The 122,747-nt window shown below is 45.2% G+C and overlaps 17 protein-coding genes and 1 long non-coding RNA gene across 32 annotated transcripts in view; 10 read left to right on the top strand and 8 right to left on the bottom strand.

Moving 5' to 3' along the window:
* The first annotated feature begins 1,898 nt into the window (after positions 1 to 1,898).
* On the top strand, positions 1,899 to 6,570 carry LOC4325097 (uncharacterized). The gene is made up of 13 exons (NM_001404912.1): positions 1,899 to 2,072; positions 2,167 to 2,985; positions 3,080 to 3,180; positions 3,260 to 3,374; positions 3,706 to 3,783; positions 4,084 to 4,176; positions 4,266 to 4,349; positions 4,433 to 4,528; positions 4,719 to 4,781; positions 4,994 to 5,024; positions 5,701 to 5,747; positions 5,920 to 5,978; positions 6,143 to 6,570. Exons 1-13 carry the CDS (start codon positions 1,980 to 1,982, stop codon positions 6,333 to 6,335), a joined length of 1,872 nt encoding a protein of 623 aa, NP_001391841.1. The 5' UTR covers positions 1,899 to 1,979; the 3' UTR covers positions 6,336 to 6,570.
* A 1,223-nt stretch (positions 6,571 to 7,793) lies between these two features.
* Positions 7,794 to 8,601, top strand: LOC4325096 (uncharacterized). Its single transcript, XM_015766126.3, has one exon. The coding sequence runs from the start codon at positions 7,905 to 7,907 to the stop codon at positions 8,403 to 8,405; it is 501 nt and encodes a 166-aa protein (XP_015621612.1). The 5' UTR covers positions 7,794 to 7,904; the 3' UTR covers positions 8,406 to 8,601.
* Positions 8,602 to 8,615: 14 nt separating this feature from the next.
* Positions 8,616 to 15,202, bottom strand: LOC4324973 (chromatin assembly factor 1 subunit FSM-like). 6 transcript variants are annotated; one of them, XM_026022398.2, is made up of 14 exons: positions 14,996 to 15,202; positions 14,393 to 14,498; positions 13,746 to 14,287; positions 13,549 to 13,648; positions 13,099 to 13,243; positions 12,297 to 12,420; positions 11,328 to 11,845; positions 10,830 to 11,177; positions 10,650 to 10,731; positions 10,448 to 10,579; positions 9,581 to 9,979; positions 9,361 to 9,498; positions 9,180 to 9,225; positions 8,616 to 9,088 (listed from the first exon to the last, which is right to left on the bottom strand). In XM_026022398.2, the coding sequence occupies exons 3-14, from the start codon at positions 14,274 to 14,276 to the stop codon at positions 8,919 to 8,921; spliced, it is 2,733 nt and encodes a 910-aa protein (XP_025878183.1). In that variant the 5' UTR covers positions 14,277 to 14,287; positions 14,393 to 14,498; positions 14,996 to 15,202; the 3' UTR covers positions 8,616 to 8,918. The 6 variants fall into 6 exon arrangements, with proteins under 6 accessions (XP_025878183.1, XP_025878182.1, XP_015621610.1 ...); XM_026022397.2 differs by having other exon boundaries at positions 13,746 to 14,282; XM_015766124.3 differs by having other exon boundaries at positions 14,903 to 15,083.
* Positions 15,203 to 17,200: 1,998 nt separating this feature from the next.
* Positions 17,201 to 23,359, bottom strand: LOC4324972 (protein IQ-DOMAIN 13). 5 transcript variants are annotated; one of them, XM_026022399.2, is made up of 8 exons: positions 23,030 to 23,359; positions 22,842 to 22,957; positions 21,826 to 22,189; positions 21,161 to 21,556; positions 20,424 to 20,581; positions 19,231 to 20,043; positions 19,020 to 19,139; positions 17,201 to 18,405 (listed from the first exon to the last, which is right to left on the bottom strand). In XM_026022399.2, exons 5-8 carry the CDS (start codon positions 20,496 to 20,498, stop codon positions 17,722 to 17,724), a joined length of 1,692 nt encoding a protein of 563 aa, XP_025878184.1. In that variant the 5' UTR covers positions 20,499 to 20,581; positions 21,161 to 21,556; positions 21,826 to 22,189; positions 22,842 to 22,957; positions 23,030 to 23,359; the 3' UTR covers positions 17,201 to 17,721. The 5 variants fall into 5 exon arrangements, with proteins under 5 accessions (XP_025878184.1, XP_015646793.1, XP_015647008.1 ...); XM_015791307.3 differs by having other exon boundaries at positions 22,057 to 22,189; XM_015791522.3 differs by having other exon boundaries at positions 20,424 to 20,596; positions 21,161 to 22,189.
* Positions 23,360 to 33,180: 9,821 nt separating this feature from the next.
* Positions 33,181 to 37,567, top strand: LOC9267167 (calreticulin-3). The gene is made up of 14 exons (XM_015765355.3): positions 33,181 to 33,439; positions 34,190 to 34,297; positions 34,430 to 34,622; positions 34,830 to 35,088; positions 35,172 to 35,228; positions 35,306 to 35,353; positions 35,630 to 35,716; positions 35,802 to 35,859; positions 35,984 to 36,051; positions 36,145 to 36,240; positions 36,323 to 36,379; positions 36,459 to 36,551; positions 37,073 to 37,105; positions 37,187 to 37,567. The coding sequence occupies exons 1-14, from the start codon at positions 33,271 to 33,273 to the stop codon at positions 37,196 to 37,198; spliced, it is 1,338 nt and encodes a 445-aa protein (XP_015620841.1). The 5' UTR covers positions 33,181 to 33,270; the 3' UTR covers positions 37,199 to 37,567.
* A 426-nt stretch (positions 37,568 to 37,993) lies between these two features.
* Positions 37,994 to 39,362, bottom strand: LOC4324970 (RHOMBOID-like protein 13). The gene is made up of 2 exons (XM_015765367.3): positions 39,267 to 39,362; positions 37,994 to 39,173 (listed from the first exon to the last, which is right to left on the bottom strand). The coding sequence occupies exon 2, from the start codon at positions 39,021 to 39,023 to the stop codon at positions 38,202 to 38,204; it is 822 nt and encodes a 273-aa protein (XP_015620853.1). The 5' UTR covers positions 39,024 to 39,173; positions 39,267 to 39,362; the 3' UTR covers positions 37,994 to 38,201.
* A 2,227-nt stretch (positions 39,363 to 41,589) lies between these two features.
* LOC9269196 (cytochrome b561 and DOMON domain-containing protein At3g07570) lies at positions 41,590 to 43,256 on the bottom strand. Its single transcript, XM_015778745.3, has 2 exons — positions 42,911 to 43,256; positions 41,590 to 42,786 (listed from the first exon to the last, which is right to left on the bottom strand). Exons 1-2 carry the CDS (start codon positions 43,238 to 43,240, stop codon positions 41,860 to 41,862), a joined length of 1,257 nt encoding a protein of 418 aa, XP_015634231.2. The 5' UTR covers positions 43,241 to 43,256; the 3' UTR covers positions 41,590 to 41,859.
* Positions 43,257 to 50,098: 6,842 nt separating this feature from the next.
* On the bottom strand, positions 50,099 to 52,027 carry LOC4324968 (cytochrome b561 and DOMON domain-containing protein At3g07570). Its single transcript, XM_015780544.3, has 3 exons — positions 51,663 to 52,027; positions 51,107 to 51,575; positions 50,099 to 51,023 (listed from the first exon to the last, which is right to left on the bottom strand). The coding sequence occupies exons 1-3, from the start codon at positions 51,870 to 51,872 to the stop codon at positions 50,389 to 50,391; spliced, it is 1,314 nt and encodes a 437-aa protein (XP_015636030.2). The 5' UTR covers positions 51,873 to 52,027; the 3' UTR covers positions 50,099 to 50,388.
* Positions 52,028 to 52,530: 503 nt separating this feature from the next.
* VIPP1 (probable membrane-associated 30 kDa protein, chloroplastic) lies at positions 52,531 to 57,031 on the top strand. The gene is made up of 11 exons (NM_001396871.1): positions 52,531 to 52,768; positions 53,788 to 53,888; positions 53,970 to 54,080; positions 54,349 to 54,413; positions 54,499 to 54,580; positions 54,823 to 54,897; positions 55,077 to 55,147; positions 55,245 to 55,327; positions 56,118 to 56,182; positions 56,268 to 56,342; positions 56,620 to 57,031. The coding sequence occupies exons 1-11, from the start codon at positions 52,663 to 52,665 to the stop codon at positions 56,737 to 56,739; spliced, it is 954 nt and encodes a 317-aa protein (NP_001383800.1). The 5' UTR covers positions 52,531 to 52,662; the 3' UTR covers positions 56,740 to 57,031.
* Positions 57,032 to 65,249: 8,218 nt separating this feature from the next.
* On the top strand, positions 65,250 to 67,412 carry LOC4324965 (uncharacterized). Of its 4 annotated transcripts, none has more exons than XM_015776565.3 (8): positions 65,250 to 65,415; positions 65,538 to 65,605; positions 65,690 to 65,748; positions 65,918 to 66,015; positions 66,282 to 66,390; positions 66,554 to 66,567; positions 66,914 to 67,015; positions 67,099 to 67,412. In XM_015776565.3, exons 1-8 carry the CDS (start codon positions 65,353 to 65,355, stop codon positions 67,273 to 67,275), a joined length of 690 nt encoding a protein of 229 aa, XP_015632051.1. In that variant the 5' UTR covers positions 65,250 to 65,352; the 3' UTR covers positions 67,276 to 67,412. The 4 variants fall into 4 exon arrangements, with proteins under 4 accessions (XP_015632051.1, XP_015632042.1, XP_066162874.1 ...); XM_015776556.3 differs by having other exon boundaries at positions 65,909 to 66,015; XM_066306777.1 differs by having other exon boundaries at positions 65,263 to 65,415; positions 65,690 to 65,804.
* A 3,068-nt stretch (positions 67,413 to 70,480) lies between these two features.
* Positions 70,481 to 74,501, top strand: LOC4324964 (uncharacterized). Of its 2 annotated transcripts, none has more exons than XM_066310265.1 (7): positions 70,481 to 70,803; positions 71,648 to 71,719; positions 71,983 to 72,050; positions 72,202 to 72,349; positions 72,455 to 72,538; positions 72,966 to 73,112; positions 74,011 to 74,501. In XM_066310265.1, the coding sequence occupies exons 1-6, from the start codon at positions 70,609 to 70,611 to the stop codon at positions 73,104 to 73,106; spliced, it is 708 nt and encodes a 235-aa protein (XP_066166362.1). In that variant the 5' UTR covers positions 70,481 to 70,608; the 3' UTR covers positions 73,107 to 73,112; positions 74,011 to 74,501. The 2 variants fall into 2 exon arrangements, with proteins under 2 accessions (XP_066166362.1, XP_015621691.1); XM_015766205.3 differs by having other exon boundaries at positions 72,966 to 73,052; positions 74,011 to 74,322.
* Positions 74,371 to 76,819, bottom strand: LOC4324963 (uncharacterized). The gene is made up of 4 exons (XM_015766206.3): positions 76,505 to 76,819; positions 75,715 to 75,773; positions 75,168 to 75,349; positions 74,371 to 74,723 (listed from the first exon to the last, which is right to left on the bottom strand). The coding sequence occupies exons 1-4, from the start codon at positions 76,674 to 76,676 to the stop codon at positions 74,648 to 74,650; spliced, it is 489 nt and encodes a 162-aa protein (XP_015621692.1). The 5' UTR covers positions 76,677 to 76,819; the 3' UTR covers positions 74,371 to 74,647.
* A 3,483-nt stretch (positions 76,820 to 80,302) lies between these two features.
* LOC4324962 (fructokinase-1-like) lies at positions 80,303 to 83,203 on the top strand. Its single transcript, NM_001396870.1, has 4 exons — positions 80,303 to 80,916; positions 81,832 to 82,164; positions 82,348 to 82,464; positions 82,557 to 83,203. Exons 1-4 carry the CDS (start codon positions 80,524 to 80,526, stop codon positions 82,683 to 82,685), a joined length of 972 nt encoding a protein of 323 aa, NP_001383799.1. The 5' UTR covers positions 80,303 to 80,523; the 3' UTR covers positions 82,686 to 83,203.
* A 10,116-nt stretch (positions 83,204 to 93,319) lies between these two features.
* Positions 93,320 to 96,643, top strand: LOC4324961 (uncharacterized). Its single transcript, XM_066306701.1, has 4 exons — positions 93,320 to 93,874; positions 94,699 to 94,758; positions 95,256 to 95,766; positions 95,862 to 96,643. The coding sequence occupies exons 3-4, from the start codon at positions 95,275 to 95,277 to the stop codon at positions 96,123 to 96,125; spliced, it is 756 nt and encodes a 251-aa protein (XP_066162798.1). The 5' UTR covers positions 93,320 to 93,874; positions 94,699 to 94,758; positions 95,256 to 95,274; the 3' UTR covers positions 96,126 to 96,643.
* A 3,556-nt stretch (positions 96,644 to 100,199) lies between these two features.
* Positions 100,200 to 104,018, bottom strand: LOC4324960 (putative metallophosphoesterase At3g03305). The gene is made up of 4 exons (XM_015778539.3): positions 103,701 to 104,018; positions 102,464 to 102,705; positions 100,695 to 102,281; positions 100,200 to 100,609 (listed from the first exon to the last, which is right to left on the bottom strand). Exons 1-4 carry the CDS (start codon positions 103,954 to 103,956, stop codon positions 100,493 to 100,495), a joined length of 2,202 nt encoding a protein of 733 aa, XP_015634025.1. The 5' UTR covers positions 103,957 to 104,018; the 3' UTR covers positions 100,200 to 100,492.
* A 9,605-nt stretch (positions 104,019 to 113,623) lies between these two features.
* On the top strand, positions 113,624 to 115,234 carry LOC4324959 (cytochrome b561 and DOMON domain-containing protein At3g07570). Its single transcript, XM_015787099.3, has 3 exons — positions 113,624 to 113,931; positions 114,017 to 114,482; positions 114,777 to 115,234. Exons 1-3 carry the CDS (start codon positions 113,728 to 113,730, stop codon positions 115,025 to 115,027), a joined length of 921 nt encoding a protein of 306 aa, XP_015642585.1. The 5' UTR covers positions 113,624 to 113,727; the 3' UTR covers positions 115,028 to 115,234.
* A 4,648-nt stretch (positions 115,235 to 119,882) lies between these two features.
* On the top strand, positions 119,883 to 121,702 carry LOC136354869 (uncharacterized). Its single transcript, XR_010738740.1, has 2 exons — positions 119,883 to 120,258; positions 121,249 to 121,702. It is a non-coding gene; the product is annotated as an uncharacterized lncRNA (long non-coding RNA).
* LOC4324958 (BTB/POZ and TAZ domain-containing protein 3) overlaps positions 121,486 to 122,747 on the bottom strand; it is a 2,809-nt gene continuing 1,547 nt past the window's right edge. For both annotated transcript variants that reach the window (XM_066306696.1, XM_015784644.3), the window contains exons 4-6: positions 122,422 to 122,728; positions 121,933 to 122,246; positions 121,486 to 121,775 (exon numbers count right to left, since the gene is read on the bottom strand). In XM_066306696.1, coding sequence (XP_066162793.1) covers positions 121,637 to 121,775; positions 121,933 to 122,246; positions 122,422 to 122,728 — 760 coding nt within the window. In that variant the 3' untranslated portion in view covers positions 121,486 to 121,636. The remainder of the gene's footprint in view (positions 121,776 to 121,932; positions 122,247 to 122,421; positions 122,729 to 122,747) is intronic.

Here is a 122,747-nt window from a genome sequence, read left to right as displayed (position 1 = left end):
GGCGTAGAGAAGAACGAAATTCATTTTATAGAAGGAATAAGTTCACTTTACATCTCTCGTATCTTCGACGCCGAGTTTTAATTATGTTTTTTTACCATAATACCAAATATAACGCTCATCTTTTAACTTATAAAACTGGTGTGAGGTCCAAGATAGTACCCAGTTTTAGCTGATGCAACGAGTGAGCCACATTTGTCATCGGCCAACTCTTGTTCTTCCCCCCCCCCACTCACTCTCTTCCCTCTCTTCCACATCTCTCATACTCTCACCTAGCCTCGAGCGACGGCGAGAAGGGTGGATACCGACTTGGAGAGGGCCAACCAACAAGGTGGACTAACGGGTGAGCAACGAGTAGCAAGGAGAGGGACGACCGCCGACTTAGAGTGGGGCAGTGGGTGCGGCAAACTAGAAGGACAATGGTCTTCAAACTAGAAGGGCAGGGAGCAGCATTCTTCTTCCTCTCTTCCCTATCTTCCCCATCTATCACCAGGCCTCCGAGCGGCGGGGATAAGGGCAATCGCTGACAAGCCACTTGTTTTGTATGGCGCGGCAAAAGGCACCACTAATGGATAGCGTCGCATAGGGGGGGGGGTTGGGGACAACCCCGCGCCGGGGCAGCTTCAGGTTGGTCATCGGCGGCTATCGTGCTCGCAATGCAGCCCACCCTGATCGCCTCCACCTCGTGACCATGGCCTCCTGAGTCCCGAGGACACGCTCGTCATCGTCTAGCACACTGCATACCTCCACTAGTAGTCAACGTGCTCCTGCCAGCTCATCCTCCTCGACATCATAGAATTTCAGCCCCCCGAGGTGGGCCGCCTCCTTGGAAACCTTCCACGGTCAAGCTCCTGCGCTCATGTTGACCACCAGTGTCTCCCTGTCGCTCGCCGCCCCCCCTCCTGGCTTGAAGAGGATTGGGGAAGAGAGGGGAGAGGAGGGAGAGAGAAGAAACAAGAGTGGGTTGTTGACATGTGAGACCCACTCGCCACGTGAGTTAAGATTGGGCACTATATTACCCTAGGACCTCAGGTACACCTATTTTGCAAGTTTAGAGACACGCTATATGTATCTAGTATCACGGTGTAGTGATGTAATTCAAACTTGACGTATGGAGATCTAAACTGAACTTATTCCCTCGTAGAATGTAGAATTGGATGGGCTAATGACTTTGGCAGTCAAAAACTCGTTGAATTGATCACCTACCGTGCATTTGCATTTGGTTTAAGGGATGGGATGGTTGGCTTGGATCGAGTATATTTCTTAGCGTGTCTGGTTTAAATTGTTAAATACACAGTTTTGCCATAAATAAATTGCTAAATATATTATAGAGAGTTTGATCCTGGCTCAAGATAAACGCTGGCGGCATGCTTAACACATACAGGTCGAACGGGAAGTGGTGTTTTTAGTTGCGGACGTGTGAGTAAACTTCCTTGGGAGAGGAACAACAACTCAAAATGGTTGCTAGTTTCGCTAAGGGAAAATTTTCATCAATAGTCTGATAACAAATTTAGCGACGTATCTATAGTTTCGCAACAGTTTGGTTTAAAACAAAATCTACTTAAAAAAAACTCAAATAGCAAAATGTTTGCCCCCCTAGGATTCAGAAACCAGCACTCGTAGCCCAGTGGATGGATGATGGACTGTGAGCAGCAGCAGCAACAACGACCAAGGAGCTAGCAAAGCAAACAGCGGTGAAAACGACCGGGGGCAACGAGGCGTCGAACATGTGGCGCGGCCGCGCGGGGCAAGCGACGCGCCGGGGTCCCACGCGCGCGGGGAAGAAACCGAAGAATCCACGAGCACCAATCCGCGCAATCCCCGCCTCCGCGATCACCAAATCCGCCGTCGCACCGTCTCCACTCGTCCCGGATCAACAAACCGCCTCTTCCACACAACACGCCACGCCACGCCTCGCCGCGCCGCGCCGCGACGACACGCGCCAACCAAACGGGTGGCAGGCAGGCAGCAGCGAGCTGCTGATGCCGCTGCCGCTGCCGCTGACACCCCGCCCGCCCGCCGCCATGCTGCTCCCCGTCTGCTCCGCCGCGCCCACCTGCTCCCCGCTCTGCCCGGTACGGAACAAACCACCACCGCGCGCCGCCTCCGCCGCCGCCGCCGTTGTCGTTCTGGTAGTCGCTAATGCTTCTGTTTGGTTGGCTTTGGCAGGTGACGTCGTCGGTGGCCCATGTCGTCGGCGCGCCGGCGCTACGAGGGAGGGTGGTGGAGGTGAGCGCGCTCAGGTCCTACGCCGATCCGCTCGTGGCGCGGCCGGTGCCCGACCGCCCGCTGCTCGCGGACTCATCCATCCTCTCCCCCTACTCCGCGTCACCCGACGACATCGTGCGGGGCCTCGCCGCCGCGGAGGTGCCCAGCGCCGACGCCACCGCAGCAGGTGACGCGCTCTGCTGCGGCGGGGTCGAGCCGGCGACGCTGACGGCCGTCTCCGACCTCGCCGCCACCACGGCCGACGCGGCCGTCACCGACGCCGCGGAGCGCGCCCTGCTTGACGCGCCGGTGCCCACCACGTTCCCGGCCGACGCGTCCGACGCCGAGGCCGCCTTCGCGAGGCTCATCGACTCCCTCGGGAAGAAGATCTTCCAGGCGGAGGACGCGCTCACCGAGGGGTACGACAAGCTGCGGCTGTCGGCGTACCAGTCGCTCAGCGCCTGGAGGAAGTCCGTCGACGGCGCGGTTGGTGGCCTCACGGCGTCGGTGGACGCCACCAAGAAGCAGGCCGCCGGTGGGGTGACGGACGCCTCCGGCGCGTTGCAGGACAAGGTGGCCGGAGCTGGCACCGTCGCCGTCGATGTCCTTAGGAAGGCTATTGTTGCTGCCGAGGATTCACTGGGCAGCGCAGCAACATCCATTGGATATTACTATGGATCAACCAAGTCGTCGTTGCCACCGAATGTGAAAGATTTGCTGAACTCCTCCGAGGAGAAAGCTAGTCTAGTTCTGAAACCGATTGGAGGTGCCCTTCAACAGGTAAATCAGTGGCAAGAATTCAGCTCTTGTTCTTGGTATGCCAGTTAGCATTTTACTGAAATTGCTCAATCTGTTGTTGCCTGCTATGATTCAGGTATATGTAGTCGTCGAAGGTATTGAAAAGAATGTTGGTTTGGACCCAAGTGATCCTATTGTTCAATTGGCAGTTCTGCTTGGAGGTTCAACCACAATCGGGTAAATGAGATTTTCTCTTTGCCATTTATAGCTGACATGTTCATACCAAATCTTCTTCTTAATCCCTGCTATGTTGCAGGTTAACTTACTGGCTCTTCGCATACGGTGGCTATTCCGGAGACTTGTCACCCGAATCCACACTAGAGCTGTTGAGAAATGATGACAAAGCCGTACTTATTGATGTTCGGTCTGAGGCAAGAGATTGTAAATCTCACTGGCCTATTCTTTCTTTGATGTCCGTTTTCATCTTTTATATCCGGTCCATGATATATTCTGCAAACCGTAGAAAAGATAATATTGTTTGTTAGCCACCTACATGCCTTTGCCAATGTAGAACAGTTTGTTCCTGCCAAGCCATTCAGTACAAACATTTTTAGTACTGTAGCACTACAACTCTTTGATGCGTTTCCTCTAGAGCATGAGAATATAAGCTTACATGCAGATGTACCTGAACTTCAAGTGTTTGATTCATCATTAGTATTTCAAAAGCAACTGTAACAGCTTATCATGGAATCCTTTTTGTAGGACTTGAGAGTGAAAGATGGAATTCCGGATCTACGCCGTGCAGCTAGATCTAAATATGCAACTGCTGCTTCACCTGAGGTGTGTCTTTGTTTGAACTTGGAGATCTGAAGTGCTACCAGCCATTGATTGCTGGACAGTTTATATGTCTACTTAACCTGAACTCAGTTCCAATTTTTTATGTATATCCGTGAGGATTGAAGTGTATGCAATGAGTTCTTTTTGTTGGAATAATGTTAGGAGTTGTTTTCATTCTAGAAAAAGAAAACTGAGAAGTAAACTTATGCAACTCTAGCAGCAGTCAGCCATTTCAATTTCAAACGGGTGAGAGTACAAAACTGATTTTGCTTACTGATATTAAGTTCACATATTTTTCTTTAGATTAAAGGTTCAGTAAAGAGGCTACTTAAAAGTGGAAGAGATGTTGATGATGCGTTGCTCGCAGTTATCATCCGCAACTTGAAGTTGGTCAAAGTATGATGTTTGCCTGAACTTGGATTTGATATCTTCAGTCTAAGATTTCTTCAAAATAAGTGAAGTATGTTTTCAATCTTCTTTTATAGGGTGATTCAAAGGTTATAATTATGGATGCTAATGGGAGCCGATCAAAGGCCATTGCTAGGTTACTGAAGAAGCTTGGTGTGCAGGTAAGTTCCAATGCAGTTTCTCCCAAAAATATTTCATTTTCACTGATCCGAGTCCTGCCTAAATTTGACTGTTTTGATGGCAGCGACCTTACCTTGTTAAAGGTGGTTTCCAATCTTGGGCAAAGAACCTTCGAGTGAAAGAATTGAAACCTGAGACCGCATTAACAGTAATAAATGAGGTAAAAATTCAGACAAAAACCTCATGTTTGAATGAAAAGAAGCGTATAAGGTTTTGGTCACAATTTTTCTTTGTTCCTTTCCAAAAATTTGTATGTATCAGCGTTGAATACTACGTAGAGGTAGCACTTTTTGTTATCACTATGTACTATTAACGTCGAAAACTCACAATATTGTTTTGAATGTATGCAGGACGCAGAGGAAATCCTTGAAGACATAAAGCCCACTCCAACACTTGTCCTTGGATCTCTCCTGGTACATAAACATCAATTGGTCTCCTTTTACTTTCTTTTGCCTCTGTTGGCAGTCGGCACACTGTCCTGTTTCTCTTTGATTATTGGTTCCATTATATTTTTTTAAGAATGGTTCTTTTAAAAGTTGTACTGAATCACGACATTTCTCCCTTTGTGCATTTGAAGCCTTACGTGCAATATTTCTTCCTTTCTAAATTTGGTTCTTTTGTGCAGGGCCTCTCAGCAGCAGCGTACGCTTTGCTAGGTAAGAGGGGTAGGAAAGCATTAAGTGTGGTTATTGCATTGCTTTGCTATACATTAAATATATTGCAAGTCATATGATTTTCAGAACAGTATGTTCTCTTGTCAGAGATAAGGGCTCTTTCATATTCTCTCTCTTTTTTATTTTGTCCTGCTCTTTGGAGCTCCTAATGGTCTATAGGATTCACAGTTATGCAAAAAGAGGACAGGTTTTTAATCTCTCTCTTTTTTTTGGGCGGGCTGGCCGAAGGAGGCCGAGTAATTTCATTAAGATTTGGAAGAGTACAAGTTACAGAAAAACAGCAACAGAACGCTGTTGAAAATAGTAAATTTTTAATCTCAGTGTCAGTTTATCAACAGAAAGCGATGCTGCATTCACAAGTATGATATTTTAGGGAATTTGAGAAGGCATTTCTTAGTGGAGTGTTTGCAGGTCGCTTTAAACACCATTTTGAATAATTCATACCCTGGGAAGCTTACTGGATTACTAGGAGTCATGATTGTTTTTATTTGTCATTTTACCTAAATGTGCATAATTGATCTTTTTGACTGGATGCCCATCATGGGTATGTGCTATTGAACTTTTATAACCTAGTTAGGAAAAGCAGCTATAATTCAACCGTTTCAAACTTGTATTCATTTTGAATATGCGATTAATTGATATTGATAAACAACTGCAGAATGGGAAACGACTCTGCAATACATAGGTGTTCTAAGCCTTGGTCTGGTAAGTATTTTCCATTTTCAAACTGTCGGTACATATCATATATTCTTCTGTTCAATTGCCTGGAAAGTAAAGCAATACAGCTTTGTGCCTTTTATATTACTACTCACTCCGATCCAAATATCATGGCAAGCGGAAACAACACAGTTTACATGACATTCTTCTACTCTTGTAGACTATCTATCTGCGATTCTCTACGTACGAGGGTTCAGAGGATCTGGAGCAAGATCTAAAGTAAGTCATCCTAGTATCATCCGTTCTCGTGGTGTGCTTCTTTTCTGTAGTACAAATTTACAGCTCAGGTGCTCGAAACCTGCCATTTTTCCAACACATGACAAAAAAAAAAAACCATTGCAAATTTACAAGTTCCCCTTACTCCTCTCCTTGTGATTGCCTAGACTGCTGCTTTCCCCGTTAAGAGTAGGCGCGGAGGCGTTCTCGTGGGCGGCCAAGAAGCTGGAGCCAAGCAAGATTGGCTTGGCGACTTCCCCCTCCACGACGGCGGTCCAAGACCGGGTTCTCCAGGCCGCCGCGAAGCACGAGTCGCAGCCGTCTGACGCCGAGGCAGACAGTTTGGTCTCTGAAGCGTGAGAGTTTCAGGTTTCAGTGGCCAATGTGATCCCAATCTGTGCAGCTGAGTGAAAGTCGTTAGCCAGTAGCTACACGCCCAGTAAATTCTGTGGAAAAATTTGATGTTTTCTCATGTAGTTGATTGATCTGAGCTACTGTGAGCAGCCGTGGTGATGAACCGGCACTGTAAATTTTTATAAGCAGCGTTCAACAATAATGAACACATGTTAGCACAAGATGATGTTAATGTTGTTTCACTTCTATGTGGAGTTGATCCGTGGGGCCCATGGTCCAGACAGTACTGTACTGTAGTCTGTAGATTGATCCATAGCGTTGTTCTGACAAGCTCCACATCAGAAGCATTTTTTACCATCGTAGATTAAATTTTACAAATCTATAGATATTTGAACAACCTTTTTCTATGGATATCTTTCGATTTCTGGTCTGCCAGAGATAAAAAACACAGAAAACTGCAAGAACGGGGATTCGATCCTAGGACCAACTGGTCGCACGCATCACGACTCAACCAAGTGAGCAGTTATCCAAACTTGAATTAAAACAAAAATTACACATTACTTAAACTGTAATTACATAGAAATTACGCTGTAATTACATATAACTTACACTGTAATTACATTTGAAAGTTTTTTTCTAAAAAATCTGTCGCCAGAATTTTAGATAGTCCCTTTGAACAATCTATCACAATTTACAGAATTAAGAAACTACAGATTTAAGAAAGTGTATATAAGAAAATTTATCACAAAACTATATATTTAAGGAATCATAATAGAAACATATAGATTTAACATTGGTTTTATCACAAAACTATAACTTTGATAATCTCAATAGTGCTATGGATATAGACTCTAAAATCTGCAGTTGTTTGACAACTTTATTATTAAATATGTAGTTGTGATATGATGTTTTAAATTTATAGCTTTGTGATAAATTTCACGCTAAATTTGTTGATTTATGATACCCATTTTTAATTATATAGTTTTGTAAAATTTACTTGAAATTTATTAATCAATGAACTAAATTACTCCCTCGAGTGAAAAATTTTTGGCGCTGGGATAGCTAAAACATCAACATCAAATGAACTGTGATGACAAATACTTGACGTTGGGAGAATTGAGGCCGGAGAGTATGCCTAATACATTTGCATCAGGAATTCAGGACACATACAGAAATACAGTGCTGCAAAAAAAAAAAAGAATGAAAGAAAGAAAGAGAAAGAAAAGCATACACCAACGGCTGGCTCTATACTCTGCCACTCATTGGATTCCCCCACTTTTGCAAACGTTTTCAAGCAACGGCTCTCCCTCTCTGCCATCCCGGTCCCACCTGCCAGTGACCGCCGTGTGGCCCACCCGCTCACCGAGACTAGCCGTTGCCTCGCGGCCATCGCCTTTCTTCCCCCAACGGCCAAATCCCCCGCGCCACGCAGCATAAGTAGCAGCCCCCTCCTCCTCCCTCTCCACCTCCACCCACGATCTCCTCTCGCTCTCGCCATCTCGCCGCCGGCCTCCTCCACCACCACCGACGACTCCGACTCCGACTCCGGCTCGATCTCTCGCGGCGGCGGCGGCGATGGCGGCGGGGAAGGGGAGCCACACGCACAGGGCGTTCCTGCTCTGCAACTACGCGCTCCTGGGGGCGGCGTCCAGCTGCATCTTCCTCACGCTCTCCCTCCGCCTCCTCCCGTCCCCGTGCGGCCTCCTCCTCCTCTTCCTCCACGCCCTCACCGCCGTCTTCTCCGCCGCGGGCTGCTCGGGCTCCTTCACCGCGCCCGCCACCCCCGCGCAGTGGCACAACGCCCACACCGCGGGCGCCGCCCTCACCGCCATCTTCCAGGGCGCCGTCGCGCTGCTCGCCTTCACCCGCACCTCCGACTTCCTCGCCGAGCTCCAGTCCTACGTCCGCGACGACGACGCCGCCGTCATCCTCAAGATGGTCGGCGGCCTCGGCACCGCCATCTTCGTCCTCGAGTGGGCCGCGCTCGCCCTCGCCTTCTCCCTCCGCCTCGACGACGACGACGGCGCCGGCGACTACGACAACAAGAACTGGGCCGCCGCCTCCTACCATGTCTGAAACTCTGAAGCCCTCATCACCTCCTCCACTCCACTCCGCCATTGGTGCGACCGAAGAGTCCATTCTTCGTGTGTTGTTTAGATTATTAGTAGAATTACTCTCATGATTCTTTTGTACTAGTGATATTTTCATGTGTACTCGAATTCTTTTGTACTAAGATGCAAAGCAAATATATATTGCTTTAAAGCGTTTGCTATGATGCTATGCTGCTGCTCCTCAACCATTCACATTCTTGCTTGGAATCCATTTGTAAGTTGTAGTAACAAAAAAAACCCAGATGATTCAGTAGTTTGACAGACATTTAATCACCATCACTGCCAGATAAATACATGTCAAACGGCAGAGGGCGAACGCAACAAAAAGAGCATCCATCACAAGTTATAGAACACATTTCTAGCTCTTTCGTCAGGGAAATGTTGCAAAATGGAGTTGCAATGCAGTAACCTTGCTGCTGCAGACCATTGTTGCTCAGGTATCTGCTAATCTGGGTGTACTGAAGATGCTTCCAGGATCCTACTGGGACGAGGGGAGCAGATTGATTCGAGGAATATCAGTGTCACCATTGACGTTTTGAGTGGTTTTCGACTTCAGGCGCAGCTCAGGTGAAGCCAGGATGGCCTCCTCCGGAGGTAGACACCGCTTGGAGAAGTATGTCGCTATGCTCTTGGGCTTTTTGGAACTCGCTGAAAAAAACAAGACTTATTGTTAGAAGGGTTTCAGAAGATGACAATGGGGGCAAGATTCCTACTGACAAATGAATATGAGGTACAGTACCAGGAGATGAACTTAAGCCTAGCTTGCTAAGAACCTCTTTCTTGACCTGCAGAGATAAGAAAAAATAACTTAATAGAGCATTCCAAGTATATTTCATCTCTCATAATGCGCTGCTGTAAATAACACTAGCACAAAAGCAAACATTGTTGGTATGGCGTTCTTGAATGTGAAAGTATCTTACCTGCCAACGATTATCAACAAATTCAGAAATCTCCCTCACTTTATTTTTCAGTTGTGACTTTGACACATTCGGGAATTTCTGATGCAGTGACTCAACCAGCTTATTGATACCATCACGGCATGATCCTATCACCTTAACCTGCATTGGAATTGAACAATATGTATAAGAAAATGGCATATCCAATCAACACATTACCATTGAATACTAAGTGATTACTTACAATTTCTGCCAGGTCTGTATCTGGTATAGCTGAAGCAGCAGCAGGACTACTCTTCACATTCAACTGATTGGTCTCCTCAGCATTTGCAGATGAACTATCAATAACCGGTAAATCAATAGTAGCACCTCCAGGACAGATGCGCATTGAAAGAACTTGTAGGCAGAGCTGCTCAATCTTAGAAGTTCCCTTGAGGTCTCCGGCAGTCAATAATTCAGCTTTTTCATGAGTTAAGTTTGATATCACTAGAGGTTGGCTCTTGCGGAGAGCCTGCTCAGTCAAAGTGTTTAGTACTTTTTGCTGGCGTAGTAGAGCCCTAAATTCCTCTACTTCTGCACACTGGTCTGGTGGTGAGCTACTGGCTTCATCCTTGTCGTCCAAGAGGCTTTCAATCTGAATCCCCTGCAATAAAGGAACTCCAAATGTTGAATTGATTTGAACCTAGTCCTTAGGATTTTATCCCATCCTTTCCAAATAGGGCCTTAGTCAATGAAACAACTATTGATCTCGCATGTATGTAGAACAGAACTGAAAGTGTATCACAACCTAGAACTCATACATATTCATATACGGAAAAAGTAGAAGACGTAGCTCATATCAGCATACATATTCATACAAGGATTTGTCTTGTTCCACAATTTTATTTTCTTATAAATTCAACGAAGATTTAAGTATGCACAAGTATCATTTCTATCATCCTTTCAGCAGGTACAGAGAAACAAATAGCACACCACTCTCACAACAGAACGGATTGTTAGTTACAGTAACTAAATGGAAGCATCTTAGAGATGTACATTTACACAAAAAGACAAACTTAAAAGTTCTATTTATATCGTAAACTGGTAAAGAATTCACTTATTAATGACTTGCCTCATTATCCGAGAGGTAACCATCGGGGACAAAAAAGCTATCTTCGCTCTCTTCATCTGTGATCTTGGAATCCTCCTCCATAACTTCATCATTGTCCTTCTCGCAGTCGGAAAGGCTCTCACCAGGATCCTCCTGTGCGCCAAACAACATGAGTACCTCTTGCCAGAAAGAAAGAGAATAAAGGAGCAAAATCACCAATTACCTCTTCCCATTCATCATCACTATCAACCTCATAGTCAAGATCAGGATCCATCTTAAGTGGACATCTTGGGCCAACAACAGCACTGGAAAGGATTACAGAATGGAAAGCATTAAGAAACATGGCATTCAAAACAGGAGGTTGGAAAGTATTAAGAACATGGTATTCAAATTAAATACTAACCTTTTCTTCCTCCAAGTCCCATAATATGCAGGTCTGTTGCTTTTGTCAAATTGCAAAAGCTTCCGCTTTATTGATCTAGTTGGCAGAGGATTAGCATGATTGGTGCCATGAAACTGTAGCTCAACCGCTGGTAGCATATCAACATCATTTGCTGACTTATCTGGTTCATTTTCCTGACTTAAATTGTGGCAGGTATCTTCATTAGGAGAAAGAATTTCCTCAAGCATGTTATCAGAGGTTTTTTGAAGTTTGAGCTCCTTAAAAGCTTCTTTCTTGGGTTTGTTTCTGATCCCCCACCTGGAGGACCTGTTATAGCTAGATAACTTCTGCCAACCACTGATCTGCAACCTGTTACATATTTCTATTAAATGTGATGCATTGGCATATCTTAAAACAATATATGAATGTAAATGATTTTTTTTTCTGGTAAAGCCTCAAGTATGAGGTAACAATTAGGCGCATATATATGAAACATATTGACATCAGAAGGAAATTAACCTGCGAAGATCCTCCAAAGCCCAGTTTTCTTTTTGAGAGAATGAAGAATCAATTATGGATGTAACCAATGGTACCACCTCTTTGTTGGTGGTGCATGGATCAGTAGTTTGAACGCCTGAGTCCTTTCCTCCAGGTTTCTCAAGCTTTTCACTGTCTTTCTTATTTTTGAAAAACCGTTCCATCATAGAAGCTTGCTTCTGAATGGCCAGTTGCTTCTTGAGTTGGACAGCTTCCTTCTCACGGCGCTTCTGTTCTTTCTCAGCTTCCTCTTGCTGCTTCTTTTGTTGCTTCCTCGTTTCAGCTTCTTCCTTTTCACGGCGCTTCTGTTCTTTCTGTGCTTCCTCTTCCTGCTTCCTTTGCTGTTTCTTCATTTCAGCTTCTTCCTTTTCACGTCGTTTCTGTTCTCTCAGCGCCTCTTCTTGCTGTTTCTTTTGTTGTTTTCTCATTCGAGCTTCTTCTTTCTCCTTCTGTTTTAGCTCCTTTTCAACTTGTTTCTGTGCTTTCTGAGTATCTTTTTCCTAAAATTCAGCAGTATAGCATTAGTGGATAAACATATGTAATTTCCTTGCGAAACTACTGTTGCATCACATTGCACTGTGCCCCAAAACAAATTAATAAACCATGCTAGTGAACAGTATATCCTTGGAATAATTACATGTAGCTCAAATAGCAAGACTTCAAGACCACAACACCAAGCTCAACATGCCTATTGTAAAAGGGAGTACTTATTTCAAGTGGCTTTGCTTAAGAATAAACTGTAGTATAATGTAAGTTCAGCTGTGTGCTTTTTGTTACAGTCAGCCGTTGATAGTTCAAAGAAGTGAAGTCATGTCCAGAACTTTAGCTCTAATATGCAACAGAACATATACCAAATTATTGTTGGTCAAATACATGTGATCCTCTAATAAATTTGACATTAACAGATTTGCATGTGACCATTTCAAGAACAAAACAGGAAGAAATACTGACATTAGTTGAGGTGTTTTTTTGCAGCTGAGAGTCATCCACATTCTCAATAATCCCAGTATCGTTATTGCTTTTCACCATCTCTTGCATTGGCTCTTTAGCTGTTGATCCAGTATTTTTGGCACCCCTGTTTTGTCAAGAAAATATAATATATAAATCAGAGTGCTAAAAGATTCAAGATTAAAATCATGTGTGCACCTGTCTCATAAAAAATGTGCAAGAAAATCCTTGGACAGAAAGTAATAACGAGAAGAGTAAAGTGTATTAGCGGTCCTTAATCTTGTAGGGTTGTGTCATATAGGTCCCTAAACTCTCAAAATGCATATCCAGGTCCCAGAACTTGTCAAAGTGTATCATCTAGGTCCCAAATCAACACATCCCCTCTAGGATCCTACGTGGCGCTGATATGGCATGCCACATGGACATGACGTGTCCTTTTCTTTTTTTTCTTCTTTCTTTTTCTTTTTCTTTTCCGTTTTCTTCTTATTCTTCTTTTTTTCCTTTCTTCTGCTCAGGTCACAAAGAAAGGAGAATAAAGGGGAAAAAGAGAAGAAAAAAGAAAAAGGAAAAAATTTAAATGGGTCCTATTTGTCAGTCAAAATAATGCCACGTCATGTCCGTGTGGCATGCCACATCAACGCCATGTATGATCCTGAAGTGGTTGTGGCGATTTGAGACCTAGATGACACACTATGACAAGTTCTGAGACTTGGATATACATTTTGAGAGTTTAGGGACCTAGATGACACACCCCTACAAGTTTAAGGACCGCCCGTACACTTTACTCTAACAAGAAGGTACAAACCGTTCAATGTTGCTCTTTTGTGTCGCTCTTTCCACCAATGATTTAATACCTTCCAGGTTCAGTGCTTTGCTTAACTTCAGTGATGCTTTCCTCATATCATTTACTTGAGCTTCAGCTCCCGGAGCTTCTAGAACTGATAACGTTGCTGCAATCGGTGCAGTTATTTAGTGAGCAGAAAAGGAAAGATATGGAGTACTGGATAAGTAGATTTTCATGGTAAAGCCGATATGGAAATTAGATCAAAATAAAATAAACTGGAGCACTCCTACAACTATATAAGAAATGTGGTTGCCTTTCCAGAAATAAACACAATACTAATTATTTAGTAAATGCAGTTCTAACTTGGAACAATAATTGCCCCCACGCAATTACGCTAGAACGTGCTAGTTTCTTATAAAACTACCACCACGTATTGAGAAATGGAAGTGGACTTAAGAAGGTCTGGCTTACAATAAATAGCAGTAATCCTCTCGTGGATTTTCTTTCTAGCAGTTCTACGCGTACTCAGAGGTCCACGCATTCTCAGAGGAATCACCTTCAAATCTCTCACCTGTCAATGGACAAAAACCAACTAAGCCACCACAACACATATAAACACATAATTGCGTGCATCAAGCCATCAACTGATCAAGCAACACAAAATTTACCTCCCAGCACCAAAGAGCCGTCTCTGATTCATCTTCCAACACATCAGCATCCGGACTAGATTGCCCATACATCATCCTCTGCCCAATGAGCAGCACAGAACTCCGGACCGAAGTCGCCGACACGCCTTCCATTCCCTTCAGCTTTTCATATATCTCATCCACCAACTTGGACAATCCAAGACTGCTCTCCTCTAGCAAGCATCCGATAGCAGCATTCGTCGACAGGTTCCCAACTTCGAATTGCATCCTGTGACCCGAAACCTCCCTGTAATACTCCAATAAGCCCTCGAGCTCCTGGCAACATCCAGCAACTAGAGCATCCTTGTCTGCTGCAGCAAGCGCCGGGCCACTGGAAGCCCTCTTCCTCTTCAGCTGCTTCTGCACTTCCACGATGGTATCCATCAGCGCAGGAGACTGCTTCGCCGGCGCAGGTTGGCTTGATGCCTCAACTGGGACATCATCAATGGCCATCGAATCGCTGGGCTCGAGCTCGGCAGATCGGTTGAGAACAACAGGTCCATCTACTTGCATTCGCGACTGTCCTAAATCATAGCGCAGGTCAGCATCGATATTATTAGCAGGTTCAGGGTGAGCAACGCCAAGAAGCTTGCCGCCTTCCATTGCTGCTGGGAAATGGCGATGTTCACCTAAAGGCACGAACTTGAGAGTTCAGTTCTTGCGATGGCTGGCTTAGGAACAGCGAATTCCTCTACCTAACCACCTGAACGAAGAATCTCCCCCACCCTTCTCAACCTGGATCAAGATAAATTAAACATGGAGAAAAAAGATAAATCAGTCTCCTTGGACATGGACAGACACGATATTAATGAACAAAATCAAATCTCTCTTTGGTGTTAGCCCTCAGATCCCAAGTTCCCCACCCAAAAAAACAAGTTTAGGAATTCAACAGTACAGGACCAGATCTAAACGTGAGTGCACCATCTGAGCCCCCAAAACTACTTCGAAAAAAAATTCTAATTACCACTTAAAATGGACAGAGTGGAGAGAAAAAAACAACCTAGGGTTCGATTGCCCACGGCAAACAAGACCGTAACGAAACCCTGGCTCGAAAGAACAGCCTAGAGTTCGATTGCCCACGGCAAATACAAGACCATAACGAAACCCTGGCTCGAAACAATCCAACGAAAGAAACCAACCCAAAAGCCCGGAGGATCTCCACTCTACCGCCGGTCCAGTCGCGGCCGACGAAGAGGATGAGGAGGAGGAGCGCGAGGAGATCGATCGATCACCTGCTTCGACCGGAGGCGGTGGAGTGAAGCGGAGGAGGGATCTGGGGGAAAAAACGAATCGCCGCCACGCGAGGGGGGTGATGGAAATGGGGATTAGGGTGGGGAGGGAGGCTATATTTTTCAAGCGGCGCGATTCATTCCCTCCCTCGCCGCCGCCGCCGTTTTCCCGCCCGATGCGGGATCCGAAAATGAGCCGCTTCGCGCCGCGCGTGAGGTTTGGGACTTTGGGGATGAGAAGAGGATGGGAAGAGGAGGAGATGGCGCGCGCGTGTGGTTTCCCGCGGAGTTTTTGAGAAATTTTTTTGGGGGTTTGGCTTCCCGCGGAAGCGCGCCGGCTGCTAGCAGCCTAGCACGAAGGGAAATGCTATTGGGTCGCTGCAGCAATGTGGGTTGTGGCTATACCAGCCCATCACTGTCCCTTACAACTAAAAGCCCATCACAGCCGAACTTAGGTTTCTCAATAAGTTTGTTTTTTTTTATCCAATTGCAATACGAAGTCCTTTCAAAAATGAATTCGTTTTTATGGAAAAAAGAAGTTTTCATGGGAGACTTGTATTCACGCACCATCATGGACACTCCACTCTTTATGACCTTCTAAAATACCTACCTAGTGACGGAATCAGCGACCTTTAAAAAATAGTGTTGGAGGGGACCAACATTGTTTTCCCCATTTTCGAGCTCCAGTGTTGTAAAGAAACGAAGCAACGACACCCTTAGTTCCTTGCCCCCACCAGTCACGGGAACAACAAATGAAGGGGGAGACGTCGATGAGAGGAATGGAGAAGAAAAGGTGAGACAATGATATGTGATTTGCCGGTAAGCCAGACGATGACAATGCGCTCTCCTTCCCCACGTCTTGACTCGGTACCTGATACCATAGATGACATACCCGATACCATATACCACCTATGGGTACCGACTAGTACTTGAGATACAAGACATGATGCTTGAGGTACCAGACCCTGGTACCTGGTACCGTGCATGATACCCGAGGTATCAAACGGTCAGACCCTGGTATTGACCCCCTGATACCTAAGTATCAACTATGACGTACTTGTACACAATACCAGCGAGTAGAAGTGATGGGCTGCCAAGGAGCATGAAGAAACCCGACGACCTCTCATGCACTTCATCAACTTCGACGTCACCATATACGTCGAGATCAGCTGCCTCTACCCTACTGTCGATGCCCAGGACCTCATCCCCCTCAGCCTCGCCGCTTCCCTTTCCTTCCGCTCACACATGACATCCCCCAACCTCACAGCCGTAGTTGGCTCCCTCCTTGGCTATAACCCCCATGCCCTCGCCAACCTCCACTCACTCACATGCTCCGAATCCGCCGTAGGAAGGGAGAGAAGAGGATAAGGAATGTTGGCGTTGAAAACAATGGTCAATGAGTTGAGGAGAGGGAGGATGAGGATGGCCACTGTAGAGGAATGGATGGAGGGAGCAGGAAGACGAAGCGTTGTTGCTCGGTGGGGAAGAAAATCAAGTCGGTGGGGGAAACAAATCTGGAAGATATGTAAAGTTCATCCTATTTTTATCCTGTGCCCTCGTGTCCCTGACGGGATTCGCTATACTGGTTTTTCTGAAAATTTGCTAAAGCTACGGTAACTTTAGTGCAAAGAAAAAAGAAGAACAAGTAAAACATGTGGTAGGCCAAAGCCACTACTCGCCTCTACCTATCTCCGCCCCTAACAAGTAAAACCTCACATGTCATGATAAACTGTATCAAATAGCATCAACGTTACATGCTATAGGTTTTTAGTGATTATTAAGATTTTAAATCGAGTGAACTCGTGCATCGTAATTATAGCCATGCCATCACGCATGTTTGATATATATGTTTTATGCATTTCCTTCCGCGTTTTGGGTTATTTAAAACCAATGGAGTGCATTCAGTAGCAAAATTAAATTTATTTCCGTTCTTCAGCAATATATCCATAATTATGCATATGACTATACGATCCAAATGGTACAAAATTAATATTGTCGCATGTGCAAGTGTGTTTACGAAGCAATAGAGATTTAGTTACCAAATTGATAAAATTTTAGAGAATGGCTACCCATGTGGCTAACCGTTCTAACCGTAGGCAACGAGTCTACGCCACTCGGGTCAATTATGGCTTATTTTCCTTTTCGCATTTATTCGAGCATGGAAAAAAAGGAAAAAAATTGATGTAAGAGTGAAATAACACGACACTGTGAAAATAAAAGAGCAGTAGTATTCATAACCAACGTTTTCACGATACAACCAGCGTTTTTAGGGTTCTAGTAGTAGTGGCTCTAGAAGGCGATTGGCAATCTCTGCCAACCAGAAACGAGCAAAAAGATAAAAATTTTTTCCCAAAACACTGGAACGGCACACGAACAAATCACAAATGACAAAATAACGCCACACGCGCACGAACGCACGGAGCATATCCTGTTCCATGAACTCGCCGAGCTTTTACACCACAGCAAACCAACCCCTCAAAAAAAAACGAAATCGTCACGACACGAGACAAAATCGTAAAAAAAGGAGGCAGCAACCACACGTGTAAAAACCGCGACGAATCACGCACATCAAGCTCGCACATACGCACCATGCAATGCAACGACAACGACGACGAGAAACCCACACCATTTTACACTTAAACACCAAACCAACCAAAGCACGAACGACGAGGAGTCGACGACGACGACACGACGAATTCAAACACACGACGCAAGCGATTTTGATCGTACTACTTGAACGTCCTCCGGCCGATCCCGGCCGGCATGGACACGGCGGAGTCGACGCTGAGCTCGCTCACCGACGACCGCGTCGGCCGGTGCCTGCCGGCGACGGACGCAGCCGGCGTGGCAACCCGCGACGAGATCGACGGCGGAGCGGCGGCGGCGCCGCCCTTCCAGAAGGGGCTCTTGGCCCAGCTGCCGATGCTCTGGCCGAGGCCGAACGAGAACCTCGGCTTCTCCTGCGCCGCCTGCGCCTGCTTCTCCTGCTGCTGCCGCAGCATCTGCGCGCGCGCCCTCGCCTTGGCCGACGCCGACATCGTCGGCGTCATGTAGTTGGGCAGTGCGCCGCCGAACGCCGGGCAGCTCGTCAGGCTCTCGTCGTCCCGGATGCTCCCGCCGCCGCCGTAGCTCGACGCCACCTTCGCCGGCCGCGTCGCCCTCGGCCTCGCCGCCGTCGTCGCCGTCGCCGTCGAGTAGGACGACACCACCGACCGCGCCGGCGTCGCCGTCACAGCCACATGCCTGCCGCCGCCGCCGCCGTTCCCGACGTGCTCCACGCGTTGCCGGGATAGCAGCGCCGCCGCCGCCTCCGCCTCGTGCCGGCGTTCGATCGGCGTCCACCACCATGGATTCCGGCCCGACTGCAGGTCCGCCAGGATCGCGTGCGCCGCCATCGGCGTCGCCTTCAGCAGCTGCCACACGAAAAATAAGCCAAATTGTATATTTGCAAACGAAAAATAATATGTGAATAAAACTTTTATATAATATTCTTAGCGATCAAAAATAAAGATTGAAAAATAAGCTTGGATGAAGGAATCCTAAAATTAATTAAAAAAAGCAAATATTAGGGAAATACCTAATATCAAATAATTAGAAGGGGTGAGGTTTCGAACCCAGGTCGTCTAACCCACCTTATGGAGCTAGCCGGAAGAGCCGTGGGTGTTTCCCAAATCAATTCTAAATTTAAGGTTGAAAATTTAAATTTTGACTGATAAATATAACCATGAGCCATGAGCGAAAAGATGAGACCGACACAGCACACAGTCACTCGGATGTGTTGAGGTCGTAAGGAAAGTTAGCCGATTTCGGCTTGGCACCAACTAACAACGACGGTACACCGTATGATCAATCGCCCTGCTTTTAGCTGGCCGGTCACACGATATATTTTTCGTACCAAATCGTCCTTTTCGCCGCGTTCGTGGCACGTCTAATCCAACCACTACGTAGTACTACTACTACGTCGGTCCATCCGACACCGCCGCCGCCGCGTCGCCGTCGCGACGCACGGCACGGCACGGCATCGTACCTGGTGGGAGTAGGCGTAGGCGAGCGCGCGCTCCCGCTTGATCACCGCCTCCACCTTCCGCTTCGTCCGCGCGTCCATCTCGTCCCGGCTCAGCAAGCTGTCCTCCCAGATGCCGCCGTCCTGCACACGCGACGTCGACGACGATGTCACCGGAGGCGGCGGTGTTTGGTTGGTGTCGCTGGTGTGACGGTGTTTGTTCTTGTTCACGTACCTGTGAGGCGGCGCGCCAGCGGGCGGCGTCGCGGAGCATGGCGGCGTGGTGGTGGCGGTTGCGGCGCTCCATGGCCTCGACGCGGCTGGCGCGGACCTGGGACTGGACGCGGACGAGCATCTGCATGCACCGCATGGCGTGCGCCGTCTGGCGACGGACGCTGGGCCCGCGGACCACGCCCTGCAGCCGGATCAGGCCGCGCAGGGAGCGGTAGTTCCGCCGCGCCATGTAGCCGCGGAACGCGGACTGGATCGCCACGGCGGCAGCGCGGGCGCGGTCCGGCGGGGCGGGGCCCCTCGGCCTCGCCGCGCGACGCCGCTGCGCCTGCGGCCGCCGCCACTCGGTCTCGGCGCGGGTCTGCTGCTGCATCTGTTGCAGCTTCTGCTGCTGCTCCCTGTCATGGTCGAACCTCCTGATGAGCGGGGGCGGCGACGGCGGAGGCAGCGGGAGCACGATGGCGGGCTTGTCGTCGTCGACGTCACGCCGGCGCTGGCGCTCGCGTGCCGACACAGGTGGCGGCGGCGCTGGCAGCGACGCGGCGGCGGCGGGCGCGGTGACCGTGGCTGGCTTGGCCGGCGTGATCTGGTAATGCGCCCTGTACTGCCGGTGCTGCTGCTCCATCTCGGCGTCGACGAGGATCTTCTCGATGCTGCTCGGCTCGCGGTACAGCGGGATGTTGATCAGCGCGCCCGCCGGCGACGGCTCGGCGTGCTGCCGCGACCGCCCGAATCCCCATCGCTTCTTGTCCCTCGCGGCGGCGGCGCCGCCGCCGCCGCTCCTGTGCTGGTGAGAGTACTGCGCTACCAGCTGCCCCTGCCATTGCCATCACACCTGTCAGTCACCACTTGGCATCTACTACAAAATCTTGTGATAAAATCATAAAATGTGATTGCTTTGAGTAATTCACCACTTGGCATCATAAAATGTTCTGTACTGCTGGGTCCAGTACAGAACAGTGTATTCGTCGCTACGGCACCACTGTATTCATCTACAATTCTACATGTGCATACAGCTTGCAAGAGTTGCTTCCAGGCAAAGACCAGATTTTGGCAATCATCCTTTTTTGCTTTTCTTTTTTGAAAAACTTTGTTCAGTACTTTGTCAGTTGCAAGTGGGAGAAGCATAATGAGGAATTTACTGTTGAGAAGAGGTAGATCAAGGGATGTAATTAGTTGTTTTCCTGTACCACTTACATTTGTAGGCTTGTCCTTAGGGCCAGAGGTGAAAGCCTTCTTGAGTGCAGTGATCCAGCCTCCCTTCTTGCCCATCTCCTTAACATATCTCCTTGCCACACTCCTCTATAATTGATGTTTTCTGCTCAAAACTCAACAAGACCATTTCCTCCCTGTGCCTGCATATGCAAAAACTGAAGTGCTGTATGACTGAAGCCTGAATGGAGTTGTTTTAAAAAAAAAACTGAATGGCTGAAACTGCTTATGCTTGAAAACCGGTTTGGCGTCTATATGTAACAGATTACAAGTCAAACTGTACGAAGTACTGTATTGTTTTTGTCTGACTTTCGAATAGCTGTAGCTGAATATATTTCATTGCTGTCCTACTTCCTAAGAACCAAATTTGCTGTGACCAGCTTCAGCCTTGTTGGAACTTCAAAACAACACACTTAACTCCATAAGGACACAGATGTTTAAGATCTGAATGGCATTAATGTGCCGTTTGAAATCTCTACTACAGCTTCTACTGCATGCGAACAGGTATAAAACAACATCATGTATCCAGCCAGAAAGTTTAGCATAAGATCATTTCTATATACGAGTGTAGTGTCAATGCCTACTTCTACATGATTAATATCATGTCAGGCTATGGAAACTTTTACTAGTAGACATGAATTCTACATCAACAATGCACCACAACATGGGAAAAAACTTCTGTGTAAATATTACCAAGAACAAGAACATGTTGATGTTCATACCTTTTCTATACTTCCCAGTCCTCCCCAGAAATCTTGCTTATACTTCGATAGGCTCTTCTTGTCACCTTGTTCTACTAGCCTCACAAGCTCACGACAAATCTTTGTTCATTCTTGTTCAAGCCGCATGCATCAAGTTCTTGCAAGCAATGGAACCACATTGGTCCATCTCCTTTTCCTTCGAAAGCCCTTCATCTGAAATAGGCTGTTATATAGATTTCTTTCTGGATTGGTGTTGATGAAGGGGAGTGCCCACTTTCCCACTCGATGACATCCAACCAACCTTGCTTGATTGATAAGCCTCAAAAGCTAGGCAGGAATTTTTGCAGCAGGGAGAACTGGAGGTGCAATGTTTTGGCTTGCCTTGCCTTTGTACTTCAAACATGTCTCTTTAGACCTCTGCCATGTGTGATGTACAAGAACCAACATGGCTTGTTCAGTTGTACAAAAAAAACATAAAGGCTGCAATTTATTTGTATGAGGAGCCAATAAAAATTTATGCATGAAAGGGTTTTTATCCACATGTATGCTTCACTGTTACTGCTCTACCCTGAAATACGAGTAAAATACACTTCTTTTTTGTGTTTTCTTGAATGCCCATGTGTTTTGAACAGGACCAGATATGAGAGGGGAGTGTCCAGATTATCAGTCAAAACAGATGTGCTTACCTTCATCTAATAGTCCCTGTTCATCTGTTAGTATGTGAATCAGTCACCGCATCACTCTCAATTATATCTGAAATCAATGCCTTCTGCAGGGTAATAAGTACATTGATGATTCTACTTTGGCACTAGCATACGTGGGTTCTGAAGTGGGAAATGATGCTGTCATGCTCATGCTGGTTGTTGGTTAATAGGAAGTTTGAGTTGTAACTGATCTATGTTATTAGACTAGCATACCTGAGCTAGCTGTCACACAGTAGGTAACTTCGTCTGTATGTCATTGTTTAAACTTGCTTAAGAATGAATCCTCTGGACCAGTATGATGATTCCCCTCTAACTGTTCCTCATTTGCACTTTGTCAATCAAGTTACTATCAAAAATTAAAAAAACTAGCATAAGCTGATGCACCTCCTGAAAACCGAAAAAAGAAGTAACTGCTGAGACCAAAACTCACAGTGAAAAAGATGTACTATCTTAGTCCATCTGCATCTGCGCTGTTTTATGCGTGCGGAACATGTTGTAAAAAAGGGGGAAGAAATGAATCGGATTGAGTGGCTTAAGTAAGTAGAAGATGGGGTCTTGCTTGCAAGGTACTCCATGGACAAAATGAAACTTAAACATCTCCTAGAAAAGAAGAGGTCTAGCTAGCTAGTTGGTTCCCTCATCAAAATCAGAGGAGGGCGTCTTAGTGCTTGGGTTGGGTGTTGCTCCTAACAACAACTCATGTAGGCCACATCCCATGGCCTTCTTTGACAATTCTGTCTTCATCTTGAGACTATTTGGCTCAGGTTTATTTATTTATAACTTAGTTGGATCTATCACCTCAATGTTGCTTGTGTACTGCCTCAGTTTGGAATAAACTAGTCACCTTTCTGCTTGCTTCTGAATTTTAATCATCAGAAAGAGCAACCAATTCTCATAATCTAATATCCCAAGTGCTTTACTCTCTTAGGTGTCAAGCGTACTAACAAGCAACTAACATAACCAACATGGAACGCGTAAATATATGCATTCTTTTTTACCTGATCAGAAGCACTTTTTGGATGAGCCTTTTGGGTAGAGTTAGTGAGTCCGTGCGATTCAGTTAACTCAGTCGGCAGGTTTTCGCACTGAACTTGATTGAAGAACTGAACTGAACCTGTTAGGTTGAAACATATAGTTTAAGAACTGTCGGTGAATTGGAATCAAATATCAATTGCAGGGTGCAAACCTTTTCTTTTTGGTGGTGTGGCTGAATTGAATAATATGGCTGCAAATCTTGCAGATGCCGGAGTGCTCGACAGGCTGGGGCAACTGGGAGGTGAAACTTGACAGGCTTCGCAGGCATGCAAGTTCAGGTTTCCCCATGTGGACGCACGCCGCGCGTCTACGTGATGGCAAGAGCATCGCGCTGAGATGAGCCTGGGCATGGGAGCGGAGGGATCGGATGAGTCTTGCGGCGGCGGCGGGGGCGGGGGCGGCGCGGCGGCCGCCGGAGACGGAAGGGACGGGGAGGGGAGGCGGCGCTGGTGGGTGCGCTTCTTCTCTAGTTGGGCCTGTTGGGCCCAATCAGTACAAATTTTGCTGGAAAAAGTAGACCGAAGGTCCCTCAACTTGTCATCGAATTACAAAATTGTCCTTAAACCATAAAACTGGATACAACGCGTCCCCTAAGTTACAAACCAGTGTAAACTAGGTCCCTCGACGGTTTTGACTCCGGTTTTATCTGATGTGGCAGCTGACTCAGCGTGGGACCCACGTGGGACCCACATGTCAGCCATGTCGACGTTTGATGTCGCGATTCCGGTATTTGCATAGTATGGGGATCGTTGGTACTAGGATATGCGCGAGATGAGGTAAAAGAGATGGAGACGAGGATTTTTATACAGGTTCGGGCCCCTGAATTGTCAGGTAATAACCCTACATCCTTTTAGCCGAAGCCGGTATTGCTCTTATTCATCTGGATCACACAAGTACAATATTTGGGGTAGCCTATCTAACTGTTGTCGACATGGCGGTCTGAAGATCTGACTCGTAGTCGGCAACAGGGTAGTCTTCCTCCTCGAGTTCGTGCCCGGCGAGATCAGAGACAGCGCAATGTCTCTCCTATCAGTATCCGGAGATACCGTATAGGACTAGCCGTGCCTATCTCTGAAGTCGACATCCGACGTCTTGTCTTGGCGTATGTTGGCTTGTATGTTCATCCTGTGTCTTGATCTATTGTTCCGTAGATTATGGTGGGTGTGTCTATGTTCTCCCCCCTCTCCTCCTAGGGGATCTTGTATTTATACCTATAGGTGTCCCCTTGTACAAGTAGAACTAGGGAAACCAATATGGATACAATCCGAGTAGTCCTTGTCGTTTCCATGTAGAACTCTGGTTGTCTTTCCTTATCCGGAACTCCTCCTATATCCGCAGGTTGTTTCCATATAGGACATGGTATGTGGTGTGTCCTGCCGAGATTTAGTTGACTACTATTAGGTGTGTGGTATCCATAACCCTGACAAGCCCTTCTCCTCCTCCCCTCTCTTCCACTATCCTCTTCTTTTCTTTGTCTCCCTTTCTCCTCAGTTCAGCACTTCGTCAGGCAGGGCAACTGGCCGGTGGGGGAGGCGGATATCCGGCGGCCGACGACGGGGCGGTGGCGGCGGCGATGGGCGACGAGGCGGCGGCGGACCTCAACGCGACATCGAGTAGTGGGAGGCGGGAGTCCGGCGGCCGGCAACGAGGTGGCGGCGGACCTCAACACGACGTCGAGCAGCGGGAGGCGGGAGGCGGCCGCGGCCGACGACGACCTCGCCGCGGTGCGCGACCTGTGCGCCGACGCCGAGCAGCCGTCGCTCCCGGACCCCTCCTCCCTCGAGCGGAGGCCCCGACCCCATCTTCCCCGACCGCCACCGGAGCAGCTCAAACTTCCCTGCCGACGCAAGCGCCACGGCGAGCACGTTGTACTGCCGGGTGGTCCGCCGTGCGCGCTGCGACAGGAGGAGGCAGTCCACGTCGACCGCGAGGTGCTCGATGACGACGGTCTAAGTGCGGGCATTCGGGAGCGCGCCTTCGCGGACCATCGCGAGGAAGGCCTCCACGGCGGGGCGATGCGGCTTGGCTGGAACGGAAGCGAAGGCGTCGAGGGCGGAGGCGTGGTCACCCGAGGCGGCAAGGAGGCGGAGGCGCGCGAGAGGCGGCGGGGGTAAGGGGAATGAGGCGAGGTGGGAACGGAGGTCGGGGCCGTGACCTCGCCGGCGCGGAGGACCTGTTCACCCGCGCCATCGACGAGGACCATGGCGAGGGTTCATGGTGGCGGGATCTGGCGCCTGCGCCATCGGCGGCGCCGGTGGCGGCGGCATGGGGGAGGCCCTCTTGCTCCCGCTTCGTCGCCGCGGCAGCCTCGTCGCCCGTCGCCGCCGCCGCCGCCTCGTCGCCGGCCGCTGGACTCCCGTCTCCCCCACCTGCCGCCGGCTGCCCTGCCTGTCGAAGTGGTGAACTGAGGAGCAAAGGAGAGAGAAAAGAAGAGGATGGAGGAAGAGAGGGGAGCGGGGAGAAGGGGCTGACATGTGGGACCCACGTGGGTCCCACGCTGAGTCAGCTGCCACATCGGACAAAACCGGAGTCAAAACCGCCGAGGGACCTAGTTTGCACGGTTTTGTAAGTTAGGGGACACGTTGTATCCGGTTTTGCAGTTTAAGGACGATTTTGTAATTCAATGGCAAGTTGAGGGATCTTCGGTGTACTTTTTCCAATTTTGCTCAAATTAGATGGGTTAACCTTAATGACTTCATGGGCTTCATGTCTGCTTGGGAATTATGGCCCAAATCGAAAAGGTTCGGCCGTTTTGGATTGGGAAAGACCGTGCAATTAGAACGGGCTTCCATGTGAGCCCTCCCCGATTTGGGTCGGGTCCTTGGGTAATGATCCAATTTGGGGCCCCCGTATGTGTAGCGTCTGTTCCGTCGTGGCGCCTAGCAGGAAAATTAAATTCTAAAAACGCTAATTGCGAAATCTGTTTCTTTTTATGTTGTCAGTCTCCGTGCCAATCCCTGATCTCGAATTTCCGATCCGTCGTCGAATTCAAATCCCGAATCGAAATCTCTCCAAATTCAAATCCCTCTGTAAAAGTCTAGTTTGCCTCCCTCAGGTTCGGTGGGCCGATTTATCTCTCGGCCCATCTCTCTCTCTCTCTCTCTCTCTCTCAGCTTTCCCCTCGCTCTGCCCATGCGCTGCACGCGCGTGCGCGTGAGCCGACGCCAAGCCAAGCCGAGCGCCTTCTCCTCTCTCTCGTTCTCTCGCTCTCCCTCTCCCCATCTCTCTCTCCCCGGCGAGCCCCCACCCGCGAATTTTGCATCCCCGCACACCGTGCCTCGCGCGCGCGCCCGCGCGGTCGCCGCCCGTGCTGCGCCTGCGCCCCGCTGCCTTGCCGCGCCCGTGGTCGCGCTGCCGCTCGGCCCCGCAAGCCAGCGCGCGTGCCCGAGCTGCGCCGCCCGCGTCCGTCCAAAATCGGGAGGCAGCGCCTCTCGCTCCCATCCCTCTCCCTCCCCAAATCGGCATGGCTCAACCTCTCTTTCTCCCCCTCCGTTTCCCGCTTTCCTCTCTCGGACCGACGCCTCGCCCTCCTGCTGCGCCACCGCTCTGTTCCCGCGCCATGGACGCAGAGGAGCAGCCGCGCCAGCCATCGCCCATGCCGTTTGACCCCGCGCCCGTGAGCCTATCCCTTCTCCTTGAAGCTCCCTCGCCCCAGCACTGCTCCGAGGTCGGTTTCCGAACCGACATTGCCACCCCTTAAAAGCCGCCCCTCCCCCTCTCGCTCGATCCCCCTGTTTCGCTCCGAGCCGCCGCGCCATTGCAACCCTGCCTGTTCACCGTCGCCGTTTGTCGTTGCGCGTGTCGGAGGAGCCGGCACGAGCGAGGACGCGTGACGTGGACTCCGGGCGCACCCTCTCCTTCCTCTTCCTCGGCCCGAGGCCGGAGCGATCACGCCTCGCGCTGTCGGCCATCGTCACTGCGCCCGCCTGCACGGTAGTGCTTTCCTCCGTTCTCCCTCCTCGCTCTATCTCTTCCCCTTAGCTTTGAGTAGCAGCTCGAGTAGACCCCAGTAGCTAGCTGGCGCCGCCCTAAGCCTTGCCGTCGCTCGCTGTGTGCTCGCCGCCGTCACCGCCCGAGCTCGGTAGCAGCCGCTCGTCGCCGGCCTCCCTCGGTGCGTTTCCTCCTAATTCGGCGCAAGGAATGGATTCCCGGAGTCGCGTAGATGCTCTAACTCCCTTGAATCGAACCCTAGTCGCGTCGTCGCCGTTTCCCTCTCTTCTCGCCGTTGGTCGCCGCCGTCAAACTCCCTCCGGCGAATCCAAGCCATTGGCTCGTCTCCCCTCAACCCGTGCTACCTCCCGGTGTGCTCGCTTTTGCCTGTATCGCCGTGGTTCGCCCTGCTGTTCGCAGCCGCCGTCCGCCGTCCGTTCCGGCCGGCGCCTTCTTCAACCTCCCGCCAGCCCCCGTGGCAGCCACGTCGGCGCCACCTCGGCCGCGACCGGGTCAAGCTGACCCCGGTCCGCCGCTCCCTCTGCCCCGCTCGCGCGCGCGGTCCACCGCGAGCCGTGAGGCTGCGCATGGGCCCGCCGCATCCGCGTCCTCCGTGAGCCGCGCGCGTGCACTGCGCCCCTCTCCGAACCCTAGCGCCGCGCTGCCTGCTCCCCGCTCACGGTGAGCCGAGCCGCCGACAAGCGGGTCCCACTCGGGACCACGCAAGGTGGACCCGCCCCACCGGTTCCCCCTCCCTCTCCCCCGCGCGTGCCTTTGGGCCGCCTTCTCAGGCCGGCCGAGCCCCTTCTCTCGGGCCGCGCCCTAACCGCCCGAGGAAAGTCTAATATCCCTCCCTCCCTCTTTTCTTTTCCAAAAAGGGTTTAAATAAATCCTTTTTCCTTTAGCCAAAAATCCAATAATCTTAGAAATCCAATAACTTCTCAACCATACATCCGTTTGACTCCGTTCAACTTCCAAAAATTCTCAAATCTCGAGATCTATCTAATGGCACGCTTAGAGGTCAATAATAGGGCTTTATTTTCGCCGTTTGTTGAGTTGTCCTATTTCGCGTGTAGTTTCGGAGCCCGAAGACCCGCCGTGCGAGGATTTCGAGGATCAAGCTTAAGATCTCGAGCAAGGCAAGTCACCTTTGATCATCTTGCACCTATAATTTAAATATAGGTATTTCTTTTCCGCAAATATTGCATGGATATGTTTAACACAAGTAATTCGGCCGCGGCTTGCGAGATAGCCTGTCGGCCCCAATCCTAAATTGCTGCAATCACCCTCCGTGAATTATTGAATACTTAAACCTCCTTTGTCAACTGTTGTGCTTCGATGCACGGGCCTTCGGGCACGCGCATCGGAACACCTCCCCTCAAATTTAAAATATCCAACGATGGGTAAAATTTGGGGTTTTACAAAAGACTTGGAAAACCCGACACCTGGGTCGGTGCTTGCGAACTAAATGAATTTCCAAAACCGCAGACCGGGGGACGTACCGGGAGTACGGTTTCCCGCTCTTGCACTTAAGGACTGTTTCCCTTGGAATTTCATCCGAACATAAGACAGTGCGACCACATGGGTGAAATGGGACACCCCTGGCTGAGTAATTAGCTAATCGGGGAAACCATGATGCCAAGAGACATGTGGATTCAACATGTGGATTCCTGGGACTGGTATCGATTAACAGGTTAATTTGGAGCGTCACCGGCTTGTTCCGCTCGGGGCTAGTTCGGGGCGTGACAGTATGACGTTGGATCAGCGGGATTCAGCGGCCCAGATCGCGTAAATCACCCGGCTGCGGAGCCTCGCCGCGAGCCGCCTGCCGGCGCCACGCACCAGGCACCACCGTGTTCTTCCTAGGGGTGAAAACGGTACGGAAATTTCCGAGAATTCCGGCTTCCGTTTCCGGTTTGCACCGACCGTTTCAGTCGGTATCGGTAATTGTCGGTATCGGAAATGGAAACGGTAATCTCTTTCGGAAATGGTAGTGGAAATGATATGGGGTTTTTTCCGACCGTTTGGTCGGTAACCGTTTTTTATCGGTAATTTTCGACAAAATTCTGAAGAAGGAAGCCGGCTGGGCCTGGCTAGCAGGAGCAGGAGCAGCCCATTAGGCATTAAGAGACTAAAGCAGTCGATGTCGCCGACGTCGGCCACAGCCTCCTTCGCCCCGACAGCCTCCATCGCAGCCAGCCCCTTTCCCTCCCCCATCCTCCACCGCCGGCCTCCGTGCCGCCGAGCCAAGCGCCACCACGCCAAGCACCGAGCGACGCCGTGCCGAGCGCTGCCGCACCGAGGCCTCCTCTTCCCCATTGGCGCCGTACCTTTCTCCTCTCTCCTTCCCCCACCATCGCCCTGCGCCAGGCCGCCATCTCCGGCACCTCTCTCCTCTCGGGTGCGCGTGAAGGAGCCGAAGGCAGAGAAGAGAACGAGAGAGAAAATAGAGAAGAAATCGAGAGAGCAAGAGAAGGAACCGAGAGAAGGGAAGGATAAGAGAGAGAAAAGAAAAGAAAAAAAGAGGGAAAAGGAAAGACAGTGGGACCCACCGGCGGGCCCCACCAACTTGACTCCACTCGGTGACCCCCCTTGACCTGGAAACTACCAAAAAGTCTAGTTTAGGATGAAACTTAATTACAATGGTAGTTATACAGTGTCAACATAAAAGTTCTTATGCAATGTGCCACTGTAGTCTGTAGGATGACGATGTAGCTATGTCAATTGATGATGAAATGATAAATGATGTTTGACAAGGAGCTGATCAGCTGAAGCCATGCCAGCTTGTGAGCTTGGTGTTCTCGAAGACTTCAAATCTATATCCTAAAAAAAAGTCGGACAATATTAGTTATGATGTAATCCTATCATGTAAGCTACATTGTATGTTTTAGCCACATTGATGTTGAAGTATTGTTGAACTTTATTTATATTGTTTGTCGATCTTATTGTCAACTTATTAATCATCATATAACGGTGTTGTGTGGCAGCGTGATGATGCAAGGGTGAAATTATAAGGTCATCTTCATACATAGTTAAATGTGGATTGATACCACAGTTCTCTGCTTCCGACATGAATTTTCGACTTCCGACCGATATCGATAGATTCCCGTTCCGACGGTTCCGTTTCCGATATACCGACTTTACCGATATCGTTACCGTTTTCGAGTATAACGTTCCAATTCCATTTTTGAGAAAATAAAATGAAAATGGAAATGGTAGAGGGTTTTTCCGACCGTTTTCGACCGTTTTCATCCCTAGTTCTTCCTCGCCTGCTCGCCATGACACCTCCGTGGATTCTCCATCCCGCACGGTGGCTCTCGCTCCCTACCAACACACAACGCTCTATGATCTCTCACTGTATAGCCCGCCTGTTGCCTCGCCGTTGGCTTGTGAGGGTCACCAATCACATGGAACATGGAACTTAGGGGTGTTTCTTAGGGCCCGTTTAGTTCGCGAACTAAAATTTTTTAGCGTGTCATATTAGATATACGAATACATTTTTAAAGTATTAGATGTAGACTAATAACAAAACAAATTACAGATTCCGTCTGAAAACCGCGAGATGAATTTATTAAGCTTAATTAATTCGTCATTAGCAAATGTTTACTATAGCACCACATTGTCAAATCATGTAGTAATTAGGCTTAAAATATTCGTCTAATCGGTGTAATTAGTTTTTTTTCTATACTAGCAAATATGCCCGTGCGTTGCAACGGGTGAAAAAACGTAATGATAATATACGTTTTTCATGCATAACCATGTCGATAACAATCAGAAAATTAGAACTACGAAACTTTATTTTCTAGCGCGTTTTCTTTTGTGCTTTTTTCTGACATTTTTCCCTCACGTGTTTTTTTAAACCGTTTTTATTTTCTCGCGCATTTTTTCCTTTTTTAATATACTGTAGAAACTTCTCTTTTTATAGTTAGATTAGATTAGATTAGAGATAAAGAAGATATATAAATGGACTAAAAAACGACGAATATAAATTTGACTTTTTTCCTCCGCGCTTTTTTCCGTCCTTTTAATTTTTTTTCTCGTGCATTTCTTTTACGAAGGGTTTTTTTCACCACTTTCAAATAGTGTCAAACCTTTCTAGATATAATAGGATTCGATTTTTTTTACCGCATCACGTATAATTCCTTTTTCTTTAGAAACAGACAATTTTTTCGCCCTTTTTTATCGCGTCAACGGAGTCAGAATCGTTTTGATTTTTTTCCCTTTTTTTGGATCGGACAGATTTTTTTTTGCCCGGTTTATTTCGCCCGATCGATTTTTTTTACCGCGTCACATATAATTCCTTTTACTTTGGATTTTTTTCGCCCTTTTTTTACCGCGTCGACGGAGTCGGATTCGTTTTGATTTTTTTTCTCACTTTACTTTGGAATTTTTTCGCCCTGTTTTCACCACGTCGACGGAGTCGGATTCGTTTTGATTTTTCCCCTTTTTGGCTTTTTTTGGATAGGACAGATTTGTTTTTTTTTCGCCCCGTTTTTTTATCGGACTTTTATCTTTTTTTTCGCCTGGTTTTTTTATTTTTTTTACCGCGTCACATATAATTCCTTTTTCTTTATCGGAAAGTTTTTTTTCGTCTTTTTTTACCGCGTCGATGGAGTCAGATTCTTTTCAGCTTTTTCCTTTTCTTTTATCGGACAAATTTTTTTTTCGCCCATTTTTTTTTCTCCTGTTTTTTTCGGATCGGACTATTTTTTTCTTTTTTCGCCCGGTCGATTTTTTTACCACGATATATATAATTCCTTTTTCTTTGGAATAGGACAGTTTTCTTTTTATTTTTTTAAACTCTTTTTACCGCGTCGATGTAGTCGGATTCGTTTCGATTTTTTTCCTTTTTTTGCTTTCTTTTTTGTCGGACAGATTTGTTTTTTTTCCACCCGGTTTTTTTCCGCCCAGGTTTTTTTATCGGACTTTTCTTTTTTTTCTTTGCTCCACGATACATATAATTCATTTTTCTTTGGAATAGGACAGTTTTCTTTTTATTTTTTTAAACTCTTTTTACCGCGTCGATGTAGTCGGATTCGTTTCGGTATTTTTTCCTTTTTTTTCCTTTTTTTTTGTCGGACATATTTGTTTTTTTCCGCCCGGTTTTTTTTCGCCAGGTTTTTTTATCGGACTTTTCTTTTTTTTTCGCTCGGTTTTTTTCTCCCGTTTTTTGACGGACGACAGAAGCACCTAGAGAAGTGTTTTTTTTCTTTTCTCCAATCCAATACAGATCGGATCTCTTCCAGGGAAATCAGATTTTTTTTCTCCAGGGAATCGGACTCTTTTTTTTCGCTTTTTTTATTCATTAAACGGTTTGTCTCTCGGACTTTTTTTTCCCTTTTTAAGGGATCGGGTGTTTTTTTGCCAAGGACGGGTGTTTTTTTCGCCCGGTTTTTTTTTTCACTTTTTTTTTTGGATCGGACTTTTTTTTTCGTCCGGTTTTTTTTGATCGGACAAACTTGGTTTTTTCTGCCCGGTTTTTTTTCACCCGGTTTTTTTGACGGACGATGGAAGCACCTCTTATTTTTTAAGTAGTAGTAGATTTAATACTACATGTATATGTCTAAACATTCAATGTGATATGGTAAAAAAAAATTTTGTTTGAGAACTAAACTGTGCCTTATTCAGTCATTCCGGATGAGAAACGAGACGTCGAGATCTATGTGGAACTTCGTCTCGGAAGAGCCTATTCGGCTGCCTATGCTACGGTTATGACGCAGCCGACACTAACAGTGCCGCACAACACATGATACAGCCACAGCCACCGCAGACAGGCAGCCGAACATGCCCGAGGTCGACTGTCCCAATACAAAGTACGATGGAGGAGACAGTATTTCTCGTTATAGTTTCTCGATCCATCGATGCAGGAACTTAGGCGACGCCTCAACGGCAATCCGGCGTTCAAGCCCGCGGCCAGCGATCGAGGCTGCGAATCACGGCGGGTCAAGCACAAACCAGGTGTTGACCGGCAGTCATCACGACGGCACGAAAAATCCCAGGCAGCGCGAGACGAGGCGGTGGAGTGGTGAACACGTCAGTCCGGTGACGTGGCGTCCCCCATTGGCTACCGCGGGGGCTTCGCCGAGCCGCGATTGGCCGCCGCGGGAATTGGTTACGTCGCCCCGAGCGGATACGGCGTCTAGTGCGCTCTCACTGGACGGTGGGGCCCACCGGCCAGGTAGCGGTGTTTGAACATTGAATTGGATCGTTGACTTGGACGAGTCATCGCCGTCCCCCTCCCGTCCGGTGCCTCGCTCTGCTCCAGTCCACACTTCCACTAATCCCTTCGGCTCGCGCGATTTACCCCGAAGTCTTAGCTTAAATCACCAAAATGCCATCGTACATAAACGCCTCGTGTTCATGTGTTAGGCTAGGTCGGGATGGCATTGTCGTGAATATTCCGAAAAGCCACGGGTTTTCTCGGCCTCGCGCACGCTACAAATATTCCTCCATTGCATCGGAATGCTTGCAGCTTTACCGAGCCACCGGAGTAGCCTCGTCTTCTCCGGCGAGCCACCGGCGATGGGAAGTCGCAGCGGCGGCCGCCACCGACTCTTCCTCCGATTCATCGCCCTCTGGTCGCTGCTCCTCATCGCCGCCGGGGAGGTCATCTTCGAGGAGCGCTTCGAAGGTAATAATCCGGCGTTTCCCAATTTAGTCCTAATTGCTTACCAGTTTTGGGGGAGCTCGCTTCGCATGCTCCCTAGCTTGAGCTTATAGTTATAGCTGCTGCTACTTCTGTGCTGGTGCTTGATTCGAATTGGCGAGGCTCACCATGCTGGATTCGCTGCTCCCGGTTTCCATTTTGGGCGCGGCTGCTTTTCCATGTCGCCCCCTGGGCTTGTGCGAGTATTGTATCCAAGGACTTTATGGTTACTGTCCCTGTCAATTTCGAGATATTTAACCATTTGCATGTGGCAATTAACTTTTTGCCACTGGACCCACATGTGGCAAATAGTTATTTGCCAAATCTAAAAGTGGCAAATAGTTAAAAGCCCCGTCAATTTCAGCTTCACCTGTTAATACTTAAGTATGGATGGGGATGGAGGTTGGGTTGTTCGTTCAAAAAATGAGAGCTTCTCTTCAAGGGGCTAATCACAGGTTGATGTAGTTCAGGTCCGCTAGTGAAATTAGTGGAGTATTGAGCATTGTATGGTGTCATTGTTAACTGTTGTTTATCTAATTTTGTGACCGTGAAGAGCCTGAGTGTGTTATTGAACGGAAAATAGTTGGCATGAGTTGGTTTGAATGAGTAAGGTGTGATGCTTTGTCCAATTTATGAACTTCCAATGAATAGGTGCCATGCTGCTTATTTTCCTCCTTGTTTTGGTTGTCTGAGTGTATGTCATGACTCACGTGATTGCATGTTTCAAATATTCAGATGGTTGGGAGTCCCGCTGGGTGAAGTCTGATTGGAAAAGGAGCGAAGGGAAAGCTGGAACGTTCAAACACACGGCAGGAAGATATTCTGGAGATCCTGATGACAAAGGTCCGCTTTTTACTGTCATTGTCGTTCTATTTCAATTGATGACATTGATGGCTTTATTGTGAAAACGTTTATTCTGTATGCTTATCTTTCTTCCATACAGTGTTTGATCCTTGTGTTCTTTGTGGCATTCAGGTATACAGACAACGTTGGACGCCAGGCATTTTGCTATATCGGCCAAGATCCCCGAATTCAGTAACAAGGGCCGTACATTGGTACTCCAGTATTCCATAAAGTTTGAGCAGGATATTGAATGTGGTGGTGGATATATTAAACTTATGTCTGGTTATGTCAACCAGAAGAAATTTAGTGGAGACACTCCATACAGGTATGTTCTTGCTTACAGGATTTCCAATTCCTACAAATATCTATTGTTCGTGTGGTAGTGTCTCAAGCTATATTATATAATTCCAGATCATGGTCTGTGACTGGATTATCAAAGGACTAATCCATGTATACAGGGTTTATTTGCTCTCCTTTTTCTAGTCTGCTGCTAAACGATGCCTGCTAACTTTATTTTCTCCCCTTTATGCAGCTTAATGTTTGGGCCAGATATATGCGGAACTCAAACGAAGAAGCTCCATCTTATACTTTCTTATCAAGGGCAGAACTACCCTATCAAGAAAGATCTGCAATGTGAAACAGACAAGTTGACGCATGTTTACACATTCATACTAAGGCCTGATGCGTCCTATAGCATACTAGTTGATAACCGTGAAAGAGAATCAGGGAGCATGTACACTGACTGGGACATCCTCCCTCCTCGCAAGATTAAGGATGTTCATGCCAAAAAGGTAACTTTTTATTTCAATAACTGGAGCTGTATGAAGACTAGAAATTACGATGTCATAACTAACATATATGCCTTCTTTTGCAGCCTAAGGATTGGGATGACAGAGAATATATTGAGGATCCAGATGCAGTTAAACCAGAGGTTTGTGTTGCCAAAACTCCACCCCTTACATGTTATACTGTGCATATGTGTTGTAACATTTCATTTGCCTTGGTCAGGGCTATGATTCTATTCCAAAGGAGATTCCTGATCCAAAAGACAAAAAGGTAATAAGCTATTAGATTAATCAAAACCTAACGTATCAACCATTTAAAAGCACCCAAAGACTGGCCAATTTAACCACATGTCTAGCTCTACACCTCTACCTACTGCCATGAGCCCATGGCATCTATTTAATTTATAGTAACTGCAACATAAGATTCTGACAGCAATGCAACTGATTCTAGTATAACTTCCTAGTATGCATTTTCAGTGAAGTTCTCTATATAACTGAAGTACTGAACGCACATGATAACTAATATGCATCTTTTGTTCTAAATCAGCCTGACACGTGGGATGATGATGATGATGGCATATGGAAGCCTAGAATGATACCAAATCCAGCATACAAGGGACCATGGAAGCGCAAGGTTTGTTTTTTTTGTCTTTGGCAACCAATCCTTCTTGGTGCACTATCTTTTAAGAGTTCATATTCATACATTCTTTTGTGTACAGAAAATCAAGAATCCTAACTACAAGGGTAAATGGAAGATCCCATGGATTGATAATCCAGGTATGCAAATAGTGCTACTAACTTTATGTGCTACATTTAGTGTGATATGACACTCAGCACCTGATTTTGAACTGGGCCTCTTGTTTGAACACCACTTAAGCTGTGTGTAATTCCAATTTTGCAGAGTTTGAGGATGATCCAGACCTATATGTGCTGAAACCCTTGAAATATATTGGAATTGAGGTTTGGCAGGTAACATTTATAGTGGTCTGCTTGCTTCATCAAATCCTAGTTTGGTCTGAATGATGTATATGCGACATAGACTCACGCTTTATTCATATGCAGGTAAAGGCTGGTTCGGTTTTTGACAACATCCTCATTTGTGACGATCCGGAATATGCAAGAAAAGCTGCTGAGGAAACATGGGGTGCAAACAGGGAGGTAACATCACATAAATATTTACAGAATTGTTGTCTGCTATTCATATCTGCTAGGCACAATCTTAGTTTTGTCTACATTGCAGGCCGAAAAAGAGGCTTTTGAAGAAGCTGAGAAGGAGAGGAAAGCTAGAGAGGATAAGGTCAAAATCTTAGTTTTGAGCACTTGATGTGGGAGCATGACTGGAATTAGAGAAGCTAACTGTAACTACTTTTGTACAGGAAGCTGAACGAGCAAGGGAGGAAGGAGAGCGACGGAGGAGAGAGAGGGGTGATCGGCACCGTGGCAGGGATTACAAGGACAGATACAAAAGAGTATATTTCTTCTACTGCTATATAACAAACTTGCATCTTGCTTTCTTCATGAACTAGTGAAGCCACCATTGAGCTATTAGAAGTACTTAGTACTGAGTACCGGTCACTGAGTCATAACCTTTGATTCCCCTAAAAAAACGCCTACTGATGCAAGATTATCATGTGGTCCCTTAGTTTCTTCTATACTATTGTCCTTCACACGTTCCTACATAAGCAAACAAATTCTCTCTAATATCTGATTTTTTTTTCCGGATCTAATATCTGATTAGATGTAAGGTATTTTTGGGAGGCTGTGGTGAAGTGTGTTGTGACTTGTGTAGTGCCGTAAGTTCATGATGTAGTGCAAGAAATATCAAATATGCAGAGTGGATAATGATTTTTTTAGCGAAAAGGGCATGAGCCTTGCTTATTGCATTAAAGGATCAAACAAGAGTTTAGGAAAGCAAAGATAGAGGTAGAAACAAGTGAATGCTATGATTTACTAGGTTACTAACATCCCTTTGCTCTTCTCTATGTTTCAGCGTCATAGGGATCACTGGGATGATGACTACCATGTAAGTTGCAAAAAACCTTCATTCCATCGATATCGAATTAGATAATAGCGGGTGACTTACATAGTAATGCTCCATTTGCAGGATGAGCTTTGAAATCACGGAAAAATGCTTTCTTCCTAGGAGAAGCTGGAATTTGCATGGTCATTGCTTATAATTGTTACCAATAAATGATCTGGGAGGCCAGAATAGCCGCAAGTGTTCCTTGCTGCGTGTGCTGAAAATTTGAATATCCGGATTGGAATGAAATGAACAAAAGCCTGAAGATCATTCCTTTTGGACAGCAGGGCATACGATTCTACTTACCAGCAACACGTTGTTTTTAGTTGTGAATTGGTGAAATGTTGACGTTGTAACGTTGCGACTTGCGAATATAATGTGCACGGGGTGATGTTCTGCCACTTTTTGAACACTGAACATTTTACTGCATATCAAGCTAGCAACTGCAAGCAGCTTCCTGCCAAAGAGTTTGTCTTCACTGTATTCATCTGTGTTATTCTAAGAATAATGCCACAGTGCAATCAACATACACGAATGCATAAGTTTCAGGGTTTCAGCATTTCAAACCGTGAAAAGAAACCTATACCTAGAACAATTTACTAAGGAATAATAAGTAAAAAGAGCAAACAATAACTCATAGAAAGAGCAAACATGTACCCCTGAGACCTGAACTAATGGTGCAGGGAAAACAGAGCAGTTCTATTAAGCACAATTCCTTAAAAAGAACATCGATTTTTCTCATGCAATACACCTCATAAGTAAACTAGACATTAGCATAGGAAAAACCTGAAAAGAAAAGCGTGCTGAACAAATTCTGTTGAACAACCTCTCATGCTGTCCTTCACAAATATTTCCTTTAGTCCAGATAAAAGAATTCATTTGCAGCAGAAATGACCAAAGAAAGTAACTCCAGATTTTCAAAACTGGAAGTATAGTATTGAATCAGCATGATACAATTCAGGGCTTGAACAATACTATCTATCGAACATTTCAGCGGCCGAGTATTCCACTCTGCAAGTAATACAATGTCTGAAAATTTTCAGAGAAGTTTAGGACTATCTATAAAACATTTCAGCGATTGAGCATCCCACTTTGCAAGTCATACAATGTCTGCAACTCCTCTTCTCGGAAGCACATCCATCTGAAGAGTCCTGCCATTTCTTGAGGCAACTACGCCAACAGAAGGCAGCGAGGGATCCGTAACTGGCTCAATCTCAATAAATCTCAAATCCATCGAGCCTGTACGCTTCAAGCTCAAGACAAACACAAGCACAATCCAACCAAACATGGTGATAGCCCAATAGTTATTCATTCCATGAACCAAACCCCAGGCAATTGAGTAGCCAACAATGATCCCTGATAAGTGGCCAATGAAACTCGCCTGAGGAACCATGATAGATGTGAATATCAGCGATTCAAACGGCGCGAAGCTGATAGGCAGCGAAAGAACCCCGAAGATATTCAGCTTCGACGACGGTTGCTTTGTAGCCAGAATTGTCATCCACCCAAACACGACGCACGAGTACCCGACAGCGGTCACCCTCCTGAAATACTCCACCTTGAACTTCTGAATCATCACATGGTAGAACCCAAGAACAAGCAATCCAGACAGCACCACGAGCACAAGCGTGTAATGGAGGTAGTACTCAACACCGAGCCCAATCTGCCCCAACTGCTCGACAACACCAAGGCTCCACAATGCACTCATGTTGAACACCAAATGCACCACGCTGATGTGCGAGAAGGCGGAGGTGATGATCCTCCAGTACTGCCCGCCTTCCATGGCGGCCTCGTAGCTCAGCCCAACATCTCCATACCCAATGTTCCTCTTCTGGATGAAGAACCAGATCAGGGAGCAGATGCCTATCACGCTACTACTGGCTGGTTTCTCCAATATCTCATAGATCAGAGGCTTGCCCATATCTCCACAAGAAGATCACAGAATCACAAAGCTCCAATCCTCAGTTGGTCAGGAACAAGACAGGATCAATACTTCCACGGCAAGAGATCTACCCAGCACGCAGCCTATGCGGGGATTGGGGTACATGCTGATCGCGAGGCGACAGTTTGGCTGGTCGGATGAGCAAATTAGCGGGAGAAATCTAGGGTTTCGTGGTTGGATTTGAGTAATTTGAAGGCTTTGGGACGGATCAGTGGCTCTCACCTTGGAATTTTGGAGGGGATTCGAGCAGCTTCTCGGCCGTGAGCGCCCAGTGCCCTAGACTGTTCGAGTTGGGAATTTTTTTTGGGGGGTTTCGCTGCACGGGGAGATGATGTTTTCGAATTGATAGGGTCAGGATGCAAAAAAGCCAAAAAGAGAACGCCTTCTTGACTTTTTGGGATGGGGAGTTTTGGTGGATTGACTTTCGCATATAGAACCCTAACTGTATTGGATTTCAACTAAGGCTGTGTTTAGTTTCTAAAATTGGGAAGAAGTTTGGGGAAAGTTGTAGTTTAGAAAAAAATTAGGAGTTTATGTGTGTAGAAAAGTTTTAGATGTGATGTAAAGTTGGAAGTTTGGGGGAAGTTTGGTGTGAACTAAATAGAGCCTAAACCGATTTTAAAATTAAAAGGTTGAATTTTTTGAAATGATTATTTTAGAATTGTTTTTTTACTTGACTTCTTAACCACATAAAAAGAAAGTTGGGGACAAAAGATTGACAAGAACGCCCCTACAATTTATCATACAATCAAATTCTAAGATTCAAAAACTTGCTGAGGCAATCAGGCACAAAAAATCTGTAAACATCATTTCACGTCTTGATACTTGCATATGTACATCTTTCTCTAACTTTGGTTAGTCGATGTAGAAATCAAGCGATGGTGTTGACATCGAAATTGATTTAGCGCTAGATCAAATTTGAGCTACAATCGTATAGGATTTGAGCATATGAGTAAAGACCAGTCAGACCGACATGTCACTTTGTGAAAATCTGCTTTGATCGGTCTCAGGGACGGACCTAGTCCACAGCTAGAGCTCGAGCCTATCTATGGTGCTCTAATAGTAAGCTAGTTCATATATGATAAAAAAAATATTCCGGCCCATGGACTTTTGACACCAGGCCCCGGGGCATGGTCTAGGGCTGACAGGGGCTGACAGGGGCCTAGGTCTGCTCGTGGGCCGTCTGATTTACAATGTTTGACTGTTTGTACAACAGTTTGAGTTCAACTTGAATTTGAGAACATATGGAACTTTAGAATAAGATTGCATCAATTTTGCAAGTCAACCTAAAAGAGTAAATTTGTAAGTTTGTAAATGAGCGAACCATTGTTGTATGGTGAGACGTATGGTAAAGTTGGCTCACTTTAACAGTACTCCTTGGAGTTGTAGATTAGGTAGTGTTTGGTTGGCGGGATGGGATGGAATGGGATGTGACGAACCCACTTTTAGAGGTGTTTAGTTTAGAGGTGAGTGGGATGGGTTGGTCCCTAGATAGGAATATTCCTCTCAGATCCGGGACCAAGCCATCCAGAAAAATCTAGCGGACGAGCTCGTCCCACCTAGGACGAGCGCACGGCGTGAGGTGCCACTTCGTGCCGCTCGCTCGCTCGCATCGTGCTCTGCTTCTCCACGCATCGTGAGTGACTATGACGGCGGGCTCAAGCGAGAGCGACGGCTGCGGCGGATCCGATGGTGGGGAGGGCAGCGGCGGCGAATTTGGAGACGGGGAGGGCTCGGCGGTGACAGAAAATCCGGCGGTGGCGGTGGTGAATCCGGAGGCGGCCTTGGGGCGACGGCGACGGATCCGGTGGTGGGGAGGGCAGCGGTGGCGAATCCGGTGGCGGGGAAGGCTGCGGCAGCGATGGCGGGCGAGGGTGATTGCTCCAGCCGCCACGTCCACATCGTCGTTGTCTCTGATATTGACGCCGGTCCTCCTTCCGCCTGCGCCACTGGTCGCCGCTCCTCCTTCCGCTCACGTCACTGGTCGCCGCTTATCTTTCTGTCGCTCCGCTCCTTTTCTCCCTGGGAGTAACGTGGTGCTAACATCACTCTAAACGGCATTCATCCCATCCCTACCCATCCCTTCTATCAAAGAAAAAATTGGGATCATTCCATCTAATAAACCAAACAAGTAAATGGGATCACTCCATCCCTAAAATCATCGATGGTATCATCCTATCCCATGTAGTCCCCAAACTAAACACATGCTTACATAGTGATCTGACTAGATTAATTAAGCAATGATAACTTATTTCTGCATATACCAGTGGGCTTTTCAAAGAGTATAAGAATGCTACTTTGAGAGGCGTCTAGTGAAAGGTTGTTCCGTGTAAATCCCAACCCTCCCCGGTTGGGATCACACCTAGGTGTGCCACTTCGTCCATCCTTCAACGTGGATGCATGTGATGCGTTGCAGCCACACGCAGCGTGCATAAACGTGGTGTGACTGTGAGTGAGTGTATATTACGTCCCTTTTATAACAAAAAAATGAAATATCGGTAGTTACCCCTCCCAAAAAAAAATATCGGTGACACGTATTCTGATGTACTGCAAATATACACTCTCTATATCGATCTAGCACCAAAATAAATGTAATACAATGTGAGTGAATAATACACGAAATAAATGTACTCCATCTCGAACATGAACACGGAGAGAGCATCTACGCTCATATAACACCTACCCAAAAATAAATAAAAAAAAGAAGCACGTACGCGTACGCGCATGCTACCCACGTAGCGCGCGGCGTACGTATCGCTAAAATCGTGTCATCTCCGTGTACACCACCAGTAGCATCATACACGCCGGCGGTGGATCACCCGCTCCTTCGGCTCCGCCAGAGCTTGACCTCGAGGAAGACGGCGACGAGCGCCAGCACGACGAGGAAGATCCCGTAGCCGGCGCGGGCGGCGTTGCCCTCGTGCGCGATGTTGAGGCCGATGAAGATGTTGGCGGCGGCGCAGGCGACGGCGGCGCGGCCGACGTTGTGGTGGTACCAGTTCCAGTACCTCCTCACCTTGGACGACTTGTCCGGCCGCGCCAGGAACGCGAGCACCTGGAGGCAGCCGAGGACGAGCACGGTGATCCCGATCGCCTGGTGGGTGTCGCCGCCGGGCACGTCGTCGTTTAGCTTGAACCCGGCGACCACGCCGGCGACGCCGAGCACGAACCCCACGCCCTGCACGGAGATGTGCGCGTAGAACCAGAACGGGTCGTGCTTCTTGAAGTAGCGCGCCAGCGCGATCCCCACCGGCATCAGCACCCCCCACCCGAGCCCCGCCATGGCGCCGTGCCACTTCTTCGTGTCCGCCGCGCCGCCGCCGGCGGACGACGTCGTGCCGGCGGCGTAGTTGACGGCGGCGGAGGTGTAGACCTGGTGCTGGGCGAGGTAGTCGCCGTTGCCCGAGGGGTTGGTGTTCGACGGGCCGACGGCGTAGATGAGGTACGGCGTCGGCTGCGGCGCCGTGAACTGGAACGCGACGTAGATCCGCGACGACTGCGCCACGACGAGGGTGTTCTTGGCCACCAGCGACAGCGAGCCCTGGTCCGGCGGGCAGCTGCGCGAGCTCGTCCCGCCCAGCTTGTACTGCTTCGCCACGCCGCCGACGCCATTGCCGCTGCTCCACCCGGCAACCGCGCTGCTCCCCACCATGGCGCCGTCCTGCGAGAACCCCACCGCCACGTACCCTCCCTTGTCCGGCGCCGACAGCACGAAGCTCCACGTGCTCCCGCTGCTCGTATACTGCAAAACAACAAAAAAAAACAAACACATCAATCGTCCGTACATACACCGCCATGAATCGAATCGCGAGCTACACGAAGCTAGCAATCATAATCGAGAGCAAATGGCAATGAACAGAACGTACGCGGACGATGAAGTTCTCGGAGCTCCATGCGTCGAAGCAGGTGAGGTTGGAGGTGTCGAAGGGGATGAGCTTGCTGACGCCGGCGGCGAGGCTCGCCGGAGTGGAGCACGAGTCGCTCGACTGAGACCTCGCCACGGGGCTCAAGCCGAAGCACACCACCACCACCAGGAGCAGTGGCGCCCCATTGATCACGGAAGAACAGCGAGATCTCGGCTTCATCGGTTTAATTTCTTGCTTTTCTGCTCGGTTTCTTGTTTGGTGAGTTCGAGCTGTGGCCTGTGGGCGGCTGCTGGGGAAGAAGAAAACTGGGTGCAGCTGCTTGTGGCGCATGTTGTGGCTTGCAAATGTGAAGGTATTTATCTTTGGTTTGGCTCGCACTATGGAAGACTTGGTGAAATGCAAGTCTGATTAATTAACAAAATTGCAGGGAATAATTAAACGTGTTGTACGTACACGCTGGGTGGTGACAATTGGCCAAACAAATCCATATAAAAACGTTGAGTTATTAAGCTAAAAAAAGGGTAAAAAATTGTGCCTAGGATTAGCTTAGGGTTGTCATTAACAAATCCATTAACACGTAGAGTACGTATTAGCTTAGGATTGTCACTTTGTCTAGAACATTATTTGATGGTATTATAGTGCAAGTTACTTGTCTGGTAAACGGGGCTGACAGTGAGTTGTGTGGTACGCCAAATGTAACCATCTCCTCGTGATCCTTCTTGCATAAAACTGCATTAGCGTTCTAGAGACATTCTGAATTGTAAACTGATTTTGTCGTCATTGTTTCACAAACAACGTAACCTAGCAACAAAATGCAGTAATGTATACAGTAATGTATACTTAAATTTCATGCAATATGACCTTGATTTAACAAGTAGAATCATATCCCCCAGTTGGCAACTTTCCGGGCAGAGACCAGAGAGCACGGGGCATGAAACTTGCAAGCCTTTTTCTTCTCTGGAGCAAGTGGCATATGTTACGCACACACGCATGTACATACAGCGTTCACTGCGATGATCGGAACGGCATGCACTGCAAGTTGTAGCAGAATACTGTAACCGCACCGGCTTGATGACTGTGCCACGTTCATGGTCAGAACAGGGAAGAGGAGACCGAACGATCGTGTTAGTTTCAGCTAATCATCTCTACCTAGTACGCTGTCCGCGTGGAGACTTATTAGCCTTTTCTTTTGGACATGCGAACATCCTCTCAGCTTATCTCATCTGTTGAGTTCTTCAGAGTTCAGACAAACGAACGTTCACAAAGGAAGTTGGTTATTGAAATTGCGCAATAATCCGTTCAATAATCTAAATTAAACGAGGCAGTCAGTGACTCAGTTCCAGTGACTCGAGGGAGTGGATCCACTCCCGTGTTTGTACTAGTACTGTAATTGTATCATGTTCAATCTGATATGAAAGGAGTAGTGCTGTTACTTGAGAACAAGATGCCTCTGAAATATTTCCACTTATGCACTACTCCAGCCCGAATGTTTTCGTTTCAGAGCTTTAAACCAACTCCATGATCCCTGCTCCAATCAATCCATCCCTTCAGATTCCTATAACAACAACTACTACTTCGTACTATGCCCCATATACAACCTCACGAGAAGCTTTTCCTGAATTGAAAAACTCCCACCCTGGAAGGTTCCAGTCCGTGCAATATTATAATCCTAATGAATCATTTCTATATTCTCGTCGAAGCCGGGCTTTGCTGCTGTCCGTTGGGGAAGTCGCGGACGGTGCGTGTACGCGACGAGGTGCTATCCGGGACGACGACGACGACGAAGACGACTCTGAACCTGACCGCAATTCACAGTGTTGGAGACATGTCATGAGGATCTTCGGCTAACCTGCTGAAACCATCTAAATTCATCAAACATCGACTAAATCCAAAAGGAGCACCTAAGGCGAAGCCCCAAGCCAAACGACAAAGACCCAGGGGTTCGCCATCAAGCCTGTGTGAAGCCAGGCGATAAAGACCGAAGGGTTCATCACCAAGCTTATCAATCGACCGAAAATCCACTAAGGGCGAAAGATATGGTCGTCGCTCGAAATAGAAGGTGCCTTCGGCTAAGGGCTTGGGAGGCCCTGCGGCCCACAGAGGCCCTTTGCCACTAATGGGCTGACCCAAGAAGATCGCCGTAGGGCCCATGAGTACAAAAGGCATTGTATACCCACACTAATGTATCTATTATAAGGATAACTACGTAAATTCCCATGTATCTAGAGGGTATGAGCTTGTACTAAACCTATAAATAGCCCTCCAGGGTCATGTAGAGCCATGTAATGAGGAAATCAAAAAATTTTTACCAATTAATATATTGTTTTACTATTCCAACAACTCATCAAGTTTACCACGTCCTTCGACGTGAAGCAGTTATCATTTGACAACACACAGCTTCATGGATCGAAAAAGCTAACCTCCACGATCAGCTGGGCCACGAGCGACGAGAGTACTCATTTCGTTCTAAAATAAACTAATCTCGTAATAAGATATAACATATCTTAGTACAAAGAATATAGACATGCTCGTTATTACGTTATACTATTAAGAAATTGATTTGTTCTGAAAAGAAAGGGGTAGTCTTCAACGCGAAGAAGAGTCCGATTCCGAAGTAAGATAATGCCTAGTGGACTGCACGCTCTCCTGGCAAGCAAATTTCCCTTTTTCCGGTGCGCTTTTGTCGGCGGCGCGTGTGGAGGCCACGCGCCTTGGTTGGTTGACGATGACGCGAGCAGCGGCCAATGGCGGATGGCCGGGTGTGTGCGTGTGGCCGTGTGGATCGAACGCCATGTGTGTATGATGATGAATTGGTGATGTGTGTAATGACTCATATGGTTGTCAAAAACCATGTGAAGAAGTGGTAGTAGTAGTACTAGAAGCATAGTGCTGACAGCTGTTTGATTCGGTGAGTTTTTGTTGTAGACTTTTGTGTACTTGATGAATGCTCAAGCTCGTGGATGACCAGTGTTGAACTACTTTTGTAGAGAGATCAGGTCATGCTTTAATTATCTATATATATCCACTCTTGGAAGTTAATTTGGACTCTGGTCGATAATCCGATTCGACATGTACAAAGTGCGTCCAGACGTGGATCCCAGTTTGATTACGGATCATTTTACAGTACCCAAATTACACGCAAACTAAATCTAGAAGAAGAGGGTTTCCAGGCCGTGCAATATTAAAACCCTCATCTATATCAATCAAATATATAATCACATCTACATCTTGCCCCTCCTGCGAAGTTTCTCACCACCTTTGAAAGATGCCCGGTGACCAGCTAACATTGTTGAAGTACGATCAAGACATCTCTGAATTCTTCTGAACCTGACCGCGAATTATCTGCTGCTAGAAAACAAACAAGCCGTGAATTCAGGCCATGGTCGTCTTCTTCGCAAGGAACCAAAGCCAAGCAAAATCTAACCAAAGTACCAAGTGGTGGCTCCCACGGCCACGCGCTCTTCTCCATCTCCATTTCATCTCCACTGATCGCGACATGAACACTTGAATATTAGCGTCGGCGTGTGGAGGCCACGCGCCTTTGCGTTGCAGGAAAACTGACCGGCCAACCATGGCGACATCTCTAGCTTTGCTGCATTCACTGCTTCGGATAGATCTTCTTGTGTTTTGACGTGCAAGACAATGTCCCGGAAAAGGATCACACAACTTGTCAGAAAAAAAAAAGCACCTGAAGACTAGAAACACAGCACGGATCACTGATCAAAGCTGTTTGATTCAGTAGGTTTTACTCTGCACTTGTCATCATCATCACAGGACAACCAAAGTACTTGCATTACATGTTGCAGTCAAGATTTCCTCGACGTGATTATCCCAAAGACGCTTGATTTGCGGCCGTGGATGACGGGCAAAGGTTAGCTATTGTTCGTTACACAATGACATCAGAGGAGGCTTGATTCTGAAGCTATTACGCAGTGACGACGCGGCGAGTTCAGACTTCAGGCACGCGTATTAGTTTCTGCCGAATCAACAGCGACATCAGAGACGACTCCCTCGCCGGTCATCGCAGCAAAAATGCTCATCAGTGGTTCACCGAAAGGTAACCATCAAGCAACGAACCAAACCAGTGACCTGTGCAATTTATAGCTAGCTGTAGCCCACCAATGCCCTAGAGATAAAAATACATGAACACACAAGATCCAGAATATCTGAATTCGCCGGAAAGAAGCAATCTATGGGGGCAGTTGATAGTGCTCTGTACTTATCTTCAACTTTCAGGCAGCTTCACATCGTCATGGAGCTTCAGACTTTCAGTCGATAGGGCTCGAGCGCCGTTGTTTTGCGCCCGTGGTTTTGATCAACTTGTCGTAAAATTTTGCTTCGCCTGCGGCCCCTGATATCGGCCGACCACCGAACGCGAACATGTGACAGTATGGACTTTGTTTATCCTGCTGATGGCACAGATATCTTTGTATGATTTGGTTTGACATGAGCAATCGAACAGAGGTAAAGACATGCTTCTCTCTTGTTATTTTTCCAGAGTACTGACTTTGTTATACCAATCACACTATCACAGCAGTTAAATATCAACTAATTAGCTAGGTAAGGAACAATTCTTTTTGTCAGAATTTTTCTCATGCAAAATGCTTTTTTTTTTGCGAGGCTCATGCAAAATGCTTTAGTTAATATATATCATATGGTTCAGATTTCAGAGTGAGAATACCGACAAATATGTCGCCAAAAGCCCAAAATATAGCGGCTAAAGTTTTGTGGAGGTGGAGACAGACGTGTTTGTGAATTTTGGCATGAAAAATGACGAGTTGCCACTGTCATTTATGTAATCAGGGTGGGGTCTGAAAAGTGGTCAAAGATAAAAGCGCCCAACTAGTTGTAATTAACACTACAGTTAACCTGCCTCTGTATAATTTCACAGTACGGTGGAATCAACCACTTTGATCCATTTTGGCTGGCCTGACATTTGACTAACTAGGAGTACTTAGTTAGCTAAATCACGGCTCATTCTCCGTACGGAGACATTTCATGCTAGGTTGGTGTCATATGCATGTACTTAAATTAACTAATCTTTTGTTGCGTGAGGAAGCCACGCGCCCACGAGCACGCATGTTACTTACCAGCGAGAGTAAACCACCTAATGCATTTTTCTTTTGTGGCTGCACATGCAGTGCACCCACTTGTACACACCTGATCGAAAATTACTGAATCAATGCTCAAGTTTTCAGGTCAACTTAGTGGCGAATCTTGTAAAATACTAGGCCATTTGGATCTTGTAAAATAGTGTTGGAGATAAAGATATTCACAACTTAAAATTGCAGGCCCTTGTTTCATGCGTTATATCCCAATAACTGTGAAATATTTTGAAAAAAAAATGATGGGGTAGAACATGATACCATATTTTACTGTGTAAATAAATATACGATGCTGAATTCAATGTACACATAAAAAATCAGGTTGTGTACTATCCTACACTGCTCATAGTTGGATTTAGGACCTGTTAGGCACAATATCTATTCCGAGTCTCCGATATCCTTATGCTGTGGAGTTGGAGATATAACAAACACTTCCGAGAGCTTAGATAATATATGAAGTGGCACTGCCACATCGCTATGGAAATGCTTAAGGACTCCAGGGGGATAGAGTGACATTCTCGCCGCTCCTTAGCTTTGCTATGCTCTCGGAGTAGGAGTTGTACCAACCTGATCCTTAGCTTCACTCAATATAAAGATCACAGTTTGCATTATGTATTTATGGAGAGATACATGCATGGCAATATATTTTGTTGGATTGTATAGGAATTTTTTTTATAATTACTACTCCATACATTCTAAAATATATCAATTAATTTATGGTTATTTATTTGTCCATATATATTGTTAGAAGTTGATATATTATGAAATGGAGGTAGTAGTAGATTTCATTTAAACAATAGCGAATGGTAGTTTTGGGCCATGTTTTATAATCTAACTTTTAAAATTTGTTTAAGACATGTAATTCCTTTTCTATACAAATGGTGTAACATTAAGTATGGCTAGATACAACTCATACTGGCCAGCATGTGTGTACCTTTAAATTTAGTGGATAACAATGTCAAATGATATTTGAAGTATGCTAGGCTAGATACATAACTCCCCCATAACTAAGCATGTGACCACTTCATGTCTTATTACTCCCTCCATTTTGTAACGTATTATGTTGTCAACTTTTAAACATACTTTAACTATCCGTCTTATATATATAATTGTTATTTATTTTGTTATGATTTATTTTATTATTAAAGTACTATAAGCACGATTATATTATATTTGTATATTTTTTAATAATATGATTACCCCAAAGATAATGACATCGTATGTTAGAAAAAACAGATCGATAAGTTCTCAAAGTTTGTATGCTCGTGGGCATGTGAGCTATGTACGTGCCTGGCCGGTGACTTTCAAGGAATACTACGTTTTATCCACTAATGTATGGGATTGTTTGCTTGACTCTTCACGTTGCTTTACCACAAGTTAGGCACACACCAAAATTAGAGCGTGGTTAACTTCGTGATAAAATTTTGACCATTTAGTCGGTTAATTTGGATGTCGCACATTTGATATGTCAAGTTGTCAACCATTTGGATTCTTATATACCTCAAGAGACTTGCCACATATATTCGGCAAAATATAAGCCCTAGGCTTATATATTGTTCAATAAAGTTTTAAAATGTATTCCCGTTTTGTATTCTTGAACACGAAACGTAGATCGTGCAAGCACACAATCAAGCTCGACGAACATTAAAAATGCATGGGTGGGTGCGATTGCAAAAAAAGAAAAAAAAAGGAAGAGAAACACATATATGTAAAGGGAGGAGTTATATTTATGGCGTCATATTTTTCACCAAAAAAATAGTCAGCATATATTTACATTGTAACTCCCTAAATTACATATGTAAATTTAGTGTATTTATAATGTAAGTTCCAAAATTACATATGTAAGTCCAAAAATTACACAGTAATTATATGTGTAAGTGGTGTGTAAGTGGGGTGTAAATTTGTATAAAGTATAGTATGCATGCGTGTAAAATCTTGAACTAATGAAGACGTTAAGCTTTAATTAATCATGTTGACAGCCTCAACGTTAGCCTGCCATAGCAATATGCACGGACAGGATCGCATTGACACGGGACAAAGGAAATCGGACGCTTCAAAACGCCGACTGTGATGGAGGAGAAAATGTGTCGACACAATTCTAGCGATTCCGTATGTAAATCTCATGTAAAATATGATAATATACATAACTACACCAATGAAATGAATAACACATCATAAAACAATACGCTCATCGTAATCGTATACCTAGAAAACGAGCTACTAATGGCGTAGTAATGACACACGTCAGTGCCTAATCACATAGTACAAAACAATAACGGGCACGACGGCGACCAGCAGCAAAGCAAAACTGCACATCGACCCGGTCGGCGCCACGCCGGCGGCGGCGCTGCCGGCTCGCCGGCCGGCGGCGGCTCAATGCCTGCGCCTCCACTCCTCGAGGACGAGGTACGCGACGGCGCAGACGCCGACGAAGATGCCGTACACGTAGCTCCACTCGTCCCCTTCCTTGGCCAGCGACATCCCGTAGAAGACGTTGCCGACGCCGAGGACGACGGCGGCGCGGCCGACGTAGTGGTGGTACCAGTTCCAGTACTTGCGCGCCTTCGCCTCCTTGATCGGCCTCGCCAGCACGGCCATCACCTGCAGGCACGCGCAGACGAGGACGGCGACGCCGACCGCCTTGTGTGCGCCGACGTCGTCCTCGCCGTCGAGCCTGAACCCGGCGACGATGGCCACCGCGCCGACCACGAACCCGAGCCCCTGGACGCCGGCGTGCGCGTAGAACCAGAGCGGCTCGAACCGCTTCATGAACCGCGCCATCGCCACGCCGGCGGGGATCATCGCGCCCCAGCTGACCACCGCGAGCACGCCGTGGCGGCGCTTCGAGCTGAGCCCCCCGGCGGCGCCGCTCGCCGTCGCGCTGGACGACGAGGACGGTGACGTGCGCCTCCCGCCTTTCCCCTCGTCGCCGTCGCCGTCTCCTCCTGAGTGCTTGTGCTTGCCCTTCCCTTCGCCGCCGCCACCCTCGTTGCCGTCGTCGCTGTCACCTGCACAGATCGTGACACACATGACATCAGCTAGAAACCCAAGAACGAAGGAGATCGAGACAGCGCGTGTGATTGGTTCTTACCACCGCCGCCGCCGCCGCCGGTAGATGTGCTGCCTCCGCCGCCGCCGCCGCTGGTGCCGGTGGGCAGGGTGATGGTGCCACTCGTCATGTACTGGTGCTGCGCGAGGAAGCCATTGGTCCCGGGCAAGCTGCCGGCGGGGCCGACGGCGTAGACGAGGTCCGTGCGCGGCTGGCCGGAGAACTGGAAGGCGAGGTAGAGCCTCGAGCCCTGGGACACGATGGTCGGCGCGGCGGCGCCGGTCGACAGCGACAGCTTCCCCTGCCCCGGCGGGCACGACCGGGAGCTCGTCCCGCCGAGGTAGTACTGCCTCGCCGTGCCCACGCCGCCCGACGCCACCCACCCGGCCACGGCGCTGCTCCCCACCATCCCCCCGTTCGGCGAGAACCCTACGGAGATGTACCCGCCGGCGTCCGGCGCCGACAGCACGAAGTTCCACACGTTGCTCCCCGCCGACGCGTCCTGCCCGAACTGCAACGCATCGCCATTGATGACGTCAAGCGAGAAACCAATGCAGGTCGAACGATCTCGCGATTCTCGAAGCTTAGCTTAGCTTACCCTGAGGATGAAGTCCTGCGAGCTCCATGCCTGGAAGCAGTTGAGGCCGGTGGTGTTGAAGGGGATGAGGTCGCCGACGGCGAGCGCGGCGGTGCACGAGTCCGACGACGACGACGACGTCTGCGAGCTCACCAGCAGCAGCGAGCTCGAGCCGACGACGCAGAGCAGCAGCAGCAGCAGAGATCGCCATTGTCTCATGATTCGGTCCATGGTGTCAAGCGTGATCGAAACCGTGGATGGACTTGGGGTTGGGTGGTGGTGGTGCGCACACAGCTAGCGAGGGGAAAATGGCGCGGCTAAATAGGGGCAAGTGGCGCGTGTTAAGCTTAAGCGTAGGAGTTGGTTTGTGCGCGTCGTCGTGGGTTAGATTAGAGGAAGATGGGGTTGGTACGTGCGTTGGTAATAGAATATAGTGGCTTCTAGTTCTCCAGGACATATGTTGGCCTCCCGTTGGTTTCATAAAATCGATATTACATTTTTGCAACGAAAGCACGTACAAATGACACCAAATTCGTAGACAGTTGAGATTCAGATGGAATGCTAATTACGATACTTGCATGAAAAAAAATGTGTCCGATAGAAGACACAGAACACACAAACTGAAATTACACTATGAACTTCAGATCCTGAAATCTGAAGTTCTGAACAAACCTTGAAGGTCTGAAGAAAATACCCTGTTCATAAGTTAACTAGGCCTCCCGCATGCTAGTTAAATTGGGATAAAATAATGGGCCCATTTATTTGTTGCAACGAAAACATGGGTCCAATTAATTTGGCCCATTGTACTTTTAGCGAGGTAAATATGGGCCTAATTTGGCCCACATTCTTCCGCTGCTCTGCCTCGGCACGAATCCCAAAGCTTGGGCCCGACCCGAGATCGCTTTCACTTCTCACATCTCTCCTCTCCTCTTCTCCACACGAAGAGATAGAGTGAAATACCAAGAGAGAAAAAAAAGAGAGAATAATTTCCCCCTTTTCTCTCTTCCGTGCCGGAGAATCGATGGAGATTAGGGCGCCGCCGACGAGCCTGAGGCTCGCGCCGCCGCCGCCGGCCTCCGCCAGCTTCCGCCGGACCGCGCTCAGGACCTCCTTCCTCAACGGCAGCGGTGCGTTTCGTATTCTTGCTCCCTGGCCCATCTCGTGTGCTTCCGGGAGGGGGATTGCGGCATGAGGCTTATGCCGGTGGATTCGCCTAGAGGTGTGGTAGTTTTAGTGGTGAATTAGTGGTTGTGGTCTCGTGGATGCTCAGCGATGCAACTGGTGATTTGCCGTGAGAATAGTTGGATTATGGACTATGGAGATTACCTCTGTTATTTCCTATGGTGGAGCATAGTTGATTTTAAGTTTGGTGGCAAATCTAATGGTTTAGTTACGTATGATAATTAGGTATGTGAATCCCACAATATTTTCATTCCATGTTTAGCAAAAATGAGCCCGTGGCAATTATTTTAGTTCAGTTCACTGTTTTCAAGTATATTTCAACCCTATGTAGTAGCGATAGCAAGCTTGGATATCTTGATGTGCATACAATACTAAATGATTCCTAGCAATTTCCCAGTAGAAGGATGATTCCTAGCAACTCGTTAGTGCACCTGGGGAAGCGATAGAAAGCATATATTTTTTTGGGTAAGCCAAAGTTATTGGATAATGTTAGTTCTAATTTTATGCCTACCTATCAACATTGCCACTATATAGATTACACTTGATCCTTTTCAAATAGCCTTTTCTGAAACATGTTGTAATATAAACTGAACTCCAATTGGATCTGGCCTCTGAAAACACATACTATCACGTTCATAGTTGCCTATTGAAATCATTGTTTGAATATGGACCTCCTATTGTCATACTAATTCGGTTTTCAACATGAACTAATCCTATAATGTTACAGAACATTCTGTTTACTTCTGATCATGTATCTCAATGTACTTGATGCGCATGCTCTGACACACTGACATATGTGAATGGGCATGCAATTTCATTGATATTGCCATGCTGGTAATATGAATTATTATGTTTTCATTCAGAGAGCATGGCAAAGTGCAAAATGTAGTAATTTTATGATGAGCCAACAGGCAACAGCCATGGTAGTGACCTAACTTCTAATATACCTTTTTTTTCTCTGCAGTTTCACTTAGACTTATTCAAGTGCGCCAATCAAATGTCAACAGGTTTAAGTGCAATGGCATAAGAAGTAACCTCCTTGATAGATTTTCTAGGGTTGTAAAGGTGATTACTGTTGTTTCACCATTGTACCATTCACAGTTTTTTGTTTATTTAACTAAACTATTTGGCCTTCTGGTTATCTAGTCCTATGCAAATGCAGTCTTAAGTTCATTTGAAGACCCTGAAAAGATCCTAGACCAGGCTGTTTTGGAAATGAATGACGATTTGACAAAGATGCGGCAAGCCACTGCACAGGTTTGTTGTTATTTTAGTCAAAATTTTATAATTCACACTGCATGTTCTTTTCGTTACTGTCAATATGGCGTTGTTTTGGAAAATTGTATCTGCTGTCTTAAGCGTCCCTGAATATGGTATCCATATTAGTTTGGCCACCTGATTCTTATATTTCCATATTCTTGTATATTTGGTAGACTCTCTGAATACATTTGTGAAATGAAAGTGTACATATAGTTTACACTTATATTATGTTCTATTTGCTAAGATGGATTTTTTTTTCTTGAAGGTCTTGGCTTCTCAAAAGCGGCTTGAGAACAAATACAAAGCCGCTGAACAAGCTTCTGATGATTGGTAATGTTATGGGTAAATGCAAGCTTACTTTGTGCTCTATCATCTGTTTGTTTTACAGAGGATGCCCATTTTCTTGAAATCATAGGTATCGGAGGGCTCAACTTGCTCTTCAGAAGGGTGATGAGGATCTTGCTCGTGAAGCCCTTAAGCGGCGTAAATCATATGCTGTAGGTATCATGCAAATCTAAAGTTCTGGATCAAAGATCTGCCCATATCATATTGAGTAACTACACGATTAGTTTTAAAATTTCTTACTCTTTCGTGTGCTGTGTAATACATTATACTTTTGGTGTATTTTTACACTTCAACTTAAATGATTATGCATGTAGTGTCGAAGTCTGATATGTATCTTCTACTAGTTCGATATGTTAGTGTTGTAATAGTTTTGTTATTTTTCTTGTGTTCATAGGACAATGCAAGCTCCTTAAAGGCCCAGCTTGATCAGCAAAAGGGCGTGGTTGAGAACCTGGTATCAAATACTCGGGTGAGCTTATTAGCTTCAAGTTTCAACTGCTGGGATGCTATTTTCACACTCTGCATTATATGTATTATAACGAATTTATATTTATCTGGCCTCATATATGGCATAGAGCAATAGAGTGTATAGTACCTATTTCATACTATTCAACTAATTGCTATCATGTGGAATATGCCATCCTGTAGGTTCTTGAAAGCAAGATAGCAGAGGCTAAGCAAAAAAAAGATACCTTAAAAGCCCGTGCTCAATCAGCCAAGTATGCATCTATTGGTTGTTGATTATTCTTCAATTACTTTTTACTTTGGATGCTCTGAGCCTCTGACACTTCACACTTGGACATTCTTTTCCTTAAGGACTTCAACAAAAGTGAGCGAAATGCTGGGGAATGTAAATACTAGTGGTGCTCTTTCAGCATTTGAGAAAATGGAGGAAAAAGGTACTCTTTTCATTTTATCGATTTTCTCTGACCGGTATTATTTGTTGTGTTAGCTAAAGTACATTTGTTACTGTATCACTTGTTCGTGCAGTGGGCACTACCACCATCACTTAATATAGGTCAACGTGGGATCCGCATAATGAAACTTTAGCAAATAAATATGTAAATGTAGAGATTAAGACCTTGAAATAACAGTAGACATGTCTTGGAGCATACATTCATCCTACACTTTTTAAATATCTGACTGGTATATTATAAAAAAAGTGATGAAATACGTAAGTTAGTTTCTTAAAAATATGCCTCATATTGAAGAGGCTGAAGAATATAATAATGACCCATATTTATTTATGAATTGTAATATAGTGATTTTAGCTTAGACCACAGACATGCTCTATGTTTAAGCATAGATGGCTTGCCTTAAACATGTAAGAGAGAAACGAATGAAAGTACCGTCAGAGGGTAGCATAATCAAGTCAATACTTATCTACTTTCCAGCAGTGAAAAGTTTAGCCTCTTGCTTAAAGGCTGATACTTGATACCTTCAAACAATTATTTTATAAAGAAAATAAATTGGTATCATGATTTCGATTGATATATTTTGGGATCTTCTACCTTTGCACATGAGATGTTATGACTTATAAGTGATCTTGCCAAAGTATCTCCTCATCTTGTTTGAACTGTGAAGATCATGTCTCCTTGTCTTCTTAGCATCCAGTGATGCTCCAAGTTATGATAAATCATTTGACTTTTAATAATTATAGTACTTACAGTTGATTGTTGTTATTGTCAGTTATGGCAATGGAGTCCCAAGCAGAGGCACTCGGTCAGTTGGCAACTGATGATCTTGAAGGAAAGGTAAATTTGACATTGTGGACTAAATTTTCGTGGATATCACTGAGGTAATTAGATGATCTGATCGTTGTTATTTATTTGTGCACAGTTTGCATTGCTTGAGACTTCATCGGTTGATGATGACCTTGCACAAATGAAAAAGGAAATTTCTGGAAGCTCTTCGGTATGTATTAATGCTCAAACTATGAGACGATGTCAAGTTTCATTTAACACACAAGACAATACATCTGATATTTATGTGAACAGAGCCAGACCCACTGATAGTACAAGGGGTACTGGGGTACATGTTACCTTTAGCAGTTCTACTTAAACATAACATAACGATGGCATCTGCTGAGGGCGAACTACTAACTGTGCATTTCCCCCTAAAAGCATATGCCTGGATTGATCCGTTTCATTTGTTATGTGCTAATACGATGTAAATTTCCTGTTATCTACAGAAAGGAGAACTTCCTCCAGGTAGAACGGCAGTCAGCAATTCAGGAGCAGCGCGCCCTTTCCGAGACATCGAGATTGAGAATGAGCTAAATGAGCTGCGGAAGAAGGCCAATGAATATTAGATTATGCAGTTTCCTTGTCCCTGCACCAGGCCTGACGAATCCTTTAGACTGAAGAACCCCGGGAAGATATAGGATGGTCTTCAGGTTTCTCCAATGCCCCTTTGTTGAACCACCAGTGCAGCCTTTTTTCCCCCCAAGAGTATAATGGATGCGTAAAAAAAATTCTACATTTTGCAGTGTGATTGACATTGACTGTACAGTTAGCTACATAGTTATGTAAAAGTCATATTGCTCTTTCTAGAGCTGACTCTGCATATTTTAGTGGAAAGCCAAAAATTTCCGTCCTCGTGCATCTTCTTGTTGCCCTCTCGTTTGTGTCATAGCATGTGTTTAAGACTAAGACCAGAATGTCTGTCGATAGATCCAAAGTCAGTGCACGCATTCTACTGATTTATGGTGTGTATGATAGCAGTGATAAGGTTTTGGGTGCTCATATGCAACACGCATGACTGCAACTATTCAAGTCAGGGTCCAGACCAGACCTCGTATGTAACGGTCTTTTGAGTCCAATATTAGATTACACATCTGAATTCATACCTTGCCAATGCAAAATATTGACTATCGCAGTTAGAAAATGCATTATTCTCTCATGTCACATAGAAATAAACAAAGTTAGGCTCCTGTGTATTTCATTTCAATCATGAACAAAGTCTAATGTCAAAGTCATAAAAACCACCTTTTTTTTTCTAGAATTTCTACCCGATAGATAAAACAAATCACTACATGCTGTTTTTAAGAAACATAGTATAAACACAAACGTTCACACAACATGCGCACACTATACCTGTGAACCTTAATATGACATTTGTGGTGGTGTGTATGTATCGAGAAAAAAATCATGTACCTTGACCTTGGAGGGCATCTACACAAGGCATCTTTTTAAGGAAAAAAAAAGTTACATTGCATCACAATGGCGTGAATAACCAATCCATTTACAGGGTAGAAAAAAAGAAAAAAAATGTGAAAAGGAGATCTCCAGCATGGCCGGCGAACTTCACGCCGCCGTGACGCCGTGTCGACTCATCCGAGCCCCCGAGAATTCATTCGTTTTGACTCGCAAAAATGAGGCTCACGCTGTGGACATGTCGGACTCCTGGACGCCGGCCGGCCTCAGCCAACCCTGCCACGAACCCCCTCTCCTCTTCACATTTCAAACAACCAAAAGTTGCAGACTTGCAGCAAGGCCGGTGCACCAACCTCTCCTCTCTGCACCAGTGCACCTGAAAAGAGAGAAGATCACCTGAACGGAAACGTCTCTGACACTGTGAGCACCACAATGTACTGGTTCAGATGCGTTGGTCGCCGTGATTTCGTCAAAGAGTGTGCAGGTTAAGATAGATGGAAGCCACTTTCTCGCAGCAAGATTGTCAATCTCTTGACTATTTCTGCTGTCCAAGTCCAACAACGCCAATTACAGGGTCAGCAATCTTCAGTTAATGCTAGTAGTTGCATTTGGTCCAATCTCACATTCTTGACCATTTCGAGTACCATTTTTTCATCCTAGATGGTTGCAAAGAAGATACATGATCTCTCTCACACACACTCCCTCTATATATATTTGTGCGCGCTTGCTAGTTAGCTAGCTAACCATTCCATTAGCATATATACACACAAGCTACCAGGCTAGCTACTTCGCATTCAGTTTCAGTTTCAGAGAAGAGACAGCTTCTTGGATCGTATCGGCCATGGGCTCTCACCTGCACCGTGACTTGCTGCTCGCCGTCGTTCTCGCGGCGATCGCCGCCGCGAGCCTCGCCGGACGCGCCGACGCCGCGAGGCCATTGCCGCCGAGCCCCGCGTTGCCGTCGCCGTCGTCGTCGTCGGCGTTGGAGGCGGCCAAGGCGGCGGTGTCGACGCTGATGGAGATGCTGCCATCGGGGCCCAGCGCAGGTGGCGCGGGACACTGATCAACTCATCCACGCGCAGATAGATTCAAGAAGCGATCGACGAGATGTCTCCGAGCGATTTTTGTAGCTGTTTTTTTTTTCTTCTTAATTTACGACACCATTTTTTTTTCTTCCTTCTATAGATGGATAGGTTATGTGATCTGTAGCCTCTGAACATTTGTGTACATAAAGATGAACACAACGTGAGAAATTAAGCTACTGATGATCGGTGCAAGCATCTGTTCTGAATTCAGACTCCAATTTGATTTGACTGTTGGTTAATTCTGTGCTAAAACATTCAGATATATATTGGTCGGTTTGCTCTGTAATGTAACGAGGGAACTGAGCTATCTTGTCCTGCATCCGTTTGTAAGGGGAAAAAAGCTTGATTTTTTTTGTTCTTTTGGATCAAAGAATTGTTTGTGCAGATTGCTAAATCTGGTTTTTGAAAACATATTAATTTAGAAGCCTTCAGTTGTATAAGTATCATATTATCTTAGTGCCCACGAATATTATGTTTATGCACATGGACTTTCAACAGGACTTTAGTGAGATCAATGATGTGCCGCTAGTTTATGTCTCTTAAATCATGTGTTAGGGGACACATTCACGGGAGATGTGAGTGCGGTGTTGCATGTGTGGTGATGTGTGTGCGTCTGCCATGTAATAAAAAAAGGATTGCTCTACTAGACATGAGCAAACCATTTTCGTAATGGCACTCATCAAGTTGGCAACATATCCTATGCACACAGGCCCTCACGTGTACACACGTGCACACTAACTAAAAAATATCACCAAAAAATCTAGAAAAAAATCATACACATACTTTCAATTGTATTACACCTAGGGTTAAAATTTTAACGTCAAATTCATTATATTTTAGCCGTAACAAAAAAACAAAAAATCTGACAGTTTTAAGGTTGTAATTTTGTCAGAATTTTATCTTTTTTGTTATTCTCTATGTAGAATGAATTTGAAGATGCGGCTTTGCACGTAGATGTAATACTATTGAAAGTACATGTATGAATTTTCCTAGAATTTTTTGTGATAATTTTTAGTTTGTGTACACGGTGTGTACACGCGAGGGCCTGTGTGTATAGGATACGCTCCCCGTCAAGTTAGAACTAATCATCTGAGATTGGAGTAAATCAACCACCGTTCTCTCTTTATTTTCAAACTAGCTAATCATGAAGAAGAGGGAAAAACAACCAAATATATTTCACATCTGGCCAGCTATTGTGGGCGCAAATGAAAAACACATGTCTATCCAACCGGTCAAAACCGCACCATACTTCTATGAAGAAAATAGAGGAAAATATTCATCATAAAACACGTGAAAATCGTAGTAAAGACAAAGCACGGGAAATTAGCTGCGACATTAGGTTTTGGTCAATTTTTCGTATGAAATTAAGTACTCGATCTCATACACGAAGTCTAAGCACTTATAGATAGCACTTTTGTCAATAAGTGTTTGGCAGTAGCAAAATACAGTTTTTTTTGTACGTAGAGAGTAAGAGAGATCATTAAAATTATACAGTGTTGCTCTTAAAAAACGTTGTTGGACAATTAATCATTTCAAGTCTGAATCTGAATCTCTTAGGTCATAATAAATACCTTTCGAGATTCAACGGATGCAGCATCCAGCCGTTCTTAGTTTCTATCACGAGTTAATGACCACGATTAAATCGATTAGGCGCTCGAACGACCACGGCCATGAATCATCATCCATCATTTCAATGCATGAAAGCTCCAGATGGATCACAATATCACATAATCCAAGTTTAATTGCGCATGGAAATACGAAGTTTTTGAACCAAAAATCCCTGAATCAGTACAGAGAAGATGGCGAACGACTTGTGAATCAGTACAGTACTTTAAGATGCCTCTATTTTAGATCGCCAGCTTTCCCCCCAAAAAATAACCTCTTATAGCGGTCAGGAATTTTGGAAAAACCCCTAACAGCATAGTCTTCGTATCATGTCATGTGTAGTGAGTAATTTGGAATAAGTTGGTCCCTCCAGTTCTAACCACAATATCTCTCAACTTACAATACTGCTATACTTTACGTCCTAGAACAATATAGTATCCGGTTTTGGCGAATATGACGGTTGAGTCAGCGGCGAAAACTTCTACTACTCTCAGGGGCGGATTTACAACGGGGGCGGAGGGGTCTTGAGACTCCACTACCGCTCCCGGGACAGTGGAGACCCCCCTAAGCCCCCACTAAATTTTTTTCCCATAGATCCATAGGATGTGGGGACTGGAGGTTCGACTTATGCTGATGTAGTTTATTCAGCTCCCACTACTATTTTTTTCTAGATCCGCCCCTGACTACTCTATTCCTCCCCCTCTTCCCATCTCTCTCTTTCTCCAGGGCTAGGCGGCTGGTGACGAGTGGTGCGTACTGGCGGGAGAGGCGCACGGTGGCCGACGGGGAGAAGCTCGACATCTGCTGGCGGCTGCCATTAATCTCACGGCAATGTCAAATTGTTCGTGCGAGATTAAGGCCAGGGACACATCTTTCCTCATTTGGCCGAACCAGCGCGCGGTTGCGATGCATCCGCAAGGGCATGGGGTCCAATGGTCACTGGAGATGCTCATGCGACAGCGAGGGCGACATGGCGAGAGAAGGCTCAAGGAGGGTGGCGATGCGAGGAATTGGATCGACATGGTCCGACGGCAGCACACTGCTGCACATGGCGACGGTTCGACAGTACTCAAGGAGGACTCCGACAGGAGAGACGCATGGTGGCCGACAGGAAAAAGCTCAAGGAATCGCTAGACCCGGGCCTGCCTTGTGGAAGGCGGTGCCAAGGTCGAGGAGGTGGTGCTGGGCAGCATCGTGGTGGCATGAAAAGGGAGAGGAAATGGAAGGGATCAACAATAACGAAGGGAATAAGAAGGGGCCGACTGTCGGCATCGAGTTTCTACTCACCAGCCACCACGTACCTCTCTCGCCGACTGCCACCCTTCTCCCCATTGGCCACCGCCCATTGCTGTTGAGCTGCCACCAGCCGTGCACCTTGGCTACCTGCGCCGTCAGCACCATGCGACTCTCCCGTCGGCTGCCAATCTAGAGGCCTAGAGAGAGAGATGGGAAGAGAGGGTCCAAATCCAGTTTGCCTTGCCTGTGACGCTTTTCCGCATCTACCATGCCTCCGTCGTCGAGCTTCTCCCCGTCGGCCGCCACGAGTCTCTCCCGCCAGAACGCACCGCTCGTTGATGGCCGACTCTCCCGCCAGCTACCAGCCCTGGAGAGAGATGGGAAGAGAGGGGGATAGAGTGGAAGAAGTTTGGGCCGGTGACATGTGGGGTCCACGTGGGTCCCACGCTGACTCAGCCGCCACATCAGCTAAAACTAAAGACTATATTGTCCTAGGACGTAAAGTATATCGGTATTGTATGTTGAGGGACGTGTTATATCTGGTAATAATAAAATAATGATATTTACATAATTTTTTAATAGGATGCACGGTAAACTTCATAGTCAAAGTCAAATGTATTAAATATTTATTACTGGAGGAATCAATTTCAAGTGCAATATATTTATTTCTCTAGTATATACCACAATATATAGTTCGCATTGAGTTTATGTGTGAGGGCGAAAACGTAGCACTTGCTACGTGTTAGCCATTTATATTGTAATTATGCTCCACAAATTTTAGGTCACACGCATTTACATTAGTGAAAGGTAAAACCCAAAACTAGCCACGCAAGAAAAGAAGAAAAAGCAACCGTCAGATTCATAAAGGAGAGAATACGACAGCCCTCAGATCATTACATTAGTGAAAGGTAAAACAAAAACTCAACAAGAACTAACTACGCAACCGTAAAAAAAAAAGGAAAAAAAAAGTCGAAACTGATCAAGTCGCTAATTACATGTTATTTTTAGTAAGACAAATTAAGTCGGAACTGATCACTTCACAAACAAAACAAACAATAATTTCATAATTTTTCGAATAAGATGAATGATGAAACGTTTAAAAAAAATTCAAAACAATAAATATTTTAGAACAGAATAGTTAAGTAGGAATATTATTTTATTTTTTTTCTCGTATCCGAATCGCATAGCGCGCGTTCAGCTTCCGAGGCCCGTAGCAAAACCGAACACTACCGCGGTCTCGCCTTTCTTTTTAGTTTTTTTTCCCCTTTCTTTCATCCACTATTCTACTACATAAACAAAGGACGATCTCGTTTCAAAAAAAAAAAAAAAACAAAGGACGATCTCGGCCTCGCGCGCGTCGTCTAAAACCGAAACCTCCCCGCCGGAATCCAATTCGTACAGCGCGTCATGTTGGTCATGGGCCATCCACTCGGCGGCTGGACGCCGCTGCCCAACGAGCCGCCGTCGCCGCCGCCGACACGACGAGGAGGCCCCGAGCGGGCCTCCCCTTCCCTCTCCCCCTGCACCACCTGCTGCAGGACGTTCGCATGGGTAATCGATTCTTCATAATATTTTTATTACTAATACTCCCTCATTTCTAAAATGTTCGACTCCGTTGACTTTTTAAAATATGTTTGACCGTTCGTCTTATTCAAAAACTCTTGTGAAATATGTAAAACTATATGTATATATAAAAGTATATTTAACAATAAATCAAATGATAGAAAAAAAATTAATAATTATTTAAATTGTTTAATAAGACTAACGGTAAAATATTTTTTAAAAAATCGACGGCGTCAAACATTTTGGCATGGAGGGAGTAGTATATCATCACAGATGAACTGCATATCAATTCTAGACTAGTAGCGATTCCTTAAATTTTCTTTAGATAATGACTAAGGGCAAGCGCAATGTTAGTTGCCGACTTCGGCAATACTGTGGGCCAAGGGGTCAGATGGTATTAAACCATCGCACCCTTCACATTGTTTATGCGCATTGGAGAGGAATAAGGTAGGCCCAGCTAAAAAAAATCACCGATAGTAAAATTCCCGTGACTGCTGCGTGACTCTTTCCCGCGAGTTCTGTCAGAAACACTGTACAAATAATATTGTTTATCTCTTGTTCATCGGTAGTAGCTATATGACCAGGTTTTAACTCTTTGCCACTCTCACAATGCTTCCTACTGGGTAGGAAGAGAGCATGTATTGCTTATTACCGGCTAAAAAACAACAATGTGGATGCCTCCTTAATTACTTTCTTAGTTATTAATTGTCTATGTTGCCATTGCTGCAGACCTTTCTGGTTGGCATGGGCCTAGTATTGATAACATCTTTCTACCTCACCGTGATTCTTGATGCACATCCTCCTCTCATCACTGTATTGCTGTTCGTGCCTGTAACTGTCCTGGTGATTGTGGCGGTCTGCGCGTGCGCGGGCCTGGCGATCTTTTGCTTTGAGGAAGGACAGATTGAAGAGAACCGCCGGCTGCAAAACTCACCTGTCTAGCTAGGCTACCAGATGGTGCTTCACTGCTACTTAGCTCCTCCTCTGGATGAAGTTTACTTCCTCCGTTTCACAATATAAGTCATTCTGGCTTTTCCTATATTTATATTCATGTTAATGAATCTAGATAAATATATATGTCTAAATTCATTAATATCAATATGAATGTGAGAAATGCTAGAATGACTTACATTGTGAAACGGAGGGAGTAGTTTCTTTTTTCTTTTTCATATATTGTCGCATCTGTACGGAGGGAGTATTTGATAAAGTTAACTTTCAGTATTCGTCTTATTGGAAAAATTAGCATGGGAGCCACGTCTATTGCTGCTGAAGAATTGTATGACAAATAGTAGATGTGACTTATAATCTTTTTTCTTACTTACAATATTTTATGATAAATTAATTATCCAAGGTTATAAATGATTGTGATGTATGGTATTGGCTTTTAGAAGACTAGAAAAATATTTGTGCGTTGCAACGGGTGAGGGTTATTTTAATCATATTATTGTTAGTTTTTTTTGTATAAAAAGTATATGGGATTTTTATTTTGATAGTATTGATATCTCATTTGGAATCTTTATTGGGATGATGGCTATATCTTGCACGTTGCTTTCTTATGACATTACAATAATTCTGAAGTAATTAGGAGTACGACTCTCGTCCCAAGTTAGCATGCAAGTTTTTTTAAAAAATGATTTCTTATACGGCTCCTGATATATTTTCAAAAGCGAACAAACTTAAAAATTGACTGAAATATGGACGACGTACCAAAGCATCAATGGCAACATTTTCAATTTTTATAATAGTAGAGATAGAGAAAAGATGTAATTTGCACCTTTGATGAATCATCCAAAGACCAAAAACTAACAAGGTGATACGGCTTCATAACAAAAATAGTATTAACTCTACTTAGTAGGGATAAACTTCATAGATATTAGTGCATATATATATATATATAAAGTATATAAGTCATGTTAAAGTAATAACTATATATACTTGTAAAACAAATAAACTAGACGGTAAGATAAGGGACCTATTATAAACTTATTCCTGAGTAATTTAAACTGGGAGGCCCAGCTAACTGTATTACGATCCCAAAGGCCCATTTAAAGTGTACACTGGAAGCCCCAGCCAATTGGATTACGAGTCCAAACGCCCATTGAAGCGGAGTACACTGGAAGGCCCAGCCAATTGGATTACGAGCCCAAAGGCCCATTTAAGCGGCCCAAACAAGAAGACTCGAGTGAGGTTTCGTCTTCGTCTCCGTATAGATAATTTTGGATTTGAGTTTTATGGCTCCTGTTTTCCCGAGCTGAGAAGAGGACAGAGCAAGCCGCATCCATGGCGTCAGCGGCGACCCTTCCGAAGCTTCGGTTCAGGCCAAAATGCCACGGCCACTTCCAGGTTCCATCTCCCATTTCCTGAGCTGAAATCTCCTGCAGAGATGAAAGATTAACAACTGAATTCGTTTTAGCCGCTAATCTCTGAACTAATCAAATACTGAATCTCATTATTTCTTTCCCTAGGCAATCTATCCGGTTCATGTCCATATCAAGAACTGCAATGCTTGCAAGTGTCAGATTCCTACCCACGGGTAAACCCTGAACCTATCAATTTATTGGTTTCTTGCAGTCTTCAGTTTGCCGTCAGTTAGACCTCATTGTCCTTTTTCTCTCAGGTTGCTTGTTTCCAGCGCGAGAAGTCGTCCTGTCCTGCCAGTGTCGGCAGTTGGATCAGGTTCGTTGCAAGTTTCAACTTGCAGCTCACAATTGATGTCATAAATGTTAACCAAAGTACATGATCCGTCCTTAATTCTTGAAAAATGTTCAGAATTCAGAGAGGGTGTCAACTCGAACCTTCAGAGTTTCAGACTGCAAAGCGTGCTAAAGTTTTTCAGGAAATGCAGGCGGGGGCTCATCGGTTGCTGAGGACGAGAGGAAGAGTGGCTTGTCGCTGCAGAACGCCAAGACATCCGTTGTGTCACGCGACGATGAAACGATCAATGTGAGCTTGTGAAACCCAGGCTAAAGGCATGTTAATTGTTTTTGTCTAAAGCTACAAACTGAATTCTTTGGTTTTGTCCGGTCATCTGAATTTATGGAGCAGAGATGCCTCTAACTACTCTCCATGTTTCTCTAGGCCATGCTTCTCTTAAGCTTAAGTGATATGACATACACTAAAAATGAAACTGTTTTGAGTTCTTAATTGGTTACTAATTAAGTAATTAGTGAGTCATTGTTACCATTTTGACTGTTGATGCACATCTTCAGGTAAGAGTGGATTTGCCTGGAAAGGCGACACAGAAGGTGTTTGATGAAGCCTTGACAAGCTTGGCTCGTGATGCACCGCCAGTTCCAGGTTTTAGGAAGTCCAAAGGAGGTAGTATTAACTGCTAATTATCCCCATATTGATGCAATGGCCACAGTTCTCTGCTCTATTTTCTTGCAAGAATCATGTTACTAATTGCTTTTACATAAATCAGTTTAACTTTCTTACAATTTTTCTTCCTCTTCCTTCATGGAAATCTGTTGGATGTTTGAAGGGAGAACATCAAATGTAAGTGCCCACTAGACTTCTGTTTTTTTTTTGGCTGTACCAGCCAATTTTAATTGCACGGATTCCTTTTCTTTCACGCATCTATTTGCTTGGAAATTTTGTATTTCCAAAACAAATTATTCAATACTCAGCCCTTCTATGAACTAGAAAAAAAAGAATGCAAAATTTTGTTTGCAAGGAACATGAGTACGGATAACCGTTAGCAGTTGAATTTTCAACCACTAGTGTTGGCTACTAATTGAGATCAACAAGTGACATAGCTTGACAAGCTACATTAAGTTTTGGCCTGCTGAAATAATTGCTTTCCTAATCCCCAATTAACAACTAACCACTGGATACTGTTCAGATACCAAGCAGCATTCTGCTGCAGATGCTTGGCAAAAGCCGGGTCACCAAGTTCGTTCTTCAGGAAATACTCAGCATCACTGTTGGTGATTTTGTAAAGAAGGTTAATGCAATTTCACTTTTAACATTTGACAACATTTGCCCATTTGACTGGGAGTTTGACACTGAAAAATGCTGTTCATCCAGGAAAACCTGAAGGTGAACCCTGAAATCAAGACAACCCAGTCAGAAGAAGAGCTCGAGTCATCGTTTACGCCGGGTTCATCATTCAGTTTCAGTGTTGTTCTGCAGCTTGAGAAGCCTGAATCTGATGAGACCTCAGAGAACTCTGAATCTGACGAGGCTTCTGAGCCCTCTTCTTGATAGTAGTAGTTCAGAGAAGTGCTTCACATTTGTATCACTCCTTGCTATTCTCGCTAGAGAATGTTCTTCAGAAGAGCAAGCAAACAATTTCAGATGAGACATTGCAGTTGATATGCAGGTTGCAAGTGACACATCTATGAGATTTGTGTACTTTGTGCTGAGTGCTGACGACCACTGAACAAAAACAGGCATAATCCACATAAGTTTCAGAACTTGAAGCAAAGATTTGGGAAACTATGCTGCTGCAAGAGGAAGCCTGACCCTACATCCATAACACTGCAGCTCATGCATGTCACCATAATGAAATCTTATCCACTTTGTCTGGAGTATTATCCATTGACACCTTGGCTTTCCAACTACCAATCAATCATACATTTCATATGGGGTCCTCACTTCCCAAGGTTCACACTCCCAATTCCACCACCAGTGTGACCTACCACCTACAAATATTCCATTCAGAAAACACTATGTATCAGAAAAACAGAGCCTTAAAATTTTACAATTTTTGATCCCATTCTCTAGACTACTTTCTCCGTCCCATAAAACTTGTCGTTCTAGGTTGTTTAGCATGTATTAAGGTTAGGAGAAAAAGACCATAATACCTCTTAATAAATAATGTATAGTTGGATGTAAGATGGTGGTTAAGAGTAGAATGGGGAGAAATTTGAATTGAAAGTGGTTGACGTGACAAGTAGTGCCCTAAAGTGACAACTATTTTCGGACAACTTTTAAATGCTAAAAAGGCAAGTATTATGGGACGGAGAAAGTAGAAGATTTTATCTCCTTTTTTTTACATAATATAAAAGCATCTTCAGTCTCTATATTAACTAGGGACACACATAATCATATTTATGGACGCTAGAATTTGAACTGGTGGATGGAATCGTACATCCACGACTTCATCGCACATCAATGGTGCGTCCCCAGAATCTCCTGACATGAAAGTGTGTTCCAGCTTCCCGAAGCTATCATTGCGGTGCTGAAATGTGAACTTCAAATCATGTACTCCCTCCGTCCCAAAATATAACAACTTTTAACTCTTAGGATTTGTCCTAAAATATAACTACTTCTCCATCAACATTCTCTTCCCAACCAATCACAACCTTCTATCATTCACTTTTCCCACCTACCTCCACTACTAATCCAATCACAACCCTCGAACATTCACTTCTAACTACTTTTTTAATAACCGTGTCCAACTCTAAAATTTTTTATATTCTGGATTCGGGGACGGAGGGAGTAGAAAGCAAATTAGTTTGGGCATGATAGTAGCATATCATTACACCTGAAACGAACGATTTCACTCAGAGACTCGATTAAACTAAGGATTTGGGGATGATATTGACCACCACTTTATTCACTATTTTAGTGACACCATCAGTACTAACTTCTTTGAGAAGTTCTTCAATACTGAATCAACAACAGAGTCAAAGATTTTTATTTATGTGTTCACCTAATCCTTCATAAGATAAACCAAGCATGTATACCCCTTTCCATTTTAGTTTAAGCAATGTTCAGAGACTCAGAGTTATACCAACCAGGTGTTAGCAATCAATAAGGTACTCTTGGAACAATTTGGTTGCATAATTTTCTTCTTATTCTGAAGTGATTCTGACAAACTAGATTCTCACTCTCCTAATATATGCTCCCAACTGTTTACTTTATCATGTTTCTTGCTAGCATAGAGAAGACTCCAGATGAATGATTGGATAATTCAGAACTTGCAGAAATAAAAAAAAGTAATTAGATAACTTAACAGACAAATTAGCCGAAAGTCGGATTAGGTGCCATCTATTATCTATCATCATGGGTCTCATACGATTGAATACACAAGTGGCTACATCATTGTGAGCCGAAATATCTGCACAAAATGTGACATGCAAGCTGGCTTAAATTAAATGATAATAATGTTTAGTTGCAGAGGGTGACCAGTCGCACTCCAAAAGGTACTGAAATCTCTCGTTGAAATCGAACGCTTTCGGTAGTTTAACCACTCTAATAAATAAAACATGACAATTTTTAGCTATTGTAGGTTTTCTAGAGGCAATTATTTACTTATCTAAAATAGTTAATTATGCCTCCAAGGGTGATTAATGCCACATTTAGTACGATTGGACTACATTTTGGACAACAAAAAGGCAGTAAACAACAGGTGCACTTTATTCGTTGTTTGTACTATAGGCTCAACTCAAAAATGCCATAAGCAGTTAGCACAATATTGATGGTTAACAACAAGTACACAATTTATTGTTTTAGGGATCTTGCTACCGTGTTTCACAAGCATTTGAACTGGGCATATAATTACAAATTAATCCAACCCTTTCAGCTAATCCTTGTGTTTATTATAACAAACCTTTTGCTTTGTGTAATTAATTTAACAGATTTTGGGAGTATTATTCACAAAGCAACATTGAACCCCACCCAGCCTACCACCTAACCACAACGATCCAACCATAAAAACAGCACAGAAAGTAAGCAGCAGAACAGAAAAGGTGGAACAAACAGTACAACCTTACATCAGCAAAAACAGAACTAATGCACTTTAATTAAACCCACCTAAAATTTCATAATCCACACAAATATTCAGTCACCTGGTAAAAGTATAGCATTGATAGACAGTAGGAGAAGAACGATTTTTTAAATAAAAAGCTTAAAACTATGATGCAAAAAATATACTTACATCCATTATAAAATATAAGTATTTATATGTGTTTTTTAAAAATGTACCTAGACATCCCTCCTTCCATATACAATTATAAAACCATGATTTCTATGTGTTACAAAAGCAAAACATATCTACACATCTTTTTATCATATACATTTAAAAGATCACATAGAAATGCTTATATTTTGAGACGATGATAATATTATAGGAGAGAAAGTAATTAGAAAGTGGCATGTTGTTTCAATGTCATCATCCACAGTCCCACTAGCTGAAGTGGAAGTTACCCATTGTCCACTAAACCCCACAAACCCAATCACTCACTCATCATTGGAGGCCCATAAATAAGCAAGCTACAAGCAAGCATGAGTAAAAACTGCAGCTTGCATGCCTCTCAACAAGAAAAAAAAATAAAAACACACACACAAGTGCAGCTACAGGAGATGACACTCCAAAAATTCTTTCTTTAGACAAGGAAGGAGAAGATACAAAAAATTCCATCAAAAAGCAGAATAAAAAACAAGAGGGGAGGAGGGTGCAGCTGTGCATTCTTCTCCTCTCCCTCCACTAGTCTTGTTCTTGGAGTAGGTGTCCTGGAAGCTAAAAAAGGCCCCGCCTTTTGGCTCGTTCTTGAGACCTGCTCCGAGGGAGAGAGAGAGAGAGAGAGAGAGATGGCGCGCACCGAGAAGGTTGCCGGCGATGGCTGCTCCGGTGGTGGTGGTGGTGGTGGAGAAGGTCAGGTGGAGGTGGAGGTCGGGGTGGGGATGGGGATGGACGGGAAGGGAATGATAGAGTGCCGGATATGCCAGGAGGAAGGGGATGAGGGCGCCATGGATTCCCCCTGCGCCTGCACTGGCACGCTCAAGGTGACCTCCCCCTCTCTCTCTATCTCTCTACCTCACGCTTCTTGTTTCTTCTCCTGGGTGTTCTTGAAAAACTGCGAGGACTGAGGAACACAGGTGAGTGTTTGGTGAAATCGGAGTGGAAATCCGATGTTATTTTTGGTTGTTGTTGTGTTCTTCAGAGAGATGAGCAAATGCCAAGATTTTCTTTCTATGTTCTACCCGTTTCTCATGTTGTTTCCTTTTGCAATCATGTTGCTGCAATTTCTGCTTTTTGCTCTTCTCTTTTCCCCTTTCTTTTTAGCGTTATCTGTTAGGTACATGAGCACATCTTTTTTTTTCCTTCTTTGGTTCTTGATGGAATTTGTGTGAGAGGACTCTTGCCACTGTCCGTGTTCATCGTGTGGCCAACAATTCATCTCTATTTAGGCTCTAGCTTGGAAGTTAGAGTGAACAACGAAAGTTCTATTGAGTAACTTCAAATATTCAGTTTCAGAAGAAAAAAAAAGTGACTTCAAATGACCTTTTTTCAATTCTGAAGTCAGTTGAAGAATCAACGAGTTGAATTTGTTCCGTTCCTTTGGTCTCCCTCTTGTTAATTGGCTGAAAGTCTGAAACTATCAAACGAGCGCCCTCAGGGTCGATTGGGTTCTCTAAAATATGTTTTTGGTGATGTATTGTTCACGCTGTTCTTTCGCAGAGATGAACAGTCATATGATTTTTTTCCCCTGTTGTAAATGAACAGTCCATGTTTATCCAATTATCCCTTCCTGATTCAGTCGTCAAATCAATGTTTTCTCACGCTGTTTTACACCTGCTGAGGAGAATGCTAATGGTATGTTGGTCAACTGCTGTTGGTTGGATGCAGTTCGCCCACAGGAAATGCATACAAAGATGGTGTGACAAGAAGGGGAACATCACATGTGAAATCTGCAACCAGGTGGGCGTTTGTTTTATTCTGTTACAACCTGCAAGACTATCACACAGTAATTACATTTCCATTTCAAGATGAACATGCTCCTTTTCTTTTTCATTTTTGCGTGAAATGTTCCTGAGGTGCTTGATGTAAATATATGTAGTTTGTGAATGAGCAAATACATTTTCAGGCCAAATGCATTGCAGAATGAACAATGTGGAGGAAAAAGAGAATGAATATTGTCAATGGAGCCTTCAGATTTAATTTATTTCTTTAATGCTTTACAGGTTTACTCTCCAAATTATGTCCTCCCTCCAACCAAGTGTTGTTCAGCTGAAATGGACATGGATCTTAGGTACTACTCATACGATTCTTTATGCTTTGACAAAATTGTGAAAAATCAGCTATATTATGTGGTGTTTTCTCCCAACTTTTCCATAGCAATACGGTTGTTGATTCTCCAGTTTCTGGATATCCTGTAACAATGACTCTCTGTTTATAACCAGGCAAAGCTGGGTTGGACGAATTGATCCCCATGATTCGCATTTTCTTGCCATTGCCATTGCAGAGCAGCAGCTGCTGCAAGCTGAATTTGATGATTGTGTGTCCTCAAATTCAAGTGGTGCCACATGCTGCCGAACTGTTGTTTTAATTGTACGTTTGAGAATCTTTTCTATATTAAACCGATTCTTATATTGTTATAGTGCTGGAGGGGATGTACAGTACACTAACAATGTTTTTTTTAACTTTTGAATGCAGTTGATGTTACTTTTGCTTGTGCGCCATGTAGTTGTGTTTGTGAGAGATGTTAGCATGCTGCAGGATGCAACAGTGTTGTTTAGCGTAAGTTCAACAGATCTTACTTCTCATTTATGCTTTACTTGCTCTTATGAAATGGGATGATCCACTCTCTGTTTGGGCCTTTGGGGTGTCCCAATGCTCAAAATAATTAATTGCTGAAAAAGCCATGTTCATCATTGGTTGCCAAAGGCACACCAAAAACTTGAAATGGATTTTCTCCGTTCAGAATTTAGAAATACAGAGCAAAACCCTGGTTCACATTATTTTTCAAATTTGTTCAGGAATCTCTCTCTCTCTCTCTCTCTCTCTCTCTCTCTAAACTTGAGTTAATGAAGCTCAATTTGACCTAACTGTTTTTCCAGCATTGTCTTTTTATCTCTTTGTTTGTTTTGTTCAGTCTGTTTAGGATGTGAAGAACTGAAATATGTATTTTCTTTCATCTCGCACTAAATCTTTCCTTCCTTTTCAGGCAACTCTTCAGTTCGCAGGATTCTTTCTTCCATGTTATGTTATAGCCCGTTCTTGTTATGCTTTTCAACACCGGAGGCGAAGACAGGTATACTTCCTTTCCTACCAATGCAGATACAAGCAAGCTTGTCACCTTGGCTAAGATATAGTGAGCAACTCAAATTCAGATGACAATTTTAATATATCATCATTTTGATTCTGTGCTTATATTTCTTATGAATAGTGGGGGTGAGAAGATTTCCTAGTCTGAAATTTTGTACCACATTACTTTGAATGGTATGCAACAATTTATATCTGTATAAGAAATAATCTACTTCCCCCGTTTCACAATGTAAGACTTTCTAACATTGCCCATATTCATTTAGATGTTAATGAATCTAGGCATATGTATTTGTTTAGATTCATTAACATCTATATATATGTGAAGAATGCTAGAAAGTCTTACATTGTGAAATGGAGGGAGTAGTAGACAGTGGCAAGAACAAGTGATCTAGAACAGTAACATTGTATATAATGGACAATATAGTTAAGCTGTTATATATTTCTATATATTGACATTTGGCATAATGCTGCATTTAGCTGTTTGGTTTGGTACCCATGAGAGCCAAACTTTGCCTTACCAGCAGATTTGGCTACCATTCTTCGCCTTCTATGCCAAAGCTTTCGTATGGCAGTGTTTTCCTTCGCCTATCTAGTTCACTTTTCAAGTCAAATTTGGCCACATATTGAGCAACCAGATTAGCTAGCCACCTTGACTTGGTAAAGGCCATTTGGACACTGCTAAAATCTGTAATACTGCTCAGTCTAGCCACTTGGGTTTTCTCCACAACATTGTCACTGCTATTCTCTCGAATACGCAACAGAGTTGCGTATCATTGCATATTTGCATTAATTTGAGAGAGGGTGTCCAAAACATGCCAAAACAGCAAGTACAAACAGCACACTACTGTTCTTCAGTCATCTTTCTGCTGTTTGCATGTGCACAAGTGAAATTTATTTATCCAGAATGAAAATGACTTAACTTATCAGGATGGTTTTCTCTGCAGGTTTAGGGGCCACCTGAACCTGGCTGGAAGCATTTACTCAAAACAACTCAACACCATCACAGAGAGACGAGAGGAAAAGCTTGTGAAGAAGTAACTCAAACTCCCTTTGCTTGGAGCCTCTGCGAAAGATTTGGCTTAATTTCTCCCCCAACAAGATGTAGTTGCCGATTTAGACCATGGGCCCTCGTGAAGCTCAACTGTACATAGGAGAGCGACCCACCCCCTTCGGCAAAACATTTATGTTTTCGAAATTGAATTTTAGAGAAAAGAACAAGTGGATTTAAAAAATTTCAGTGTCTTTCCAGCTGTTAATTCTTTCTGAAGAGAAGTGGTCGATATCGAAATATTGAGCATGGTAAATTGATAATGCATATGACTCCAGTCATTATTGAGGTAAAAAAAATATAGCCTCATGGAGGCATATGTAAGAATCCTGAATTACACTGATTATGTTTGGGTGACTACTGAATACCAATGCACGCCATACAACAGCCTCTCTTGTGGAAACAGTAGGTGTTCTACATATGCTATTCAGATTTCAGAATTAGGAACAGATCAGCATGGACAGCGAGTTTTTTTGCTAGCAGATAACCAAATACCATTGGGAATGCCTTCTGCATTGGCTCAGGACAGTTGCTCAGCTGTCTGACTTCACTGGCTTCACCTTCTCTTTGAGAAACTGCCGAATGTGCTCCCTCTTCCAGTTGTCGATCCTGCAAGTTCAATTGGTTTTTAGTTGAATGAATGGAAACATTGGTTCCCTTTTGACATAAACTGATCATATTCAGCAGAAAGGAAAGAAAAATCGAATTATAAGAGTGAAACCAATTAATACATCGTGTGTGTGCTGGAAGATCCAAGCCACTTTTTAGTACTGAACTAGTGCTCAATGTGCTACTGCAACCTCAACATAGCACTCCTACCAGTGCACTAGCCTGATTTATGTCCATATAACTACTTTCGGATCCCAACCAAGCAGTATGCATGCAAAATCAAAATAATAAACCGTTGCCTATTGCATCAGTAATAAAATGATAGTGCAAACTATGCAACAGTAGTGAAGAGGCCAGTCAGCCAGTAATTAATTAGGTTCAGAGAGAAATCTGCATCATCCTCTTAGATAACAAGAAATTTATTCTGACAGCTCTCCAATTTACCTTATAGTCTCCTTCTGGTCGCCTTTGTCATCAAGCATAATGAGCTTTGGTGGAGAGCCATAGACATAACGAGCTTCCACATAAGGGAAGTCGTCTTTATCCTCTTCGAGGAAGCCCACGATTTCTGGATAAAACACAAGCTTTCTCATGCACACCTCAATAATTGCACCAGAGAATGTGAGCTGCAATAGAAAACAGACAGGTATTATGTTTAAATCCAATGGAAGCAAGCTGCTATGTGGTAAGACTGAAGTTCAGCACTTCAGCTTGGAAAACTCGGCCGATAAGTTAGATGTTGGATATGCACAGTACAACATCCTTAATGAATTGTAATAACAATATCCCATGGACATAACATGCTATTTGGTACCTCTAATGTACACGTTCAATAATCCAAATACTATTCATTCAAATCAAATGTGTTGGAAATCGGAAGAAAATGGCTCCTAAACCCATAAAAGAAAAAAAAGTTATGATTGCATATTATGAGAAGCAAAATCAGTTGTCACCCTTAATTCATTGAGCTTCATAGTTCATTCTGTCATACCTTGCTGATAGAATCATCTGAATCCTCTGTACAACATTTACGGCAGTCCTCCACCAATTCTGCAACCAAACAAGCAAATGAATTAATCAGAAAAGCTGGTTGACACAACTAGTTGAATCCACATGAATTTGCTTTGCCAGTAGATGAAGACTGAATCCTAAGTCCTAACAGAGCAAGCAAATGAATGGATTTCATATCAGAGAAGCAACTAGTGTATCTGATATAAAAATATAATAAACCAAATTTCTAGTTAAGTCGAAAAATAAATCAACTTTCCGATTCAACTAGCTTCAGAATGCTACTCGACAGACTAATCGAAACAACAGAGACAAACAATAAAAAGGAAAAAAAAAAGAGAAGGGAAGTTCCATACTTGACACCACCCTACAGCTGCAGTCTGCAGACCAAAGGACAACCCTAAGATTTTCCAGTCCAATCAGGACGAGATGAGCTCTTCAATCCACAATATCCCAATAACAAAACAACACGGTTTCTTAATGACACAGCGCAGAATCTCCTTTGAGGAAGTTATCATCCAAGAAGCACAAATCGACCAATATGGTTTTGTGTTCTAAAACTTTTTCCCACTCTAATTAAGCTTCCTTTTATATTAATCAGAGAAATTCAGTGAACATTTCGATCCAGATCGCACCTAACAGATTCACAACAAACAATTCCAAGGCGTAGGAAAAGAAAAAACGCATCCGAAAGGCTCCTACGCGTTCCCGGTTCAGATCGCAAATACTAGCAGCAGCTACATGGGAGGAGGAATCCACAGGTACCCCCATACCTTGGTCCTTGACGAACTCCGCGAGGGCGTTGCAGTCGGAGCAGAGGGCGAGACCGGTGAACCCCAGCTCCTCGCACTCCCTCGCCCCGAACCGCTCCGCGCCAAGGCAGAGCACGGAGCAGCTCGTGAGCACCAGGGCGACGGCCGCCGCCACGTAAACAGATCGACCCATCCCTCCTACCTCCCTCCTCCGCCGCGCGACCAGCGTGGGGTTTCGAGCTCCCGCGAGCACAACGGCGGCGGCGGCGGCGGCGACGACGACGACGGCGACCAGCGGCGGTGACCTTCTCGGCTTCGCCCCCCGCTACCTTTCCTATTTTGCAAAAAAGCCCCTCCGCGACAGAAATATTACACTTCTTTACCAAACTGGGCCGCTTGATGGGCCTCAACTGCATAATTGGGCCGTACGAGAAATATACGCAGAGCCCTATACCGTATTTGGCGATTTTTATTTTTGTTCTTATTTTTGCCAATATGTGATGTTCATTTGCAATTTAAAATTTGCGTATGCTGATCTTCCTAGTCAGATTTTTTGCTCCTTTGGAAGCAATTTTGTCTCATATTTGGAGACATGTCATGTTACAACCCACATGAGACTCTTCTACGAACAAATTTTAAATTCCCCAAGTGAATCGTTCGAGAAAAATCTCAGAGAAAACCAGTGGCAAACAAGTCCCTGAAAAGTGAAAACTGCTGCCGAGACATGCGGATTCAGAATTCAGACCCCCCCTGAATCTGCAACTCTTCGCCGGTTTTAAGAAATCAGTAGAACATGGTCGGTGGTTTAGCATGAGTGGTCACCCACCCAGGTAGATCTGTGCATCATGTCGGCTAACAATAGATTAATAGTTAGCTTTTTCATCTGATTGTGCTCTGAATGATGAGAGGTCAGTCAAGAACAGCACAGAATGAGCTCGCAGCTTGTTTGATGTTTCCTCCCTCTCTTTTTACATTTCCTTTTTTGTTTCTGAAACCCCTTGCAAGTGAAGTCAGAATTGGCGTCTGAACTGAAATTCTGAATACCGCAAAGGACACTTTACAGAACGAGATACGATTGGGTCGTGCTGCATAATTCATGAGACTTTCTGAACTGTCATGTTGATGCTGCCGGTGATCGTGCCGTGAGGTCAAGCTGAAAACAACAGAACTTCCCTTGTGCTGAAATCACATAGAAATTGATCGGTGAAAAGTTAGTAGAAGCAAAGTCAGAGCACGCATTGGTCCCTTGAATATTACAAGACGAACTGTCCATAATTCAGAGGAAGATAAGAGCTCTGTGAGATGCTAGCTAGACTCTTGTGCCTCAACCATTTGGAAATCGGCATTGGCTGATCCAAGTTCTCGCTGTCTCAGCACAGAAACGTAGCAGATAAGAACACAACATCCATGATTCTTGCCTATCTTTCTCCTTTTCTTAGCTTCTGAAGATTGAACAGCATATGGCTGGCTGGCTGCCTGCATATGACCAGAATGCAAAAGCATCGGTGATTCTGTTCAACTCTGACTGGAAGTCCAAAACCTGTGCATTCATGCATGATCCAAACGGGATAAGTTCCTGCCGAACTCGTCCCATCTCGGCATATTTTCATACACCGGCGGCGACACAAAGAAAGCCAAGGTAGCAAGTTAATATCATCAATGATCAACTTATCCAGCTGCTTCTGAACTGTGTACGAATCGAACATTTTCTTGCTTCGACAGTTAGATATGTACGCGTGCTAATATGCTTTCCAAACTGTTGCCAGCGCCGTCCTGATCAGATAGGAATGAGATCGTATATAAACCGGGCAAGAACAGTGCAAATCTGGTCAAAGTTACATATCCCTCTTTGCCAGGGCAAGAACGAGCTGCTGCATTATTCATGTCTAAATTCTTCTTTCAGAGAACTTATTATTCAGGCAATAATAAAGGGCAAGTTGCATTTCTCTGTAGTTCAGCCTGGTCAGCATCAAGCCATCAACATGATTATATGGTCACCGAAATTAAATTGAATTACGGATTTCGTCGAGATAATAATAGTGTCAATATCAAGGACAGTTTTCTTTCTCTTTCTCTCAGAATCTCATATTTAATGCAAGGTATCCGAATCATGGCTAATAAAACCCCGTCACTCCCATTGTACTATATACCGGCATACTATCTCTCTTGATGCTCCAAAAGAAAAAAAGAGTACTTCCAAATCAAAGGACGAACAGACCAAGAACATCGCAACAAACATAGTACAAAAGAATCAAAGAAAAACATCAAATCGACCGCTGAATTCGATGTTAAAAATGGGCAACTGGCATAATAAACAACACATGGGAATATCAAAGATCATTCGTAGACAGTTCATTGGCGTCAGGATGGGCAAAAACAATGTGTACTTTTTCCGTGGGTGCGGGAGCCCGTGTGCGCGTAGCCCGACCCTGGAATCTCCGGGGGACATCTATGCCATGTGGGCCCTACGGCCAGAAAGGTCGTGGGGCCCACGGGGATTGACGCAACGAGTCCTCGGTGGCGGCTTCGCGGCCGCCTGGGTCGCTGTCGGTGGGCCTCGTGGGGGTGAATGCTGGGGCCCACTCGTCCTCGTTGTCCTGCTGTGTGGGGCCCACTCGTCGATGACACGTCGGACCCAGCTTGGTGGGCCCGTCCTAGTAGAGCTGGACGGTAGTGGTTGCCTTTTGGCTTCAAACCGAGGTTGCTACCCGCGAATCCTCAGCCGTGGATGTTGAACCGCTGGGGATTGCCATCACACGTATCACATGGTGAGTGTTGTGAATTCGTGATTGATCGTGTTTTTCATGTGGCGTAATGGCAGCTATGCCAGTATATTAGGAGCATTCCTCTCAACTTTCTTTTTCTAATGTCAATGCTATAACTTGTTTAACACATAACGAAAAAAGTTTTTCATCGATATAACTGGAAAAGGATCCATAAAGCCCTACAAACACAAGATTGCTTGTTGGCAACAACAGATAATGTAAAGAATTGGCTAACTCGGTACACATCAAAACACAGATTTGACCAACGATCAAAGTACAAATTTGACCAACGATCAAAGTACATGAAACGTATCAAAGAGTAAACCCAACGTTACAATGAACCAGGTTCATCCAAACCTTGCCTAGCAAATTGTCAACTCGTATTAAATACGATGACTTCACTTCACGATAAATATCATGGTATCATACAACCTACCGTGACATACCGGCAATAGCGTACCGACTGAATCCGTCGTTTGCCACTCCAAAAGAAGAAGGTGGCTTTAACACGATTGAACAAACAATGCAGCTAGCCACCCTCCCAACTGCTCGACTCGAAAACCAATGAATTTTTTTAAAAGATAGCTTATGTAACCAAAACATTAAGGGAAAATGATAACTTAACTCTCTAGATAAAGGAAAAATGATTTTAGATAACTTGTGTAACCTAAGCAAAATGACTTAATCTCTTATTATGTTTTTTTCCCAGAAAACATGTTATTGTGTTTTCAAAAAAATACTCCCTCCGAACAAAAATATATGGCGGCGTTTTAAACAGTGAAATTGACTTGCGCTCAACAATATTTGCTTATCGGAAACGTCAAGTAACACTGAAGAAAGAAATACTTAACAACTAAATACTTATCTGAGAGTTATAGATTACATACATGACTCATATACACAACATGGAATCTACTTCCTAACTCACCAACATAAATGGAAATTCAGGGTGCCATTCCCATGCTAGGTTTGATATGATTCCAGCAACCAAACGGGACACCGGTCAACACCAACAACACCCATAAATTCTCAAGCTCCCCTGCAAAACCCCCTTGCAAAAGCCATCCGATCTCATCTCATCTCATCTCACCCTCGCCGCGCGCCGAGGAAGACGCGCATCTCCTCTCTCCCTCTATATAAGCGCGCGCCTCGCCACCTCACCCGAAGAAATTCCCCACCATTCCATCTCTCTCTCTCTCGAATCTTGATCTCTCTCTTTCATCGCCTCTTGTGTTCGCGCGCGCGAGCAGGGTGGTTGTTGTTGGTGGGGGTGCAATGGCGGGGAGGAGCGAGCTGGTGGTGAGCTTCGGGGAGATGCTGATAGACTTCGTGCCGACGGTGGCGGGGGTGTCGCTGGCGGAGGCGCCGGCGTTCGTCAAGGCGCCAGGGGGGGCGCCGGCGAACGTGGCCATCGCGGTGGCGCGGCTCGGCGGCGGGGCCGCGTTCGTCGGCAAGCTGGGGGACGACGAGTTCGGGCGGATGCTCGCGGCCATCCTCCGCGACAACGGCGTCGACGACGGCGGGGTCGTGTTCGACGCCGGGGCGCGCACCGCGCTCGCCTTCGTCACCCTCCGCGCCGACGGGGAGCGCGAGTTCATGTTCTACCGCAACCCCAGCGCCGACATGCTCCTCACCCACGCCGAGCTCAACGTCGAGCTCATCAAGAGGGTAAGCCCCCCGCTGATCTCCTTATCCCCCCTCCGTGTTCTTCTCATCTCCGCGATCTGCGGAGGAGGCAGTTCCGTTCCACCCGATCCCGTCGCGCGCGTGTTGAACCGAACCTCTCGCCCGTTTCTTGATTCCGTTCTTTGGATCTGGACGCGTTCCCTGCTTGCATCGATGTCGTGCGCTTTAGGTTGCTCTTTGTTTGTTTATTGCGCCTAAAGGTGTCCTTTTCCTTGCGTGTAATTAGGGTGCTTTGCTGTTGAATCTTCCGTGGGAATCCAAAGATTCTTGGGCAAAAGAGGCGCATTTCGTGCTGGTTTTGGTCGGATCTTGTTGTGCGTTCTAGTTGGCTACTTGTTCTTTTCCTGGATCTGGTCATGTGCCTTCTGTGATTCATCCAAACAAGCACAATATTTGGGGAAACAAATAGGTAATCCAAAGCAGAGCCGTTGTCGAACATCTCAAACATGCACTACTTCTTGGATCCATTGGCATGAGCTATACCCCTGTAGAGATCTTTAGCCATGGCATCTATAGTGACTGCACGGGGAAGTTTGTTTCTTTGCGGTGCACAATAATTGAGCATATGCCAACTGATGTCAAGTAGTTCAGGATCCTACCATGATTGATACAACCTGTGGGAAACGTTTGCAACGTGTTGTGTGTGGCCCTGTGACTTAAGTTTGAACTACTCAACTACATATTTGTTTGTTGGATATGTGCCTGGTTGAAAAGAGATTCCATTTCTACCTCTCTATGTGGAATTAAGTAGTGGTACATAGCTACTGCATATCAAATATTGCTGGATGGTTCAATTTTTTCATGCCTTTCAGTAAATATGGTTAAATTTGTGCCTTTATGTGTAGAGTCTATTGGAAATTGTGTGCAATTCTTATGGTAAGTTACATTATATACCAGGCTGCCGTCTTCCATTATGGATCAATAAGCTTGATAGCTGAGCCCTGCCGGTCAGCACATTTGCGTGCCATGGAGATTGCGAAAGAAGCTGGTGCGCTGCTATCTTATGACCCGAATCTCAGGGAGGCATTGTGGCCCTCCCGTGAGGAGGCTCGCACCAAGATCTTGAGCATCTGGGACCAGGCAGACATTGTCAAGGTCAGCGAGGTCGAGCTTGAGTTCTTGACCGGCATTGACTCAGTAGAGGATGATGTTGTCATGAAGCTATGGCGCCCTACCATGAAGCTCCTCCTTGTGACTCTTGGAGATCAAGGATGCAAGTACTATGCCAGGGTAAGCTGTATTCGGAGTAATAAAGTTGCTAAACTGCTGATTGCTTTTTCTTTTCGTTCAAAGCAGAACCCATTGAGTTCTTGGCTTCTATAAATTTGCATTTACTGTTAAACTCGCATAGTCACCACCCAGTCCTTTTAAGGCTTATGCTTTAGTACTGACCTGAAGTTACTATGATTATAGGATTTCCGCGGAGCTGTCCCATCCTACAAAGTACAGCAAGTTGATACAACAGGTGCAGGTGATGCGTTTGTTGGTGCTCTGCTGCGAAGAATTGTCCAGGATCCATCATCGTTGCAAGTAAGTTACTGTCAAGCACTTTTGTTGGTATTGTTATGCTACAGAAATAGGTGGTTATAGTTAAACTAATTTGATGTTTGCTGACTCTGCAGGATCAGAAGAAGCTTGAGGAAGCGATTAAATTTGCCAATGCGTGCGGAGCAATCACCGCCACAAAGAAAGGGGCAATCCCATCACTGCCCACCGAAGTTGAGGTCTTGAAGTTGATGGAGAGTGCTTAGATCGATCAGTAGCATTATGGTCACTAGCTTCAGCTTCCGCAAATTGTATTGTATGCTGATCTGGATCAGGAGCAGGGGGGTACTCCAAGATGCCTGCCTTTTTGTTGCCAACTTCCCTTCCTGGCAGGATTTTTGATTTGGAACTCTAATTTGAATAAGCAGAGCCGTTCAATGTCAGTTTCTACTATATGATTAAATAATCGGTCCTTAATTGTAATGCATCATTCTTTTTTTTTTTTTAACTGAATCCTTGTTCCATGCTGTATGAACTCCTTTGAGTTCCATTTGTATATGGTGCTCTTGCCATTATAAGAGTAGTGTTTGGTCCAAAATTTTGTCAGACAAACAGAATTATAGTTACTTCTTATGTGATCATACACAGTGCTGGAAGCCTGGAAGTATTGTGATGCAGTGATGCTCCTGGTAAGAGATATTCAATGTTCACTCATAGCTATTTCAATTGTCTTGGTAGCTGAGATATGAAATTCACTGGTACCGTATATCAGATATTTCTGAAATATTGGTTCATGGGTTGTACTGGATGGCTGTCAGACTATCAGTATATGCATGTGAGGCTTCATTATTAGCTTCTATATATGATGCAAAAACTGCCCTGGTGTTTGGTGTGGTATGAGGTGGATGCAACTTCACATGTGTTCGGCTGGAAGCCTGAAGGTCTGATCTTGTTCGCTAGTGCCTTACCTTGTTGAGTTGTGGCATGGCATCAGGAATCTCATGTTGATGAGGATATAGAATGATCTGCAATTGTGTTTCATATGAATGATATTGGAAGAGATAACTTCTTTCCCATGTTTTATCTGCCGTATCATACATAACTGGCTGGGTGACCCGCGCAATTGCGTGGCTAGCACCCAAACAAAATCATATATTTTTTAGTATGATTTTACTTAAAATTTATTAAATAGCTATCTAGCTATCTCATTATCTTAAGACTTTGAAAGACCAAACTTTTTCATCCTCGTGTTGTTAATTATATAGTTTTTAAAAGTCACACCAGTTGCTCATCTCCTTCTTTATTTGCTTGCTTGATCTACCACTATTTCTATTCATTCTTCTTTTAACCTTTAAAAATTGGATTTTATAGTTTTTAGAGTTTATTGTCACGTTGGGTTTCATTTTTATAAATTCTAGATGTTTCATCAAACGTTGTCATTATACTCTTCTACGGCATATCCACTGTCGTTTCTCTTTGTTGTCATTGAGATTTTAAAAATCGAACATAATTACCGTTTAGATTCATTTTTACTTTCTAGAAGTCCCGTCAAACCATCAGCGGCTTTGCCATTGTACTCCTCTACTGGTTTTGCTAATTAGCGCGTACGCGCCATAAACTTATGTCGCGCGTATTTCTGGCCCATCTGTCTCACGCGGCCCAAACCATCGCGCTGTCGCATCATCGTTTTTTTTCGCCTAGAGAGACCACGTATCGTTTATAGGTTGTATTAGGAAACGTGATTAGCGTTATGATTAGTTTAGATTTTTTTCCTCTGTATTAGCGTTTGGTCGTTTTATTTGACTTTTCAAATTTAAGACTATATTCTAAATTTAAAACTTTCAACTCTAATTTAAAAACTTTCAACTTTTCAACTCAAATTTGAAAAACTTTTCAACCTAGATTTGAAAACATTCAACCCAGATTTGAAAATTTTCAACTCACAATTAAAACTTTCAACCCAGATTTGAAAACTTTTGTAGCGCCCGTTCCGTCGTGGCGCCTAGCGGGAAAATTATCTCCTAAAAACCCTAATTGCGAAATCTGTTTCTTTGCTTGTTGTCTAGTGTCCGTGCCATCTCAAGATCTCAATCCCCGATCTATCGTCGAGTTCAATTCCGAATCCAAATCATTCCAAATCAAATTCCTCCGCAAAAGTCCATTTTGCCTCCCCCGGGGTCGATGGGCCGATTTTCTCTCGGCCCATCTTCCCCTCTCCCCCGGCCCTTTCCTCTCTCTCCCCCGGCGCGCTCCCGCTCTCTCTCTCTCCCTCTCTCCCTCCGCTCCGCCCCGCGCCGCGCGCGCGAGCGCGCGTCGCCGCGCCGAGTGCCCCTCCCTCGCGCGCCGCGCGCAAGCGCGAGAGCCGCGCCCTGCGCCTCTCCGCTCTGCCCGCGCCGAGCCGAGTCTTCCCTCTCCGCTCCCTTGCTGCCGCTCCCCGCGCTCGTTCGCGCGCGCGCCCGCGTGGTTGCCACCCGTGTCGCGTCGCGTCTGCGCCGCCCGGTCCCGCTGCCCTGCCGCCTGCAGCCGTGCAGCCGCTTGGCCCCGCGAGCCAGCGCGCGTGCCCGAGCCGCGCCACTCCATCCGCCGCGCCTCCCGTTGCAAGCCGCGCGCGCGTGCCGTGGTGGCCGACCGCCCGGTCGCCGCCGCCGTCAGCCTCTGCACGCGCCTGTCGCCAGTGTCGCCGCTCCGCTCCAAACCGCCCCGCCGTCATCGCCGTCGTCATCGCCCGGCCCCGCCACTCCGCGCGCAAGCCGCCAAGGGACAGAGGCAGCATCCCTCCTCCCTCTGCCGCGTCGCCCCCGCTCACCTCCTCCTTTTTCCCGAATCGGCAAAGGGGCAAGCCCCCTTTCTCCCCCTCCTTTTCCCCTTTTTCCTCCTCGCCGGCGTCATCCTCCCTGTCGCCGCTTTGGCCGCGACCGCCGAGCGCCAGCTCGCGCCCTTGACCGCGCAAGTCGGTTCCCAAACCGACATTGCCGCCCATTTAAACCCCAGCCTCCCCTTCCCTTCCTCTTCCATTCGCCTCCGTGCCATTGCCGCCGCCCCCGTGCTCTGTCTCGCCTCCGCCGTCCTTCGCCGAGCGCCGGGAGAACCGGTGCGTTCGAGGACGCGGAAGGGGACTTCGGCCGCGCTCTCTTCTTCCTCTTCCCCGGCCCGAGGCCGGAGAGATTACTCCCGCGCCGTCGGCCTCTCGTCACAGCGCCCCGTCCCGCACGGTAGTGTCTCCCTCCGTTCTTCCTCCTCACTCCATCTCCCCCCCTTAGTTTTCGGTGGTTGCACGAGTAGACTCCCCGTAGCTAGCCGGCGCCGCCCCAACCGTTGCCGTCGCTCGCCGTGTGCTCGCCGCCGTCGCCGCTCGAGCTCCGTAGCACCCGCACGTCGCCAGCCTCGCTCGGCGTAGCTCCGTCCAATCCGACGCTAGCATCGAGTTCCCGAAACCGCGTAGATGCTCTCACCGCCGGGAATCGACCCCTCGTGGCCTCGTCGCCGTTTCCCTCTTCCATCCCCGCCGGTTGTCGCCGCCGCGATTCGCCGCCATCAAGCTCCCTCCGGCGAATCCGAGCCGTTGGCTCGTCTCCCCTCATCACGAACAACCGCCCGGTGTGCTCGCTTTTGCCCGTATCGCCGTGGTTCGCTCCGCCGCTCGCCGCCGCTGCCCGCCGTCCATTCGCGGCCGGGTCGTCGTCTACCTCCCGCCAGCCCACGTGACAGCCATGTAGGCGCCACGTCGGCGCCAGCTCAGCCGAGGTCGGGACGGGCCGACCCCGGTCAGTCCCTCCCCGTGCGCGCGTTCCACCGCGAGCCGTGAGGCTACGCGTGGGCCCGCCGTACCTGCGTCCACCGCGAACCGCGTGCGTGCACCACGTCCATCCTCCACCCTAGCGCCGCGCCGCGTGCTCCCTCCGCACGGTGAGCCGAGCCGCTGACAAGCGGGTCCCACCCGGGACCGCGCGTGGTAAGCCCGGTCCACCGGACTCTCTCTCCTTCCTCCGCGCGCGCGCGTCTTGGGCCGCCTTGGGCCACCTTCTTGGGCCAGCCGGCCCGTTAAGCTAGGCCGAGCCGCCCTTTCTCTCGGGCCGCGCCCTAGCCGCCCGAGGGAAGTCTATATTCCCTCCCTCTCCCTATTTCTTTTCTTTTCTTTTCCAAAAAGGATTTAATTAAATCCTTTTCCTTTAGACCAAAAATCCAATAATCTTAGAAATTCAATATCTTCCCCACCGTAAATCCGTTTGACTCCGTTCAACTTCCAAAATTCCCCAAATCTCGAGATCTATCTAATGGCACGCTTAGAGGTCATTAATAGGGCTTTATTTTTCGCCGTTTGTTGAGTTGTCCCGTTTCGCGTGTAGTTCCGGAGCCCGAAGACCCGCAGTGCGAGGATTTCGAGGATCAAGCTCCAGATCTCGAGCAAGGCAAGCCACCTTTGAACATCTTGAGCCTATATTTGAAATTTAATTATATTGCTTGCAAAATATTATGCATTGATAGGATCGCACTTAATCTGTTGTCCCGTCTGCAAGGCAGATTGGCGGACCTGCCTAATTTGTTGCATTTGATCCTTCCTTTGTTAATTGTTATACCATGTCCCCTTGTAACCACCCAGTTGCGCCTCGATATTCGTGCACTCTGTGCGAGTATCGACGGTCGCCTTCAAAACTTAAAATCTGAAAAACAACTTGGGTAAAACTTGGGTTTTACAAAAGACTTGGAAAACCCGATACCTGGGTCGGTGCTTGCGAACTAAATGAACTTCTAAAACCGCGGACCGGGGAACGTACCGGGTGTACGGTTTTCCCGCTCCCGCACTTAAGGACCGATTCCTTGGAATTTCATCCGAACATAGGACAAGTACGACCACATGGGTGGAATGGGACACCCCTGGCTGAGTAACTAGCTTATCAGGGGAGCCATGATGCCGAGAGACATGTGGATTCACCGGGGTGGTGTCGGAGAGGACCCCCCTGGGCTTCCTGGCACAGTATGGTCTGGGACCTAACCTGTTGTTGGTCTGGGACCCCTCTCGTCGGCATATGGTAAGCCTGTGTCGGCTTTGGAAATGCCTTGTCATGAAAGCTTGGAGGTCTCCCGACGTGGCTGATCCCCACGGGCTGGGTGATCCGGGTTAGTAATGTCGTGTTGGTAAAGTGTACCCCCTCTGCAAAGGTTAACAAACTGTTCGAACAGCCATGCTCACGGTCATGGGCGGATGTGAGGTGATTCCTAGCGTAGTTTTGTTTGACAACTGCTTGTGAAATTACTGTTGTGAAAAGGGGTTCGATGTTTGGAAAATCAGCAGCTGACGGGATCAGCTAGGCCCAGGTGGCCGTTTGAAAAGTTGTTGGCCCGGGTGGCCGTTTGAAAAGCTGTTGGCCGGGTGCCAACCTTGTTTTAAGATCTAAAGATTGATACATTGCACATACTCCAACCGGACGGGACGCACTGTCTCAACCGTGTCGTTTGAGAAGCACTCACCTAGATGTTTTTAGAAAAGAGTTCAAATAAAATCAATTACGAAAACAACAGCCTTTCCTTGAAGCCTGCATTAAACACTTATTTCCCCTGGCTTGCTGAGTACTCCCGTACTCACCCTTGCTCTATATAAATATCCCCCCCAGTTGCTGATGAAGATGAAGCGGATCCTGCTGATGAGGAGTTCTTCCAGGAGCAAGCCGGTTACGATGAGTTTTAGGGTTTCAGCCTAGTTCCCAAGTCGCGCCTGTGTTGTTTGGTCCAAGTCCCGGCTTCCGTTTCCCTTTTGTAATGCAGTTGTGAGCTCGGGATCTGTCCGCAGCCCAACATGACTGTACTCCTACTCTATAATAAAGAGACCTCCGTTGCTGTGATATTCTATCTTCCTGTGATACCAGCACTGTTTCCTGGGACTGGTATCGATTAACAGGTTAATTTGGAGCGTCACGGGCTAATTCCAGTCGGGACTAGCTCGGGGCGTGACAACTTTCAACCCAGATTTAAAACTTTCAACCCATATTTGAAAACTTTCAACTCAAATTTAAAACTTTCCTCCCAGATTTGAAAACTTTCAACCTAGATTTGAAAATTTTCAACCCATATTTAAAAACTTTCAACCCAAATTTGAAAACTTTCAACCCATATTTGAAAACTTTCAACTTAGATTTGAAAACTTTCAAGTCAAGATTTGAAATCTTTCAAACCAAAATTAAAAACTTTCAATTCTGTATTTGTAAAGAGGTGATTAAAAAAAAGGAAAGAAACGGAAAAAAAAAGAACGCGCGCGTCAAAACTGGGAAAAAATATACGAACAGAAAAAAGAAAGGAAAAGAACGAAAGAAAAGGCCGCGGGGTCCCACTGACGCGCGCGCCAGCTAAATTGCTGGCGCGTACGCGCGCAGCAGCAGCCCCCCTCCTCTACGACTCGCCCGCTGCCTCCCTTCTTTAATGTCATTGGATTTTAAAATCGAATATGATTATCATTGGTTTTTTTATTTTTGTAGAAGTTCCAAACCTTTAAAAATTGGACTTGTAGTTTCATTTTTTATAATTTTTAGAAGTCCCATCAAACGATGCCACTATGCCCCTCTACAGCCCGTCCGTCGCCAACTCTTTATTGTCATTGTGATTCTAAAAATCGAACATAACTATCGTTGGAATTTATTTTTTATTTTCTAGAAGTCCCGTCAACCGTCGGCGGCTCTGCGACTATACTCTTATACACCCCGCCCGCTGCTTCTCCTTTTTATTGTCATTGAGATTTTAAAAATTGAATATGATTATCAATGGGGTTTGTTTTTTTTTTTTTACTTTCTAGAAGTCCCGGCAACCGCCTTACTCGTTTGCTTCACGGCCTGCCTGACGTCCCTCCTTTTAATCGTCATTAGGATTCTATTTGGTGTTTTATATCTCATATCAACCGCCACCACTCTACTCCTTTATAGGCATGTTACTTAATTTATCTCATTATATGTTTTAGATGGTCTTTTCTTTCAATAATCTTTATTTTTATCACAAATTTTAGTTATTTATAAATTGTATTACTAATTGAAATCTTTTTTTCTTTTTCTAATTTCAAATTTTTTAAAAAAAATAGTTAATATCGTATTGTGTTATTTTAATGTTTTTATTTTTTACTTTCAATTTCAGTTGTTTCACTTGAACTCTCTTTTAGTTTTTCTAATTTTATATATTATTTTATTTTTATTCTAAATTTTAATTAATCTGGTATTGGGTTCTTATATGGATTCTTCTGTCAATATTGCTTATTTTTAATTCCGAATTTTAGCTATTTTTAAATTGTATTCCTTCTTGAACTCTTGTTTTATTTTCTTTTGCTAATTTCGGATTTATTTATTTTTATTCCAAATTTTAATTAATCTCGTATTGGGTTATTATATGGACTCTTCTTTTAATATTCCTTATTTTTAATTCCGAATTTCAGCTATTTTTAAATTGTATTCATACTTGGACTCTCATTTTCTTTTCTAATTTTAGATTTTATTTTATTTTTATTTCGAATTTTGATTAATCTCGTATTGGGTTCTTATATGGAAATTTATTTCAATATTCCTTATTTTTAATTCCGAATTTCAGCTATTTTTAAATTGTATTTTTACTTGGACTCTCCTTTACTTTTCTAATTTTGGATTTTATTTTATTTTTATTTCGAGTTTTGATTAATCTCGATTGGGTTCTTATATGGAAACTTCTTCCAATATTACTTATTTTTAATTCCGAATTTCAGCTATTTTTAAATTGTACTTCTACTTAGACTCTCTTTTTTTTTCGAATTAGTTAATATTGTATTGTGTTATTTTAATGTTTTTATTTTTTATTCTCAATTTCAGTTGTTTCAAAATTGTATTCCTACTTGAACTCTCTTTTAGTTTTTCTAATTTTAGATATTATTTTATTTTTATTCTAAATTTTAATTAATCTCGTATTGGGTTCTTATATGCATTCTTCTTTCAATATTGCTTATTTTTAATTTCGAATTTCAGCTATTTTTAAATTGTATTCCTACTTAAACTCTTCTTTTTATTTTCTTATGCTAATTTCGGATTTATTTATTTTTATTCCGAATTTTAATTAATCTCGTATTGGGTTCTTATATGGACTCTACTTTTAATATTTATTATTTTTAATTCCGAATTTCAGCTATTTTTAAATTGTATTCCTACTTGGACTCTCATTTCCTTTTCTAATTTTGGATTTTATTTTATTTTTATTTCGAATTTTGATTAATCTCATATTGGGTTCTTATATGGAAATTTATTTTAATATTCCTTATTTTTAATTCCGAATGTCAGCTGTTTTTAAATTGTATTTCTACTTGTACTCTCCTTTCCTTTTCTAATTTTGGATTTTATTTTATTTTTATTTTGAGTTTTGATTAATCTCGTATTGGGTTCTTATTTGGAAACTTCTTCCAATATTACTTATTTTTAATTCCGAATTTCAGCTATTTTTAAATTGTAATTCTACTTGGACCCACATTTTTCTTTTTTTTCTTTTTCTCCGATTAATGTGGGAATTTCTAGCTCCCATAGCGAACGTGATTCCTCCTTTTAAAGCTGTTTTAATAATATAATAGATAGATAGATAGATTGCTGTTTTGATGACTGAAAACCCATGTACTGTTTACGAACTGGGCTTTCAGGTAACGATTTAAACTGATAATTCAGTTCCTACAATCATTTTCTTGCCCTTTCTCCCTGCTTTCTTTTTTTGTCAAAGTGTATACAAAACCACAGTAAATAATACTTCTGGTTGCTCTTTTACCTAGGAAGCAAAATAGAAATGCAGATCAGCAATTAGCTAAAATAATAGTATCATATTAATGTTCAAATCAAACTTGACATTCTCCAGCTCCTTGATTCGCTCATAGATCACTTCAGACAGCTACCGCTCCGTTGGTTATTCAGCCCCTTCATTCGCTCATAGATCACCTCAGACAGCTAACGCACCGTTGGTTTAATCACAAGGCAACCAAAGCAGAAAGCAGCTCGCATAAAAAAACCAACCGGAACTGTCTCTGTCACATGAATGATTAATAACAGCAAACAATCAATCAAAACAGTAATGAGAAGAGAAAGGAAAGTTGTAAAGAAGGTTTGTTCTTCTTGAGCTCTCACTGTGCGGTCGGACACCACTGTTGCCGTCGCCGGTGGCCCCAGATGATCGATTCTTATCCACCGGGGCCGTGCAAATAGCTTTCGGAGATCGATTCGCTATGCGAAATCGCGACACACACGGGTCCATACGAGACCACGACGACCATGCCGCTGCCGCGTACAAACCATTGCAGCAGCATGAGCGCATCTGGTTCTCTCTCTCTCTCGCTCCCGTTCCCGTCGTTTTTGGGACCGAACCGAGACGAGCGAGCGCTTGGGCCTTTTGCTGTTTCAGTTCGTCCGGATGGGCCATGGGCAGGCGATGACACGAGTCGAGTGCTCGTGGCACGTTGTTTCTGCCACGAGATTTTTTTACCAATCGGGTGCCCAAAAGATCGTAGCGGGGCGCGGCTCGCGACACGGTACGCATATATGATGTGCTTTAACGTTTGCTATCCACGGCTAGGATTCTGCATAGTGCAGCTGATGAGGGGTAAAGCTGCCTTTGTACACGACTTGGCTAGCGGAGCAGTAGGCAGAAATTAAAGCGACGATCAATCATTGGCAGCCAGCCAAGAATGCAGGGAGAGAACACTGGCGTCTTCACGATTTCACCTCACAGACGACAGACGAAATACGCTAGTAGAGCTGTTTTTGCGAAAGCGTCGTGGGATTTGTCTCGAAAGTAGTACGCGTGTGTGATCTCCCGTGCCATAGCTCAGGGAAAGAAAAAAAGCAGGATTCTCGAGGTGCCTAGTCGTCAATATGACTCGACGCACGTCGACAGGTCATGGAGTCCACCGTGGTGTTTGGGCTCCGTACGGCTGTGTTCGGATTCTTGTGATGGTAACTAATCCGTTTTACACGGAAAACGGAGCGGTATATTAACACGTAATTAATTAAGTATTAGTTTTTTAAAAATATATATATATATATATATATTAATTTAATTTTTTAAGCAATTTTTATATATAAGCTTTTTTAATAAAAACGTATCGTTTAATAGTTTAAAAAATACGCGCGGAAAACGAGGAAGATAGGTTGGGAACATGGCGGACGCAAACACAGCCATGTCCCATGTGTTGTGCCTTCGCTTTCGTCGGCTGTAAGTTGTTATGGGCCTTCGGTTTCCACTGGGAGTACGAACGGTGCAGTGCATGGGCGTATGGATGGATGGATCATGGATGCAACCTGGCACGACTCGTATTCTCGTCCATGCATATGGCGCTGATCGCTTCGAAACATGGATGGTCCGGCCCGATTCGCAGCACAGGGAGTCAGGCACTGGGGTTGTTGGGGGGCCGCCCGCGTGGACAACCGGCACGTACCGCGTCAGGGTCTTACGTTTACGCCAAGGAGCGCCGCGGGGTACGTTGATGGACACTGGGCAGAGGAGAGCGCGCACACCGCGCCCAGGACGAGATCGAGACCGCTCGCGCGTACGTGACGCGATCGGGCAGCGCGGGGCAGGCAGGCAGTCGCCACATGGGGAGCGGATCAGTGGAGTAACATGACGCACGCGCGCGGCCGCTAACACGCTACTAGTACGCACCGCGCGGCGCGGTCAGCGCCGGTTCAAGGATGGGAGACTTGCAAGCGGGACGGATGGGCCGTACCAGGATGCGTCGCGCGTGTAGGTCCCCTTGTGTTTCTCAAGATGCACGTGAATACTCATCTCCGGAATGCTCACACGGCTAGTCATTTCTGGAGATACTCGAGAGGAAAACAAAGCAACCATGTATTTGTGACTCCTCTCCGATATTTTCTCGTTTGCCATCCACCTTAGGATACCGCAAAAAACTAAGGCCTTGTTCTTTTAGGCTGGGTTTGGGGGGGAATGGGCCAACATCCCCGTGTGCCATCCCGGCCGGGTCGAATTTTCTTCCGTGGCCCATGTATGCGTTCGCCTGGGCCGGGGTAGGAGTAATTCTCCACCCAATCCACACCAATCCCACGGGGAGAGAAAAATCGCCTCGGAGACGATTTTTTTTTCCAAGCCAGCCGCAGCGCTCGGCCTCCTCGACTCCTCGCTGCGCTAGGGTTTGGAGGCGGCGTGAGGTCCGGGAGGCGACGCGAGGTCCGGGAGGCGGCTCTAGGGTGGAGATCCAGGAGCAGCATATCTCCAGCCGCTGCCGCTCTCCATCCCGCCCTCGGTCGCCGACGATCTCCATCCAGCTTCAGCCGCCACCGGTCTCCATCCCGTCCTCAGCCGCCGCCGGTCTCCATCCCGCTTCAGCCGCCGCCACCGCTCTCCTTCCCGCTCTCCATCCCAGCCAGTCGCCGGCGCTCGCCATCTCTCCTTCCTCGCTTCGGATTCACCGGTTGCGGGAGAGGGCAAGGTCGAGGGCAACAGCCCGGACACCAAGAAGCAGGTCTGATTCTTGATCTCCTCTTTTCCCACTCAGAAAAGATTTTGTGACTTATCTAGTGGATGAATTTGTTGCTAGTTGATGTATTGAGTGGCTGTATGGATTGAAGTATCAGTCATGTTCTGCTTAGAAGGAGGGGTGATGTGGTTTGTAGTAGTAGAACCTGAAACCACAGAAAATTCCATGCACATCTCTGTGTGTGTGCGCAAATCTTGCCTATCAGTTGCTCTGTAATCAAGGAAATATATATTTGAATTGGCATATCCTATATTTCTGAACATGGGCTCTCTTCTTTCTTTTCTTTTTTTTGTGAGGGAGAAACCTGGTTTGTTAATTCTCCAGGAATTATTGTAGATGCAGTGGGAGCACACCTAAAAAATAAAAACTAGTGCACTCTGTTGTTGCTGTCTAGAATGCATCACTTTGCTTTTGGCCAAGGTCATTTGAGCTTCAGATTGAACGACCAATACTATATGCCAATTGAATGAGCAAGAAGATACAAAAATTTTTAAAGTCATGCTATGAGGTGGTCAGGTGGACACTGTAGTATACATTCTAGTTTTGGTAATTTTTTCCATGGCTTTTTGTTTAGCAAAATGCCCTTGTTAAAACTTGAGAAATGTAGCTGTCCATCTTTTGTTCGAATACCTATTTTACTCTTAGCAATCAATTTAGCATATTTATCTATTCTGAACTGCTACTATGTTCACAACTAGTTTCAGGAAACTGGGTGTTCAGATATATTACTAGAGGTCATACCATACAAAGCTATATAAATTGCTATTGAATGACAAAAATATAATCTGTTGTGCTGAATTAAATTTCAGGAGAGGCACAGGCGTGTGGGGTTGGCAAAAGTAAAGCTGAAGGAGTTGATATTACTCAAGGTATTTGAGAAAAAACTAAATACAGTTGTACTTACATTTGCCTGATATGAAGCATTTAATCTTGCCCCTGCATATTTACTAGAGTAACAGAAGTAATTTGAAGTTGGAGAGAGAGAGAGATTGTAGGTACAATGTTATGTGATCTTGCTCAGGTGGCAGATGGTCTCAGTTTTTTTTTGCTAGTGAACAGGAGGCTGTTATTTTCAAGTAAACATCCTACCCTAGAAGGATATCCTCACTTTATTAAAGTTGCTATCTCTGAGGTTTAAACAAAACTAAGTACACAAAGTACTTCTGGAACTAGTCAAAATCTGAACACATTATTGATCCCCCTCCTTCCATTGCAGACTGTTTATTTGCTGAAAGTATTAAAAGTATTTATGCATGTAGCCACCTTGAATGCCTCTAATTTCATGTTTAATAATATTGTAATACATATGCATATTATTATGTTCTCACACATAGTTTAAAGTATAGTAATTCTATATCTCTTTTAGTGATAAAATCAGTTCGAGAATGGCGGATGAAATTAAAAGGAGGAGAGAAGAGGACGATGATATGATGCTTTTTGTTTTTCCTGCGATGTATATGCTGTGCGGTATGACAAATAGTGAGAAAATACCTAGACATATCTCAAGACTATCCGGTAAAGAGCGGCTTCAAGAAATCCTTGAAGGACATGTAATGGATTGTAAAGTTGCATTCCGCATGGAGCCTCATGTTTTCAAGACAATAGCGAATTATCTTAGAGAGGAAAAGTTGTTAAAGGATAGTAGAGGCTTGAGGATTGAGGAGAAGCTTGGGATATTTATGTTCATGCTCGCTCACAATGCAAGCTTTCAAGATCTACAGTATGAATTCAAGCATAGTGGGTCTACACTTCATCGGCATATTAAGTCTATTTTCAAGATAATCCCAGCTCTCACCTATAGATTTCTCAAGCTTCCTCATGCCGACCAAACGCATTGGAAGATTAGAACAAATCCTCGCTTCTTTCCTTACTTCAAGGTGAATCTGGCACTCAAACTAGAAATGAATATCTATTCCTTTTCCAATTAAATAACTCATGCATATTCTGTCCTTTTCTTCCCTTTTTGCTGCAGAATTGCATAGGGGCTATTGATGGCACTCACATTCCTATAACTATAGATGGAGAGAAGGCAGCTCCTTATAGGAACAGAAAAGGGACTTTGAGCCAAAATGTGATAGTTGCTTGTGATTTCGACCTAAATTTCACTTTTATCTCATGTGGTTGGGAGGGGTCTGCAACCGATGCTAGGGTCCTTAGATCAGCAATGAATAGTGGCTTTCAAGTCCCAAATGGTAAATTTTTTCTAGTAGATGGTGGTTATGCCAACACACCATAGTTCATTACTCCTTATCGTGGTGTTCGGTACCATCTAAAGGAGTTTGGACGTGGTCATCGTAGACCTAGAGACTACAAGGAGTTATTCAATCATCGCCATGCCATTCTGAGAAACCATGTAGAGAGAGCTCTAGGGGTTCTAAAGAAGCGATTTCCCATCCTGAAAGTAGGCACTTTCCATCGGATAAAGAACCAAGTGCGGATTCCAGCAGCTGCTGCGGTGTTCCACAACATGATCCGGTTGCTTAATGGTGATGAGGGCTGGTTGGACAACCAACCTGATAATATAGAACCTACTAATTTTGTCGATCTACCAGAAGGTGACAGTGAATACCGAAATGATGTGCCATCTCTTAGCAATCAAATGATCAGTGGGAATAATATTAGAGATATGATTGCTAAGAAGATGTGGGAAGATTATGTTCGTAACTAGCAAGAATAGTATAGATAATATTTTGGTTTTGCATTATTTGTATTTATTTATGCAATCAACATTTATGATATGGACAAATTAATAGTAAGCAACGTAGTTTGTATTTTCTCATTCAATAAAATATTGCAATATAGTTATGATGTTTGGAAGACTATCTCCGAAAGCAAGCCTATTGCAGCAGCAACAAAGGCATCTACAAAAGAAGGCATCACCAAAGAGCTGTAGCATACAGAAGAAGAAGGTTTCTCCAAAAGGTAGTATCTAACTTGTTTTTTTGTGAAGTATTTTCCTTTCATATTAATGATTACAAATTTTACTTACTATAATCTAATTTTGTCTAATAGCTCAACAATCAAGAGCTTCATGGAACCCGGGACCAGAAAAGGCTTTAGTTGATTTACTTCATGAGCACAATAACCCACATTACCGGTGCCAAAACGGGTGGACAAGTGAAGCATGGAACAAGGTCGTCAAAGAATTTCGTGACAGACATCCCTATGTCACCATGAATAAGCAACAGATCCAAGATAAGGAGAAGGAGTTAAAACGAGATTATAGGTTGCTTAAGGAGGCAAGGAAACAGAGTGGAGCTTCTTGGGATAATCAACGGTGCATGATTGTTGCCGATGATGCTGTTTGGGCAAACATAATTACAGTATGATATTTTGAGCATAATTGTTTTGTCCTCATTCAAATCACTATTATTTGTATTCATGCCATAATTATCTGTTTTTGTATCTTGTGTAGTCAAATGAGAAAGTAAGGAAGTTCAGCAAAAACAAATCTTTTCCTCTCTTTGAATCCTTGGGTGAACTTTATGATGGTAAATTTACTTGATGCCATAATTCTTTGATTCCTTGTGCTTACGTTCAGTGCAGCCAACCTTGTTATTTGTTTTCTTCTCTCGTTGTTTGGCACTGCTACCTTCTTTCTTTGGCTTCTTCACATATCCTGCACCTGTACTATGTTCCTTTTGTATGATGTAGTCCTCTTAGGAAACAACAGTAACATAGCTGATTAGTTATGCATATTGACATTTCTCATATCCGCATATTGGAAATCAATGCCAAATTATTTGGTTGCTCATGATGTTTACTAAGATTGAGGCTTTAAATGGCTGATTCTGTTTGCTAGTGAACACATTCTTTTTTGGTGCAGTATGATCAATGTTCTATTAGTTATGCATCTCCCTTCTCGGATCTAGTATTTTCCCTAATAGGTATATACTGAAACTTTTGTATGGGTAGTGAATTGCAACCTTTTTTATAGGCCAAACTGCTGAGGGCAACATGAATTTCACTTCTATTGAGCCATTCCAACATGCTACTCTCACACAAGTGAATGAATATCTTGAGAGAAGTGACTCTTTTCCTGATGTAAATTGGGTTGCTGATGATGATGAGACCACTGAAGTTCAAGATGAAGATAATGCAGTGGAGCATGAAAATCAGGGAAGCCATATTACTATCACCTCAAGAGCTAATGGAGAAAAGAATGTCAAGAAGACCAAATCTACTGAGAGAGAGAGAGAGTAGAAAAGACACCGAAGAGGAATAAGAGGAATGATGTTGTTGATATGATGGAAAGTTACTTGGAGATGAGAAAAAGACAATCTGAGGAGGAGGAAGCAAAGAAGAGGGAGGAGGCAAGCAAGGTTGATGATTGCTCAATAAGGAACTGCATCACTGTTGTGGAATCGATGGAGGAGCTCTCAAATGAAGAAAAGGTCAAATCTTTTGGAGTATTCAAGGACGCGCAGAATAGGGAGATCTTCATGAGTGCAGGGCCTATGACTCGTCTTATATGGTTAAGAACGATGCTGGTAAGTTTGAATTACTATTGTTACTAGCATAATCTTAATTTGTGCAATTCTGAAATTCAATTCTTCTACACTTAAATAGGTGCATTTTTTTAGCCACGTTGCACTTTGTTTATGATGCGATTGTGTAACAATGCAGACCATGTAAGAATGACCTTTGGACCAAAAGGATATTGTCTTTCCAGGTACCCGTTCATACTTTTATAATTTTGACATGATTTTCATGTTATATTTATGTCAGGTTTAGGCTGAAGTTAGCATAATTTTGACATAATTCTTGTTAGTATGCCTCTGAACTTTTATAATTTTGATTCTTGTCAGCATGCCCCCTCTCTTCTGTCATGCAGCCATGCTAGTGTGTGTGCGCGCGCACCACTACTACTAGTACATATCTACATCGATCTACATCTACCTATATCCATTCATCCTCTTACATTCCTTGCCTACCACCTTACTTCTTCCTAAAATCAATCTATCTATCTATTTATCTATCGATCTATCATGTGTGCTTGCTGTAACTGATTAACTGGCAGTGTGATCATCTCTCTCTACTGCTGCTACATATATGCAGTGCTATGCTACAGGTATAATGTGCTATGTCTGCCTACCACAAATCTAAGCTAATTGTGACATGGTAATAAAGCAGGTGCTAGAGTGATTCTCTCTGTGTGTGTATGTGAGTGTGTTTGATGTGTAATTGTATCATTGCTTGTGCTCAACAAAAACTTGAGTACAAGTAACCATCTTCTGCATATTTATCTGATTTGATTCAAGTTCATTTTACCTGTTGTTTAGTTTACATATTAGCAATCACCATTGTCTAGTGTCTAAGACTTGTTTCTTTTTGGTTGTGTAGTTCCATGGCCCATTTGCTAGTTGTGCCCATTGGAAGGAATCTTTTGCAAGATAGTTCATAGAGACCGCTTGAATTGTGAAATGCGATGGATGAAGGACAATTTTTCCTAACTGCTTCTTAATTCATGTAGCTGTGATGGTTGCAGGAACCTTTTTTTTCTACAGGATTAACACTTGCTTGATCAGACATAGATATATTATTTAGTTTGATCGGATAGAGATATATTACGTTCAAAGAACCTATTTTGTAGCTTGCTTTGCACAATGGCAATTGGATGTTTACTGCTTGTAGAATTTAATCTATCCAAAATTATAATTTTTAATATTCTCGACTATTTTTAGAATCCATCTGTGGTAAATCCATGATTTTCTATCTTTACGCTTTTTAGAATTATTTTGCACGTTGAATTTCTGTTCCATTTTCATGATCGTTTTTTATCTTGTCATTTCTGAATTATTTTGACTTTCGTGACCTTCCAGCTTTTTAAATTTTATCCGAATTTTCCATGATAGTTTCTCACGCTGAATTTGAATGGTAGTAATCCCTTCTAATCTCACCTGTAATCCCACCTTCTACTCCAAACTGCTAGCCAACAGGGAAATCCCAGCTAGCAAACAGGGGAATAGAGGCCAGGAGATTGGGGGAACAAGGGGATTGGGGGGAAGGGATTGAGTGTGGGGAGCGGGGACAACCCAAACCCCACGTGGGTTGGTTTTCCTTTGGATTATTTCCCACAGCTAGCGAACAAGGCCTAAAAGGGATCCTATTTTCTCAGCGTGCACATGAACTCGTGTGCAGAATGATCACACGGCTAGTCATTTCTCGAGGCAGGAAAGCAACGAGACCATGATCATGCGAACTATAAAACACATTTCTCAGATGGAATTACAGAAAATAGAAAAGAGTACACCACCACAGTTATTTTGTTCTTCATAAGGATATATGTAAGTGGAGGCCAAGCAGAAGATTAAAAAAAAGGAGCAAATTTATTCTTGAAAATAAGTACATACATAGCAGTATGACATTTTCTTTCTTTTCTTGTTCTAACTGTTATTAGTTCTGAAGAATAACCGTGCAGTCTAACAATTATGTGCAGCAAGATGTTAACAGCATCTTTACGCAAGTTAAATGATCTAACAAATCTGTTGTCCTACAGTTACCACCAGATTCACAGGGATGCCTGCGTAACGCCAAATATTTCCAGTGTCCTTGAAACTTGACAGCAATACAACAATGCTACAAGAAAAGGCTCTGGAACAGCTAAAGTGACGAGGTTTTGTAGATAGCAAACGCTATGAGCACTGGAATGAAGAAGAAATGTACTGGCGAGTGGATTACAGGGTTCATCGCATAAGCCTTCACAAGAGCCCTGCAGTGCTGCACAATGCAAAAGATGTCAGAACTATTTTCAAACTAGAGATAATTGCAAATACAGAAATTAGCATGGATTAACAGTGTATACCTTCCAATGTTTCCACAGAACTGCCAGGCAAAGAAGAAAAAGAAATTTCCGTGTCCAACGACTGTTCCAAAAATTATCATGCTCCTTCTGTCTCCTGCTCTTTTGGTAGTGATCATCTTTCTTCTTTCCTGATTGAGAAAGATACTGTTCTCGATATGCTGTTCTCTCAGCAGCCATGGCAGCTAAAATCACAATTGTGGGTAATACCACGAAACAAAGGTGAGGGAGAACAATGACCATGACATCTGGAGTGCCAGCATGGAGAACTTCACTGCCACTATTGGATTTTCCAAGAATCCAGCCTCTAAATGTCATGGATGCGAGGTTACTATCCTCAGTTATAGGGTGACCAAACAACCAAGGGAAGACTAACAAATATATCATATACACCAAGAGCAAAGACCACACAATAGTCACCCTGGAAAACTCAACAAAGAGCCAGATGAAACCACCAATTAGATACTTCAACGATACCCACTGACTACCATTTGGACGCAGATATTTGTATGTGAATTGATCTTTAAACAACAAAACTGAAGCTCGTGGTACAAGAAGCAATGAGAAAATCAGAGCAAGAACACACCACAGTGCAGGATGATACACCAAAGCCCATTGAATACCCATCACAAAAAACTCCTTCCATGTCCAGCTAACTTTTGAAGCAAAGCCATTAACAGAGAATGGCCTCAACTGGCTGACACTAGCGTCACCTGTTATATCCATTACTTCAATTTGGAGCCAATATCTGTTCAGAGAGGGATCTGCAAATGCTCTCCAGTTCCATGGAACTAAATACATATCTCCTCTAGTTTCATTTGCGTTTACCCTTTTCATTTCAGAGTCAAACACTACATCAAGATGTCCTGATCTTGAGTCATATATCTTTACTGAAACAGATACTATCTCATGTCGAGAGAATACAAGAGCCCTCACTGTGTCAAAAGTTGAAGCCCCCATGACCTGACATTTGAAGTCACGAGAAGCAGTGGCCCTCTGCATGAATCTCGAGTCAAGAGGAAATGTCGGTAGTACAATTATACTCTTTGAGCCTAACCTAAAATCTATGTCAGTGTAGGAGACATAACCATCATCAATTGCTAATATCCGCATACTTCTACTTTTTCTCCAATCACCCATCTCCCACTCCCAGAACTCTTCTTCGGCATGCACAGCCTCTTTAGAACAACTCTCCTTATCGCTGTGGATTTCATATCCTTGGTGCATGTTAAATTGGTAGTAATGTTCTGATAATGGTGATCCCTCAGTTGATCGATGATAGTAGCGCTTCAAATTCTTCCCAAACCTTGTATGAAGATGGCCACACAAGTATGCTGCTAATGAGTGCTTAAGAAACACATCCTTGATACTTTTTCCTGACTCTGTTAATGTTGAGAAAGACATTGGAAAATGCCCAAATGCGACTTTTGTCACCTGAGCCTTGTTGAAGTCAGTGTCCCACTGAGAAAGTGACTGATCCAATTCTATAAGTTGCTTGTCAGTTGGATGCCCAAATAGATTTGTCGGTCCTCTAAGACCAATCTCCATTGTGCTATCAAAGCCAACAAACAGATGCTTCCGGCCACTGTTCTGCAGATAATTTCATAAATCTGACCATATTAATATTACGTCAATGTTATTAAAAAAATGATTGCAAACAGAATTTGGCACTAAAAGTTTAACTACAGGACCATGTATAAATAATATGAACGCATTTTTCCTCGAAATGACAAGTTGAAGACATTCAATCATGCATAACTTGAAGCACTGACCTCCAAAGTGATGCTCTGGACACGGCTGTGTCGTCTTAGTATGGCATTGATACTATACTTCTGATAGAAATCATGGTCCCCACCAGGTGAAGGTACACCAAAGCTATCATGGTTTCCTCTCAGATCATAGAAAATGCTTCTTGGAAGCTTGCTACTTTCAATTACATCCTTTAACTTGCTTCTATATTCTATCCACTCCATCTCGTTTTGCTTCATAGTTAGCAGATCTTTGCTTTTTCCATCTGAAGAAAAATGAATAAATTCACATCTGAGTTAAATCTTTATGTCATCAGGAATATCCTTTTTGTGCCATGAGCACCTCCCAAAATTAATTCAGCTTGTTCACATGTTATTGTGCTAGTTTTGCTACCAAGCTACAACTGACTGGTTACTATTGGTAGGAACAACTATGCAAGAAATGGAAGATCAGCTGTTTCTGCACTCACATGTCGTCCTTTGAAAGTAAATATAGTTCATGGTTAATATTACATAACTGTAAATTCCGAAAGCACACTTCAAATAATAATGCATTGAGAAAAGATAGTGAAATTGCCAACAGTGTGCGCCTAAAAAGCCTATGGTGTTAAAATGTGCATGCCAAAGTTTACATTTGTTCTATACTCTAGCTTGTTATAGCAGTGAAATTAATAACATAATTAGTGGTCTTCTAGGTTACTGGTGGGCAGCCTGACAGTAATTGGCCACTTGCGACCAGATCTGCTGTTGTAACTGGTCCGTAATGCATTATACTTAAGTTGTGAAATAAACATTGAATTTTTCAGATTGCCATTTCAGCATAACCTATATGGCAAGTCCCACAAACTATTGATTACCGAATGAAAATTAACAGTTTCATCCCACACACCATTATCATTTCTTCGTCTCACCGCATGAAACCTACATATCCACAGAAATTTAGCTCAATTCTAGGTTCTACCACAGGGCCACAGCTCGCATTATACCAAGAAATAACTGTTTCACACCCTCGAAAAAAAAAAGTTTCTCAGAACCATGGCATCCTCCATTACAGTGCATCAAGGAATCATCCATACAACACATTTTCTAAAATTGAGAGTCTCCAAAATTTGTATTAGCACACACAAATGATACCACTAAACATCACAAGCACCTACTCGACTAAAACCAGATTGGATCATCCCTAAAACCCGGGAAGGATCACAACATCAAACGAAGCGGCACAGAAAGGTAAGGGGCCGAGAGAGAGGAGCGCCCGTACCGGTGAGGTCTCCGGTGATGAGGACGAGCGCGGGGTTGACCATGGCGAGCGCCGGGCCGACGTATCGGCGGAAGTCGTAGGCGCGGTCCGGGTGGTGGACGCTGAAGTGGAGATCCGAGAGCTGGACCACCCATACCACCCCCTCCGGCGAGCCGGATACCTCCAGTACCGCCCGCTCGTCGCCAGCGGCGGACGCCGCCGCGGCGACGAGGGCCAAGAGGAGGGGGAGGAGGAGTAGATTCCGGTACACCTCCATGGCGGAGGCGCCGTCGCAGAGGCGAGAAGAAAGAAATTGCTGGCCTTCCAAAACGATGGGTCATTTTACGCTTTCGTTCACGCGAAGGGAATACGCTTTCAGGCTTCAGCCATGTGCTCTTTGCTTCATTCGTTCCATTTTTAAGCGTAGCCATGATTTTTTTCGCGTTTAACTTTGATCGTCTGTCTTATTTGAAAAATTTTTAAAAAATTTAAAGCGTAAGTCACGAGTAAAATACTATTTATGTTTTATCATCTTATAAAAAAAATACAATTATAAAAAAATTTCAAATAAGACAGATGATCAAAGTTGAGCGCGGAAACACATAGTTGTACTTGAAATGGGACTGAGGGAGTATTCCACTCTTGTGATGAAGTGATTTCTCCATAAAATCATTTTTCGAATGAATTTACTGTACGGAATGGCTAAAAATGCAGCCCAGTCCTTGCGAGGGTCTTATCTTTTCGGTTATACTTATATTTATTAGCCGAATTTTAAATTTTTAACTCTAAATTTGAAGCTGATTTTAAGGGTTTTTTTTCATCGAAGTTTATTTTTTAGCCTATGTTTTTAGATCGCTAAGAACTCATATATAAAAAGTTTTACTTTTCGTTTGTAAACGTGAAGTTCGTCAAAACGTAGGCTTTCAGTACTCTGAAATCTGAATACACGGGATGGGTTGTCAAAAAAGAGACAAGGTTAGCTTTCGTTGGGCCTTCTAGACCAGGCCTTTCTATTACCTATTGGGCTGGACTGGTTTACAGGAAATTAAAAGGGTATATATATATCGAATTTTTTCTTTTAGATCTCCCTCTCTCCCCTTCCCTCTCCGGCCTTCGCCTCCTGAATTCCCCCCAAAATTCGGAGAGCAATTTGTCTCCAAGAGTAATCCCCACCTTCTTCGATCGCCTTCTCCGATCGCCTTCTCCGCCGCAGCTGCCGCCGCCGCATTTTGTGCTGCCGGTGCCAAGAATCTGCTGCTTCCTCCTCCTGCCGCGCCTGCGGGAGTGAGTGCACATCTCATGTATCTGATCCATCTGCTGAAAACTAATGTAAAGTGACACTTTTGCTGTTCTACTTGTTTTCCATCCTTACATGTCAATCTTCTTCTTTGTGGTCATTCATGACTTGTACATTATGTCCAAAATACAATTTTTAGAATCTATAGCAGCCAAAACAATTTCTCCAACTGAAGTCTATATGCACACCAAGTTCTCTAGTATCTGTCGATCTATGAATGTGTTGTTCACTCACATGCAATTGATTACTCCCTCCGTCAAAAAATAAGTGTGGGCCTGTAGTTCAAATTTGAATTAAACAAGGCATAGTGTATTCGTTTTCTAGGCCTAAACTGAATTAAACAAGGCAGGGCTTGGGGTTTAACACATACACTTTCAATTCAATTTGCATACTTCAGTTTTTTGGAGCAAAGAGAGATTTTTTGTTTTCAAGTTGTCTGAATTTGTTTGTTGATAAAGGCCTGATGGTTCAAATTTTGGTGTTGAAAAACTATTTTTCATTAGCGTTGTTTCTAGGAATAAGCTCATTTTGACTCCCTCAAATACAGCTATAATATGATATGTATCACTTAACCATAATATCATATATCTTGATCCCATAACCTTTCAAAAACCAGGGTAATTTAAATCCTAACAAAATTCACTACCGCTGATGTGACTCATAGACCTGGTCCACTCATTGAGTCATCATAAGGGACTCACATAGTTACATGGCATCCTCTTTCTGCTTCCTCTTCCCCCTTCGGCCCTTCCTCCCTATGCTGCCATCACCATAGCAAGGAGAGGAAGAGATAGGGCGGAGAGAGGGGAAGAGGTGGAACAAGTGAATAAACCATGTCATCAAATACCACTGTGAATACTTGTATTAGGAGTCGAATTACAATGATTTTAATAATTAGGGAGTTGAGGAATACAAATTACCGTTTTTTAATATATTACGTCGTTGATTTTTTTTACAACATTTGACCATTCGTTTTATTCAACTTTTTTTTTGTCAAAATCATAATAATATAAGTAACTATTAAAGTTCCTCCAGTGATAAATCAAGCCACAACAAAAGAAATATATTTCCTTAAATTTTTTAAATAAGACGAATGATCACATAAGATGTAAAAAGTCAACAGCGTCATATATTAAAAATGGAGTTAGTAGATTGGATCTATATTCAATGAAGTCAAATGAACTCCTTGTTTCTACGGGCCAACACAATACTGTTGACAGAATACAAAACGGGGCTGTAATCCTTTATTAGATCCCACGATTCCGACCCAATAGCAACCTAACAGGGCGGGGGAATCCGAGTATCGTTCCTAGTGTTCAGCACCACGAGAACCCCCTTTCATCTGTCAATATATAAATGAACAAACACAAGGCCGATCGATCTCGTACGTGTACGCACGTCGTATCTGGCCCTAGCTGTGAAATCATTGTCATGATTAATATTTATGATGAACAATTGGCTATGCAAATGATTTAATCAAAGAATTGGTTTGAGAGTATGTGTGAATGTTGGTGTGAGTGTGTGTGACTAATGTGGGTCAGGTTGTGATATCTGTGCCCAGAAACGGTTGTTTTGTCTGATTGTGTGCAGGTGACTTGAGGTCAGCCTTGGTCAATGGTGAGGACCGGGACTATACTCTAGGAGGAGCAGAGATCTATTGCGGTCAGGATACCATGTGAGAAGGTGACTAGAGTCAAAATTCTTGGAGGTCAACTTCGGTCAACGGTAGGGATCGGGACTAGACTCAGGGAGGAGTTGAGGGGTCTAGACGGTCAAGGATACCGGATGACGAAGTTGGATACGAGATGGCATACGGTGGATGGACATTGTGTGGGAGAGATCTTCGCAACGGGTTTCACGAGGGTTGCGTGCAAGCGTTGGTGTTCGCGAAGGAAATTGATGAAGAAATTGGAAGGAGAAAAGATGTGCCACAGTACACGTGGTACTGTAGCAGGGCTGCACGTATGCATGCGGTATGCATATATGGAGTACTGTGCATATGTGTGCTATACATGTGTGTGACTCGATGGTTGCATGGTGTTGCTGGTGCCGATGCATGATGCATGGCAGGTGACAGCTAGCGGCGGCTCGGTTGGCTGCAGGCCGAGTCGGCCAGGAAGACAGCCGGCTCACGCGGCAGCAGACCAGAGTCCGAGCCGGTTGAGGGCTTGGAGTTGGCTGCAGCTGTAGTTTTGGAGAAAAAGGAAATTTAGGGATTGAGTCCTATTGTAAATAGGAGTTATACATCTATTTTGAGTAGGGGGTTTTGTGGTATAAATAGAGAGGGAGAGTGAGGCCTCCTAGTATCGGTTTTAGAGAGACACAAGTTGAGAGAAAGTTAGGGTTTCGAGTTTAGTTCAATATTTTGGTGAGGAGTGCTATTGGTGCACTTTGTAAACACTAGTTGATACAATAAAGTCGAATAAGTTTCAATCTACATCTTCGAGTTTGTCATCTACCGGTGTTTCTGGGTCCCGACGGTCTAACCGTAGGTGTGTGCACAGTCTGACCGGTGGGATAGTGGCGGTCTGACCGCAGGTGTTCGGACGGTCTGACCGGCGAGGCTTCGGCGGTTTGACCGGCGGCAGGTGGGCGGTTCGACCGGCGGCGACTGGACTTCGTCATCGACTTCGTTTGGGGTAATCTTTAATTCCGCAAAAGATTTTTGGGTTTTTGGTCTTCCCTACCATTCACCCCTCTCTGGTAGGTTTGTTTGGTCTTGTGCGATCCTACACTAGCTCCCGCCTGCGCGTGTTCGTCTTATATATCGGCACCTGATCCCCGGCCACCGCGGTGTACGCGTACTGCGGGCCTGCAGCGGCGGAAGCCACCATGGCCCGTGTCACGGCGGTCGGAGATGGGTACGAGTACGACGGGGTGGTCGTCGGCCATCCAGTGATCCAATTCGGCGATGGGGCGCCGCCGGCCGTCGTTGGTTACCCGCTGCCAAAGGAGCCGCCGCCACCACCGCCGCCGGCGACATTGCAACGAGGACGCCCCGAGCAGCGGTGCTCCTCCCGCTGCGGGCCCTGCGAGATATTCACAGTGGTAATTTAACAGACGGGAAGTAGTTCTATAACACAGACAATTAATCTAGCAGTAATTAATATCTTTGCTCTATTTGTTGCTGCAGACATTTATGGTTGTCGTCGCGGTCGAATCGTTAACTTACTTCCTCCTCGCCATGATTGGCATGGCATCCGTCACAGGTTAGAAATCACTGATGTGAAGAGCTATCTCAATCGGGCAAACGGCCGTCACGGATGATTCTATCTCAATCGGGCCCTAAGTAAAGCCCGTCACCGATAGCTTTGACCCAGACGACCAGTCAAACTATAACCCGTCACAGATGACCTATCTCAACCGGGCCACAACTAGCGCCCGTCACAGATGACCCTTATCTGTGACGGGCATTAACTATAGCCCGTCACAGATGAGTCATCTGTGACGGGCATTAATTATAGCCCGTCACATTAACTTATGCTAGAGTTAATGCCCGTCACAGATGAGTATATTCCATAAATAAATAAATTTTATTTTTTTGCTAGCCCTCACTCGTGTGCACCCACGCGGGAAGTTCAAACTTCTCGGTCGGTCACCTATCCCGAAATTGCTCCAGACCAAGCACACTTAACGTCAAAGTTTTTTTAGAGATTGGCTTCCGGAAAAGTAATTGTAACATGTTGGTATGAGTATTCTATTAATTCCTATTATGCCCTAGGCCAAGATATTGAATTGGGGTTATTAAATGATTTCAAATGGAAAAGTCACCAAAACCAAAGTTGTAGAACTCATCGAGGTGCAAAATTTTTATTTTGGTAATTTCTCCATCTGACTCTATTTAAACAATTTGAAATTTAAAATTCAAAGTTTGAAAAGTTCAAATAGAATTTTAGATCAGTGAACGACTTCAACTGAAAAAGTCATCAATAACAAATTTGTATAACTCATCAAAGTCTATAACTTTTATTTTGGTCATTTTTCTATATAACATTTTTTGGACCGTTTGAATTTGAATTTAAAAATATGACAACTTCAAACAACATTTTCAAATACTAAATGATATCAACTGAAAAAGTCATCAACAACAAAGTTAAATAACTCATCAAGATCTAAAACTTTTATTTTGGTCATTTCTTCATACGACAAAGTGATAGTAACATTGTTTACAAAATTGACATATCTCTTATCTGGTTTTATAAACTATAACACATATATGTAAAATTTGTGAATAATATTACTAACATTTCGTCAGATGAAGAAATAACAAAAATAAAAGTTTTAGATCTTGATGAGTTATTCAACTTTGTTGTTGATGACTTTTTCAATTGAAATCATTTAGTATTTGAAAATGTTGTTTGAAGTTGTCATATTTTTAAATTCAAATTTAAACTGTTCAAAAAAAAGTTATATTGAAAAATGAACAAACTAAAACTTGTAAATATTGATAAGTTATACAATTTTGTTGTTGATATTTTTTCCATTTGAAATTATTTACTACCCGTAAAATTATTTTGCTATAGTCAACTTACAAATATAAACATTTCATATGAAAAATGGAAAAATAGTCATCGGTTACGGGCTTTAGTTAATGCCCGATAGAAATTAAGTATATAGCCCATCACTGATGAGTCATCTGTGATGGGCCTAGTTGTTATCTCAAACGGGCCTCAAGTTGGTGCATGTCACATATGATGGTCATTTGTGACGGGCCACAACTTGAGACCCGTTTGAGATATGGAATGTTATCTCAAACGGGCCTAAATCATCTGTGACGGGCCACAACTTTAGGCCCGTTTGAGATATGGAATGTTATCTCAATCGGGCCTAAAGTTATGGCCCGTCACTGATAGGTGTCATCCGTGACGGGCTTAAGTTTTATACCCATCTAACATGTCTGTGCGACCATATCTCAATCGGACACTTTTCGGCCCGATTGAGATGACTTCCTTGTGACGGCCCGCTATTTCTAAGCATATTAGAGCCCGTCACAGATAGAAGGATCTGTACTAGTGAAACATATTTTAATAAGATAAAAGATGAGAGAGAAGAGAAGCGGACTACAGATCTGTAGCCAGCTGCAGCGCGGACTCCAAGACGCAATATGTATATGACAGGTGGGACCATATATTAATAGTATAGTAAGCAACTATTGTATGAATTGACTACTAGATTAACTATAGATGAATTAGAGCTAGTGGTAGACTATACTATTAAACTTGCTCCGAGCGGTTGCTGCGACGACAGACTCGACGACGGACAAAATTCAGGGAACCGCCAGGTGCAAGATTCAATTGTCTAGGCGCGAGAGTACTTGTACATGTTCCTCCTCCGGATGCAGTTTTAATTCCCCCTTTATATTGTCGGGGCAATTGCTTATTTGACCCTGTTTTGAACTGTAATTGCCGATTTGACCTTATTTTTTAAACTTTGCTTATTTGACCTTCCTTTTCGAGTACGAAGCTCCGGTCTGACCCTATTCCGTTTGGGTGAGGTGACGGTGTTAATTTTGAGGTAAATAGTCTATTTTGCCCTTGCTTATTTGACCCTGTTATATCCCTTTTGTTTGCTTGTTTAACCCTATTTTGTTATACCGTGAATATATTAAGAATGTAGAAATATTTGTAATAATTTTTGCTCAAGTAACAGATTTGGCATTAATTTGACAGATTTGAATCATTTTGTGAAATTTGACTTAAATTTGATTGAATTTTGTGAAAATAAATTAACTAAAATGTGCCCCAATTATGAATGATTTGGCATAAATTTGAGAAATTTGATTCATTTTGAAAGATTTGACTAAAAATTGTCAAATTTGAGGCAATTATGATAGATTTTGTAAAAAAAATTGGACAGCATCGACGCCATCGACCTCGCTCTCTCGGTAGTCGGCATGACAGCGGCGGACGGCGCGCACGGCGGTGCGGCCGACGGTGGGCGGGGGCGGCCGGCGCGGACAGGCGGGCGGTGGTGGACGAGGCGGAGAGGCGGGCGTGCGGCGGCCGAGGCGGGCAAGGCGAGCGGCGGCGGAGAGGCGGGCGACGGCGGAGAGGCGGGCGGCGAACGAGGCGGGCGAGGCGAGCGGCGATGGAGAGGTGGGCGAGGCAGGCGGTGGCGGAGAGGCGGGCGGCGGCGGAGAGGCGGACGAGACGGGCGGCAGCGGAGAGGCGGGCGGCGGCAGAGAGGCGGGCGAGGCGAGCGACGGCGGAGAGGCGGGAGAGGAGAGCCGGCCGCGCGTGGTGGCTCGTCGACACCATTGACCTCGCCGCCGCCGCCGCCCTCACCCCCCCCCCCCCCGTCACCGCGTGTAGCACCCGCCGCCGCCGCAGCCCCCACAGCTCGCCGCCCTTGTCCCCTCAGATCGGCCGCCCCGTGCCCCATCAAACCGCCGCCGCTGCCGGCCTCCACCTTTACGAGCGGGCGCCGGCGTGGCTGTACATCACGCCGCCGCCGCCTCCTTAGCTCGCCGCCGCCTCTCCCCACAGATCGGCGCCGACCCGGACCGGACACGCCACCGCCGCCGCCCTCCAGCACAACGAGCGGGCGCCGGCGGGGCTATGCTTGACGCCGCCGCCGCCCCCTCAGCTCGCCGCCGCCGCACGCACGCACGAGTGAGAGAGAGGTACGCACGAGTGAGAGAGAGAGAGTCAAAATAGGGTTTGGCTTTGGAGGGTATTTTCGCCATTAGGAACTCTGGAAACATTTTCTTTTTTTTTTAAATTGAACCCTAACGGAGTCAGCGAAAGAGGGTCAGACGGAAGCTTCGTACTTGAAAAGGAGGGTCAAATAAGCAAAGTTCAAAAAGTAGGGTCAAATCGATAATTACATTTCAAAACAGGGTCAAATAAGCAATTGCCCCTTATATTGTCTCTAGCAAAGTGCCAGCCGGGAAAGAAAATAAAAATACGACGTAAACATTATTAGATTATGGGTCAATTGTATATTTTCCAACGGTTTGAATAGGTATAGCGGATTTGCTATTAATAAAAGTGTAATTACACATTTGCCATAAAAAATAGTCAGAACCTAGCATACTTATGATTAGACTCACAGCGAGGGCTAACACTGTTAGGAAAGTGGATTTTCTCCAGCTGCCATGGTGTTTACGCCGCTATGGCATCTTGCTGTTGCTTGCCTGAAACAGCCCGAAGCGGCACCCACTACGCAGCCGCCCAATTATATAGTAATGTTTATTTGCATCAAGAAGCTACGGTGAAGGAACTGTATATTGAAGGAAGAGTGGAATTAGAGTTTAGAAGAAATTTATCAAAGGAAGATAAACAAGATTTGGAGATGTGAGAAATTAATATATGTAATCCTAAAAGATGAACCCAGATAAAATGATCTGACCCCATGATGAGAGAGGATTTTTTACAATTAAATCCATATATACACTTTTGAAGCTTGGCGATAAGGGATAGAGAATTAAAGATAAAACATTTCATGTATTGTTGGCTGGCAAGGACACGTGCCATGAGATATAGAAAAAGAGGAATTTATAACTACATAGTTTAGAAAACAAACTAAAATTCAGATTCTTAGGTTCTCACTAGTTATCAGAAGATGTGTTTCATGTCTTGGTTTGGTTAGCTGAAATTATAGATGTTTAAATGGGCCGCCCGGCCCGGCATGGCCCCACCTAGGCACGACTGGGCCTGGGCTGAGGTCAGTCGGGTCGGCATGGCCTGACCTACATGCTGGGCTGTGCCAGCCCATGGGTTGCACCCACGGCCTAGGCACGGCCCAGTAAGACTCGGCCGGGCCAGCCTAAAGGAACGATAGCCTATTGTGCTTCTCCATAGAATAAGTCTAATTTTCCTCCCTCATCTCTTTGGGTTGTGGCAGTGTCTTATAAGGCTATATTAAGTCTATTTTCAATCCCTCAACTATTTTTCTTTGACCATGCCATGCCGAGCCGGCCAACCGTGCCTGGACATCGGCTTAGGCACGGCCCAATCGTCAGGCCGGGCTGGCACGGGCTCAACACTAGTCATGTCGTTCTGTGGGCTGGGCCGTCGGGCCTCAGGCCTTATGGCTATCTATAGCTGGAATGCTGTTTTGTGATATCTGCTAGGTTATGGAATATTTTTAGCTTATGTTTTCTTAGGAAGTCGAGTTCAGAAAAGTTGAGATGTAGCTTGTGGATGGACGAGAGTACTGGATTGGAAAGCTGGTCCTTCTGCCTCTGTTTATGTTTTCCTGTTATTTCTGTTTTCTTTCCCTTTTTGTTTTATCTGACAAGACTATGCAAAGATACCTGTTTTTTTGTTTCTTCAAAAAGTCGGGTAATGTAATTGCCTGATTTTTTTTAAAAAAATTACACCTTCAGTAGAGACACATTCTTTATTTCTCCTACTAGAATATCCAAGCATAATCTATCCTAATCAGTATTCCATCTGAATCTTACAAGATTATCTGGAGGACAAACTTGGTGTCACTTGTACGTATTCTCTTACGCACAAATGGATCGACTCACGTGTAGCTTAATCGGCTCATTTTAGTCAACACCAAACAAACCTAGGAGGATAACATGGCCGGACCGTAACCAACTAGAAGCCACCGTATTTATCATTTAATTTTTCAGAAGAGAACTAGAAGCCACTCTATTCTATTACTAAGGTCAGATGCTCACGTACCAACCCCAAGTCAGAACACACGCTAATTTGCCTATTTAACTGAAACCATTCTTCTCGTCGATCAAATCATCCAAGTCCGTACGCATAGTTCTCGATCCACATTCAGTTTGGCACTATGGCAATGGATCGAGCCATGCGACAATGGCACCATCTGCTGCTGGTGCTCTGCTTCGTCGGATCGAGCTCGCTGCTGCTGGTGAGCTCGCAGACGACGTCGGACTCGTGCACCGCCGCGCTCAGCCTCGGCAACCTCATCTCCTTCAACACCACCGGCCTCAACTGCTTCCAAGCATGGAGCTCGCAGGGCTTCATCCTCCGGGTAAGCTTGCTTCGACATCGTTCGTCCTTGTTGCTAGCTGCATTGGTTTCGCTCGCTCGACGTCATCAATGGCGATGCGTTGCAGTTCGGGAAGGACGCGTCGTCGGCGGGAAGCAACAGCGTGTGGAACTTCGTGCTGTCGGCGCCGGACAGCGGCGGGTACATCGCCGTCGGGTTCTCGCCGAACGGGAAGATGGTGGGGGGCAGCGCGGTGGCCGGGTGGGCCACGCCGGGCGCCGCCGGCACGGCGAGGCAGTACTACCTCGGCGGGACGACGTCGTCGTTGTGTCCGCCGGACCAGGGGAAGCTGTCGCTGTCGCGCGGCGCGGCGGCGCCCACCATCGTGTCCAAGGGCTCCAGGCTCTACCTCGCGTTCCAGCTCTCCGGCCAACCGCTCACCAACGTCATCTACGCCGTCGGCCCCGCCGGAACCCTGCCGGGGCCCAGCGGCCTCCTCGCGCAGCACAAGGACATGGCAGCCGGCACCATCTCCCTCTCGGGCGGCACCAGCGGCGGCGGCGGCAGCGGGACGCCCGCTACCGGCGGCGGCGGTACGCCACAATGACAAATTCTCTGCTTCGATCGTTCCTAGTCTTTTCTCTTATCCTTATGATTATTAGCCAAAATTCAATTTTCAACTTTAAATTTGAAGTTGATTTTAAGTTTTTTCATCGAAATTTATTTTTTAGCTTTTGCTTTTAAATTGGTAATAATACGTATATAAAAGTTTTAATCACAAATTATTTTTCGTTTATGAATATGCTGTTTGACTTATTCCACGAATAAATGAAACGATGGGTTATAGCTGATGTGTCATCGTCGCGCATGTGTGTGCCAATCTGCAGGTGACGGCGACGAGGGCCATGAGGACCACGAGGGCGGCGGAGAAGGGAAGGGCAAGAGTGATCAGTCGGGCGGAGTCGGCGGCGAGAGCGGCAGCGACGGGAACGGCGGAAGGAGCACGACGACGACGGCGTCGGCGTCAAGCTCTGGCAGCGCAAGCGGGAGAGTTTTCTGTGCCCAGTGGACGAAATGCAGCCTGGTCGTTCAGATGTTGGTGTATTTTGTGCTTCTCTCAGGCACGGTTTTCCTTTAAATGTGTTTTTGATGGTTCTCTCCGTTGGATTTATTTTTTGATGATTCCGTTGTATAATAGGTTAGGATGATTATCTCCGTTCATTACTTCATGCTTCCCTCGTGTATTTAGGATCTGTTTGGTATGGACTTATCTTTTGTACTCTTGTAGAACATGGAGTTTGTTGACTGAAATAAAGTGTTTTTACCATTTTCTTGGGAAAATATTGCTAGCATTTGGGTTTAGTGAAAATTTTTCATTTGCATATTATAAGTGAGTTTTAGAGGAGTGGAAAAGAGAAGATCGAGAAGATACGCAAAATAAGATGAGCCATTAGATTATAATTAATTGAGTATAAACTATTTTAAACTTCAAAATGGATTAATATGATTTTTTGAATCAACTTCCATATAGAAAATTTTTGCAAAACATACACCATTTAGTAGTTCGGGAAAGCGTGCGCGCATAAAACAAAACAATTTTTCTCACAATCTCCTGCTGCCGAACACAGTATTTTGATAATATGTTTGTTTTGTATTGAAAATGTTACTAACTTTTTTTTATAAACTTAATCAAATTTAGGGTCTGTTCAGATTGTAGCCAAAATAAACCTTATTAAATTTTAGCAATTTAACAATATTGCCAAGTTTTGGTAGGATTTCTTATGTATTTATAGAGTTTGTAAAAAACTAAATGGATGCATATATTTGATAACTTTACCAATATAATTTAAAATGTCATTAATCTGAATAATGTCACGCCCCGAACTAGTACCGACCGGAACTAGCCCGTGACACTCCAAATTAACCTGTTGATCGATACCAGTCCCAGGAAACAGTGCTGGTATCACAGGGAGACAGAATATCACAGCAACAGCGGTCTCTTTATTATAGAGTAGGAGTACAGTCATGTTGGGCTGCGGACAGATCCCGAGCTCACAACTGCATTACAAAAGGGAAACGGAAGCAGGACTTGGATCAAACAACACAGGCGCGACTTGGGAACTAGGCCGAAACCCTAAAACTCATCGTAGCCGGCTTGCTCCTGGAAGAACTCCTCATCAGCAGGATCCGCTTCATCTTCTTCAGCAACTGGGGGGATTATTTATATAGAGCAAGGGTGAGTACGGGAGTACTCAGCAAGCCATGGGAAATAAGTGTTTAATGCAGGCTTCAAGGAAAGGCTGTTGTTTTTGCAATTGATTTTAGTTGAACTCTTTTCTAAAAACAACTAAGTGAGTGCTTCTCAAACGACACGGATGAGACAGTGCGTCTCGTCCGGTCGGAGTATGTGCAATGTATCAGTCTTTAAAATTTAAAACAAGGTTGGCACCCGGCCAACAGCTTTTCAAACGGCTACCCGGGCCTACAACTTTCAAACGGCCACCCGGGCCTAGCTGATCCCATCAGCTGCAGATTTTTCAAACATCGAACCCCTTTCCACAACAGCAATTTCACAAGCAGTAGTTAAACAAACTACGTTAGGAATCACCTCACATCCGCCCATGACCGTGGGCACGGCTGTTCGAACAGTTTGTTAACCTCTGCAGAGGGGGTACACTTTACCCACACGACATTACTAACCCGGATCACCCAGCCCGTGGGGATCAGCCACGTCGGGAGACCTCCAAGCTTTCATGACAAGGCATTTCCAAAGCCGATACAGGTTTACCATATGCCGACGAGAGGGGTCCCAGACCAACAACAGGTTAGGTCCCAGACCATACTGTGCCAGGAAGCCCAGGGGTCCTCCCCGACACCACCCCGGCGAATCCACATGTCTCTCGACATCAAGGCTCCCCTGATAAGCTAGTTACTCAGCCAGGGGTGTCCCATTCCACCCATGTGGTCGTACTTGTCTTATGTTTGGATGAAATTCCAAGGAATCGGTCCTTAAGTGCGAGAGCGGGAAAAACCGTATACCCGGTACGTTCCCTGGTCCGCGGTTTTGGAAATTCATTTAGTTCGCAAGCGCCGACCCAGGTGTCGGGTTTTCCAAGTCTTTTGTAAAGCTCCAGTTTTACCCAAATTGTTACTCAGATTTTAAGTTTGAAGGCGACCGTCGATACTCGCACAGAGTGCACGAATATCGAGGCGCAACTGGATGGTTACAAGGGGACATGGTATAGCAATTAACAATGGTAGGATCAAATGCAACAAGTTAGGTAGGTCCGCCAATCTGCCTTGCAGACGGGACAACAGATTAAGTGCGATCCTATCAATGCATAATATTTTGCAAGCAACATAATTAAATTTCAAATATAGGCTCAAGATGTTCAAAGGTGGCTTGCCTTGCTCGAGATCTGGAGCTTGATCCTCGAAATCCTCGCACTGCAGGTCTTCGGGCTCCGAAACTACACGCGAAACGGGGCAACTCAACAAACGGCAAAAATAAAGCCCTATTAATGACCTCTAAGCATGCCATTAGATAGATCTCGAGATTTGAGGAATTTTGGAAGTTGAACGGAGTCAAACGGATTTACGATTGGGAAGATATTGAATTTCTAAGATTATTGGATTTTTGGTCTAAAGGAAAAGGATTTAATTAAATCCTTTTTGGAAAAGAAAAGAAAAGAAAAGAAAAGAGGGATGGAAATTAGACTTTTCCTCGGGCGGCTAGGGCGCGGCCCGAGAGAGATGGGGCGGTCCGGCCGAGCTAAATGGGCCGGCCGGCCCAAGACGACCCAAGCGCGCGCGCGCGGGAGGGAAGGAGAGAGTGGGCCGGTGGATCGGGCTCACCGTGCGCGGTCCCGGGTGGGACCCGCTTGTCAGCGGCTCGGCTCACCGTGCGGAGGGAGCACGCGGCGCACGCGCGCGGGCGGGGGAGGGACGCGGTGCACGCGCGCGGTCTGCGGAGGAACGGATGCGGCGGGCCCACGCGCAGCCTCACGGCTCGCGGTGGAACGCGCGCACGGGAGGGGCTGACCGGGGTCGGCCCGTCCCGACCTCGGCTGAGCTGGCGCCGACGTGGCGCCTACGTGGCTGCCACGTGGGCTGGCGGGAGGTAGACGACGACGCCGGCCGGAACGGACGGCGGACAACAGCGGCGAGCGGCGGAGCGGACCACAGCGATACCGGCGAAAACGAGCACACCGGGTGGTTGCACGAGACGAGGGGAGACGAGCCAACGGCTCGGATTCGCCGGAGGAAGCTTGACGGCGGCGAATCGCGGCGGCGGCAACCGGCAGGGAGGGAAGAGGGAAACGGCGACGAGGTCACGAGGGGCCGATTCCCGGCGGTGAGAGCACCTACGCGGCCACGGGAATCCGATGCTAGCGTCGGATTGGGCGGAGCTACGCCGAGCGAGGCTGGCGACGAGCGGGTGCTACGGAGCTCGAGCGGCGACGGCGGCGAGCACACGGCGGGCGACGGCAACGGTCGGGGCGGCGCCGGCTAGCTACGGGGAGGCTACTCGTGCTACCACCGAAAACTAAGGGGGGGAGATGGAGCGAGGAGGAAGAACGGAGGGAGGCATCACCGAGGTGAGGAGGGGCGCTGTGACGGGAGGCCGACGGCGCGGGAGTAATCTCTCCGGCCTCGGGCCGGGGAAGAGGAAGGAGAGGGCGCGGCCGAAGTCCCCTTCCGCGTCCTTGCTCGTGCCGGCTCCTCCGACACGCGCAACGACGAACGGCGACGGCGAAACAGAGGGGCGGCAATGGCGCGGAGGTGAATGGGAGAGGAAAGGAAAAAGGGGGGGGGAGCTCGGGTTTATAGGATGGCAATGTCGGTTTGGGAACCGACTTAGGGCGGTCAAAGGAGAGGGCTAGCGCTCGGCGGTCGCGGCCAAAGCGGCGACAGGGAGGAGGGAGGAGGATGACGCCGGCGGGAGGGAAAAAGGGGAAAAGAGGGAGAGAAAAGGGGGCTTGTCCCCTTGCCTCTTCGGGAAAAGGAGGAGGTAGCGGGGGCGTCGCGGCAGAGGGAGGAGGGAGGCTCTGCCTCCGTCCCTTGGAGGCTAGCGCGGGAGTGGCGGGGCCGAGGCAATGACGACGGCGATGACGGCGGGGCGGTTTGGAGCGGCGCGACGTCACGGGCGACAGGCGCGGGCTGGCGCGGCAGAGGGTGACGGCGGCGGCGACCAGGCGGTCGGCCACTCGGCACGCGCGCGCGGGAAACAACGGGCGGCGCGGCTGGGCACGCGCGCTGGATCGCGGGGCCGAGCGGCTGCAGGCGCGGCAGAGCAGCGGGGCCGGGCGACGCGGACGGCGCAGACGACGCGGCTCGGGCGGGGAACCACGCGGGCGCGCGCGCGAACGACGGCGCGCGGGGGCCGTCTTCGCGAGCGGGGAGCTCGCCAGGGAGAGGAGAAGGAGAGCGAGGGGATGGGGCGCTCGGCGCGGCGCTTGCGCACGCGCGGGCAGAGCGAGGGGAAAGGGAGGGGGTGCTCGGCGCGGCGCTCGCGCACTCGCGCGCGCGGCGCGCGGGCGGGGCGGAGCGGAGCGGAGGGAGAGGGGGAGAGGGAGCGCGCCGGGGGAGGGGAGGGGGCGAGAGAGAGAGAGAGAGAGAAAGCGGGAGCGCGCCGGGGGAGAGGAGAGGGCCGGGGGAGAGGGGAAGATGGGCCGAGAGAAATTCGGCCCATCGACCCCGGGGGAGGCAAAATAGACTTTTGCGGAGGGATTTGATTTGGAAGGATTTGGATTCGGAATTGGACTCGACGATAGATCGGGGATTGAGATCCGGGATGGCACGGACACTAGACAACAAGCAAGGAAACAAATTTCGCAATTAGGGTTTTTAGAGATAATTTTCCCGCTAGGCGCCACGACGGAACGGGCGCTACAAATAACCTCTTAAATAAGTTTGAATATGAAAAAAAGTCAAACTGACCTACATATGAAACGGGGTAGTATCATTTTTATCCGGTCTGCTAATGCGGCAAAAAAAAGATCATGCGTGGCATCTCTTTTGACTACATATGCACTCGCCTAGCCAAGTGCATTTCTCTCGCTCATCTCGGCATTTTTCCCATCTAAAAAACAAGCCCCGATCTCGCGTACGCAGCCTCCTCGCGCGCGCGTCGACTCGTCTCACACTCTCACCGAACCCCCGCGCCGTGCGGATCGAGTAGTACACTACCGCCGCGGCGAGGAAGCCATGGCCCACGTCGACGGCAGGGTGGTCGTCGGCGGCCATCCGCCGGTCCAGCGCGGCGGCGGGGCGCCGCCGGCCGCCGCCGGTTACCCGCTGCCCAAGGAGCCGCCGAGACGACGCCGACGACGCCCCTCCACGTTCGCGTCCTGCAGGATATTCGCAACGGTAAGGACACTACGTTTACATACATATATCGATTGATCCTTGATAAATGATTACATAAGCATTATATTTTTTTTCATAATTTTAGTCATTGATAGTCAAAGTATCAAAAGTTTATTTCACGGTAAAAGTAAAAGGTATAGAAATTTTACCCGGATCTTGTTCAAAATGTAGTGAGTGGGCATTCAGTAAGGACAATTCGTTTACAGATTTACATATACCGATCGATCCTTGCTTATTAATAGATCATGGAAGCATTGTATTATTATATATATTTTTCGTATTCTCAGTCATTTTTTTGACTGAACATATTTTTAAGTCATTGATAGTCAAAGTATAGAAAATTTTGCCAAATCTTGTTCAAAACGTAACAGATATTTGACCATGAAGTATAAATTGCGATCGTTGTACCCAATGCCTCTTATGTCTGCTTGTTAGAGAATTCAATGTATAATTCCGTATGGGTATTAAGGTGAGGTCCACATAGTATGGATAAAGCAATGAAAAGATCTGTACAATATATGGAGCCCTCCCAACTCTAAAATGGGACCCACAACCATATAATTATTTCATTTTTTTCTCTTCCCTGTCGGTGCTCTCATTATTTTGCCTGCAACATTGTAAAAAAGAAGTGTTATTTTATTTGGAGTGCCCGTCCTCACGGGAAGGGCCGATTTGTTAGGGCTAGGACCTGATACCGCCGCCTGCAATGTATGGAGCTTGTGCTATGGTGAAAAGATTCTCTTAGTACCCCTGTTAATTCACACATTGCGGATGCTCTTACAACCACAACCAGATTTTGAATTTTGAAACTTAATTTTATAGTTAATTTTAAAGTTTTTTAATCTTAGTCTATTTTTTCACTATTGCTTTTAAACCACAAATAACACAGATATGAAAGTTTTACCTATGAATTCTTTGGGTTCCTTCGTTCACTTTTCAACGGCTTATCATGTGGCTCTGTATTTTGACCCTACTCTACTGTTGCCGCAGGCTTTCCTAGTCGTCATTGGCCTCTTATGGATAACTGAATTCTTCCTCATCATGTTCTATGATACATATCCTAGTCCAACCAATGTATTGCTGTTCTTGCCTATAACTCTCCTGGTGATTGCCGCATGCTTCGCTTGTGGGCTCGCAATGGTCGTTTGCTGCGATCACGGAGAACACGAAGGCAACCGCCGGGTGCAAAATTCCCCAGTCTAGGCTAAGATAATTAAGCTTCTCTCGAGATGGAAGTTTTTCTCATTTCTCCTTTCTTCAGATTGTCATGTTAGAATTGAGACACCTTTTAATCTTCAGTACAACAAATGTTCACAGTTTACATCGAGTTTATGTGTTAGTGCATAATTCTTGTAACTTGTGAACCTAGAACGTAGCACTATGTTTTCAGGGATGGAAATTTTCTCCTTTCTGAGATGGAACTGGTTGTTGCTTTGCTCTCCAACACCTTGGACACCAAAAGATTCCACTTGGCCTCCTCCTTTCTGCTCAGATGTTGCATTTTCTCCTTGAAATGCCTGTAGGAGTAAAACAGCACAAAAATTCAGAGCAGAAATGCTGAACAAGTAGCATGGTCAGAGTAGATAACTAGATATGCTGGGTCACAGTGACCAAAAGAATGTCAAAGAATGCAACAGAAACACAGAACAATGTGCAGCAAACAGAAGTGCTCACCTACAGAGGGGAACATGGCAAGTTTCAAGTGCAGAGCACATGCGAGAATGCAGCTCAAGAAGCTGCCATATGCGCTTGCAGTTAGCGCAGCCACCAGGCACCCGCATTTTGCACGCCGAGAAATGGCGCAGGAGCAGCTCGATGCCCTTGCAGGCAGGAAACCTGCAAACGGCCTGACTGCTCTTTAGCGTTTGATCTCGAGGGCCAATTGTCCTGCATCCATCTCGACATATATGAATAAGAGCTTCCATAGCTTCATGTAGCTGCAGATAAACCTTATTCTCCTCCAGCCTTCTTGCTCTCTCTTGCCTTTTCTGCATCAGTTCAGATTTCAAAACAAATATCATGAATAGTGACAATATACACAATAATGAGAGATTGATCTTTGATATGAAAACAAAAGAAAATGATGTGGAAAATTTGACAAAACTAGGTGGAGTTGCGATTAAGCGATACTATGTATAAACTTCATTTCAGAGAATTACTCACTGTATCTTCTTCGACGAGGGACTCAAGCAGCTCCTGCTCCAGGCTTGGGTTGGCTTGTCTCATCACTCTCCACCCTTCTGTTTGAGTGATAGCCTTGAAATCTCCGATGATCATACGAGTGCATACGAGGGAGAGCCGCGGCGCGTCGCACAGTCTAGCAAGTTGTAGTATGTCTACCACGTTCTCAGGAGAAAGCAAAGATGTCTCCAGTTGGTTGATGCAGACTCTCTTCAGAGATGGTACTGAGAAAACGTGGGAGAGTACAAGCAGATGAAGTACATACCTCTTCATCTGATACTGCTCAAAACTTCAACAAATAAAAGCAC

This window comes from Oryza sativa, chromosome 1 (assembly GCF_034140825.1).
Source record: "Oryza sativa Japonica Group chromosome 1, ASM3414082v1".
NCBI lineage: Eukaryota > Viridiplantae > Streptophyta > Magnoliopsida > Poales > Poaceae > Oryza > Oryza sativa.
Note: the sequence above shows the minus strand (reverse complement) of the source record. Positions and strands in the feature narration are given on the sequence as shown.

What these genes read in the sequence shown, in the direction of transcription:
- LOC4324972 (XM_015791522.3), bottom strand. Translation starts at nt 20,498, where the DNA reads ATGGGCAAGAAGGGAGGCTGGATCACTGCACTCAAGAAGGCTTTCACC. An exon ending in CTAAGGACAAGCCTACAAAT is followed by an intron (nt 20,044 to 20,423) that starts GTAAGTGGTACA and finishes TGGCAATGGCAG; the next exon opens with GGGCAGCTGGTAGCGCAGTA. An exon ending in CCTACGCCTACTCCCACCAG is followed by an intron (nt 18,406 to 19,019) that starts GTACGATGCCGT and finishes TTCGTGTGGCAG; the next exon opens with CTGCTGAAGGCGACGCCGAT.
- LOC4324973 (XM_015766120.3), bottom strand. Translation starts at nt 14,366, where the DNA reads ATGGAAGGCGGCAAGCTTCTTGGCGTTGCTCACCCTGAACCTGCTAAT. An exon ending in GCTTTGGAGGATCTTCGCAG is followed by an intron (nt 11,178 to 11,327) that starts GTTAATTTCCTT and finishes AATATGTAACAG; the next exon opens with GTTGCAGATCAGTGGTTGGC. An exon ending in GTTACCTCTCGGATAATGAG is followed by an intron (nt 9,980 to 10,447) that starts GCAAGTCATTAA and finishes CCTTTATTGCAG; the next exon opens with GGGATTCAGATTGAAAGCCT.
- LOC4325097 (NM_001404912.1), top strand. Translation starts at nt 1,980, where the DNA reads ATGCCGCTGCCGCTGCCGCTGACACCCCGCCCGCCCGCCGCCATGCTG. An exon ending in CAACTGCTGCTTCACCTGAG is followed by an intron (nt 3,784 to 4,083) that starts GTGTGTCTTTGT and finishes ATTTTTCTTTAG; the next exon opens with ATTAAAGGTTCAGTAAAGAG. An exon ending in TTGTCCTTGGATCTCTCCTG is followed by an intron (nt 4,782 to 4,993) that starts GTACATAAACAT and finishes TCTTTTGTGCAG; the next exon opens with GGCCTCTCAGCAGCAGCGTA.
- LOC4324963 (XM_015766206.3), bottom strand. Translation starts at nt 76,676, where the DNA reads ATGGGTCGATCTGTTTACGTGGCGGCGGCCGTCGCCCTGGTGCTCACG. An exon ending in CAGATGATTCTATCAGCAAG is followed by an intron (nt 75,350 to 75,714) that starts GTATGACAGAAT and finishes TTTCTATTGCAG; the next exon opens with CTCACATTCTCTGGTGCAAT. An exon ending in GACCAGAAGGAGACTATAAG is followed by an intron (nt 74,724 to 75,167) that starts GTAAATTGGAGA and finishes TTGAACTTGCAG; the next exon opens with GATCGACAACTGGAAGAGGG.
- LOC4324959 (XM_015787099.3), top strand. Translation starts at nt 113,728, where the DNA reads ATGGCAATGGATCGAGCCATGCGACAATGGCACCATCTGCTGCTGGTG. An exon ending in CGCAGGGCTTCATCCTCCGG is followed by an intron (nt 113,932 to 114,016) that starts GTAAGCTTGCTT and finishes GATGCGTTGCAG; the next exon opens with TTCGGGAAGGACGCGTCGTC. An exon ending in GCCCGCTACCGGCGGCGGCG is followed by an intron (nt 114,483 to 114,776) that starts GTACGCCACAAT and finishes GCCAATCTGCAG; the next exon opens with GTGACGGCGACGAGGGCCAT.
- LOC4324964 (XM_066310265.1), top strand. Translation starts at nt 70,609, where the DNA reads ATGGCGCGCACCGAGAAGGTTGCCGGCGATGGCTGCTCCGGTGGTGGT. An exon ending in GCCGAACTGTTGTTTTAATT is followed by an intron (nt 72,350 to 72,454) that starts GTACGTTTGAGA and finishes TTTTGAATGCAG; the next exon opens with TTGATGTTACTTTTGCTTGT. An exon ending in ATGCAACAGTGTTGTTTAGC is followed by an intron (nt 72,539 to 72,965) that starts GTAAGTTCAACA and finishes CTTCCTTTTCAG; the next exon opens with GCAACTCTTCAGTTCGCAGG.
- LOC4324965 (XM_015776548.3), top strand. An exon ending in TGTCATAAATGTTAACCAAA is followed by an intron (nt 65,805 to 65,908) that starts GTACATGATCCG and finishes AAAGTTTTTCAG; the next exon opens with GAAATGCAGGCGGGGGCTCA. An exon ending in GCGACGATGAAACGATCAAT is followed by an intron (nt 66,016 to 66,281) that starts GTGAGCTTGTGA and finishes GCACATCTTCAG; the next exon opens with GTAAGAGTGGATTTGCCTGG.
- LOC9267167 (XM_015765355.3), top strand. Translation starts at nt 33,271, where the DNA reads ATGCTTGCAGCTTTACCGAGCCACCGGAGTAGCCTCGTCTTCTCCGGC. An exon ending in CTTCGAGGAGCGCTTCGAAG is followed by an intron (nt 33,440 to 34,189) that starts GTAATAATCCGG and finishes TCAAATATTCAG; the next exon opens with ATGGTTGGGAGTCCCGCTGG. An exon ending in TGGAGATCCTGATGACAAAG is followed by an intron (nt 34,298 to 34,429) that starts GTCCGCTTTTTA and finishes TGTGGCATTCAG; the next exon opens with GTATACAGACAACGTTGGAC.
- LOC4324960 (XM_015778539.3), bottom strand. Translation starts at nt 103,956, where the DNA reads ATGGAGGTGTACCGGAATCTACTCCTCCTCCCCCTCCTCTTGGCCCTC. An exon ending in CATCACCGGAGACCTCACCG is followed by an intron (nt 102,706 to 103,700) that starts GTACGGGCGCTC and finishes ATTTTTCTTCAG; the next exon opens with ATGGAAAAAGCAAAGATCTG. An exon ending in TCCAGAGCATCACTTTGGAG is followed by an intron (nt 102,282 to 102,463) that starts GTCAGTGCTTCA and finishes AATTATCTGCAG; the next exon opens with AACAGTGGCCGGAAGCATCT.
- LOC4324970 (XM_015765367.3), bottom strand. Translation starts at nt 39,023, where the DNA reads ATGGGCAAGCCTCTGATCTATGAGATATTGGAGAAACCAGCCAGTAGT.
- LOC4324961 (XM_066306701.1), top strand. Translation starts at nt 95,275, where the DNA reads ATGGCGGATGAAATTAAAAGGAGGAGAGAAGAGGACGATGATATGATG. An exon ending in GCTTCTTTCCTTACTTCAAG is followed by an intron (nt 95,767 to 95,861) that starts GTGAATCTGGCA and finishes TTTTTGCTGCAG; the next exon opens with AATTGCATAGGGGCTATTGA.
- LOC4325096 (XM_015766126.3), top strand. Translation starts at nt 7,905, where the DNA reads ATGGCGGCGGGGAAGGGGAGCCACACGCACAGGGCGTTCCTGCTCTGC.
- VIPP1 (NM_001396871.1), top strand. Translation starts at nt 52,663, where the DNA reads ATGGAGATTAGGGCGCCGCCGACGAGCCTGAGGCTCGCGCCGCCGCCG. An exon ending in CTCCTTCCTCAACGGCAGCG is followed by an intron (nt 52,769 to 53,787) that starts GTGCGTTTCGTA and finishes TTTTCTCTGCAG; the next exon opens with TTTCACTTAGACTTATTCAA. An exon ending in GATTTTCTAGGGTTGTAAAG is followed by an intron (nt 53,889 to 53,969) that starts GTGATTACTGTT and finishes CTGGTTATCTAG; the next exon opens with TCCTATGCAAATGCAGTCTT.
- LOC9269196 (XM_015778745.3), bottom strand. Translation starts at nt 43,240, where the DNA reads ATGCGCCACAAGCAGCTGCACCCAGTTTTCTTCTTCCCCAGCAGCCGC. An exon ending in CCGAGAACTTCATCGTCCGC is followed by an intron (nt 42,787 to 42,910) that starts GTACGTTCTGTT and finishes GTTGTTTTGCAG; the next exon opens with TATACGAGCAGCGGGAGCAC.
- LOC4324968 (XM_015780544.3), bottom strand. Translation starts at nt 51,872, where the DNA reads ATGGACCGAATCATGAGACAATGGCGATCTCTGCTGCTGCTGCTGCTC. An exon ending in CGCAGGACTTCATCCTCAGG is followed by an intron (nt 51,576 to 51,662) that starts GTAAGCTAAGCT and finishes GATGCGTTGCAG; the next exon opens with TTCGGGCAGGACGCGTCGGC. An exon ending in CGGCGGCGGCGGCGGCGGTG is followed by an intron (nt 51,024 to 51,106) that starts GTAAGAACCAAT and finishes CGATCTGTGCAG; the next exon opens with GTGACAGCGACGACGGCAAC.
- LOC4324962 (NM_001396870.1), top strand. Translation starts at nt 80,524, where the DNA reads ATGGCGGGGAGGAGCGAGCTGGTGGTGAGCTTCGGGGAGATGCTGATA. An exon ending in GATGCAAGTACTATGCCAGG is followed by an intron (nt 82,165 to 82,347) that starts GTAAGCTGTATT and finishes CTATGATTATAG; the next exon opens with GATTTCCGCGGAGCTGTCCC. An exon ending in AGGATCCATCATCGTTGCAA is followed by an intron (nt 82,465 to 82,556) that starts GTAAGTTACTGT and finishes CTGACTCTGCAG; the next exon opens with GATCAGAAGAAGCTTGAGGA.